Consider the following 107,249-nt stretch of genomic DNA (forward strand, 5'->3'; position numbering starts at 1 on the left):
GTGCAGTTCTGGTCACCACATTATAGGAAGGACGTGAACACACTGGAAGGGGTGCAGAGGAGATTCACCAGAATGTTGCCTGGGATGGAGCATTTAAGTTATAAAAAGAGGTTGGATAGACTTGTGTTGTTTTCTCTGGTGCAGAGAAGACTGAGGGGTGACCTGATTGAGGGGCATGGACAAGGTGGATAGGGAGCAACTGTTCCCCTCAGTTGAAGGGCCAGGTACAAGTTAAAAGTGAGGGGTGGGAGGTTTAGGGGGGGGGGGATTTGAGGAAAAAGCATTTTTACTCAGAGGGTGGTGTCGGTCTGGAATGCGCTGCCTGGGGGGGTGGTGGAGGTGGGAGGCCTCACATCCTTTAAAAAGTACGTGGATGAGTACTTGGCACACCATAACATTCAAGGCTACGGGCAAGTGCTGGCAAGTGGGATTAGGTGGGCAGGTCAGGACCTTTCCTGCATTGGGGTGTGGACTCGATGGGCCTCAGGGCCTCTTCTGCACGGCTGTATTCTGTAATTCTGGGTACAGGCCCCAACCTACTCAAATCTTTCCTCGTAAGGCAAACCCCCTTTGTCACAGGAATCAGACCAGTGAACCTTCTCTGACTTGCTGGGAAAACAGTTACGTCCTTTCCGAAATGAGGACGCGAAAACTGTATCCTACTCCAGATGTGGTCTTGCCAACACCTTGTACAACTATGGCAAATGTCATGAATGTGCCAGCGGGTTAAAAGCCACCAGCATTTCCACAGGATGGGAGTTCCCCAGTAATGAGATTAGCAGTTTTTAGGAAGACCAGAAAAATACATTGTCATACTAATAGCTAAGATAGGATAGTTAAGAAGGCATATATAGAGGACACTTGTTTTTAACAGTTGTGGCACAGAGTATAAGAGCAAAGAGGTAATGCTGGAGTCGTACAGATCGTTGGTTAGACAACAGCTGGAGTACTCTGTGCAGTTCTGATCACCTCACTATAGGAAGGATGTGATTGTATTAGAGGGGGTTCAGAAGAGATTTACCAGGATGTTGCCTGGGGTGAAGCATTTGAGCTATAAGGAGAGACTAGAAAGTCTTTGATTGTTTTTTTTAGAGCAGAGAAGGCTGAGGGGACACTGATTGAGGTGTGTAATATTATGAGAGGTTTGGATAGGGTGAGTAGGGAGCAGCTTGATTAAGGAGTCAGTCACGAGGGGCATAGTTTGAGGGTAAGGGGCAGGAGATTCGGAGGGGATTGGAGAAAAACCTTTTTTACTCCGGGGGGTGGTGGGAATGTGCAATGAACTGCCTCGGAAGGTAATGGAGGCTGGAAACCTCACAATCTTAACAAATATTTAGATACGCATTTGAAACAATATCACAACATTCAAGGATATGGGACAAGAGCAGGAAAATGGAATCAGCGCGACTTTGGTAGTTGTTGTCGGTGCTGACTCGATGGGCCAAGGGCCTTTACTGCACTTCATGACTCTATGAATAGGAAACACTTTAGTTAGATGATTGAGCTATTGAGGGAAGGCATATATGTTAATGTTTTAGAATTACAGAAGCTGAGGGGACAGACAGCAAATACAAGAGAGAACAATCAAAGGGAAAAATAGTATAATTGCCAACATTTGTGGAAGCAGGGAGGAAGATTCCACCTAGCAGCCTGTAAGCTGGTTCAAGCGAACAGACCAGAAGCATGAGTGCGGAAACCTTTGAGGACTGAATTTTTGCCATGAAAAGGTCTGTTGACCTTGAGCGGGAATTTCCAGACTTGGGGTGAGGGCGGCTGGAAAATCCCCCATTCTTCGCTGAACAAGGTAGAGACATTCCCTAGAATAACTTTGCAATCGTGTAGTGTGGTAACTGTAGGCTGGCCTTTACTTATAGATCTACTAAAATAGATGTTGTTTGGTAAGAGGGAAGTCCTGAAAGAATTCAGTTCTTGTAAATGTACTTTGGATCAAAGGGTAATTGCTACTTAAATTGTGTAGGTGTGTTTAGTCATTTCTATATGTAACCGTCTTAGATCATTATAATAGTCTAAAGATGTGTGGGTTAGGTGGATTGGCTATGCTAAACTGCCCCTTAGTATCAGGGGACCAGCTAGGGTGAATGCATGGGGTTTGGGGATAGGGCCTGGGATTGTGGTCGGTGCAGACTCGATGGGCCGAAGGGCCTCCTTCTGCACTGTAGGATTCTATGATTATAGCCCTGTTGGTGTATATGTGTCTTTGTCTTTATTGTAATAAATAGTCTTCAATAAGTGTTATTCTACAGCTGAGCTGTTATTCTCACTGGGCATCGCATGCGACTCCTCACACCATTCACCAGACTCCATCACAAACCGGTGTTCCAGGTTGGGACACCCGCGCAGACACCATCTGCTGGGTTCGTGACAAAAAACATCCTGACTTTTATATTATCTTCCCCTGTCAATAAACAACAACATTCCATTTGCCTTCCCAATCGCTCGCAGCATCTGAATGCACTGTCTTTGCAATTCATGTGCCAGGAACCCTGCTGATGTTCAAAATGGGGGCATTCCAGAAGGGAATCTAGGAACGCTGGTTAGGAATGTAGGAACAGAAGCAGGCCATTCAGCCCCTCGAGCCTGCTCCGTCATTCAATAAGGTCATGGCTGATCTGTGGCCTAGCTCCATGTCCCTGCCCTAGGCCCAGATCTCTTGATAACTCTGCTGAATAAAAAATTGTCGATCTCAGATTTAAACCTCACAATTGAACCAGCATCCATCGCCATTTGAGGAAGAGAGTTCCAAACCTCCACCATTTTCTGCGTGTAGAAGTTTTTTCTAACATCTCGCCTGAATGGCTTGGTCCTAATTTTTAGATTATGGCCCTTGGTTCGAGAGCCTTCAACTAATGGAAACAGTTTATCCTTATTCTCCCTGAACCTCCCTGTAATAACCTTCTGAATTTGAGAGAATAAAGGCCTAGTTTGTTTAGCCTCTCCTCATAACTTAACCCCTGAAATCCATGTATAATTCTTGTAAACCTGCATTGAACTTCAAGGCCAAAACATCCTTCCTGAGGTATGGTGCCTATACCTAGTCACAGTACTCTAAGTGGGGTCTAAGTAGGGTTTTGTACAACTGCAGCATAACATCTGCATCCCCATACTGCAGCCCTTTATATCTGAAGGCCAGCCTTCCGTTGGCCTTCTTGACTATTTTCTGCATCTGTTCTTAACTATTTATTTTTGCCATGGAGAAAAAACACATTTACTAAACAGAGAGACAGAGAGAGACAAAGAAGGACAGAGAGGGACAGAGACAGAGAGAGTGACAGGGGGAGAGAGAGAGAGAGAGAGGGACAGAGTAAGGAAGAGAGACACAGAGACAGAGAGAGAAAGACAAAGAGGTAGAGAGGCAGGGAAAGAGACAGAGAGAGGGAGAATGACAGAGAGAGGGAGAGACAGAGAGAGAGGGAGAGAGACAGAGATGGAAAGCTGAAGCATCAAAGATAAAGAGGAGAGGTGGAGAGAGGAGGGGAGACACTGAAAAACTGAGAGAGACACAATGGTTTGAACGTTGAATGTTTATTTTAAATTGTGACTGTGTTGGGGCTGGGAGTGAAGCTCTGCTCTCTCTCCCACATCAGACAACTGATCGGGTCAGGACACTGAGCAGGAGACAGATATAACGATCCTGACTGTGGTCACCCAGCACCCTCACCCTGCTCCTTCTCCACACCCTCTCTATTCACCCTCTCCCCCTCACTCTCCTCTCGCCCTCTCCCCTGTCGCCTCACCCTCACTTTCCCCTAACCTCCCCCCTCCTGCTCACTGTCCCCTCACTCAGCCTCTCCATATCACCCTGCTCCTTCTCCACACCCTCTCCTCACCACCCAGACTGCTTCCACCTCCTTGCTCCTCCCGCTCTCCTCTCCCTCCCCGTACCACTATCTTCACCCATCACCCTCACTTCTCTGCACTCCTCCTCTCCCTCCCCTTACTGCTCCCCTCATTCCATCCTCTTCCCCATTTCTCACCCCCTCCTCATCCCTCCCTCAGCCCCTACCCCTGAGTTCCACCTGGTTAAACCCCGCAGATGGTTCCCTTTCTCGCTGAACTCTGGCCGGGACCCCTCTGGCTGCTCCCCCTCCCTCTCACTGGAAGGGGCTGCGTGCTGTGCAGATGTCCTGAAGGTCACAGCCTGTTCTCCCTCAGGGAGACAGCGGGCGGCTGCCAGCTGTTCGACAGCCAGAGCCATCGCTTCCGTCTGGTGCTTCTGGCGGTGGTTGTGTATCTGGTAGCGGTGGGGTGTGTTGGTGGGGGTGGGGGGGGGGGGGGGGGGGGGGGGTGGAGTTGAGGGAGGGGGTGGTTGATCTTCAGTAGCCGGTAGGGTTCTCCTGCCTCTTCCCTCCCCCACCCTGTCCGATACTCCCACAGCCAACGCGGTGTCCGGCCTGTGCAAGGTGGCTCCTCCTGGCCTCAGCGCTCGCTCAGCCGCCTCTCGAAGCTCCGGAGATTGGTCAGGGCCCGATCCCCATTGAACATGACGGGCAATCCCGAACGCTCCCTCAGCCACATGGAGACCTTGTTGGTCAGCAGAGTTGCCATTTCCGTACCTGCCAGGGAGGGGTGGTGGAGGGAGGGAGGGGTGGTGGTGGGGGGGGGGGGGGGGGGGTTAAAGTAGACACAATGCGGTCAGACAGTGAACGCTCACCCCTCCTCTTGTCCCTCCAAACCCAGGAGCCGGGTGCTGAAATGCAGCTCAGAGTGCAGAGTTGTGATCGCATGGAGCAGAGTCAATATCCTTTCCCAAAGGTAGGGGAGTCTAAAACTAGAGGGCATAGGTTTAAGGTGAGAGGGGAGATATACAAAAGGGACCAGAGGGGCAATTTTTCCCACACAGAGGGTGTTGAGTGTCAGGAACAAGCTGCCAGAGGTAGTAGTAGAGGCGGGTACAATTTTGTCTTTTAAAAAGCATTTAGATAGTTACATGGGTAGGATGGGTATAGAGGGCTATGGGCCAAATGCGGGCAATTGGGACTAGCTCAGTGGTTAAAAAAAAAGGCAGCATGGACAAGTTGGGCCGAAGGGCCTGTTTCTATGCTGTAAACCTCTATGACCTCCGTGCTCAGCAAACACAGCGATAGCAACAGGAGGAGACCATTCGGCCCATCAAGCCTGCTCCGCCATTCCACACGGTGTCTGACCAGTGGAAACAAACCCCCAGTGTCCACCCTATCGAACTCCCTTCAGCATCCTAGACGTCTCAATAAGATTGTCTCTCACTCTTCTCCAGAGAACACAAACCAAGCTTACTCAGCTCCCAATCACAGGACATCCCCCTCCTTTTCCAGGGCCCGAACTTCGCCGTATGGCCTCCAACGCGAGTAAATCTTCCTTAAACGTGGAGTCCAAAATTGCGTACACAATTCCAGATGCAGTCTCACCAAAGCCTGGCATAAGCGTAGCAAGACTTCTTTATCCCTTGCTTCCAATGCTAATGCAATAAAAGCCAATGTGCCATTTGTCTTTCTAACTGCTTGCTGTCTTCGCCATGCTAACTTGTGTGAGTCTCTTGGAACATTTGCAAGCTTCACACCATTGAAAGAATGTTTTGCCTTTCTGTTCTTTTGATCAGCGGGAATAAGTTCACGCCTCCATCTTGTTGCTCATCTCACCCATCTGTCTGTCTCTCCTTGCGGCCTCTTTGTGTCCTCCTCACAGTTTGCAATCCCAGCGAGCTCGGTACCCTCAACAAACTTGGATACATTGCTCTCCGTCTCGTCATCGACGCATTGAGATAGATTGTGAATAGCTGATCAGCACCGATCGCTGTGCCACCCCACAGATCACAGCCTCCCAACTATGAGAAAGCCCCATCTCTCTCTCTCCTCTCTCTTTCCTGTCCGTTAACCAATGCCCGTCGGGGAATGGGCAAATGAATGCTGGTCTGGCCAGAGATGCCCACATCCTCTGAATGAAGAAATGAAGAATGAAATCCTCAATCCATGCTATTATATTGGACTGAGTACAAGTCAGGCAGCTGGAGGGAGGGAGGCAGGGTATGTGAGTTACGAAACGAATCATGGGCGACTTTAACGTTTGCACAACCTCGGCAAACCTTTTTCTGAATGGAGGTCGGTCACCAGTGGAGTGCCCCAGGGATCTGTTCTGGGACCCTTGATGTCTGTCATTTTCATAAATGACCTGGATGAGGAGGTGGAGGGATGGGTTGGTAAGTTTGCTGACGACACGAAGGTTGGTGGTGTTGTGGATAGTTTGGAGGGATGTCAGAAGCTGCAGCGTGACATAGATAGGATGCAAGACTGGGCGGAGAAGTGACAGATGGACTTCAACCCGGATAAATGTGTCGTGGTCCATTTTGGCAGGTCAAATGGGATGACCATAGAATATAGAACATAGAACAGTACAGCACAGAACAGGCCCTTCAGCCCACGATGTTGTGCTGAGCTTTATCTGAAACCAAGATCAAGCTATCCCACTCCCTATCATCCTGGTGTGTTCCATGTGCCTATCCAATAATCGCTTAAATGTTCCTAAAGTCTGACTCCGCTATCACTGCAGGCAGTCCATTCCACACCCCAACCACTCTCTGAGTAAAGAACCTAACTCGGACATCCTTCCTATATCTCCCACCATGAACCCTATAGTTATGCCCCCTTGTAATAGCTCCATCCACCCGAGGAAATAGTCTTTGAACGTTCACTCTATCTATCCCCTTCATCATTTTATAAACCTCTATTAAGTCTCCCCTCAACCTCCTCCGCTCCAGAGAGAACAGCCCTAGCTCCCTCAAACTTTCCTCATAAGACCTACCCTCCAAACCAGGCAGCATCCTGGTAAATCTCCTCTGCACTCTTTCCAGCGCTTCCACATCCTTCTTATAGTGAGGTGACCAGAACTGCACACAATATTCCAAATGTGGTCTCACCAAGGTCCTGTACAGTTGCAGCATAACCCCACGGCTCTTAAACTCCAACCCCCTGTTAATAAAAGCTAACACACTATAGACCTTCTTCACAGCTCTATCCACTTGAGTGGCAACCTTCAGAGATCTGTGGATATGGACCCCAAGATCTCTCTGTTCCTCCACAGTCTTCAGAACCCTACCTTTGACCCTGTAATCCACATTTAAATTAGTCCTACCAAAATGAATCACCTCACATTTATCAGGGTTAAACTCCATCTGCCATTTTTTAGCCCAGCTTTGCATCCTATCTATGTCTCTTTGCAGCCTACAACAGCCCTCCACCTCATCCATTACTCCACCAATCTTGGTGTCATCAGCAAATTTACTGATCCACCCTTCAGCCCCCGCCTCTAAGTCATTAATAAAAATCACAAAGAGCAGAGGACCAAGCACTGATCCCTGTGGCACTCCGCTAGCAACCTGCCTCCAGTCCGAAAATTTTCCATCCACCACCACCCTCTGTCTTCGATCAGATAGTCAGTTACCTATCCAATCGGCCAACTTTCCCTCTATCCCACACCTCCTCACTTTCATCATAAGCCGACCATGGGGGACCTTATCAAACGCCTTTCTAAAATCCATGTATATGACATTAACTGCCCTACCTTCATCAACACACTTAGTTACCTCCTCAAAAAATTATATCAAATTTGTGAGGCATGACTTGCCCTTCACGAATCTGTGCTGACTATCCCGGATTAATCCGCATCTTTCTAAATGGTCGTAAATCCCATCTCTAAGGACCTCTTCCATCAACTTACCAACCACCGAAGTAAGACTTACCGGCCTATAATTACCAGGGTCATTTCTATTCCCTTTCTTAAACAGAGGAACAACATTCGCCACTCTCCAGTCCTCTGGCACCATCCCCGTGAACAATGAGGACCCAAAGATCAAAGCCAAAGGTTCTGCAATCTCATCCCTTGCCTCCCAAAGAATCCTAGGATATATTTCATCAGGCCCAGGGGACTTATCGACCTTCAGTTTATTCAAAACTGCTAGTACATCCTCCCTCCGAACATCTACTTCCCCAGCCTATTAGCCTGTAACACCTTCTCTTCCTCAAAGACATGGCCCTTTCCTTGGTGAACACTGAGGAAAAGTATTCATTCATCACCTCTCCTATCTCTACTGACTCCATACACAAGTTCGCACTACTGTCCTTGACCGGCCCTAACCTCACCCTGGTCATTCTTTTATTCCTCACATAAGAGCCTTGGGGTTTTCCTTGATCCGACCCGCCAAGGACTTCTCATGCCCCCTCCTAGCTCTCCTAAGCTCCTTTTTCAGCTCATTCCTTGCGAACTTGTAACCCTCAATCGAGCCATCTGAACCTTGTTTCCTCATCCCTTCATAAGCTTCCCTCTTCCTTTTTACAAGACACTCCACCTCTTTTGTGAACATGAAGGAGTATAATATCAAGGGTAAGACTCTTAGCAGTGTAGAGGATCAGAAGGACCTTGGAGTCCGGGTCCATCGGACTCTGAAATCGGCCTCGCAGGTAGAGGAGGTGGTTAAGAAGGCGTATGGTGTGCTGGCCTTCACCAATCGAGGGATTGAGTTTAGGAGTCGGGAGATAATGATGCAGCTTTATAAGACCCTCGTCAGACCCCACTTTGAGTACTGTGCTCAGTTCTGGTCGCCTCATTACAGGAGGGATGTGGAAATTATTGAAAGGGTACAGAGAAGATTTACAGGATGTTGCCAGGATTGGTTGGAATGCCTTATGAGGATAGGTTGAGGGAGCTCGGTTTTCTTTCCTTGGAGAGACGAAGGATGAGAGGTGACCTGATAGAGGTGTACAAGATGTTGAGAGGTATAGATCGGGTGGATTCTCGGAGACTGAAATGGCTACGAGAGAACACAGGTTTAAGGTGCTGGGGAGTAGGCACGGAGGAGATGTCAGGGGTAAGTTTTTCACTCAGAGGGTGGTAGGTGAGTGGAATCGGCTGCCGTCAGTGGTGGTGGAGGCAAACTCGATAGGGTCTTTTAAGAGACTTCTGGATGAGTACATGGAACTTAATAGGATTGAGGGTTATAGGTAAGCCTACATATAAGCCTAGGTAGAGAGGGACATGACCGGCGCAACTTGTGGGCCGAAGCGCCTGTTTGTGCTGTATTTTTTTCTATGTTCTATGTTCTAAACCAACCAGAAAGAAGGGTTGGGTGAGGGAATGCATTTGAGACAGTTTCCTAAATACCAGGTCGTCTTGCAACCATGAAAGAGCCTATTTTTAGATCTTGTGTTCTGAAACGGGACAGGGTTAACCTCTGGTTAAATGTGGTCATAACGTGGGAGTATTTCACGCTGAGTCTGAGAGCAACATACTCACATCTGAAACTATCGGATTGAACTTAAATAAAGCTGATTCATTTACCATTTTGTGAGATGCGGAGCGGACCAGCGAGGCCAGCATTTGTCTTTTACTCCAACCATGACGAGCATTTTTGTCACTTAATCTCTCCCAGCCTCCACCCTATCCCAGACTGTCCCTTTCATTCTGTACCCCCTGGGTGCTGAATGTTTGGAATTCTCTACCACAGCAGAGGCTCAGTCTTCGAGTATGTGCAAGACTGATGGTAGAGAGGGCTCGAAGGGCTGAATGGCCTACTCCTGCTCCTATTCCTTGTGTCAGGTAATGGCAAAGTGTACCTCACAAAAGGTGAAGGAAAGCGAGGCTCACGGAATTGTGAGAGAGAGTTTGGACAGGGGAGAGATTATGTTTCTGGTACATTCCCAGTGTCTATCACTCTGAAGGAAGGGGCAGGATAATGAGAGGTGTGGAGTCATTGTGGCTAAGGAAGGAGGCCATGCAGCCTGTTGAATCCTGCTGGCTCTTGGTAGAGCAATCCAGACAGTTCTGTTCCACGCCTGCCCCACATAGCTCTGCAAGTCTCTTTCCCTCAAGAGCCCCTCCAATTTCCTTCCGAAGTCGTTCATCGTCTCCACTTCCTAACACTCTTCCAAACAGGCAGCAAGTTCAGGTTCATCACTACTGACTGCATGAAAAAGATTCCTCCTTACATTCCCCCCCAACTCGCATTTCTTGGTCCAAACTGTCAAACTGCTTCCCAGATCGAGCAGCGAATGATGACAGGGTTTCTTTCTCTACCTCATCTGAACAGGTGCTAATCTCGTACGCCTCCCTCAGATCTTCCCCTCGATCTCCTTAGCTCCAAACAGGTCAACCCCAACTTTTCCAACCCTAACCCCTGTGGAAAATCACCCTCATACCCTGGGGTCAAGTCTGGTAAATCTCCTTCGGACCACCCACTTGAGGAACCCTCCTCCCTCTGCCCTCCACACCTCCCTAAAGTGAGATGAGCGAAACCACAGTATGCCACAGTATGCTGATGCTGCAAACTAACGTGGGAAGGTAAGCTGTGGGGAGGACACAAAGAGATACAGACTGCTCAAGCGATCAGGCGTGAGAGTGGCAGGTGGAGTATGATGCAGGGAAGTGTGAGCTTATTCATGGTGGTGGCAACAAAAGGGGAACAAATTTTGTGGGGCAGGTGAGAGGCCAGTAAATGTTGGCATTCAGGGGGTACAGGGCGTCCTTGGGCAGAATGTTAGCAGATGCAGGCACAGCAAGCAATTAGGAAGGTAAATGGCAAGTTGGCCTTTACAGCAAGGGGACTGGGGTACAGGAATGAATAAGTCTGGCTACAACTGGACAGGGCTCAGGTCAGTTCGGTTTGAGTCTGTGTACTGGAAGAAAATACTTCAAAGCAATACACTCAGGATTCATGAGACTGATTCCCAACATGGGAGGGTAGCCAATGAAGAGAAACACAGCAGCTGGTGTAGAGATTTCCTGGCGTTTAGATGAATGAGAGCTGATCTCAGAAATTTACAGGAATTAGAGTCAACACATGGGAAAAGTGTAAAGGGAGATTTACTCTGTATTTAACCCCGCGCTGTACCTGTCCTGGGAGTGTTTGATGGGGACGGTGCAGAGGGAGTGTTACTCTGCATCTAACTCCGTGCTGTACCTGTCCTGGGAGTGTTTGATGAGGACAGTGTAGAGGGAGCTTTACTCTGTATTTAACCCCGTACTGTACCTGTCCTGGGAGTGTTTGATGGGGACGGTGCAGAGGGAGTGTTACTCTGCATCTAACTCCGTGCTGTGTCTGTCCTGGGAGTGTTTATTAGGGACGGTGCAGAGGGAGCTTGATTCTGTATCTAACCCCATGCTGTCCCTGTCCTGGGAGTGTTTGATGGGGACAGTGTAGAGGGAGCTTTACTCTGTATTTAACCCCGTACTGTACCTGTCCTGGGAGTGTTTGATGGGGACAGTGTAGAGGGAGCTTTATTCTGTATTTAACCCCGTGCTGTACCTGTCCTGGGAGTGTTTGATGGGGACAGTGTAGAGGGAGCTTTACTCTGTATCTAACCCCGTGCTGTACCTGTCCTGGGAGTGTTTGATGGGGAGGGTGCAGAGGGAGTGTTACTCACTGTGATCGGGCCTGGTGTCTGGTGATTGGTGGAGCAGCAGGCTGAAGGCGTGTGCCAGCATCAGTTCTTTGATGTGTTCCTGCTGGGCACGTCGTACCAGGGTGACGAGCAGCTCACCATTGTTGGAAGTGCTCTTGTTGTATAGCATGTTGGCGTGGTTGAGGGCGTGCTGGTCACGTTTGAGCTGGAAGAGGCGCTGCCGGCGGTGCACCATCAGCATGGTGAAGAGCAGCAGCAGCAGCAGGAAGTCCACCTTCAGGCTGTAGAAGCCCAGTACCGTCAGATTGGCAAAGAGAGCCGAGCCCCCAGCCACCAGGGTGAAATAGAGGAAGGTGCGATCCGTAAAGGTGATGCGCATCTTCACCGCCGGTAGCAGGTGCTCCAGGTTCTCCAGCGGGATGTCCTTGAAGGATTTCAGGACCAGCCGGTCCTTCTTTAGCCGAGCTGCCATTAGTACCCGCTTGCAGTACCGCCTGTGGGGAGAGGGTGGGAAAGAATGAGTGTTAGCATGGATTGAATATTTTCTCGCCAACTTGCGACATCCCCCCCTCCAAATGCACACCATGTCCATTCCTGAACATGCACAAATTGCCCAGATTAAACATGGCCACCATGCCCACTCCTCATAATGGGCTACCTGCCCTGATTAAACATGGCCACCATGCCCGTCCACAAATTGATCAGCCGCCCAGATTAAATATGGCCACCATCCCCAGTCCTCAAGTTGACCCACTGCCCAGATTAAACATGGCCACCATGCCCGTCCACAAATTGATCAGCCGCCCAGATTAAATATGGCCACCATCCCCAGTCCTCAAGTTGACCCACTGCCCAGATTAAACATGGCCACCACGCCCGTCCTCAAATTGACCAGTCGCCCAGGTTCAACATGGGTGCCTCATCCACTCTACGAATGGATGGCCCGCCGAGATTAAACAAGACATTCCTGTCCACTCAAGGTGGATGACCCCACCAGATTCAATATGGCTGACGTGCTCATGCAAAATGGATGACCTCACCGAAATTATACATGACTGCTAGATTGGAGAGGTTAGGGCTGTTTCCCTTGGGGAGAGGAAGGCCGAGAGGAGACTCGACAGAACTATTGAAGATCCTGAGGGGCATGAACAGGGCAAATAGTGAGAAAATGTTCCCACTCAGTCAGGAACTAGAGGGCAGAGATTCAGAATAATGAGCAAAAGGAGTAGAAGAGATTGGAAGAAATTATTTTGTCAACCTGAGGGTGGTGGGAATCTGGATTGAACGTCTTGGGAAGGTGGTGGAGGTCTTCAAAAGGGAATTTGGACTGCTATCTGAAAAGAAAGACTGTGCAAGGTTATGGCGATAAGGGACATGGTAGAGAAGGCCAGTGCAACCTGGATGGGCTGGAATGAATGTGCCAGCAGGCTCAAAGCCACAGCATTTTCACAGGATGTGAATCCCAATAACCAGATTAACAGTTGTAGACAGACCAGAAGAAATACATCGTCCTGCTCATAGGAAACACTTTGGGTAGACGATTGCACCATCCAGGGAAGACAAACATATGCTATGCTATATAAGACCCTCGTTGCAGCTATATAAGACCCTCGTCAGACCCCACTTGGAGTACTGTGTTCAGTTCTGGTCGCCTCACTATAGGAAGGATGTGGAAAAGATTGAAAGGGTGCAGAGGAGATTTACAATGATGTTGCCTGGATTGAGTGGCATGCCTTATGAGGATAGGCTGAGGGAGCTCGGTCTTTTCACCTTGGAGTGACGAAGGATGAGAGGAGACCTAATAGAGGTGGATAAGATGTTGAGAGGCATAGATCGGGTGGACTCTCAGAGGCTTTTTCCCAGGGTGGAAATGTCTGCTACGAGAGGACACAGGTTTAAGGTGCTGGGGGGTAGGTACAGGGGAAATGTTAGGGGTAAGTTTTTCACACAGAGGGTGGTGGGCGAATGGAATCGGCTGCCGTCAGGGGTGGTGGAGGCAAACTCAATAGGGTCTTTTAAGAGACTCCTGGATGAGTACATGGAGCTTAATAGAATGGAGGGTTATAGGTCGGCCCAGAAGGTAGGGATGTGTTCGGCACAACTTGTGGGCCGAAGGGCCTGTTTGTGCTGTAGTTTTTCTATGTTTCTATATGTTAATCTGAGAACTAACAGAAGCCAAAGGAACAGCCAGCCAAATATACAGAGAGAATCTTCAAAGAGAAACAATAGTTGGCAACCTGTTTGTGGAAACAGGGGGCAGATGCCATCTAGCAACCTGAGTTAGCAGCCTGTAAGCTGGTTCTAGCTAGCAGACCAGAAGCAAGAATCCAGAAACCTTCATAGAGGCAGTTAAAACCAATATCGTTGCTGAAACAAGAAGACGTTCCCCAGAATAACTCTGCAATCGTGTACAGTGTGGTAACTATAATCTGGCTTTTACTTGTAGATCTATTGGATTGGATGTTGTTTGGGAAAAGGGAAGTCCTGAAAGAGTTCAGATCTTGTCAGTGTACATTGGATCAAAAGGTTAATTGCTACTTAGACTGTGTGGGTGTGTTTAGTAGTCGCTTGTATGTAATTGTCTGAGATCACTGTAGTCCTGCTTGTGTATATATGTGTTTTCTTTACTGTAATAAACATAGAACATAGAACATAATAAACAGTTTTTAATAAGTGTTATACTATGAATGGGCTGGTTACTGTGCTCACTGGGTATTGCATGCAGTTCCTCATACCATTAACCATACACCACCATGAACCGGTGTTTCCAATTTGGGACATCCTGGCAGATACCATCAGTCGGGTTTGTGGCAGGGCCAAATCACCACCACTGGGAAGACTCTGTGAACAGAATGGTTGTCCTCCCCACCTATCAACGGCAATCTCAAACGCTTGCTGCCAACTCGTTTGCCCGCCAGCGCCAGGTTCTTACCGGTGCATCGGGGCCTTCACCTTGCCCTGGAAGAACCACCCCTTGGAGGACTGGATCTTCTCTTGCATCTCCCTCGGAGGGGTGCCCAGCCTCACGCCCAGCGCCCAGAACATCATGTACTCGTAGTTCTCCACTTGGACAGTCACCTGAGGCAAACGGAGAGAGAGAGTGTGGGCTATTCAGCTCCTGTGGAAATGTGGGGGGTGGAAGCAGGGGGAAAACGAGTGTCAAATTCCCACCTTAAAGAGGCACGCATGAAATTGGAACCTGAGAACCGGGGTCCCCACGGTCTGCAAGCTCCATGCGCCAATCAGCCACTCAGAGAAGAACAAAGGGCAGTACAGCATTGCAACAAGCCATTCAGTCCACCAAGCCTGCGCCGACACATGCTGCCTTTCTAAGCTAAAGACCTTTTGTCTCTACATGGACAATATCCCTCTATTCCCAGCCTATTCACGTACCTTTCTTCAGTTGCTGGAAACACAGAATGGTACACCGTCGGGGAAGGCCCATCATGTCTGTGCTGGCTCTTTGTCCCAATCAATCCTGCATTGCCTGCAGCCCTGTCAAACTTTTCCCCTTTGAGAATTTATCCATATGAACATACGGAATTGGAGCAGGAATAGGCCACTTGGCCCCTCGAGCCTGCTCCGCCATGCAATAGGATCATGGCTGATCTGATGTTAGCCCCCAACCCCACATTCCTGCTGACCCACCCGATAACCTTTCAGCCTCTCGGTAATCAGGAATCTATCGAACTCTGTCTTAAAAAATATTCAAAGTCTCTGCTCCCACTGCCTTTTGAGGAAGAGAGTTCCAGAGACTCACCACCCTCTGAGTGAAAACAATTCTCCTAATCTCCACCTGAAATGGGCCACCCCTGATTTTTAAACAGTGACTCCTAGTTCTAGATTCTCTCACAAGAGGAAGCATCCTCTCCACATCCACCCTGTCCAGTACCCCTCAGGATCTGAAAGGTTTTGATCAAGTTGCCTCTTACTCTTCTCTTTACTCTAAAAAGCTAACCTCGCCAACCTTTTCTTATAAGACAACCTGCCCATTCTTCGTATTAGTTTGGTAAACATTCTATGAACTGTTTCTGATACATTTATATCTTTCCTTAAATAAGGCGACAAAGAGAACCATAGAAAAGTTACAGCACAGGAGGCTGTTCAGCCCATCTTGTCCATGTTAGCCCAAATTCACCCAGGTGCCATTTCTAATCTCAACTTCTTGGCCTGGGTCACTGTCTGTGTGGAGTTTGCACATTCTCCTCGTGTCTGCGTGGGTTTCCTCGGGTGCTCTGGTTTCCTCCCACAGTCCAAAGATGTGCGGGTCAGGTAGATTGGCCGTGCTAAGTTGCCCCTCAGTGTCAATGGGACTAGCTAGGGTAAATGCATGGCATTATGGGGATAGGGCCTGGGTGGTATTGTGGTCAGTACAGACTCGATGGGCCGAATAGCCTCCTTCTGCACTGTAGGATTCTATGATTCTTGCACTCGGCCCATTGCCCGAGAGCTTACATAAGTTAATGTGCAGATCCAGGTACTTTTAAAAAGAGTTCAGGGTCTCTGCCTCCACCACCAACATGAGCAGCGAATTCCAGACACCCACCACCTTCTGCATAAAATAGTTCTTCCTCATATCCCCTCTACACCTACTGCCACTTATCTTGAATCTATGTCGCCTACTTCGAGAATTCTCCACCAAGGGAAACAATTTTATCCTGTCCACTCTATCTCTTCCACTCAGAATTTTGTACAGCTCGAGCAAGTCACCCCTCAGCTGTCTTTGTTCCAAGGAAAATAAATCCAACTTATCCAATCTCTCCTCATAGCTACACTTTTCCAGCCCTGACAACATTCCTGTAAACCCCCTCTGCACTCTCTCCAGAGTAATTATGCCCTTCCTGTAATGTGGTGACCAAAACTGCATGCAATACTCCAGCTGCGGCCTCACCAGTGCTTTATACCAGTCCAACATTACATCTTTCCTTTTATATTCTATACTCCAGATGTTGTCTCACCAGTGCCCTGCACAACTGAAGCATAATCTTCATACTTTTGTCATAAATTCCCCTCACAATAAACTAGCTTTCCTAATTACTTACTGTCCTGTATACTAGCCTTTTGTGATTCATGCACTAGAATGCCCAGATCCCTCTGCATCTCAGAACTCTGCAGTCTTTCCCCATTTAGATAATGAGTTTTTTTGTGCTTCCTGCCAAAACGGACAATTTCACATTTGCCCACATTATATTCCATTCATCAGATTTTTGCCCACTCACTTAACCTATCTATTGTACCCGCAAATAAAAATAGAATACTATGGACTCTGGAAATCTGAAATAAAACAAAAAATGCTGGATAAACTCAGCAGGTTTGGCAGCAGCTGTGGAGAGAAACATTTCAAGCCAATATGACCCTTCCACAGAACCAAGTTCTGGATTTCAAATGTTAACTGTGCTTCTGCCTCCACAGATGCTGCCAGACCTGCTGAGCTCATCTCACATTTTCTGTTTCTATCCCTTTGTACCCTCCCTAGGTCCTCTTCACAATTTACTTTCCTACCTACCTTTGTGTTGTCAGTAAACTTAGCAACCATACCTTCAGTCCTTCATATAAACAAATAAACTGTAAATAACTGAGGCCCCAGCATAGATCCCTGTGGCACACCACTCGTCACATCAGAAAGTCACTCATTAATGCCAACTCCCTGTTTGCTGTTAGCGAGTCAATCTTCAATCCATTTCCTGATTTACAGCAAGATCTCAGAGGTCACATGTTCTTCAATATTCAGGTACCCCCTATGGAACCCCCTATGCCACGAGCTTTTATTTTCCACAGTAACCTTAGATGAAGCATCTTATCAAATGTCTTCTGAAACTTGAGGTACAGTACATCCACTGGCTCCCCTTTATCCACAGCACATGTGAGTCCTTCAAAGAACTCTAATAACTTTGTTAAATGTGATTTCCCTTTCACAAAACCATGGCGATTCTGCCTGGTTGTCTTGATTTTCCTAAGTGCCCTGCTATAACATCTTTCATAATGATTTTGAATTTTCCTTGTGACAGATGTGAGGCTAACTGGCCCGTAGTTTCCTGCTGTCTGTCTCCCTCCCCCTTTGAATACAGGAGTTACATTCGTTCTTTTCCAATCGAATGGAACCTTTCCCAAATCTGAGGAATTTTGGAGAATTCAAAGCAATGCATCAACTCTCACTAACCACTTCTATAACGAGTTAACAGACAGGGGGGGGAGGGGGGATTTGTCACCCATAGCTGCAACGATTTGCTGAATACCATGTCCGTGGTGACTGTGATCTTCCTTCCATTTCCTGATTTACAGCAAGATCTCAGAGGTCACATGTTCTTCAATATTCAGGTCCCAATCTATACCAGCCTGTAGTCATGTGCCTGGCGATTGGATCGGATTTATTAATTTCTATTTGTGCTATCAGTTCATTTGATTTGTTTTGAATGTGATGTGCGTTTAGATTCAGAGCTTTTAGTTTATCCCCTTATGACCATTCGTACTGATTCGGTTCCCGCCGGCCTTTCAGTCAGTGGACTCCAGGTCACATGAGCTCAACACCCACCAGAAAAACATGTCCCCTCATCCCTGCACCACCCACGTCGGTTTGTTTGTCAATCGCCTTCAGTCTGTGGGACCCTCAGGCATCCAGTCATTGCAAAGAGACGGTCCATATTCATACTATCAACACACAACCTCAAACTCTCATTCGCAAAGCCAGATAGAGAAGCAGCCCGTCAACAACATGTGGGGTGGGGCGCGGGCTGGGGGGGGGGGTGGGGAGGAGAAAGGAGCAGGAGAGAGAGTGGGACAGTAGCATTTGTTTGGGATTGATACAGAGCTAGGGGGAGAGAGCGGGGCAGTGGGACTAGCTTGGGATTGATACAGGGCTATGAGAAGAGAGAGGCAGTGGAATTCGTTTAGGGATTGACACAAGTTGGGGGAGAGAGCGGGGGAGTTGGATAAATTTGGGATTGATACAGGACTATGGGGAGAGAGTGGGGCAGTGGGATTAGTCTGGGATTGATAGAGGGCCATGGGGAGAGAGCGGGCATTGGGATTGATACGGGCTATGGGGACAGCACGGTGCGGGGGAATAGTTGGGGAATGATACAGAGCTATGGGCAGAGAGTGGGGCAGTGAGATTAGTTTGCGGTTTGATACAGAGCTATGGGCAGAGAGTGGGGCAGTGAGATTAGTTTGCGGTTTGATACAGGGCGATGGAGAGAGAGTGGGGCAGTGAGATTAGTTTGCGGTTTGATACAGGGCTATGGAGAGAGAGTGGGGCAGTGAGATTAGATTGCGGTTTGATAGTGGGCTATGGGGAGAGAGTGGGGCAGTGAGATTAGTTTGCGGTTTGATAGTGGGCTATGGGGAGAGAGTAGGGCAGTGAGATTAGTTTGCGGTTTGATAGTGGGCTATGGGGAGAGAGTAGGGCAGTGAGATTAGTTTGCGGTTTGATAGTGGGCTATGGGGAGAGAGTGGGGCAGTGAGATTAGTTTGCGGTTTGATAGTGGGCTATGGGCAGAGAGTGGGGCAGTGAGATTAGTTTGCGGTTTGATAGTGGGCTATGGGCAGAGAGTGGGGCAGTGAGATTAGTTTGCGGTTTGATAGTGGGCTATGGGCAGAGAGTGGGGCAGTGAGATTAGTTTGCGGTTTGATAGTGGGCTATGGGCAGAGAGTGGGGCAGTGAGATTAGTTTGCGGTTTGATAGTGGGCTATGGGGAGAGAGTGGGGCAGTGAGATTAGATTGCGGTTTGATAGTGGGCTATGGGGAGAGAGTAGGGCAGTGAGATTAGTTTGCGGTTTGATAGTGGGCTATGGGGAGAGAGTGGGGCAGTGAGATTAGTTTGCGGTTTGATAGTGGGCTATGGGCAGAGAGTGGGGCAGTGAGATTAGTTTGCGGTTTGATAGTGGGCTATGGGCAGAGAGTGGGGCAGTGAGATTAGTTTGCGGTTTGATAGTGGGCTATGGGCAGAGAGTGGGGCAGTGAGATTAGTTTGCGGTTTGATAGTGGGCTATGGGCAGAGAGTGGGGCAGTGAGATTAGTTTGCGGTTTGATAGTGGGCTATGGGGAGAGAGTGGGGCAGTGAGATTAGTTTGCGGTTTGATAGTGGGCTATGGGCAGAGAGTGGGGCAGTGAGATTAGTTTGCGGTTTGATAGTGGGCTATGGGCAGAGAGTGGGGCAGTGAGATTAGTTTGCGGTTTGATAGTGGGCTATGGGGAGAGAGTAGGGCAGTGAGATTAGTTTGCGGTTTGATAGTGGGCTATGGGCAGAGAGTGGGGCAGTGAGATTAGTTTGCGGTTTGATAGTGGGCTATGGGCAGAGAGTGGGGCAGTGAGATTAGTTTGCGGTTTGATAGTGGGCTATGGGCAGAGAGTAGGGCAGTGAGATTAGTTTGCGGTTTGATAGTGGGCTATGGGCAGAGAGTGGGGCAGTGAGATTAGTTTGCGGTTTGATAGTGGGCTATGGGGAGAGAGTAGGGCAGTGAGATTAGTTTGCGGTTTGATACAGGGCGATGGAGAGAGAGTGGGGCAGTGAGATTAGTTTGCGGTTTGATAGTGGGCTATGGGCAGAGAGTGGGGCAGTGAGATTAGTTTGCGGTTTGATAGTGGGCTATGGGCAGAGAGTGGGGCAGTGGGATTAGTTTGCGGTTTGATAGTGGGCTATGGGCAGAGAGTGGGGCAGTGAGATTAGTTTGCGGTTTGATACAGGGCGATGGAGAGAGAGTGGGGCAGTGAGATTAGTTTGCGGTTTGATAGTGGGCTATGGGCAGAGAGTGGGGCAGTGAGATTAGTTTGCGGTTTGATAGTGGGCTATGGGGAGAGAGTAGGGCAGTGAGATTAGTTTGCGGTTTGATAGTGGGCTATGGGCAGAGAGTGGGGCAGTGAGATTAGTTTGCGGTTTGATAGTGGGCTATGGGCAGAGAGTGGGGCAGTGAGATTAGTTTGCGGTTTGATAGTGGGCTATGGGCAGAGAGTGGGGCAGTGAGATTAGTTTGCGGTTTGATAGTGGGCTATGGGCAGAGAGTGGGGCAGTGAGATTAGTTTGCGGTTTGATAGTGGGCTATGGGGAGAGAGTGGGGCAGTGAGATTAGTTTGCGGTTTGATAGTGGGCTATGGGGAGAGAGTGGGGCAGTGAGATTAGTTTGCGGTTTGATAGTGGGCTATGGGGAGAGAGTAGGGCAGTGAGATTAGTTTGCGGTTTGATAGTGGGCTATGGGCAGAGAGTGGGGCAGTGAGATTAGTTTGCGGTTTGATAGTGGGCTATGGGCAGAGAGTGGGGCAGTGAGATTAGTTTGCGGTTTGATAGTGGGCTATGGGCAGAGAGTGGGGCAGTGAGATTAGTTTGCGGTTTGATAGTGGGCTATGGGCAGAGAGTGGGGCAGTGAGATTAGATTGCGGTTTGATAGTGGGCTATGGGGAGAGAGTAGGGCAGTGAGATTAGTTTGCGGTTTGATAGTGGGCTATGGGGAGAGAGTGGGGCAGTGAGATTAGTTTGCGGTTTGATAGTGGGCTATGGGGAGAGAGTAGGGCAGTGAGATTAGTTTGCGGTTTGATAGTGGGCTATGGGGAGAGAGTGGGGCAGTGAGATTAGTTTGCGGTTTGATAGTGGGCTATGGGCAGAGAGTGGGGCAGTGAGATTAGTTTGCGGTTTGATAGTGGGCTATGGGCAGAGAGTGGGGCAGTGAGATTAGTTTGCGGTTTGATAGTGGGCTATGGGCAGAGAGTGGGGCAGTGGGATTAGTTTGCGGTTTGATAGTGGGCTATGGGGAGAGAGTAGGGCAGTGAGATTAGTTTGCGGTTTGATACAGGGCGATGGAGAGAGAGCGGGGCAGTGGGATTAGATAGAGACTGATTCAGGGCGATGGGCAGAGAGAAGGGCAATGGGATTAGTTTGGGGACTGATGCAGGGCTCGGGAGAGAGTGGGACAGTGGGATTAGTTTAGGATTGATACAAGGCTCTGGGGAGAAAGCGGGGTAGTGGCATTAGTTTGGGGATTGATAGAGGGCTATGGAGAGAGATCAGGACAGTGGGATTAGTTTGGGATTGACACAGAGCTATGGGGAGAGAGGGGCAGTGCGAATAGTTTAGGGATTGATACAGGGCTATAGGGAGAGAGCGGGGGAGTAGGATTAATTTGGGATTGATATAGGGCTATGGGGACAGAGGGGCAGTGGGATTAGTTTGGGATTGATACAGGGCGATGGGAATAGCGCAGAACAGTGGGATTAATTTGGGATTGATACAGGATTATGGGGAGAGAGGGGCAGTGGGATTAGTTTAGGTGTTGATACATGGCTCGGGGGGGAGACCGGGAGAGTGGGATTAAATAGGATTGAAACAGGGCTCGGAGGAGAGAGCGAGGCAGTGGCATTAGTTTGCGGTTTGACACAGGGCTATGGGGAGAGAGCAGGGCAGTGGGATTAGTTTGTGGACCGATGCAGGCTACGTTGAGGGAGTGGGGCAGTGGAATTATTTTGGGGATTGATACAGGGCTACGGGTAGGGATCAGAACAGTGGGATTAGTTTGAAATTGATACAGGGCTACGGGGAGAGAGCAAGGCAACGGGATTAGTTTGGGATTGATACAAGGCTATGGGGAGAGGGTGAGGCAGTGGGATTAGTTTGGGATTGATACAAGGCTATGGGGAGAGAGTGGGGCAGTGGGATTCGTTTGGGGATTGATACAGGGCTCTGGGGAGAGAGCGGGATAGTGGAATTAGTTTGCGGATTGGTACAGGGCTATAGGGGGAGAACGGAGCAGTGGGATTAGTTTGGGATTGATACAGGGCCGAGGAAGAAAGCAGGGCAGGAGAATTAGTTTTTGCATTGATACAGGGCTATGGGGTTAAAGCGGGGCAGTGGGATTAATTTGGCATTGATACAGGGCTATGGGGAGAGAGCGGGGTAATGGAATTAGTTTAGGATTGATACAAGGCTATGGGAAGATAGCGGGGTAGTGGGATTAGTTTGGGATTGAAACAAGCTATGGGGCGAGAGTGGGGCAGTGGCATGAGTTTGGGGATTGATACTGGGCTATGGGGAGAGAGCGGGGCAGTGGGATTAGTTTGGGGATTGATAGAGGGCTATGGGGTGGGAGAGTGGGACAATGGGAATAGTTTGGAATTGTTACCGTGCTCTTGGGAGCAAGTGGAGCAGTGGGATTAGTTTGGGATTGATACAGAGCTATGGGGTGGGAGAGAGGGGCAGTGGGATTAGTTTGGGGATTGATACAGGGCTATGGGGAAGGATCGGAGCAGTGGGATTAGATTGGGGATTGAGACAGGGCTGTGGTGAGAGAACAGGGCAGTGGGATTTCTTTGGGGATTGATACAGGGCTATGGGGAGAGAACATAGAACATTACAGCGCAGTACAGGCCCTTCGGCCCTTGATGTTGCGCCGAGCTGTGAAACCAATCTAAAGCCCATCTCACCTACACTATTCCAATATCACCCATATGTTTATCCAATGACCATTTAAATCCCCTTAATGTTGGCAAGTCCACTACTGCTGCAGGCATTCCACGCCCTTACTACTCTCTGAGTAAAGAACCTACCTCTGACATCTGTCCTATATCTATCATCCCTCAATTTAAAGCTATGTCCCCTCGTGCTAGCTATCACCATCCGAGGAAAAAGGTTCTCACTATCTACCCTATTTAATCCTCTGATCATCTTGTATGCCTCTATTAAGTCACCTCTTAACCTTCTTCTCCCTAACGAAAACAACCTCAAGTCCCTCAGCCTTTCCTCATAAGACCTTCCCACCATCCCAGGCAACATCCTAGTAAATCTCCTCTGCACCCTTTCCAATGCTTCCACATCCTTCCTATAATGAGGCCGCACCAGAGTTTTGTACAGCTGCAACATGACCTCCTGGCTCCGAAACTCAAACCCTCTACCAATGGAAGCTAACTCTCTGTATGCCTTTTTAACAACCCTATCAACCCGAGTGCCAACTTTCAGGGATCTATGCATATGGACACCGAGATCTCTCTGCTCATCCACACTACCAAGTATCTTACCATTAGCCCAGGACTCTGTAATCCTATTACTCCTTCCAAAGTGAATCACTTCACACTTTTCCGCATTAAACTGCATTTGCTACCTCTCAGCCCAGCTCTGCAGCTTATCTATGTCCCTCTGTAATTTGCAACAATCTTCCGCACTGTCCACAACTCCACCGATTTCAGTGTCATCCGCAAATTTACTAACCTATCCTTCTACGCCCTCATCCAGGTCATTTATAAAAATGACAAACAGCAGTGGCCCCAAAACAGATCCTTGCGGTACACCACTAGTAACTGAACTCCAGGATGAACATTTCCCATCAACCACCACCCTCTGTCTTCTTACAGCTAGCCAATTCCTGATCCAAACTGCTAAATCACCCTCAATCCCATGCGTCCGTATTTTCTGCAATAGCTTACCGTGGGGAACCTTATCAAACGCTTTACTGAAATCCATATACACCACATCAACTGCTTTACCCTCATCCACCTCTTTGGTCACCTTCTCAAAGAACTCAATAAGGTTTGTGAGGCACGACCTACCCTTCACAAAACTGTGTTGACTATCCCTAATCAAATTATTCCTTTCTAGATGATTATAAATCCTATCTCTTATAATCCTTTCCAAAACTTTGGCCACAACAGAAGTAAGGCTCACTGGTCTATAATCACCAGGGTTGTCTCTACTCCCCTTCTTGAATAAGGGGACAACATTTGCTATCCTCCAGTCTTCTGGCACTATTCCTGTAGACAATGACGACATAAAGATCAAAGCCAAAGGCTCTGCAATCTCTTCCCTAGCCTCCCAGAGAATCCTAGGATAAATCCCATCCGGCCCAGAGGACTTATCTATTTTCACACTTTCCAGAATTGCTAACACCTCCTCCTTGTTAACCTCAATCCCGTCTAGTCCAAAAGCCTGTATCTCAGTGTTCCCCTCGACAACATTGTCTTTTTCCTGCGTGAATACTGACGAAAAATATTCATTTAGCGCCTCTCCTATCTCTTCAGACTCCACGCACAACTTCCCACTACTGTCCTTGAACACCGCTCGACAATCACCAGGCAAGACTGTTCTCTTCCTGTTGGGGAGCACTTCAGCGGTCACGGGCATTCGGCCTCTGATATTCGGGTAAGCGTTCTCCAAGGGGGCCTTCGCGACACACGACAGCGCAGAGTCGCTGAGCAGAAACTGATCGCCAAGTTCCGCACACACGAGGACGGCCTCAACCGGGATATTGGGTTCATGTCACACTATTTGTAACTCCCACAGTTGCGTGGACCTGCAGAGTTTCACTGGCTGTCTTGTCTGGAGACAATACACATCTTTTTAGCCTGTCTTGATGCTCTCTCCACTCACATTGTTTCGTTTCTTAAAGACTTGATTAGTTGTAAGTATTCGCATTCCAACCATTATTCATGTAAATTGAGTCTGTGTCTTTATAAGCTCTGTTTGTGAACAGAATTCCCACTCACCTGAAGAAGGGGCTTAGAGCTCCGAAAGCTTGTGTGGCTTTTGCTACCGAATAAACCTGTTGGACTTTAACCTGATGTTGTTAAACTTCTTACTGTGTTTACCCCAGTCCAACGCCGGCATCTCCACGTCATGGGAGAGAGAGACAGTGGGATTAGTTTGGGGATTGATAGAGGGCTATAGGGAGAGAGCGGGGCAGTAGCATTAGTTTGGGGATCGATACAGGGCTGGGGGAGAGCGGGGCAGTGGGATTAGTTTGGGGATTGATAGAGGTCTATGGGGAGAGAGCGGGGCACTGGGATTAGTTTGGGGATTGATACAGGGATAAGGAGAGAGAGTGGGACAGTGGGGTTAGTTTGGGATTGATAGAGAGTTATGGGGAGAGAGCGGAGCAGTGGCATTAGATTGGGGATTGATACTGGGCATTGGAGAGGGATCGGGGCAGTGGGATTAGCTTGGGATTGATACTGGGCTATGGGGAGAGAGAGGTTCAGTGGGATTAGTTTAGGGATTGATACAGGACTATGGGGAGAGAGGGGCTGTGGTATTAGTTTAGGGATTGATACAGGGTTAGGGGGAGAGCGCGGGGGAGTGGGATGAATTTGGAATTGATACAGGGCTTTGGGGAGAGAGTGGGGCAGTGGGATTAGTTTGGGGTTTGATATAAGGCTATGGGGAGAGCGGAGTATGAGGATTAGTTTGGGGATTGATATAGGGCAATGGGCAGAGATCGTGACAGTGTGATTAGTTTGGGATTGGTGCAGGATTACGGGGAGAGAGGGGCAGTGTGATTAGTTTGGGATTGACGCTGGGCTATGGGGAGAGAGGGGCAGTGGGATTAGTTTAGGGGTTGATACAGGTCTATGGGGAGAGAGCGGGACAGTGGGAACAGTTTGGAATTGTTACAGGGCTCTTGGGAGGAAGTGGGGCAGTGGGATTAATTTGGGATTGAGACAGGTCTATGGAGAGAGAGCGCTGCAGTGGGATTAGTTTGGGATTGATCCGGGGCTCTATGGGGTGGGAGAGAGGGGCAGTGGGATTAGTTTGGGGATTGATACAGGGCTATGGGGAGAGAGCAGAACAGTGGGATTAGTTTGCTGTTTGATACAGTGCTATGGGAGAGAGCGGGGCAGTGGGATTAGTTTGGGATTGATACAGGACTATGGGGTGGGAAAGAGGGACAGTGGGGTTAGTTTGGGATTGATACAGGGCTATGGGGAGGGATCGGGCAGTGGGATTAGTTTGCTGTGTGATACAGTGTTATGGGGAGAGAGCGGGGCAGTGGTATTAGTTTGGGATTGATACAGGGCTCTAGGGAGAGAGTGGGACAGTGGGATTAGTTTGGTCATTTATACAGGGCTATGGGGAGAGAGCGGGAGAGTGGAATTAGTTTGCGGATTGGTACAGGGTATGGGGAGAAAATGGGGAGTGGGATTAGTTTGGGGATTGATACAGGGTTATGGGGTGAGAGCGGGGCAGTGGGATTAGTTTGGGATTGATACAGGACTATGGGGTGGGAAAGAGGGATAGTGGGATTAGTTGGGATTGATACAGGGCTATGGGGACAGAGCAGGGCACTGGTATCGGTTTGGGAACTGATGCTGGCTATGTTGAGAGAATGTTGCAGTGGGATTATTTTGGGGATTGATACAGGTCTACGGGGGAGAGTGGGACAGTGGGATTAATTTGGAATTGTGACAGGCTCTTGTGAACGAGTGGCGCAGTGGGATTAGTTTGGGATTGATACAAGGCTAGGGGGAGAGAGCGGGGGAGTGGGATTAATTTGGGATTGGTACAGGGCTATGGGGTGAGAGCAGAGCAGTGGGATTAGTTTGGGGTTTGATCGAGGGCTATGGGGAGATAGCGGGGCAGTGGGATTAGTTTGGAATTGATACAGGGCTATGGAGAGAGAGCAGGACAGTGGGGTTAGTTTGGGATTGATAGAGAGAGATGGGGAGAGAGTGGGGCAGTGGCATTAGTTTGGGAATTGAACTGGGCTATGAACAGGGATCGGGACAGTTGGATTAGTTTGGGATTGATACAGGGTAATGGGGAGAGCGTGAGACATCAGGATTAGCGTGGGGTTGGGGAACAGAGCGGGGCATTGGGATTAGTTTGGGATTGATACATGGCTATGGGGAGAGAGGGGCAGTGGGATTAGTTTAGGGATTGATACAGCAGTAGGGGGAAGAGAGGGGAAGTGGGATTAATTTGGGATTGATACTGGGCTATGGAGAGAGAGAGAGGGACAGTGGGATTAGTTTGGGGATTGATACAGGGCTATGGGGAGAGAGAGCGAGGCAGTGGGATTAGTTTGGGGATTGATACAGGGTAATGGGGAGAGAGAGCGACGCAGTGGGATTAGTTTGGGGATTGATACAGGGATAAGGAGAGACAACGGGACAGTGGGGTTAGTTTGGGATTGATAGAGAGTTATGGGGACAGAGCGGGGCAGTGGGATTAGTTTGGGATTGATACTGGGCTAAGGGTGGGAGAGAGGGATAGTGAAATTATTTGGGGAATGATAAAGAGCTATGGGGTGGAAGAGTGGGGCAGTGGGAGTATTTTGGGGATTGATACAGGGCTGCGGGGAGAGATCGGGACAGTGGGATTAGCTTGGAATTGATACAGAGCTCTGGGGAGAGCGCGGGGCAGTGGGGTTAGTTTGGGGTTTGATATAGGGCTATGGGGTGGGAGAGAGGTACAGCGGGATTAGTTTAGGAATGGTACAGGGCTAAGGGGAGAGATCGGGCGAGTAGATTTAGTTTTGGGTTTGATACATGGCCATGGGGAGCGAGTGGGGCAGTGGGATTAGTTTGGGATTGATACAGGGCTATGGGGAGAGAGTGGGACAGTGGGATTAGTTTGGGATTGATACAGGGCTATGGGGAGAGAGTGGGACAGTGGCATTAGTTTGGGATTGATACAGGGCTATGGGAGAGAGTGGGACAGTGGCATTAGTTTGCGGTTGACACAGGGCAATGGGGAGAGAGTGCAGTTGTATTATTTTGGGGAATGATCCAGGCTGTGTTGAGGGGGTGGGGCAGTGGGATTAGTTTGGAAGTGATACTGTGCTCTGGGGAGAGAGTGGGACAGTGGGATTAGTTTGGGACTGATACGGGGCTATGGGATGGGAGAGTGGGGCAGTGAGATTAGTTTGAGAATGTGAGATATGGCATAATGTTGCTTCTACATGAAGCTGAATTGTAGAACCATAAGCAGGCTTTAAAGCAGGTTATAGTGTGCAAACATCAGTCTTAACACAGAAACCACCGAAGATACACAACATGGGACCGAAACAAGAAAGAACAAAGAAAGTGGCTTATTTGAACATAGCAGCAGTTAAGAAACTACCACATAGGCAAGAAATAGGAGACATAATCACATAACGTTGACAAAGGAAACACAATCACATAACATAATCAAGAGCAGGGGTGGGGGAGGTACCGGGGGCTTTGGAGAAACTGTATAAAATACATGCTGTAATTATGTTAAAGTGTGCCTGCTCAGCGACACCCTTTCTTGCAAGATCGATTAAAAGACGCTTCTTCAGAATTTGACTCATGTAAAATTATTAAAGAGTGAGCTTCGTTTCTCACAATTGGGGGCTCGTCCGGGATCATGTCATCACCGACAGAGTGATCGCCGCCGACAGCCGGGAAGACGCGTCCCGTTTATTTAAACGGTCTCATGCTCTCATCGGCGAGCTCTCTTTCGGTGGACTGATAGGAATCCTAGGGGAGTCATTCTGAACAAGTTAGTCTGGACCTTGGGGTAGGCATAAAGAACGGTCAGGCAACTCCGTGCACGGATCAAGGTAAGAAAACAGACTTTTAAGTATTACCTTGATGACCAGTGTGATATATATCTAGAAATCTCGTAAGCTGACGGATTGATGATATAATCACTTAGTTGTAATTGTTTAACTGAATATTGATGTTGAACTACACACTTTACTTAAAATTAAGCAAAAGTTGAGAAAAATTACAATGGGAGGTAAAAGTTCCAAAAACAAGGGAAACCCCAAGCGAAAGGTCCCAAGGGACATCCCTCCAGAAAGTCCTTTGGGTCGGATGTTAGCAAATTGGGAATTTGAAAGTAAGACAAAAGACAAAGATAATAAGAAAATGATAAAATATTGTTGTTTTACATGGACGAAAGAACCAATCAAAAGTCCATCCGTTTTCTGGCCAAAAGATGGATCGGATGAAGATTGGGTCTGCCAAATATTAAATATCTATGTGAACGATAAGAAACCGTTTAATCCAGAAGAACATACTTATGCAATGTGTTGGCAGGGAGAAAGTAAACTTTATCCCCTCAAATTAAACGCCACCGTATAAGGGAACACTAGATAAATCCTGGGACCCTCGAGAACATCTTCCACCGCCCTATGGGGGACCACAGGCCTCTCTCGCAATAGCTCCACCACCCCAACAACCCCCTCTGACTGGCACAACTGAGGCCGGTCTGACACAGGCACTCGGAGGTGGAACATCTATTTATCCTGGGTTACCAGACTCCAACCCGGGAACTCGAAATTCTCAGAGATTGGCACTTAAGAAGTCATTAAAACAACAACAACAAAAGAACAAGTCTGATTCTGAAACTGACTCAGACGGGAACCCACAGGAAATGTTGCCCCTTAGAGAGGTCCCAATAGGGGTTGGTCAAATCGGATTTGTCTCGGATCCCCTTACATCGACTGAAGTGAGGACCTTTAAGAAAGAAATGAAAGCTCTTGTTGAGGATCCTAACGGCTTGGCTGACCAGGTCGATCAATTTTTGGGTCCCAATTTATATACCTGGCTGGAACTACAGTCGATTTTAAACATTTTATTTAGTAACGAAGAACGCGGCATGATTAGAAGGGCAGGAATGGCCGTGTGGGAAAGAGAACATGCGGGTCAACAGGGGGACGTTAAGTACCCCCTCCAAGACCCTAACTGGGACAATGGTGACTTAAATCATAGACGCAATATGGAAGACATGCGGAATTTAATAATTAGAGGAATCAAAGAATGTGTTCCCAAGTCCCAAAACTTTAATAAAGCATTTGAGATAAGACAGGACAAAGACGAAACGCCGACAGCGTTTCTCGAGAGATTAAGGGAAGCCATGAGAAAATATTCAGGATTGAATCCAGACGAACAAATAGCCCAGGGACTATTAAAGATACACTTTGTCACAAAGTCATGGCCAGACATATTAAAGAAATTACAGAAGATTGAGGGATGGGGTGAAAAACCATTGGATGAATTACTAAAAGAGGCGCAGAAGGTATACGTAAATAGGGAGAATACTAGAGAAAAACAAAAGGCCAAAATGATGATTCAGACCATTGATACCGTAGTCAAAAAGAGAACTGAGGACTGGCAACCGTCTAGTTCAGGAAACAGAGGAAGGGGATACTTCGGAAGGGGGAGAGGGAGTCTCCGGGGAATCAGGGGAGGACGAGGAAGAGGTCAGGGTCCATATCGAGAAAATACTCCACAGGCAGGATGTTACCATTGCGGACGAAGTGGCCATTTCAAACGTGAATGTCCTGAATTACGCTGAGAAAGGAGGGGAATTGAACAGATGAATTTTGATGACGAATAGGGAGGTCAGGGGCTCCAAGAAATTAGGAGTCACCGGGAGCCCTTGATAACTTTAAAGGTGGGTCCGCTGGGGGAGGAGGCTGTATTTTTGGTCGATACTGGAGCAGCTAGATCCTCTCTGAATTTTAGGCCCAAAAACACAAAATTCCAAGAAAAGTCATTAATCGTTTCAGGAGTAAAAGGGGAAGGATTTAAAGTCCCCATTTTCGAGGAAATGAAGATAACGTGTGATGACGACACAGTTCGGTCTGAACTACTATATATCCCCGAAATAGGTAGTAATTTGATGGGTCGGGATCTAATCATTAAATGTGGACTTAGGATACAGGTAAAAGAGAATCAGTTGACCGTATCGATGGCAGTATTAACGGACGAACAAGAACAACAAATAGACCCCAGACTGTGGGTCTCTGAAGGAAATAGAGGGGGGCTAAAAGTGCAGCCACTAAAAATAGAGTTGAAAAATAAGGATGAGACAGTGAGAATTAAACAATACCCTATATCATTGGAGGGCAGGAAGGGACTGAGGAAAGTGATTACAAGATTGGTGGACGATGGTCTCATCGAACCCTGCATGTCGCAATTTAATACACCTATCCTCCCAGTTAGAAAGACCGATGGAAGCTTTCGCCTTGTCCAGGATTTACGAGTTCTGAACAAAATGGTGAAAGTGAGACACCCCGTAGTGCCCAATCCCTACACCCTCGAGTAAAATTCCACCCAAGGATACTTGGTTTAGCGTAGTAGATTTGAAAGATGCCTTTTGGGCATGTCCACTCGCGAAGGAAAGCAGGGACTTGTTCGCTTTTGAATGGGAGGACCCCCTTACCGGAAGAAAACAACAGTACAGATGGACAGTACTTCCCCAGGGTTTTACAGAATCTCCCCATTTATTTGGACAAGTGTTAGAACAAGTATTATCTGACTTATACCATTCCCCGGGGACCACCACTATACAATATGTAGACGACTTGCTGGTCTGAGGACCCACCAAAAGAGAGGTTGAAGAGGAAACCAACAATCTCCTGAACTTCCTAGCCGAAAGGGGACTCAGAGTATCAAAAAGTAAATTGCAATATGTTGAGAAGGAAGTGAGGTATCTGGGTCATCTAATAAGTCAAGGTAAACGCCGTATTAATCCAGAACGGATACAGGGAATAGTAGAATTAGGGTTACCCAAGACCAAGAGAGAGCTTCGGAAGTTCTTGGGTTTGGTTGGGTATTGTAGACTCTGGATGAATGACTATGCCCCCCTCACAAAGGGACTATATCTGAAATTATTAGAGGAGGAACCCAACCTTTTGCAATGGACAGACGAAGAAAAAGATCGAATAGAAAAACTAAAAGAGACCCTGATACGAGCCCCAGTACTGGCACTACCCTGCTTGACCAAACCATTCCACTTATTTGTCACAGTTAAGAAGGGAACCGCCCAAGGAGTATTGACACAGGAGGAAGGGGGAAAAAGAAAGCCCATAGCATTCCTGTCCAAAGTCCTGGACCCCGTTAGCAGAGGCTGGCCAGAATGTGTCCAGGCGGTGGCGGCAACCGCCCTCTTGGCAGAGGAAAGTAGTAAATTAACCTTTGGGGGGAAATTGGTAGTAAGTACCCCCCATCACGTGCGAACTATCCTCAACCAAAGAGCAGGGAGATGGTTAACCGACTCGAGAATCCTGAAATACGAGGCCATCCTATTAGAACGGGACGACCTGACTATTGAAGTAGACTCCTGCTTAAATCCTGCCAATTTCTTGTGGAAAAATGGTGAGGAAGAGGCAGAAGAAGATCTGAGTCACCATTGTCTAGATATAATAGACTATCAAACCAAAGTAAGAGAGGATCTAGGTGACCTGCCCTTGCATACGGGACGGAGGATTTTTATAGATGGATCCTCCCGAGTAATACAGGGAAAAAGACATAATGGGTATGCGGTAGTGGACGGTCAGAACACCTCAACAATAGAAAGGGGGAGACTCCCCAATTCCTGGTCCGCCCAAACCTGCGAATTGTACGCTCTAAATCAGGCTCTAAAGATTCTACAGGGGACCGATGGGACCGTGTACACGGACTCAAAATACGCTTTTGGAGTAGTACATACATTTGGAAAAACTTGGCAAGAGAGGGGATTAATAAACAGTAGGGGAAAAGAATTGGTCCATGAGGAATTGGTAAAGGAAGTCCTTGAGAACCTATCGTTAATGAGAGGGATGTGTTGACTGGGACTGCCTCGAGAGATTGCAGTAGTCCATGTTAAGGGACATCAGAAAGGGGGGAAACTGGAAGAACGAGGAAATAATTTGGCGGATGAACAAGCTAAAAAGGCGGCAGTTGAGGAGGAGATCATTAGGATGCAAATACTGACACCCACGGTGATGGACACTACTGTTCCACCGGTGTTCACTACTGAGGAAATGACGGAACTCCAGGGGTTAGGGGTGGAGCCAAACGAACATGGGAGATGGAGGTTACCGGACGTACGAGAGATGGTCAGCAGACCTATAATGAGACAAATATTGACACACTTACACCAGGGAGGACATTGGGGTACCCAAGCTATGTGTGATTTAGTTCTCAGGAAATACGGGTGTAAGGGAATATACACAATTGCCAAACAGGTGTGTGAGGGTTGCCTCACGTGCAAAAAGATTAACAAACAAGGACTGAGGAAGAGGAATCTAGGGGGGGAGAATTCCTGCCCTAAGACCCTTCCAGAGTATACAAGTTGATTATACTGAACTTCCCCAAGTGGGGAGGTTGAAGTATATTCTAGTGTTAGTCGATCACTTGACGGGGTGGGTGGAAGCCTACCCCACGGTCGCTGCGACCTCAAGCCAGGTGTCCAAAATAATTCTTGAAAACATAATCCCCAGATACGGGATTGTGGAACACATAGATTCTGATCAGGGGTCGCACTTTACCTCCAAGGTATTACAGGAAATAATGAAGGTGTTGGAAATCCAGTGGGACTTCCATACCCCGTGGCACCCTCCCTCCTCAGGAAAGGTAGAAAGAATGAATCAAACATTGAAGAAACACATCTCCAAACTGGTATTAGAAACCAGACTACCCTGGACTAAATGTCTCCCGATTGCTTTATTGCGCATCCGAACGAGTCCCAGGAAAGATCTAGGATTGTCCCCGTATGAAATGTTATTTGGATTACCGTACCTGGGAACGGTGGGAGAACTACCTATGGTAGAACTTAAGGATTTGTATGTAAAGAAATATATTCTGGCGCTGTCCTCCTCCTTGTCGTTCCTCAGGAAACAAGGGCTGTTCGCACAAACTCCGCCGCTCGAGTTCCCAGCTCATCAGATCAAACCTGGAGACTGGGTATTGGTAAAATCATGGAAAGAGGCCAAATTGCAACCGGATTGGGATGGACCATACCAGGCCCTTCTGACTACAGAGACCGCTATAAGAATGGCGGAAAAGGGCTGGACTCATTACACAAGAATCAAGGGACATGTGGAAACATCGGCCAGAAGGGGGACCTGGACAGCCGAGCCAACAAAGGAACCCTTGAAGTTGAAACTAAAAAGACTCTGAACTATAAGTGTTTGACTGTACAGTTGCGACGCTGGCGCGGGAGCGCGGGTAGTGGTAACCACTGAAAGGATTCGTCTCCTACCCACACAGGGGGAGGGTAAAAACTGATATGTGTCACCCCATGTTTTGCACAATATTGTTGGCCATTTCCATTCCCTTTTCCCTCGGGATGCACACTCCAGTGTGGCGAGGAAAGGAACCCCACTATGGGGGACCCACAAAGTTTGTAGTGACTATTCTCGAAAGTGTGCGCCCACAAGTGATTGAGTTAGATGTTTGTAACCTAGTGGACTGTGGGGATCTGGAAACACAGCGACAATATAGTGGGTTAAATAAATATATGTGTGAGGATAGATACTGTCCCTACTGGAATGATGTATTGTGGACCACTGAAGCAAGGGGATGGACAGCTAGCACACGTCAGCGTATAAAAGACCAAATTTCCATTTTTCAAGGCCCCTTCAGACCAAATTGTCAGGATAAAAATTGTAACCCAGTATATATAACAGTAAAACGAACTAAATGGTGGCAGGAAGTAAACGGGAAAACATATGAATTAAAAATGGACGGTAGGATCTTCGGAAAGGGAATAAGTGTGAATGGCAAGGATCCCTTAGGCTGTTGCTTCCAGGTTAGAGTGGAACAAAATAAGAGGGTACCAGAGGAGACAGATCAGAATACTCAAACGCCACAGATACAACCATTCACACCTCCTAATGACCCGAAGGTGGTGAGCGTAATAGAAATAGAAGATTTAAGACAAACTTTTGAAGTAGAAACAGGATATTCCTGCATCATTGGTGCAAATGACGTAGATAGGAAGAGCAGGGGGATCCTACGAGAGCAATTCAGGGAGTTGGGAAATAGGCTAAAAAGTAGGGCCTCCAGGGTGGCCATCTCTGGGCTGCTCCCAATGCCTCGTGCCAGTGAGGCTAAGAATAGGGAGTTAGTACAATTGAATGCTTGGCTAAAGGACTGGTCCAGGAGGGAGGGCTTCATTTTCCTAGATCAATGGGAAGTTTTCAGGAGAGGATGGCACCTGTACAAGAAGGACGGGTCACAACTAAGTTGGAAGGGCACGAATATCCTGGCTGGGAGTTTTGCTAGTGCAGTTCGGGGGGGTTTAAACTAGTATGGCAGGGGGGAGAGGATCAAAATATTAGGTCTACAAGTGTAGAGGCTGGGGACGAGCTTGGGGCTGGGACAAGGCTGGCAAAGAAGAAGAGCACTCTGGGGGAGGATGACCTCACTGGGCCTGGAGGTCTGGAGTGCTTATACTTCAATGCAAGGAGCGTAGCAGGTAAGACAGATGAACTTAGGGCCTTAATGCTCACGAAGAATTTGGATGTGGTTGCGGTGACAGAGACTTGGTTGAAGGAGGGACAGGACTGGCAGCTGAATATTCCGGGGTACAAGTGTTTTAGGCGAGACAGAGGAGGGGCCAAAAGAGGTGGGGGAGTAGCAGTATTAGTTGGAGAGCATATTACAGCGGTGCAGAGGGAGGACAATTCAGAGGGGTCGTGTAACGAGTCACTCTGGGTGGAGCTTAGAAACAGGAAGGGCGCAGTCACTATGTTGGGGGTGTACTACAGGCCCCCCAACAGCCCAAGGGAAGTGGAAGAACGGATATGTCAGGAGATACTGGATAGGTGCAGGAAAAATAGGGTTGTTGTAGTGGGAGACTTCAATTTCCCTGGTATAGACTGGAAATCGCTGAGAGCAGGGACTCTGAATGGGGAGGAATTTGTAAAATGCGTACAGGAGGGTTCTTTGGAACAATATGTAGATAGCCCGACTAGAGAGGGGGCTATATTGGACCTCGTACTGGGGAATGAGCCCGGTCAGGTCTTCAAAGTTTCGGTAGGGGAACATGTGGCAAATAGTGACCACAATTCTGTTAGCTTTAGGATAGTGATGGAAAAGGATGAGTGGTGTCCCAAGGGTAAGGTGTTGGATTGGGGGAAGGCTAACTTTAGTGGGATTAGGCAGAAATTGGCAGCTCTTGATTGGGAGAGGCTGTTTGAGGGTAAATCCACATCTCGCATGTGGGAGTCTTTTAAGGAACAGTTGTCAGGGCTACAGGACAGGCATGTGCCTGTAAAAAAGGATAGGAAGGGTAGGATTCGAGAACTGTGGATAACCAGGGAAATTGAGGGACTGGTCAAAAAGAAAAGAGAGGGGTATGGTAGGTCCAGGCAGCTAAAAACGGAGGGAGCTCTGGAGGAGTACAAAGAAAGTAGGAAAGAACTCAAACGGGGAATTAGAAGAGCAAAAAGGGGTCACGAAATGTTCTTGGCAGACAGGATTAAGGAGAATCCCAAGGCATTTTATTCATACATTAGGAACAAAAGGGTTGTCAGGGAAAAAATCGAACCTCTCAGGGACAAAAGTGGGGAATTATGCTTGGAGCCCAAAGAAGTAGGGGAGATCCTAAATGAATACTTTGCATCGGTATTCACAAAGGAGAGGGATGTGTTGACTGGGAGTGTCTCGGAGGGGAGTGTTGAACCGTTGGAGAAAATCTCCATTACAAAGGAGGAAGTGTTAGGTTTGTTAGAGAATTTAAAGACTGACAAATCCCCAGGGCCTGATGGAATCTATCCAAGGCTGCTCAGGGAGACGAGAGATGAAATCGCTGGGCCTCTGACGCAAATCTTTGTCTCGTCACTGGACGCAGGTGAGGTCCCAGAGGATTGGAGGATAGCTAATGTGGTCCCATTATTTAAGAAGGGTAGGAAGGATAACCCGGGTATTTATAGGCCGGTGAGCTTGACGTCCGTGGTGGGGAAGTTGTTGGAGAAGATTCTTAGAGATAGGATGTATGAGCATTTAGAAAGGAATAAACTCATTAACGATAGTCAGCATGGTTTTGTGAGAGGGAGGTCATGCCTCACTAACCTGGTGGAGTTTGTGAAGAAGTGACCAGAATGGTTGACGAGGGAAGGGCCGTGGATGTCGTCTATATGGACTTTAGTAAAGCGTTTGACAAAGTCCCTCATGGTAGGCTGGTGAAAAAGGTTGGATCTGATGGGATAAAGGGGGAGGTGGCTAGATGGGTGGAGAACTGGCTTGGTCACAGAAGACAGAGGGTGGTAGTGGAAGGGTCTTTTTCCGGCTGGAGGCCTGTGACTAGTGGTGTTCCGCAGGGCTCTGTATTGGGACCTCTGCTGTTTGTGATTTATATAAATGATCTGGAAGAAGGTGTAACTGGGGTGATCAGTAAGTTTGCGGACGACACAAAATTGGCAGGACTTGCAGATAGTGAGGAGCATTGTCAGAAGCTACAGAAGGATATAGATAGGCTGGAAATTTGGGCAAAGAAATGGCAGATGGAGTTCAATCCTGATGAATGCGAAGTGATGCATTTTGGCATAAATAATGTAGGGAGGAGCTATATGATAAATGGCAGAACCATAAAGGGTGTAGATACGCAGAGGGACCTGGGTGTGCAAGTCCATAGATCCTTGAAAGTGACGTCACAGGTGGAGAAGGCGGTGAAGAAGGCATATGGCATGCTTGCCTTTATAGGACGGGGCATAGAGTATAAAAGTTAGGGTCTGATGTTGCAGATGTATAGAACGTTGGTTCGGCCGCATCTGGAATACTGCGTCCAGTTCTGGTCGCCACACTACCAGAAGGACGTGGAGGCTTTGGAGAGAGTACAGAGGAGGTTTACCAGGATGTTACCTGGTATGGAGGGGCTTAGTTATGGGGAGAGATTGGGTAAACTGGGGTTGTTCTCCCTGGAAAGACGGAGGATGAGGGGAGACTTAATAGAGGTGTATAAAATTATGAAAGGCAAAGATAGGGTGAACGGTGGGAAGCTTTTCCCCAGGTCGGTGGTGACGTTCACGAAGGGTCATAGGTTCAAGGTGAAGGGGGGGAGGTTTAACACAGATATCAGACGGACATATTTTACACAGAGGGTGGTGGGGGCCTGGAATGCGCTGCCAGGCAAGGTGGTGGAGGCGGACACACTGGGAACGTTTAAGACTTATCTAGACAGCCATATGAACGGAATGGAGGGATACACAAGAATGGTCTAGTTTGGACCAGGGAGCGGCGCGGGCTTGGAGGGCCGAAGGGCCTGTTCCTGTGCTGTACTGTTCTTTGTTGTTCTTTGATATGGAGATACAAATGCCTGGGTAGAACGGGTAAAGTACACTCTAAAAAGTTTGAACAAAAGCAATTGCTATGCTTGTGCCTCCGGCAGACCGATAACCCAAGTGGTGCCCTTTCCGCTCGGGTGGGAACGAGACCGACGGGGCATGGAGTGCATGATTGCCCGATATCAGGATAAGACGGCTTGGAACAATGACAGCTGCACGTCATTGTCCCTGGTCCCCTCAAGGCAAAGGATTTGAAGATACCTCCTGCATTCACCGCCACTGTTGGGAACCACACCTCGTGTGTACACCGACAGGGTAAGGGCCTAGCCAAGAGTCTGGAAAAATTGGAAACATGTACCGAGGTTGAGAATGTAATCGAGACGAATGGGGAGGCAAACTACTCTTCACTGAGTGTTCCCAGAGCGGATTTGTGGTGGTATTGTGGAGGGAAAACCCGAAGGGCGATCCTGCCCCCAAAATGGAAGGGGACTTGCGCAATTGTTCAATTGGCTATCCCATTTACCCTGGCATTTGAGAAAGAGAGGGTGGTGAAAAGAGGAAGAAGCAAACGATCAGTCATAGAGACCTCCTTTGATGACCGTATATACTTAGACTCTATAGGAATACCGAGGGGGGTGCCAGATGAATTTAAGGCCCGCAATCAGATCGGGGCTGGTTTTGAATCGACCCTCTTTTGGTGGGCTACCATTAACAAGAATGTGGACTGGATAAATTATATCTACTACAACCAACAGAGATTTGTAAACTATACCAGGATGCAGTGAGAGGAATAGCCGAGCAATTGGATGCCACCAGTAGAATGTCTTGGAAAAACAGACTAGCACTCGACATGATTTTGGCAGAAAAAGGAGGTGTGTGTGTGATGTTGGGAGGAAGGTGTTGTACCTTCATCCCAAACAATACGGCACCTGACAGGTCCATCACTCGGGCCCTGCAAGGATTAAGGACCTTAGCGGAAGAACTGGCGGAAAATGCTGGAGTAGATACATCCCTAACAGGATGGCTGGACTGCTGGTTTGGAAAATGGAAGGGAATGCTTATATCAATTTTCACCTCCCTAATAACAGTGTTCGGCATATTGGTGGCATTTGGGTGTTGTATCATTCCATGTGTAAGAGGATTGACCCAACGATTAATTGAAACGGCCTTGACAAGACAGATATCAATGGAAAAGAAAAAAGGAAACAGCGAGGATGTGTATTTACTAGAGGGAGAGATGGATAATATGGAAAGAGACGGATGTTGAAAAGGAAGCTGAAATAATGCTTAAAGGATTCGAGGACACACAATAAACCTTCTGGTAGAATGTAGAAGACAACAATGGTGAAAAGAAGAAAAGGGGGAATTGTGAGATATGACATAATGTTGCTTCTAGAACCATAAGCAGGCTTTAAAGCAGGTTATAGTGTGCAAACATCAGTCTTAACACAGAAACCACCGAAGATACACAACATGGGACCGAAACAAGAAGGAACAAAGAAAGTGGCTTATCTGAACATAGCAGTAGTTAAGAAACTACCACATAGGCAAGAAATAGGAGACATAATCACATAACGTTGACAAAGGAAACATAATCAAGAGCGGGGGCGGGGGGGGGGGGAGGTACCGGGGGCTTTGGAGAAACTGTATAAAATACATGCTGTAATTATGTTAAAGTGTGCCTGCTCAGCGACACCCTTTCTTGCAAGATCGATTAAAAGACGCTTCTTCAGAATTTGACTCGTGTAAAATTATTAAAGAGTGAGCTTCGTTTCTCACAAGAATGATACAGAACTATGGGGAGAGAGCAGGACAGTGGGATTAGTCTGGGGACAGATGCAGGCTATGTTGAGAGAGAGGGGCAGTAATATTAGTTTGGCGTTTGATACAGGGCTATGGAGAGAGGTCGGTACAGTGGAATTAGTTTGGGATTGATACAGGGTTATGGGGAGAGCGCGGGGCAGTGGGATTAGTTTGGGGTTTGATACAGGGCTAGGTGGAGAGAGCGGGGCAGTGGGACTAGTTTGGGATTGATACAGGGCTATGGGATGGGATGTCACACTATTTGTAACTCCCACAGTTGCGTGGACCTGCAGAGTTTCACTGGCTGTCTTGTCTGGAGACAATACACGTCTTTTTAACCTGTCTTGATGCTCTCTCCACTCACATTGTTTCGTCTCTTAACGACTTGATTAGTTGTAAGTATTTGCATTCCAACAATTATTCATGTAAATTGAGTCTGTGTCTTTATAAGTTCTGTTTGTGAACAGAATTCCCACTCACCTGAAGAAGGGGCTAAGAGCTCCGAAAGCTTGTGTGGCTTTTGCTCCCAAATAAACCTGTTGGACTTTAACCTGGTGTTGTTAAACTTCTTACTGTGTTTACCCCAGTCCAACGCCGGCATCTCCACATCATGGGAGAGAGGGGCAGGGGGATTAGTTTGGGGATTGATAAAGGGCGATGGAGAGAGATCGGTACAATGGGGTTAGTTTGGAGATTGGTACAGGGCTATGGGGAGAGGGTGGGGCAGTGGGATTAGTTTGGAATTGATACAGAGCTCTGGGGAGAGAGTGGGAAAAGTGGGATTAGTTTGGGATTGATACAGTGCTATAGGATGGGAGAGAGGGGCAGTGAGATTAGTTTGAGAATGATACAGAGCTATGGGGAGAGAGCAGGACAGTGGGATTAGTCTGGGGACAGATGCAGGCTATGTTGAGAGAGAGGGGCAGTAATATTAGTTTGGCATTTGATACAGGGCTATGGAGAGAGGTTGGTACAGTGGGATTAGTTTGGGATTGATACAGGGTCATGGGGAGAGCGCGGGGCAGTGGGATTAGTTTGGGGTTTGATACAGGGCTAGGTGGAGAGAGCGGGGCAGTGGGACTAGTTTGGGATTGATACAGGGCTATGGGATGGGAGAGAGGGGCAGGGGGATTAGTTTGGGGATTGATAAAGGGCGATGGAGAGAGATCGGTACAATGGGGTTAGTTTGGAGATTGGTACAGGGCTATGGGGAGAGGGTGGGGCAGTGGGATTAGTTTGGAATTGATACAGAGCTCTGGAGAGAGCGGGACAGTGGGATTAGACTGGGATTGATAGAGCTCTGGAGAGAGTGGGACAGTGGGATTAGTTTGGGATAGACATCGCGATATGGGGAGAGAGCGGGGCTGTGGGACAAGTTTGGGATTGATACAGGGCTATGGGGAGAGCGTGAGGCAGTGGGATTAGTCTGGTGTTTGAAACAGAGATATGGGATGGGAGAGTGGGGCAGTGGGATTAGCTTGGAGATTGATACAGGGCTTTGCGGAGAGGGTGGGGCCGTGTGATAAATTGGAATTGATACAGGGCTATGGGGAATGAGCAGGATAGTGGAATTAGTTTGGGATTGCTACAGCGTTATGGGGAGAGCGCGGGGCAGTGGGATTAGTTTGGAGATTGATACAGGGCTATGGGGTGGGAGAGAGGGGCAGTGCGATTAGTCTGGGAATGATACAGACCTACGGGGAGAGAGCAGGACAGTGGTATTAGTTTGAGGACTGATGCCGGCTATGTTGAGAGGGTGGGGCAGTGATATTAGTTTGGGGATTGATACAGGGCTATGGGATGGGAGAGAGGGGCAGTGGGATTAGTTTGGGCTTTCATACAGGGCTCTGGGGAGAGAGAGTGGGGCAGTGGGATTAGTTGTGATTGATACAGGGCTATGGGGAGAGCATGGGACAGTGCGATTAGTCTGGGATTGATACCGGGCTATGGGGCGAGAGCGGGGTAGTGGGATTAGTTTGCGGTTGACACAGGGCAATGGGGAGAGAGCGCAGTGGTATTAGTTTGGGGAATGATCCAGGCTGTGTTGAGAGGGTGGGGCAGTGGGATTAGTTTGGAAGTGATACTGTACTCTGGGGAGAGAGCGGGACAGTGGGATTAGTTTGGGACTGATGCGGGGCTATGTGGGGAGAGCGGGGCTGTTGGACTAGTTTGGGATTGATACAGGGCTATGGGGAGAGAGGGGCAGTGAGATTAGTTTGGAGATTGTTACAGGGCTATGGGGAGAGAGGGGCAGTGAGATTAGTTTGGAGATTGTTACAGGGCTATGGGGAGAGAGGGGCAGTGAGATTAGTTTGGGATTGATACAGGGCTCGGCAGAGAGCGCGGGACAGTGGGGCTAGTTTGGGATTGATATAGGGCTATGGGATGGGAGAGTGGTACAGTGGGATTAGTTTAGGAATGATACAGGGCTAGGGGGACAGATCGAGCCAGTGGGATTAGTTTGAGGTTTGATACATGGTCAGCGGGAGAGAGTGGGACAGTGGTAGTACTGACACAGGGCAATGGAGAGATATCGGTACAGTGGGATTAATTTGAGATTGATACAGGGCTATGTGGAGAGAGCGGGGCAATGGGACTAATTTGGGATTGATATAGGGCCATGGGATGGGAGAGTGGTACAGTGGGATTAGTTCAGGAATGATACAGGGCTATGGGGAGCAAGCGGGGCAGTTGGATTAGTTTGGGATTGATACAGACTATGTTGAGAGAGCGGGACAGTGGGATTAGTTTGGGACTGATATGGGGCTATGTGGGGAGAGCGGGGCTGTGGGACTAGTTTGGGACTGGTACAGGCCTATGAGGTGAAAGCGGGACAGTGGGATTAGTTTGGGATTAATACAACGCTCTGGGGAGCGAGTGGGACAGTGGGATTAGATTGGGATTGACACAGGGCTATGTTGAGAGAGTGGGACAGTGGGATTATTTTGGGGATGGATACAGGTCTACGGGGAGAGATCGGGACAGTGGATTATTTTGGAATTAATATAGGGCTATGGGGAGAGAGTGCTGCAGTGGGATCAGTTTGGGATTGATAAAGGGCTATGGGGTGGGAGAGAGGGGCAGTGGGATTAGTTTGGAGATTGATACAGGGCTATGGGGTGAGAGCGGGGCAGTGGGATTAGTTTGGGATTGATACAGGGCAATGGGATGGGAGAGAGAGGCAGTGGGATTAATTTGGAGATTGATACTGTGCTCTGGGGAGCGAGTGGGGCAGTGGGATTAGTTTGCGATTGACAAAGGGCAAAGAGGAGAGAGTGCAGTGGTATTAGTTTGGGGATTGATGCAGGCTATGTTTAGAGAGTGGGGCAGTGGGATTAGTTTGGGACTGATACGGGGCTATGGAGGGAGAGCGGGACAGTGGGATTAGTTTGGGGTTTGATACAGGGCTCGGGGGACAGCATGGGACAGTGGGATTAGTTTGGGATTGTTACAGGGCTATGGGATGGGAGAGAGGGGCAGTTTGATTAGTTTGGAGATTGTTACAGGGCTAAGGGGAGAGAGGGGCAGTGAGATTAGTTTGGGATTGATACAGAGCTATGGGGAGAGAGCAGGACAGTGGGATTAGTCTGGGGACTGATACAGGCTATGTTGAGAGAGAGGGGCAGTAATATTAGTTTGGCGTTTGATACAGGGCTATGGAGAGAGATCGATACAGTGGGGTTAGATTGGGATTGATACAGGGTTATGGGGAGAGCGTGGGGCAGCGGGATTAGTTTGGGGTTTGATACAGGGCTAGGTGGAGACAGCGGGGCAATGTGATTAGTTTGGGATTGATACAGGGCTATGGGATGGGAGTGAGGGGCAGGGGGATGAGTTTGCTTTTGATACAGGGCTCTGAGGAGTGAGTGGGGCAGTGGGATTAGTTTGGGGATTGATACAGGGCTATGGAGGGAGATCGGTACAATGGGGTTAGTTTGGGGAATGATACAGGGCTATGGGGAGAGGATGGGGCTGTGGGACTAGTTTGGGATTGATACAGGGCTATGGAGAGAGATCGGCGCAGTGGGATTAGTTTGGGATTGATACAGGGTTATGGGGAGAGCGTGAAGCAGTGGGATTAGTTTGGGGTTTGATACAGGACTAGGTGGAGAGAGCGGTACAGTGGGACTAGTTTGGGATTGATATAGGGCTATGGGATGGGAGAGAGGTACGGTGGGATTAGTTTAGGAATGATACAGAGCTCGGGGGACAGATCGGGCCAGTGGGATTAGTTTGAGGTTTGATACATGGCCATGGGGAGCGAGTGGGGCAGTGGAATTAGATTGGGGATTGATACAGGGCAATGGAGAGATATCGGTACAGTGGGATTAATTTGAGATTGATACAGGGCTATGTGGAGAGCGCGGGGCAGTGGGATTAGTTTGGGGTTTGATACAGGGCTATGTGGAGAGAGCGGGGCAATGGGACGAGTTCGGGATTGATACAGGGCTATGGGATAGGAGAGAGGGGCAAGGGGAATAGTTTGGTTTTTGATTCAGGGCTCTGGGGAGCAAGTGGGACAGTGGGATTAGTTTGGGATTGATACAGGGCTATGTGGAGAGAGAGGGACAGTGTGATTAGTTTGGGATTGATACAGGGCTATAGGATGGGAGTGAGAAGTTTAACAACACCAGGTTAAAGTCCAACAGGTTTATTTGGTAGCAAAAGCCACACAAGCTTTCGAGGCTCTGAGCCCCTTCTTCAGGTGACTCCCACATCATGGGAGTGAGGGGCAGGGGGATTAGTTTGGCTTTTGATACAGGACTCTGAGGAGTGAGTGGGGCAGTGGGATTAGTTTGGGGATTGATACAGGGTTATGGAGAGAGATCGGTACAATGGGGTTAGTTTGGGGAATGATACAGGGCTATGGGGAGAGGGTGGGGCTGTGGGACTAGTTTGGGATTGATACAGGGTTATGGGGAGAGCGTGAGGCAGTGGGATTAGTTTGGGTTTGATACAGGGCTAGGTGGAGAGAGCAGGGCAGTGGGACTAGTTTGGGGTTGATACAGGCAATGGGATGGGAGTGAGGGGCAGGGGGATTAGTTTGGCTTTTGATACTGGGCTCTGGGGTGTGAATGGGGCAATGGGATCAGTTTGGGGATTGATACAGGGCGATGGAGAGAGATCGGTACAATGGGGTTAGTTTTGGGCAGGACAGAGGATTGGTACAGGGCTCGGAGGACAGCATGGGGCAGTGGGATTAGTTTGGGATTGATACAGGGCTCTGGGGAGAGAACGGGGCAGTGGGATTAGTGTGCAGACTGGTACAGGGCTCTGGGGAGAGAAGGGCAATGGAATTAGTTTGGGGATTGATACAGGGCTATGGGGAGAGATCAGTACAGTGGAAATGGGATTGATACAGGGGTTATTGAGGAGAGCGCGGTGCAGTGAGATTAGTTTGGGGTTTGATACAGGGCTATGGGGAGAGGATGGTGTCGTGGGATTAGTTTGGAATTGATACAGAGCTATGGGAGAGAGCGGGACAGTGGGATTAATTTGAGATTGATCAAGCGTTATGGGGAGAGAGCGGGACAGTGCGATAGCTTGGGGTTTGATACAGGGCTCGGTGGAGAGTGCAGGGTGGTGGGAACAGTTTGGAGATTGGTACATGGCTATGGGGTGGGAGAGAGGGGCAGTGGGATTAGTTTGGGAATGATACAGGACTATGGGGAGAGAGCGGGGCAGTGGGATTTGTTTGGGATTGATACTGGGCTATGGGGAGAGAGGGGCAGTGGGATTAGTTTGGGGACTGGTGCTGGCTAGAAATAGGAAAGGAGCGGTCACGTTGTTAGGAGTTTACTATCGGCCCCCAGATAGTAATAGAGATGTGGAGGAAGAAATTGCTAAGCAGATTATGGATAGGTGTGGGGGTCACAGGGTAGTTGTCATGGGGGACTTTAACTTTCCAAATATTGATTGGAACCTTTGTAGGTCGAATAGTTCGGATGGGGCCGTTTTTGTGCAGTGTGTGCGGGAGGGTTTCCTGACACAATATGTGGATGGGCCGACTAGAGGTGGGGCCACATTGGATTTGGTACTGGGAAATGAACCGGGCCAAGTGTTAGATTTGGTTGTGCGAGAGCACTTTGGAGATAGTGACCACGATTCGGTGTCTTTTGTTATTGCAATGGAGAGGGATAGGGCCGTACGGCAGGGCAAGGTTTATAACTGGGGGAGAGGTAATTATGATGCGATTAGGCAAGAATTAGGGGGCATAAGATGGGAACAGAAACTGTCAGGGAAAGGCACAAATGAAAAGTGGAACTTTTTCAAGGAACAAATACTGGGTGTCCTTGATAGGTATGTCCCTGTCAGGCAGGGAGGAAATGGCCGAGTGAGGGAACCATGGTTCACAAAAGAGGTGGAATGTCTTGTAAAAAGGAAGAGGGAAGCTTATGTAGGGATGAGGAAACAAGGTTCAGATGGTTTGATTAAGGGTTACAAATTAGCAAGGAATGAGCTGAAAAAGGGGCTCAGGAGAGCTAGGAGGGGGCATGAGAAGTCCTTGGCGGGTCGAATCAAGGAAAACACCAGGGCTTTTTACTCTTATGTGAGGAATAAAAGAATGACCAGGGTGAGGTTAGGGCCGATCAAGGACAGTAGTGGGAACTTGTGTATGGAGTCAGTAGAGATAGGAGAGGTGATGAATGAATACTTTTCTTCAGTGTTCACCAAGGAAAGGGCCATGTTTTTGAGGAAGAGAAGGTGTTACAGGCTATTAGGCTGGAGGAAGTAGATGTTCGGAGGGAGGATGTACTAGCAGTTTTGAATAAACTGAAGGTCGATAAGTCCCCTGGGCCTGATGAAATATATCCTAGGATTCTTTGGGAGGCAAGGGATGAGATTGCAGAGCCTTTGGCTTTGATCTTTGGGTCCTCACTGTCCACGGGGATGGTGCCAGAGGACTGGAGAGTGGCGAATGTTGTTCCTCTGTTTAAGAAAGGGAATAGAAATGACCCTGGTAATTATAGGCCGGTAAGTCTTACTTCGGTGGTTGGTAAGTTGATGGAAAAGGTCCTTTGGGATGGGATTTACGACCATTTAGAAAGATGCGGATTAATCCGGGATAGTCAGCACGGATTCGTGAAGGGCAAGTCGTGCATCAGAAATTTGAGAGAATGTTTTGAGGAGGTAACTAAGTGTGTTGATGAAGGTAGTTGATGTCATATACATGGATTTTAGTAAGGCGTTTGATAAGGTCCCCCATGGTCGGCTTATGATGAAAGTAAGGAGGCGTGGGATCGAGGGAAAGTTGGCCGATTGGATAGGTAACTGGTTATCTGATGGAAGACAGAGGGTGGTGGTCGATGGAAAATTTTCGGACTGGAGGCAGGTTGCTAGCGGAGTGCCACAGGGATCAGTGCTTGGTCCTCTGCTCTTTGTGATTTTTATTAATGACTTAGAGGAGGGGGCTGAAGGGTGGATCAGTAAATTTGCTGATGACACCAAGATTGGTGGAGTAGTGGATGAGGTGGAGGGCTGTTGTAGGCTGCAAAGAGACATAGATAGGATGCAAAGCTGGGCTGAAAAATGGCAGATGGAGTTTAACCCTGATAAATGTGAGGTGATTCATTTTGGTAGGACAAATTTAAATGTGGATTACAGGGTCAAAGGTAGGGTTCTGAAGACTGTGGAGGATCAGAGAGGCCTTGGGGTCCATATCCACAGATCTCTGAAGGTTGCCACTCAAGTGGATAGAGCTGTGAAGAAGGCCTATAGTGTGTTAGCTTCCAGGCAAGACTGTTCTCTTCCTGTTGGGGAGCACTTCAGCGGTCACGGGCATTCGGCCTCTGATATTCGGGTAAGCGTTCTCCAAGGCGGCCTTCGCGACACACGACAGCGCAGAGTCGCGGAGCAGAAACTGATAGCCAGGTTCCGCACACACAAGGACGGCCTCAACCGGGATATTGGGTTTATGTCACACTATTTCACATAAATATTTCTGCTTTTTTCCTCCTGAGTCTTTATCATGCGATCCTAGAATCAGAATTTATGTCACACTATTTGTAACTCCCACAGTTGCGTGGACCTGCAGAGTTTCACTGGCTGTCTTGTCTGGAGACAATACACATCTTTTTAGCCTGTCTTGATGCTCTCTCCACTCCCATTGTTTTGTTTCTTAAAGACTGGATTAGTTGTAAGTATTCGCATTCCAACCATTATTCATGTAAATTGAGTCTGTGTCTTATAAGTTCTGTTTGTGAACAGAATTCCCACTCACCTGAAGAAGGGGCTCAGAGCCTCGAAAGCTTGTGTGGCTTTTGCTACCAAATAAACCTGTTGGACTTTAACCTGGTGTTGTTAAACTTCTTACTTAGCTTTTATTAACAGGGGGTTGGAGTTTAAGAGCCGTGGGGTTATGCTGCAACTGTACAGGACCTTGGTGAGACCACATTTGGAATATTGTGTGCAGTTCTGGTCACCTCACGATAAGAAGGATGTGGAAGCGCTGGAAAGAGTGCAAAGGAGATTTACCAGGATGCTGCCTGGTTTGGAGGGTAGGTCTTATGAGGAAAGGTTGAGGGAGCTAGGGCTGTTCTCTCTGGAGCAGAGGAGGTTGAGGGGAGACTTAATAGAGGTTTATAAAATGATGGAGGGGATAGATAGAGTGAACGTTCAAAGACTATTTCCTCGGGTGGATGGAGCTATTACAAGGGCGCATAACTATCGGGTTCATGGTGGGAGATATAGGAAGGATGTCCGAGGTATGTTCTTTACTCAGAGAGTGGTTGGGGTGGAATGGACTGCCTGCAGTGATAGTGGACTTTAGGAACATTTAAGCGGTTATTGGATAGGCACATGGAGCACACCAGGATGATAAGGAGTGGGATAGCTTGATCTTGGTTTCAGATAATGCTCGGCACAACATCGTGGGCCAAAGGGCCTGTTCTGTGCTGTACTGTTCTATGTTGAGAAAGTGGGGCAATGGTATTACTTTGGGGATTGATACAGGGCTATGGAGAGTGATCGGTACAGTGGGATTAGTTTGGAATTGATACAGGGTTATGGGATGGGAAAGAGGGGCAGGGGGAATAGTTTGGCTTTTGATACAGGGCTCTGGGGAGCAAGTGGGTCAGTGGGATTAGTTTGGGATTGATACAGCGCTATGGGGGAGAGAACGGGTCAGTGGGATTAGTTTGGGATTGATACAGCGCTATGGGGGAGAGAACGGGTCAGTGGGATTAGTTTAGGAACGGCACAGGGTTCGGGGGACAGATTGGGCCAGTGGGATTAGTTTGAGGTTTGATACATGGCCATGGGGAGAGAGCGGGACAGTGGTATTAGTTTGGGGATTGATACAGGGCAATGGAGAGATATCGGTATAGTGGGATTAATTTGAGATTGATACAGGGCTATGTGGAGAGCGTGGGGCACTGGGATTCGTTCAGGTTTTGATACAGAGCTAGGTGGAGAGAGCATGGCAGTGGGACTAGTTTGGGATTGATACAGGGCTATGGGGAGAGAGTGGCATAGTGGGATTAGTTTGGGGTTTGATACAGGACTATGGGGAGAGAGGGACAGCGGGATTAGATGGAGACTGATTCAGGGCTATTGGCAGAGAGCGGGACAGTGGGATTAGTGTGAAGACTGATACAGGGCTCTGGGGAGAGAAGGGCAGTTTTTTTGGTTTGGGGATTGATGCAGGGCTAGGGGCAGAGAGCAGGGCAGTGGGATTAGTTTGGCGTTTGATATAGAGCTATGGGGAGTGAGTGGGGCTGTGGAATTAGTTTGGGTTTGTTCCAGGGCTGTGGGTGAGAGCAGGGCAGTGGGATTAGTTTGCGGTTGACACAGGGCAATGGGGAGAGACCGCAGTGGTATTAGTTTGGGGACTGATGCAGGCTGCGTTGAGAGGGTGGGGCAGTGGATTAGTTTGGGATTGATACAGCGTCATGGGGAGAGAGCGGGCCAGTGCGATTAGTTTGGGGTTTCACACAGGGCGAGGTGGCGAGAGCGAGGCAGTGGGACTAGTTTGCGATTGATACAAGGCTATGGGATGGGAGGGTGGGGCAGTGGAATTAGTTTCGGGATTGATAGAGGTTTATGGGATGGGAGAGAGGGGTAGTGAGATTACTTTGGGAATGATACAGAGCTATGGGAGAGAGCAGGACAGTGGTAGTAGTTTGGGGACTGATGCAAGCTATTTTGAGAGGTTGGGCAGTGATATTAGTTTGTGGATTGATACAGGGCTATGGGGAATGATCGGGACAGTGGGATTAGTTTGGGATTGATACAGAGCTCTGGGGAGAGAACGGGGCAGTGGGATTAGTTTGGGGTTTGATATAGGGCTTGGGGCAGAGTGCGGGACAGTGGGACTAGTTTGGGATTGATACAGGGCTATGGGATGGGAGAACGCAGGACAGTGGGATTAGTTTGGGGATTGATACAGGGTTATGGGGAGAGCGGGGGCAGTGGGACTAGTTTGGGATTGATACAGGGCTATGGGATGGGAGAGAGGCGCAGGGGGATTAGTTTGGTTTTTGATACAGGGCTCTGGAGAGCGAGTGGGGCAGTGCGATTAGTTCGGGGATTGATGCAGGGCTAGGGGGAGAGAGCGGGGCAGTGGGATTAGTTTGGGGTTTGATACAGGGCTATGGGGAGAGAGTGCAGCAGTGGAATTAGTTTAGGGATTGACACAGGGCTGGGGAGAGAGCGGGGGCATGGGATTAATTTGAGATTGATACAGGGCTATGTGGAGAGAGTGGGGCAGTGGGATTAGTGTGGAGACTGGTACAGGGCTCTGGAGAGAGAAGGGCAGTGGAATTAGTTTGGGGATTGATGCAGGGCTCGGGGGAGAGAGCGGGGCAGTGGGATTAATTTGGGGTTTGATACTGGGCTATGGGGAGAGAGTGGGGCAGTGGGATTAATTTGAGATTGATGCAGGCAAGGGGAGAGAATGAGAGCGTGGGATTAATTTGAGATTGATGCAGGCAAGGGGAGAGAATGAGAGCGTGGGATTAATTTGAGATTGATACAGGGCTATGTGGAGAGAGTGGGGCAGTGGGATTAATTTGGGGTTTGATCCAGGGCTGTGGGTGAGAGCAGGGCAGTGGGATTAGTTTGCGGTTGACACAGGGCAATGGGGAGAGAGCGCAGTGGTATTAGTTTGGGGACTGATGCAGGCTGTGTTGAGAGGGTGTGGCAGTGGGATTAGTTTGGGGATTGATACAGAGCTCTGGGGAGAGAGCAGGACAGTGGGATTAGTTTGGGATTGATACAGGGCTATGAGGGGAGAGCAGGACAGTGGGATTAGTTTGGGGATTATTACAGCGTTATGGGGAGACAGCGGGGCAGTGGGATTAGTTAGGGGGTTGATACGGGGCTAAGTGGAGAGAGCGGGGCAGTGGAACTAGTTTGGGATTGATACAGGGCTATGGGGAGAGAGCGGGGCAGTGGGATTAGTTTGGGACTGATACTGCGCTCTGCGGAGGGAGTGGTGCAGTGGGATTAGTTTGGGGGTTGATACAGGGCTATGGAGAGAGATCAGTACAGTGGGATTAATTTGGGATTGATACAGGGTTATGGGGAGAGCGTGGGGAAGTGGGATTAGCTTGGGGTTTGATACAGGGCTATGGGGAGGGAGCGGAGCAGTGGAATTAGTTTGGGATTGACACTGCGCTCTGGGGAGAGCATGGGGCAATGTGACTGCTCTGGGGCTTGATACAGGGCTCGGTGGAGTGAACGGGGCAGTGGGACTAGTTGGGATTGATACAGGGCTATGGGCAGAGAGCGGGGCAGTGGGATTAGTTTGGGATTGATACAGGGCTTTGTGGAGAGAGTGGGGCAGTGGGATTAGTTTGGAATTGATACAGAGTTATGTGGAGAGCGTGGAGGAGTGGGATTAGTTTGGGGTTTGATACGGGGCTAAGTGGAGAGAGCGGGTCAGTGGGACTAGTTTGGGATTGAAACAGGGTTATGGGGAGAGAGCGGGGCAGTTGGATTAGTTTGGGGTTTGACACAGGGCTATGGGGAGGGAGCGGGCAGTGGGATTAGTTTGGGATTGATACATGGCTAATGGATGGGAGAGAGGAGCAAGGGGATTAGTTTGCAGTTGACACAGGGCAATGGGGAGAGCGTGGCGCAGTGGTATTAGTTTGGGGACTGATGCAGGCTATGTTGAGATTGTGGGGCAGTGGGATTAGTTTGGGGATTGATACAGGGCTATTGGGAGATGGTGGGTCATTGGATTAGTTTTGAATTGATACAGAGCTCTGGGGAGAGAGCGGGACAGTGGGATTAGTTTGGAGATTGATACAGGGCTATGGGCAGAGGGTGGGGCAGTGGGATTAGTTTGAAATTGGTACTGCGCTTTGGGGAGAGAACTGGACAGTGGGATTAGTTTGGGATTGATTCAGGGCTTTGGGTAGAGAGCAGGGCAGTGGGATTTGTGTGGAGACTGGTACAGAGCTCTGGAGAGAGAAGGGCAGTGGAATTAGTTTGGGGATTGATGCAGAGATAGCGGGAGAGGGAGCGGGGCAGTGGGATTCGTTTGGGGTTTGATACAGGGCTGGCGGGGAGAGCTGGGGTGTGGGATTAATTTGAGATTGATACAGGGCTATGTGGAGAGAGTGAGGCAGTGGAATTAGTTTGGGGTTTGATGCAGGGCTATGGGGAGAGAGGGGGAGTGGGATTAATTTGGGATTGATACAGGGCTGGGGGGAGAGAGGGGGAGTGGGATTAATTTGGGATTGATACAGGTCAAGGGGAGAGAATGGGGGCGTGGAATTAATTTGAGAATAGTACAGGGCTATGTAGAGAGAGTGTGGCAGTGGGATTAGTTTGGGATTTGATCTCGGGCTGTGGGTGAGAGCGGGGCAGTGGGATTAGTTTGGGATTTGATCTCGGGCTGTGGGTGAGAGCGGGGCAGTGGGATTAGTTTGCGCTTGACACAGGGCAATGGGGAGAGAGTGCAGTGGTATTAGTTTGAGGACTGATACAGGCTATGTTGAGAGGTTGGGGCAGTGGGATTAGTTTGCGTTTGACACAGGGCAATGGGGAGAGAGCGCAGTGGTATTAGTTTGAGGACTGATACAGGCTATGTTGAGAGGTTGGGGCAGTGGGATTAGTTTGGGGTTGATAGAGGGCTATGGGGAGAGAGCGGGACAGTGGGATTAGTTTGGAATTGATACTGCGCTCTGCGGAGGGAGTGGGGCAGTGGGATTAGTTTGGGGATGATACAGGGCGTTGGGGAGGGAGCAGGGCAGTGAGATTAGTTTGGGATTGATACATGGCTAACGGGTGGTAGAGAGTAGCAAGGGGATTAGTTTGGCTTTTGATACAGGGCTCTGGGGAGAGAGTGGGGCAGTGGGATTCGTTTGGGGTTTGATCCAGGGCTGTGAGTGAGAGCAGGGCTGTGGGATGGGTTTGCGTTTGACACAGGGCAACGGGGAGAGCGCGCAGTGGTATTAGTTTGGGGACTGATGCAGGTTATGTTGAGGGGGTGGGGCAGTGGGATTAGGTTTGGGTTGATACAGGGCTATGAGGAGAGAGCAGGGCAGTGGGATTAGTTAGGGGGTTGATACAGGGTTCGGGGGAGAGCGTGGGGCAGTGGGACGAGTTTGGGATTGATACAGGGCTATGGGATGGGAGCGAGGCGCAGTTTGATTAGTTTGAAGGCTGATACAGGGCTATGGGGAGAGAGTGGGATAGTGCGATTCGTTGGGAATTGATACTGCACTCTGGGGAGGGAGTTGGACAGTGGGATTAGTTTGGGGATTGATACAGGGCTCGGGGAGTGCATGGGGCAGTAGAACTAGTTTGGTATCGATACAGGGCTATGGGATGGGAGAGGGAGGCAGTTTGATTAGTTTGGAGATTGTTACAGGGCTATGGGGAGAGATCAGGGCAGTGGGATTAGTTTGGAGTTTGATACAGGGCTATGGGGGGAGGGCAGGACTGTGGGATCAGTTTGGGATTGATATAGCGTTATGGGGGAGAGCGGGACAGTGGGATTAGTTGGTCTTTGATACAGGGCTCGGGGGAGAGCGCGGGTAGTGGGATTAGTTTAGGATTGATACAGGGCTATGTGATGGGTGAGGGGGGCAATGGGATTAGTTTGGAATTGATACAGGGCTCTGGGGAGAGAACGAGTCAGTGGGATTTGCCTGGGATTGATACCGGGCTATGTGGAGAGAGCGGGGTAGTGGGATTAGGTTGGAGTTTCATACAGGACTATGGGGAGAGCAGATCAGTGGGATTAGATGGAGACTGATTCAGGGCTATGGGCAGAGAACGGGGCAGTGGGATGGAGACTGGCACAGAGCTCGGGGAGAGAAGGGCAGTGGAATTAGTTTGGGGACTGATGCAGGGCGAGGGGAGAGAGCGGGTCAGTGGGGTTAGTTTGGGTTTTGATACAGGGCTCTGGGGAGAGGGTGGGACAGTGGGATTTGTTTGGGACTGATACAGGTCTATGAGGGGAGAGCGGGACTGTGGGATTAGTTTGGGATTGATATTGGGCTCTGGGGAGCGAGTGGGGCAGTGGGAGTAGTTTGGGGATTGATACAGGGCTATGTTGAGAGGTTGAGCAGTGGGATTAGTTTGGAATTGATACAGGGCTATGGGGAGATTTCGGGGCAGTGGGATTAGTTTGGTGACTGATGCAGGTCTATGGAGAGAGATTGGTACAGTGGAATTAGTTTGGGGATTGATACAGGGGTATGGGGAGAGCACGGGGTAGTGGGATTAGTTTGGGGTTTGATCGAGGGCTAGGTGGAGAGAGTGGGGCAGTGGGATTAGTTTGGGATTGATACAGGGCTGTGGGATGGGAGAGATGGGCAGGGGGATTAGTTTGGCTTTTGATACAGGGCCCTAGGGAGAGAGCGGGGCAGTGGGATTAGTTTGGGATTTGATACAAGACTATGGGGAGAGCAGGACAGTGGGGTTAGATGGAGGCTGATTCAGGGCTATGTGGAGAGAGCGGGGCAGTGGGATTCGTGTGGTGACTGGTACACGGCTCTGGGGAGAGAAGGGCAGTGGAATTAGTTTGGGGATTGATGCTGGGCCTGGGGGAGAGAGTGGGGGTTTGGGATTAATTTGAGATTGATACAGGGCTATGGGGAGAGCGCGGGGCAGTGGGATTAGTTTGCGGTTGACACAGGGCAATGCGGAGAGAACGCAGTGGTATTAGTTTGGAGACTGATGCAGGCTATGTTGAGAGAGTGGGGCAGTGGGATTAGTCTGGGATTGATACAGAGCTATGGGGAGAGGATGGGGCAGTGGGATTAGTTTGGGGATTGATTCAGGACTATGGGGAGAGGGTGGGGCAGTGGGATTAGTTAGGAATTGATACAAAACTCTGGGGAGAGAGTGGGACAGTGGGATTAGTTTGGGACTGATACAGAGGTGTGGGAGGAGAGCAGGACAATAGGATTAGTTTGGGATTGATACAGCGTTATGGGGAGACAGCGGGACTGGTTTGGGGTTTGATACAGGGCTCGGGGGAGAATGCGAGGCAGTGGGACTAGTTTGGGATTGATACAGGGCTATGGGATGGGAGCGAGGGGCAGTGGGATTAGTTTGGGAATGGTACAGGGCTATGGGGAGAGATCAGGGTAGTGGGATTAGTTTGATACAGGGCTATGGGCAGAGAGCGGGGCAATGGTATAGGTTTGGGGATTGATGCAGGGCTATGGGGAGAGCGTTGGGCAGTGGGATTAGTTTGGGATTTGATACAGTGCTAGGTGGAGAGAGTGGGGCAGTGGAATTATTTCCGGATTGATGCAGGGCTATGGGGAGAGAATGGAACAGTGGGATTAGTGTCTAATTGATACTGCGCTCTGGGAAGCGAGTGGGGCAGTGGGATTAGTTTGGAATTGATACAGGGCTATGGGGAGCGAGCAGGGCAGTGAGATTAGTTTGGGAATGATACAGAGCTATAGGGAGAGAGCAGAATAGTGAACAACAAAAATTACAGCACAGGAACAGGCCCTTCGGCCCTCCAAGCCTGCACCGACCATGCTGCCTGACTTAACTAAAACCTCCTATCTTCTGGGGACCATATCCCTCTATTCCCATCCTATTCATGTATTTGTCAAGACACCCCTTAAAAGTCACTGCCGTATCCGCTTCCACTATCTCCCCCAGCAACGAGGTCCAGGCACCTACTACTCTCGGTGTAAAAGATCTGCCTCGTACATCTCCTTTAAATCATGCCCCTTGCACCTTAAACCTATGGCCCCTAGTAGTTGACTCTTCCACCCTGGCAAAAAGCTTCTGACTATCCACTCTGCCCATGCCTCTCGTAATCTTGTAGACTTCTATCAGGTCGCCCTTCAACCTCCGTCGTTCCAGTGAGAACAAACCAAGTTTCTCCAACCTCTCCTCATAGCTAATGCCCTCCATACCAGGCAACATCCTGGTAAATCTTTTCTGTACCCTCTCCAAAGCCTCCACATCCTTCTGCTTGAGTGGCGACCAGAATTGAACACTATATTCCAAATGCTGCCTAATTAAGGTCCTATAAAGCTGCAACATGACTTGCCAATTTTTAAACTCAATGCCCCGGCCAATGAAGTCAAGAATGCCACATGCCTTCTTGATGACCTTCTCCACCTGCATTGCCACTTTCAGTGACCTGTGTACCTGTACACCCGGATCCCTCTGTCTATCAATACTCTTAAGGGTTCTGCCATTTACTGTATATTTCCTATCTGTATTAGACCTTCCAAAATGCATTACCTCACGTTAGTCCGGATTAAACTTCATCTGCCATCTCTCCGCCCAAGTCTCCAACTGATCTATATCCTGCTGTATCCTCTGATCGCTATCCGCAAATCCAACAAACTTACTAATCAAACCAGTTACATTTTCCTCCAAATCATTTATATATATTACAAACAGCAAAGGTCCCAGCACTGATCCCTGAGGAACGCCACTTGTCACAGCCCTCCATTCAGAAACGCACCCTGCCACTGCTACCCTCTGTCTTCTTTGACCGATCCAGTTCTGTATCCACCTTGCCAGCTCACCTCTGATCCCATGCGACTTCACCTTCAGCACCAGTCTGCCATGAGGGACCTTGTCAAAGGCCTTACTGAAGTCCATGTAGACAACATCCACTGCCCTACCCTCATCAATCATCTTTGTCACTTCCTCGAAAAACTTGATCAAGTTCGTGAGACACGACCTCCCCTTCACAAAACCATGTTGCCTCTCACTAAAACGTCCACTTATTTCCAACTGGGAATAAATCCTGTCTCGAAGAATCCTCCCCACTAATTTCCCTACCACTGATGTAAGGCTCACCGGCCTGTAATTACCTGCATACTGGTACAGGGCTCTGGGGAGAGAAGGGCAGTGGAATTAGTTTAGGGATTGATGCAGAGCTATGGGGAGAGAGTGGGGCTGTAGGGTTAGTTTAGGGATTGATACAGGGCTATGGGGAGAGAGCAGGGCAGTGGTATTAGTTTGGGGACTGATGCAGGCTATGTTGAGAGATTGGGGCAGTGATATTAGTTTGGGTATTGATACAGGGCTATGGAGAGAGATCGGTACAGTGGAATTAGTTTGGGATTGATACAGGGTTATGGAGCGTGGGGCAGTGGGACTAGTTTGGGATTGATACAGGGCTATGGGATGGGAGAGAGGGGCAGTGGGATTAGTTTGGCTTTTGATACAGAGCTCTGGCGGGAGAGCGGGGCAGTGGGATTAGTTTGGGGTTTGATATAGGACTATGGGGAGAGTGGGACAGTGGGATAAGATGGAGACTGATTCAGGGCTATGGGCAAAGAGTGGGGCACTGGGGTTAGTGTGGAGACTGGTATAGGGCTCTGGGGAGAGAAGGGCAGTGGAATTAGTTTAGAGCTTGATACAGGGCTATGGGGGGAGAGTGGGGCAGTGGAATTAGTTTGGGGTTTTATCCAGGGTTGTGGGTGTGAGCGGAGCAGTGGGATTAGTTTGCGGTTGACACAGGGCAATGGGGAGAGAGCACAGTGATATTAGTTTGGGGATTGATGCAGGCTATGTTGAGAGAGCGGGGCAGTGGGATTAGTTTGGGATTGATACAGGGCTATGGGGAGTGAGTGGGGCAGTGAGATTAGTTTGAGATTGATACTGGGTTATGGGGAGAGAGTGCCAGATTGTGAACAGTAATTTCTGGAAGGTACATCAAGGGGTTTCTACGATACAATGCTCTGACATTTACCTGTGATTTCAAGAGTGGATCATGATAGGACAGTGCGTACTGGATGGTTTCCTCTGACAGTTTGTTGAAGTTTGCCTGTTGCAGCACTGGACCCAGGTTATCCAGCAGAATCATCTCCTGGTCCAGTTGGACGGGATCTTCCAGTGTCAGGTCGGGCAGTGTGTCGCGATCAGGATTGATAGGTTCAAACAGAGCCTGCAATTCAACAGAGAATCAGGGCATGGGTAAAAATATATTGCACCCCCCACCCCCAACGCCCATCAACTCACAGAACAAGTGGGCACACTCTCTCCCCCTCCCCCACACCCTCTCCCCCTCCCCGTACCCCACACTCTCTCCCCCTCCCCGTACCCCACACTCTCTCCCCCTCCCCGTACCCCACACTCTCTCCCCCTCCCCGTACCCCACACTCTCTCCCCCTCCCCGTACCCCACACACTCTCCCTCTCCCCGTACCCCACACTCTCTCCCCCTCCCCATACACCACACTCTCTCCCCCCTCCCCGTACCCCACACTCTCTCCCCCCTCCCCGTACCCCACACTCTCTCCCCCTCCCCGTACCCCACACTCTCTCCCCCTCCCCGTACCCCACACTCTCTCCCCCTCCCCCACACTCTCTCCCCCTCCCCGTACCCCACACTCTCTTCCCCCCTCCCCGTACCCCACACTCTCTGCCCCCTCCCCGTACCCCACACACTCTCCCCCTCCCCGTACACCACACTCTCTCCCCCTCCCCGTACCCCACACTCTCTCCCCCCTCCCCGTACCCCACACACTCTCCCCCCTCCCCGTACCCCACACTCTCTCCCCCCTCCCCGTACCCCACACTCTCACCCCCTCCCCGTACCCCACACTCTCACCCCCTCCCCGTACCCCACACTCTCACCCCCTCCCCGTACCACCCACTCTTGACCCCCTCCCCGTACCGCCCACTCTCTCCCTCTCCCCGTACCCCACACTCTCTCCCTCTCCCCGTACCCCACACTCTCTCCCCCCTCCCCGTACCCCACACTCTCTCCCCCCTCCCCGTACCCCACACTCTCTCCCCCCTCCCCGTACCCCACACTCTCTCCCCCCTCCCCGTACCCCACACTCTCTCCCCCTCCCCGTACCCCACACTCTCTCCCCCCTCCCCGTACCCCACACTCTCTCCCCCCTCCCCGTACCCCACACTCTCTCCCCCCTCCCCGTACCCCACACTCTCTCCCCCCTCCCCGTACCCCACACTCTCTCCCCCCTCCCCGTACCCCACACTCTCTCCCCCCTCCCCGTACCCCACACTCTCACCCCCTCCCCGTACCCCACACTCTCACCCCCTCCCCGTACCCCACACTCTCACCCCCTCCCTGTACCCCACACTCTCTCCCTCTCCCCGTACCCCACACTCTCTCCCCCCTCCCCGTACCCCACACTCTCTCCCCCCTCCCCGTACCCCACACTCTCTCCCCCCTCCCCGTACCCCACACTCTCTCCCCCCTCCCCGTACCCCACACTTTCTCTCTAATCTCGCAGGATCTTCATGGTCAGGTGCACATTGTGGGATCTTGTTGAGCACCGATGGCCTCCTGCGTTTGCCACGTAACAACAGTGGTTAACATTCTGGAGAAAGTGTGGTGCCTCCCTGTCCGTGAAGCACTCCAGGATGCTCTGAGCTTGTGAAAGGCCATTATTTAAAATCACCTCCTTTTCAAAACGTTACTCTCTGAGTGATGGCATTCCCTCACCAGAAGCCTCTCCAGCGTGGCATGGTAGTGCTTTGTCATCTCTACGTCAGCCTGTTCAACCAGGGCGGTCAGTGAGTTCCTTTCCTGCTCTGTGGCAGAGCTCAGCTCCTGGAGAGGGAAAGTGAAGGGGTGGGGAGAATGAAGCCAGCAGAGAGAGAGAGATCCAGAGAGAGAGAGAGACAGAGGGAGTCAGACAGAGAAATAGACAGACAGAGAGAGAGAGGGAGACAGACAGAGAGAGAGAGACAGACAAACAGAGAGAGAGACAGACAAACAGAGAGAGAGACAGACAGACAGGGAGAGAGACAGACAGACAGGGAGAGAGACAGACAGGGAGAGAGGGGTGGCACGGTAGCACAGTGGTTAGCACTGCTGCTTCACAGCTCCAGGGACCTGGGTTCGATTCCCGGCTTGGGTCACTGTCTGTGTGGAGTTTTGCTGCCCCTTCCTCCGCCTGCCCCTTCTCCACTGTTTTGCTGGCATGATTCGGGGTACAAAGCCGATGTAAATATTAATGGGGCCGGCACAGCCGTTTCCTGCTTCCCAGTCATTTCCCCCCTCGTGGACAAGAGGTCTCGCCGGCGAGAATGACGGATGGTCTCCAGTAATGGGGATCAGTTGTGATGGCCATGCCAGGGGGAATCGGAGGCCATTGAAACCCCCGCAGGTCAGGGGCATGGCCAGGCAGTGCCTGTCAGGCCCCCTGGCACTGCCCACCAGGCACCATAACTGTGCCGAGGGCATTGCCAAAGGCTGGGGTCAGTGTGGGGTGCAGGCCTGAGTGGGCTGGGGCTATGACGGGGTGGGGGGAGCAAGGGGGGGTCTATGCAGGGGAGGGGAGGGGCAGACTGGGGGCATGAAGTGGGGGGAGGGACAATCGGAAAACGGGGGGGGGGGTACAGCGTGGGGAGGGTGCGTGCAGGAGGGGTTGTGGAGCGGGGTGGGCCACGGGGGGTGTCGTGATGGAGGATTCATCGGGGGATCCCGATGCCTGTGACTCGTGTTGCCATATGGCTGGGGGGAGCATGGTTACACTGCCCCCTAAGATGGGGGGGGGGGGGGGGGCAATGTCTGGCGGGGGATGTGGGGGGAGGGGGGGCGGGGGGAGTGAGGGGGTAGGTGGCGGGAGGGTGGCAATGCAGTCTACAGACTACCAGAAAAATTGATAGAGTGTGGAGTAGCTCACAGCGTGGGATAGCTCACTGAAAAAACCGGGTGAAACACTAATGGAAAGATTGCGCCCCCTCATGTCTGTTTTTCTCTCTCTCACTATGTCTGTTTCGCTCTCTTTCTATCCCCATGTCCATTTCTCTCTCTCTCCCCATGTCTGTTTATCTCTCTCTCTCGCTCCTCATGTCAGATGGCAGATGGAGTTTAATTCAGATAAATGTGAGGTGTTGGATTTTGGTAAGACAAACCAGGGCAGGACTTACACAGTTAATGGTAGGGCCCTGGGGAGTGTTGTCGGACAGAGAGCTACAGGTGCAGGTACGTAGTTCCTTGAAAGTGACGTCACAGGTAGACAGGGTGGTGAAGGCAGCATTTGGCACACTTGCTTTCATCGGTTAGAGCATTGAGTACAGGAGTTGGGACGTTATGTTATGACTGTACAAGACATTTGTAAGGCCACATTTGGAGTACTGCGTACAATTCTGGTCACCTTGCTACAGGAAGGATGTTATTAAATTGGAAAGGGTGCAAAAAAGATTTACAAGGATGTTACCGGGTCTGGAAGGTTTAAATTATAAGGAGAGGTTAGAGAGGCTTCCTGGAGTGTAGGAGGATGAGGGGTGACCTTATAGAGGTTTGTAAAATATGAGGGGCATAGATAAGTGGAACTGATCCACTTCAGATCAGCCATGATCTTATTGAATGGCGGGGCAGGCTCGATGGGCTAGATGGCCTACTCCTGCTCCTGTTTCTTATGTTCTTATGTTCTTAGGTGAATAGCCAAGGTCTTTTCCCCAGGGTAGGGGAGTCCAAAACTAGAGGGCATGGGTTTAAGGTGAGAGGAGAAGATTTAAAAGAGACCTGAGGGGCAACTTTTTCACACAGAGGGTGGTGTGTGCATGGAATGAGCTGCCGGAGGAAGTGGTATAGATGGGTACAATTACAACATTTAAAATGGATGGGAAAGGTTTAGAGGAGTATGGGCCAAACACCGGCAAATTCAGTTCAGAAAAACTGGTCAGCATGGACAAGTTGGGCCAAAGGGCCCGTTTCTCTGCTGTATATCTCTATGACTCCAAGAGTATGGGGATGATTTTCCCAGCCTGCTGTGCTGCTCGAGTCATGCAGCGGGCCGGGAGACATCAGCGGGGGGCAGGTTCGCGGGCTTCCCGCTGGGCGTCACAGCCTCAGAGAGTCTATGCGACCGAGAATGTCAACTCTGCGCCGAAAATCGGCATGGAGCTTACTTCAATATTGGAATTCACATTTACATCTTATTAGCGGGCCCGGGACTGAAGTCTCCGGGCCTGCTCGCATCTCCCCCCCCCCCCCCCAGCTGGAAATGGTTCACTCCAGTTTCAAGGGTTTCCTCCTGCTCCTTACTAACGGGGAACAAGTAGTCCGACCCCACTGGAGGGGAGAGAGGCCATTGAGGCCCACCCGAGAATGTCAGGAGTAAGGGCGGGGGGGGGGGGTGCCCCTTGGGCAGTGCCAGCCTGGCCCCCTGGCACTTTGCCACTCAACAGCCAGTGGGAGATAGAGGAACAGTTATGTTGGCAGATTTTGGCAAGGTGTAAAAGTAACAGGGTTGTTGTGGTGGGAGATTTTAACTTTCCCTATATTGACTGGGACTCACTTAGTGCGAGAGTTTGTAAGGAGCATCCAGGAGGGCTTCTTGAAACAGTATGTAGATAGAACAATTAGGGAAGGAGCCATACTAGACTGGTATTAGGGAATGAGCCTGACCAGGTGGTCAACGTTTTAGTAGAGAAGCAGTTCGGGAACAGTGACCACAATTCAATAAGCTTTAAGGTACTGATGGATAAGGAAAAGTGTAGTCCTCAAGTTAAGGTGCTGGGGGAAGGCTGATTATAACAACATTAGGCAGGAACTGAACAATATAAATTGGGGGCAGATGTTTGAGGGCAAATCAACATCTGACATGTGGGAGGCTTTCAAGTGCAAGTTGATTGGGATTCAGGACTGGCACATTCCTGTAAGGATGAAGGATAAGTATGGCAAGTTTTGGGAACCTTGGATAACGAGAGATAGTGTGAGCCTAATCGAAGATAAAAAGGAAGCATTTGTCAAGGCTAGGAGGCTGGGAACATACAAAGCAGGTGTGGAAGACAAGGAAAGTAGAAAGAAACTTAAACAAGAAGTAAGGAGGGCTAAAAGGGGTCACAAAAAATCATTGGTCAGCTGGATGAAGAAAAATCCCAAGGCTTTTTATACATATATAAAGAGCAAGAGGGTGGCCAGGGAGAGGTTTGGCCCACTCAAGGACAAAGGAGGGAATCTATGCATGGAGCCAGAGGAAATGGACGAGGTATTAAATGAGTACTTTGTGTCAGTATTCACCAAAGAGAAGGACTTGGTGGATGATGAGTCTGGGAAAGGGTGTGTAGATGGGGTTTGAGTCATGTTGAGATCAAAAAGGAGGAGGTATTGGGGTTCTTGAAAAAACATTAAGGTAGACAAGTCCCCAGGATGTGATGGGATATACCGCAAAATACTGAGAGAGGCAAGGGAGGAAATTGCTGGGGCCTTGAGATAAATTTTTGTATCCTCACTGGCTACAGGGGAGGTCCCAGAGGATTGGAGAATAGCCAATGTTGTTCCTTTGTTTAAGAAGGGGAGCAAGAATAGTCCAGGTAATTACAGGCCGGTGAGCCTTACGTCAGTGGTAGGGAAATTATTAGAGAGGATTCTTCGAGACAGGATTTACTCCCACTTGAAAATAAGTGGCTAAGGGAGGAACAGGACTGGCAGCTCAATGTTCCAGGGTACAGATGCTATAGGAAAGATAGAACAGGAGGTAAGAGAGGAGGGGGAGTTGCACTTTTGATTAGGGAAAGCATCACGACCGTACTGAGGGGGGATATATCCGAGGGCTCACCCACTGAGTCTATATGGGTAAAACTGAGAAATAAGAAGGGGGAAATCACTTTGCTAGGGTTGGACTATAGGCCCCCAAATAGTCGGTGGGAAATTGAGGTGCAAATATGTAAGGAGATAACAGATAGCTCCAAGAAAAATAGGGTGGTAATAGTCGGAGATTTTAACTTTCCCAACATTGACTGGGACAGCCATAGTATTAGAGGGTTGGATGGAGAGAAATTTGTTGAATGTATTCAGGAGGAATTTCTCATTCAGTATGTGGATGGTCCGACTAGAGAGGGGGCAAAACTTGACCTCGTCTTGGGAAATAAGAAAGGGCAGGTGACAGAAGTGTTAGTGAGGGATCACTTTGGGCCCAGTGACCATAATTCTATTGGTTTTAAGATAGCTATGGAGAATGATAGGTCTGGCCCAAAAGTTAAAATTCTAAATTGGGGCAAGGCCAATTTTGATGGTATCAGGCAGGAACTTTCAAAAGTTAATTGGGGAGTCTGTGGGAAGGCAAAGGGACGTCTGGTAAGTGGCACGCTTTCAAAAGTGTGTTAACCAAGGTTCAGGGTAAACATATTCCTCTTAGAGTGAAGGGTAAGGCTGGCAGAAGTAGGGAACCCTGGATGACTCGGGATATTGAGGCCCTGGTCAAGAAGAAGAAAGAATTATTTATAGATTTATTTATAGATTTATTTATCTATTTATAGATAGGCCTAAAAGGTAGGGATATGTTCGGCACAACTTGTGGGGCCGAAGGGCCTGTTTTGTGCTGTAGTTTTCTATGTTTCTATGTTTCTAAGCACATGACATGCATAGGCAGCTGGGATCAAGTGAATCCCTTGAAGGGTGTAGAGGGTGTAAGAGTAGAGTTAAGAGAGAAATCAGGAGGGCAAAAAGGGGACACGAGATTGTTTTGGCAGATAAGGCAAAGGAGAATCCAAAGAGCTTCTACAAATGCATAAAGAGCAAAAGAGTAACAAGGGAAAGAGTAGGACCTCTTAAGGATCAACAAAGTCATCTATGTGCGGGTCCACAAGAGATGGGTGGGATCCTAAATAAATATTTCTCATCAGGATTTGCTGTTGAGAGAAGCATGGATGTTTGGGAACTTGGGGAAATAAATAGTGATGTCTTGAGGAGTGTACATATTACAGAGAAGGAGGTGCTGGAAGTCTTAAAGTGCATCAAGTCTTAAATCCCCGGGACCTGATGAAGTGTATCCCAGGACATTGTGGGAGGCTAGGGAGGAAATTGCGGGTCCCCCAGCCGAGATATTTGAATCGTCGATAGTCACGGGTGAGGTGCCTGAAGATTGGAGGGTGGCAAATGTTGTGCCTTTGTTTAAAAAGGGCTGCAGGGAAAAGCCTGTGAACTACAGGCCGGTGAGCCTCACATCTGTGGTGGGTAAATTGTTGGAAGGTATTTTGAGAGACAGGATCTACAGACATTTAGAGACGCAAGGACTGATGAGAGACAGTCAGCATGGCTTTGTGAGAGGAAAATCATGTCTCATAAATTTGATTGAGTTTTTTGAAGGGGTAACCAAGAAGGTAGATGAGGGCAGTGTAGTTGGTGTTGTCTACATGGACTTTAGTAAGGCCTTTCACAAGGTACCACATAGAACATAGAACAGTTCCGCACAGAACAGGCCCTTCGGCCCACGATGTTGTGCCGAGCTTTATCTGAAACCAAGATCAAGCTATCCCACTCCCTATCATCCTGGTGCGCTCCATGTGCCTATCCAATAACCGCTTAAATGTTCCTAAAGTGTCTGACTCCACTATCACTGCAGGCAGTCCATTCCACACCCCAACCACTCTCTGCGTAAAGAACCTACCTCTGATATCCTTCCTATATCTCCCACCACGAACCCTATAGTTATGCCCCCTTGTAATAGCTCCATCCACCCGAGGAAATAGTCTTTGAACGTTCACTCTATCTATCCCCTCCATCATTTTATAAACCTCGATTAAGTCTCCCCTCAGCCTCCGCCGCTCCAGAGAGAACAGCCCTAGCTCCCTCAACCTTTCCTCATAAGACCTACCCTCCAAACTAGGCAGCATCCTGGTAAATCTCCTCTGCACTCTTTCCAGCGCTTCCACATCCTTCTTATAGTGAGGTGACCAGAACTGCACACAATATTCCAAATGTGGTCTCACCAAGGTCCTGTACCGTTGCAGCATAACCCCTCGGCTCTTAAACTCCAACCCCCTGTTAATAAAAGCTAACACACTATAGGCCTTCTTCACAGCTCTATCCACTTGAGTGGCAACCTTTAGAGATCTGTGGATATGGACCCCAAGATCTCTCTGTTCCTCCACAGTCTTCAGAACCCTACCTTTGACCCTGTATTCCACATTTAAATTAGTCCTACCAAAATGAATCACCTCACATTTATCAGGGTTAAACTCCATTTGCCATTTTTCAGCCCAGCTTTGCATCCTATCTATGTCTCTTTGCAGCCTACAACAGCCCTCCACCTCATCCACTACTCCACCAATCTTGGTGTCATCAGCAAATTTACTGATCCACCCTTCAGCCCCCTCCTCTAAGTCATTAATAAAAATCACAAAGAGCAGAGGACCAAGCACTGATCCCTGCGGCACTCCGCTAGCAACCTGCCTCCAATCCGAAAATTTTCCATCGACCACCACCCTCTGTCTTCGATCAGACAGCCAGTTACCTATCCAATCGGCCAACTTTCCCTCTATCCCACACCTCCTCACTTTCATCATAAGCCGACTACATGGTAGGTTGTTGCATAAGATTAAATCTCACGGGATCCAGGGTGAGGTATCTAAATGGATACAAAATTGGCTTCTCGACAGAAGCCAGAGCGAGATTGTAGAGAATTGTTTTTCAAACTGGAGGCCTGTGACCAGCGGTGTGCCTCAGGGATCAGTGCTGGGTCCACTGTTATTTGTCATTTATATTAATGATTTGGATGAGAATATAGGAGGCATGGTTAGTAAGTTTGCAGATGACACTAAGATTGGTGGCATAGTGGACAGTGAAGAAAGTTATCTCCAATTGCAACGAGATCTTGATCAATTGGGCCAGTGGGCTGACGAATGGCAGATGGAGTTTAATTTAGACAAATGCGAGGTGATGCATTTTGGTCGATTGAACCAGGGCAGGACTTACTCAGTTAATGGTAGGGTGTTGGGGAGAGTTACAGAACAAAGAGATCTAGAGGTACATGTTCATAGCTCCTTGAAAGTGGAGTCACAGGTGGACAGAGTGGTGAAGAAGGCATGCGACATGCTTGGTTTCATGGGTCAGAACATTGAATACAGGAGTTGGAATGTCTTGTTGAAGTTGTACAAGACATTGGTAAGGCCACACTTGGAATACTCTGTGCAATTCTGGTCACCCTATTATAGAAAGGATATTATTAAACTAGAAAGAGTGCAGAAAAGATTTACTAGGATGCTACCGGGACTTGATGGATTGAGTTATAAGGAGAGGCTGGGTAGACTGAGACTTTTTTCTCTGGAGCGTTGGAGGCTGAGGGGTGATCTTATAGAGGTCTATAAAATAATGAGGGGCACAGATCAGCTAGATAGTCAATATCTTTTCCCAAAGGTAGGGGAGTCTAAAACGAGAGGGCATAGGTTTAAGGTGAGAGGGGAGAGATACAAAAGTGTCCAGAGGGGCAATTTTTTCACACAGAGGGTGGTGAGTGTCTGGAACAAGCTGCCAGAGGTAGTAGTAGAGGCGGGTACAATTTTGTCTTTTAAAAAGCATTTAGATAGTTACATGGGTACGATGGGTATGGAGGGATAAGGGCCAAATACGGGCAACTGGGATTAGTTTAGGGGTTTTTTAAAAAAAGGGCCCCATGGACAAGTTGGGCCGAAGGGCCTGTTTCCATGCTGTAAACCTCTATAACTCTAAGTGGATGTATTAGCGAGAGGCAACATGGTTTTGTGAGGGGGAGGTCATGTCTCACTAACTTGATCGAGTTTTTCGAGAAAGTGACGAAGATGATTGATGAGGGTAGAGCTGTGGATGTTGTCTACATGGACTTCAGCAAGGCCTTTGACAAGGTCCCTCATGGCAGACTGGTGTTGAAGGTGAAGTCGCATGGGATCAGTGGTGAGCTCGCAAGGTGGATACAGAACTGACTCGGTCATAGAAGACAGAGAGTAGCAGTGGAAGGATGCGTCTCTGAATGGAGGGCTGTGACAAGTGGCGTTCCTCAGGGGTCAGTGTTGGTACCTTTGTTGTTTGTAATATATATAAATGATTTGGAGGAAAATGTAACTGGTTTGATTAGTAAGTTTGCGGACGACACAAAGATTGTTGGATTTGCGGATAGCGATGAGGACCATCAGAGGATACAGCAGGATATAGTTCGGTTGGAGGCTTGGGTGGAGAGATGACAGATGGAATTTAATCCGGACAAATGTGAGGTAATACATTTTGGAAGATCTAATACAGATAGGAAATATACAGTAAATGGCAGAACCATTAAGATTATCGATAGGCAGAGGGATCTGGGTGTACAGGTACACATAGAACAGTACAGCACAGTACAGGCCCTTCGGCCCACGATGTTGTGCCGAACCTTTTCTGAAACCAAGATCAAGCTATCCCACTCCCTATCATTCTCGTGTGCTCGATGTGGAAGAGTCAATAACCGCTTGAAAGTTCCTAAAGTGTCCGACTCCACTATCACAGCAGGCAGTCCATTCCACACCCCAACCACTCTCTGGTCACCACAGGTCACTGAAAGTGGCAACGCAGGTGGAGAAGGTAGTCAAGAAGGCATACGGCATGCTTGCCTTCATCGGCTGGGGCACTGAGTTTAAAAATTGGCAAGTCATGTTGCAGCTTTATAGAACCTTAGTTAGGCCGCACTTGGAATATAGTGTTCAATTCAATTCTGGTTGCCACACTACCAGAAAGATGTGGAGGCTTGGAGAGGGTACAGAAAAGATTTACCAGGATGTTGCCTGGTATGGAGGGCAATAGCTATGAAGAGAGGTTGGAGAAACTTGGTTTGTTCTCTCTGGAATGACAGAGGTTGAGGGGCGACCTGATAGAAGTTTACAAGATTATGAGGGGCATGGACAGAGTGGATAGTCAGAAGCTTTTTCCCCAGGGTGGAAGAGTCAATTACTTGGGGACATAGGTTTAAGGTACGAGAGACAAAGTTTAAAGGAGATGTACGAGGCAAGTTTTTCACACAGAGGATGGTGGGTGCCTGGAACTCGCTACCGGGGGAGGTAGTGGAAGCAGATACGATAGTGAGTTTTAAGGGGCATCTGGAAAAATACATAAATAGGATGGGAATAGAGGGATATGGTCCCCGGAAGGGTAGGGGGTTTTAGTTCAGTCGGACAGCATGGTTGGTGCAGACTTGGAGAGCCGAAGGGCCTGTTCTTGTGCTGTAATTTTCTTTGTTCTTTGTTCACTTCCAAAGGGGCACCTTGGCACTGCCCCAGGGGCAATTTGGCACTGCCCACCAGGCATTGGGCAGTGTCAGCAGGTGGGGCCAGAGCCTATGGGGGAGGGGTCGATCGGTGGGGGGGTCGGGTGTCAGGGCATTTTAGGGCGGTCGATCGGTGGGATTGTCGTTGGGAGATCGGAGGCCGGGGACATCGGGGCTGACCCAGGCAGGTCCGAGGGCCAGCGACTGGGTGGTGGTGGGGTGTCAGTAGGCCAGCGATGAGGGGTTATGGGAAGGCCAGCAATCGGGTTTACCAGTGATTGGGAGGCCAGCAATGCGGGGCCACTGCACGTGTGCCGATCTCGGTGCTGACAGATTGGCGCATGCGCAGTGGCCCGCTCAACACTGTGCTGCCGGTCTCTCTGTCGGGAATAGGCCCTGCCCCCTGATTTCCAGAATGAATCCCACTCGGGCACTCAGTGATGAACAGAGTGTTGGAGATTCATTCTGGAAATCACACTAAAAATACCAAGTGGATTTACTCCCATTTTCCCACATGTTGGGAGAATCCCAGGTTCTATGTCAGTTTTAATCTGTTTTTCTTCATGTCTGTTTCATCCTATCTCTCCTCCTGTCTGTTTCAATCTCTCCCTACATCTGTTTCACTTTCTCTCTCTCTGAATGTTTGTTTCTCTCTTTCTCTGGCCCCATGTCCGTTTCATCCTCTCTCTCTCCTCATGTCTGTTTCATTCTATCATCCCGACTGTTTGAAATCTCTCTCTCTCCTGATGTCTCTTTCTCTCTGGACCCATGTCTTTTTCTTTCTTTCCCCAATTCTGTTTTTGTCTCTCTTCATTCTGTCTCTCTCTCTCTCTCCACATGTCTGTTTCTCTCTCTCTTTCCCAATGTCTGTTTCCCTCTCTTCCTCTATATCTATTTCATTCTCTCATCCCATGCCAGTTTCTTTCTCTCTCTCTCATGTTGTTTTGTTCTCTCTCTCATGTCTAATCCTCTCTCTCCTCATGTCTGTTTCATCCTCTCTCCGGATGACTGTTTTTCTCTCTCATGTCTGTATCTCTATCTATCTCTACCCACCTCTCTCCCCCCCACCCCGCCCACCTCCCATGTCTGTTTCAATCTCTCTCCATGTGTCCGTTTCTCTTTCTCCTCATGTGTTTTACTCTCTCTCTCCTCATGTCTGTTTCTTTCTCGTTCCCCACACCTGTTGTTCTCTCTCCCCATGTCTCTTTCTCTATCTCTCCCTCCTCATGTGGAGAACATGTGGGGGAAGAGAAAGATAGAGACACAGACAACATGGATGAAGTGGAAATGATCGAGAGCTTCAAGTTTCTAGGTGTCCAGATCAGCAACAGCCTGCCTGGTCCTCCCATGCCGACATTATAGTTAAGAAAGCCCACCAACCCCTCCACTTTCTCAGAAGACTAAGGAGGTTTGGCATGTCAGCTACGACTCTCACCAATTTTTACAGATGTCCCATATAAAGCATTCTTTCTGGTTGTATCACAGCTTGGTATGGCTCCTGCTCTGCCCAAGAAACTACAAGAGGTTGTGAATGTAGCCCAATCCATCACACAAACCAGCCTCCCATCCATTGACTCTGTCTACACTTCCCGCTGCCTCGAAAAAGCAGCCAGAATAATCAAGGACCCCACGCACCATGGAGACATTCTTCCTCCTTCTCCCGTCGGAAAAAAGATACAAAGGTCAGAGGTCATGTACCAACCGACTCAAGAACAGCTTCTTCCCTGCTGCCATCAGACTGTTGAATGGACCTACCTTATATTAAGTTGATCTTTCTCTACACCCTAGCTATGACTGCAACACTACATTCTGCACTCTCTCATTTCCTTTTCTATGAATGGTATGCTTTGTCTATATAGCGCGCAAGGAACAATACTTTTCACTGAATGTTAATACATGTGACAATAATAATAAATCAAATCAAATCAATGTCTGTTTCATTCTCTCTCCCTAAGTCATTGACTCTCTCTCTCTCTCCTCATGTTTGTTTCACTCTCTCTCTCTGCCCCTCCGTCTTTCTCCTCTTCCTGGCTCCAGTCTCGCCGTGTTTCCTCTGACTCTGCTCTCCCCATTACTTTCTTGCTGACCCCAGTCTTGCTGCCCTGTTGTTGTTTCTTTTTCTTACCTCCAGTAGCAAGTAGTGCAGGACATTCTTGTCAAAGGGGATGAACTGCTCCCGGTAATCGGCAGACATCTCCTTGGGCAGTTTGACATGGCCACTCGAGGATTCTGGGTCTGGGTCCTTGGTTCGGTTGGTCGATGATTTGGAACTGCTGCCCTTCTGCGCCTTGCCACTCAGCGACCTGTAGCCGGGGGACCTCGCCTCGCGTCCCGTTGTGAGCGCCGCTCTGGTAAACCGGTCCAGGGAACGGAGCGGGGGCCATCTGACGGCAGGGGGAAGGACCCGTGAGACACAGAGCATTCTGTTTGAGAGCAAGGAAGAGATTGAGTTGGTGAGCGAGGGAGTTGGAGGAGGTTCCTCAAGCAATGAGCTGCCGGACACTCGAACTCTGGCCATTCTGTGTCATCAGTCAAAATCTGCCAGTCCGGCCTTCATAGAACCATAGAAAAGATACAGCACGGAAGGAGACCATTCAGCCCATCTTTTCCATGCCAGCCTGAGGATACCCGATGTGTTTTGTAATCCCACCTTCCTGCACCTGGCCCATAGCTCTGCAGCTTACAGCACTTAAGGAGCAGATCCAGGTACTTTTTAGTAAAGTTCAGGGTCTCTGCCTCCACCACCAACTCAGGCAGCGAATTCCAGGCACCCATCACCCTCCATGCAAAATAGTTCTTCCTTATTTCCCCCCTACCCCTACTGTCACTTATCTTGAATCTATGTCCCCTTGTTTTAGAATTCTCCATCAAGGGAAACAATTTGATCTTGTCCGCTCAATCTCTGCCCCTCATAATTTTGTACACAACTGTGTCACCATGCCGCCCCGTCACCTGTGATTGTATGCCCAGATCCCTCTGTATGTTAATATTCCTAAAGGTTCTGCTATCTACAGTATAATTCACACCTAAATTTGATCCTCCAAAATGCATCACCTCACATTTGGCTGGATTAACCTCCATTTGCCATTTCTGTGCCCAAGTCTCCAATCTATCTGTATCCTGTTGTATCCTCTGACAATCCTCGGCGCTATCAGCTACGTTCCAAGGAAAATAACCCTAACCTATCCAATCTCTTCTAATGGCTACACTTTTCTAGCCCTGGCAACATTATTATTCGCCTCTGTTGGGAAGGCCAGGGGAGCTGGACTCTATTGCGGAGGAAGTTGAGTATAAAAGTAGACAGGTGATGCTACAAGACCTCATGGAGGCCACATCTGGAGGAGAGAAGAGCTCTGGGCTCCTTACTGAAGAACAAAAAACAGTACAGCACAGGCCTTCGGCCCTCCAAGCCCGTGCCGATCCTGATGCCCTAACTAAACTAAAAGAAAGACTTTCTGCCCTTACTCGGTCCATATCTATCTATTCCCTCCCTATTCATGAACCCATCCAGATGCCTCTTAAATGTTGCTAATGTGCCTGCTTCCACCACCTCCTCTGGCAGCGCGTTCCAGGCACCCACCACTCTCTGCATGAAAAACCTCCCCCGCACATCTCCCTTAAACTTGCCCCCTCTCACCTTGAACCTGTGCCCCCTTGTAATTGACACTTTCACCCTGGGAAAAATTTCGTAGACCTCTATCAGGTCTCCATTCAGCCTCTGTCTTTCCAATGAAAACAATCCTAGTTTATTCAATCTCTCCTCATAGCCAACAACCACGAGACCAAGCAATATCCTAGTGGACCTTTTTTGCACTCTCTCCAAAGCCTCCATGTCCTTCTGATACTGTGGTGACCAGAACTGCACGCAATACTCTAAATATGGCCTAACCAAGATTTTTATAACTGCAACATGATTTCCAAACTCTTGTACTCAATGCCCTGGCTGATGAAGGCAAGCATGCCAGATGCTTCCTTAATCATCTTGGTTAAAGTTAAAGTTTATTTATTAGTCACGAGTAGGCTTCTATTCACACTCTAATGAAGTTACTGTGAAAATCCCCTAGTCGCCATACCCCCGTGCCTGTTCAGGTACACTGAGGGAGAATTTAGCATTGCCAATGCACCTAACCCGCACATCTTTGGACTGTGGGAGGAAACCGGAGCACCCGGAGGAAACCCACGGAGACACAGGGAGAATGTGCAAACTCCACACAGTGACCCATGCGGGAATTGAACTTGGATCCCTGGCGCTGTGAGGCAGCAGTGCCAACAACTGTGTCACCATGCCGCCCCGTCACCTGTGATTGCATGCCCAGATCCCTCTGTATGTTAATATTCCTAAAGGTTCTGCTATCTGCAGTATAATTCACACCTAAATTTGATCCTCCAAAATGCATCACCTTGCATTTGGGTGGATTAAACTCTATCTGCCATTTCTATGCCCAAGTCTCCAATCTATCTATATCCTGTTGTATCCTCTGACAATCCTCGGCACTATCAGCAACTCCGCCAATCTACGTGTCATCCACAAACTGACTATTCAGACCACCTACATTTTCCTCCAGATCATTTCTATATATATACTACAAACAACAGAGGTCCCAGCACTGATCCCTGCAGAACACCACAAGCTACAGATCTCCCCTGAAAAACACCCTTTCAATGCTATCCTCTGCCTCCTATAATCAAGATGTGGAGATGCTGGCGTTGGACTGGGGTAAACACAGTAAGAAGTTTAACAACACCAGGTTAAAGTCCAACAGGTTTATTTGGTAGCAAAAGCCACAAGGTTTCGGAGCCTTAAACTCCTTCTTCAGGTGAGTGGGAATTCTGTTCAGGTGAGTGGGAATTCTGTTCAGGTGAGTGGGAATTCTGTTCAGGTGAGTGGGAATTCTGTTCAGGTGAGTGGGATCCTTAAGAAGGATCTTAAGGCTCCGAAAGCTTGTGGCTTTTGCTACCAAATAAACCTGTTGGACTTTAGCCTGGTGTTGTTAAACTTCTTCCTCTAACCAAGCCAGTTCTGTATTTATCTAGCCAGCCTACCCCGAATCCCATGTGATTTTAGTTTTTGTACCAATCTGTCATGTGGGACCATGTCAGCGCTTTACTAAAGTCCATATAAACTACATCCATTGCCCTTCTCTCATCAGTTGTCTTTGTCACCTCTTCATAAAACTCAATCAAGTTGGTGAGACATGATCTTCCCCATGCAAATAACTTCACCAGAAGCACATCAGGGAACATTCACTGGGCTGATCCCTGAGATGAAGGGGATTTGTCTCACAAGGAACGGCTTGAGCAGGATGGGCCTGCACCCATTGGGAGTTGAGAAGATGAGAGGTTATCTTATTGAAAGATGTCAGATCCTGCGGCTGGGGGGATCGACAGGGTGGATGCTGGGAGGATGTGTCTCCCTCCTCGTGGCAGGAAATCTAGGACAAGTGGGGGGGGGGCTCACAGTTCCAGAATGAGGGGGTCTCCCATTAAAGATGGAGCGGAGGAGGAATTTCTTAATAATCATAGAATCCCTACAGTGCAGAAGGAGGCCATTCAGCCCATCAAGTCTGCATCAACCACAGTCTCACCTAGGCCTTACCCCTGTCACCTCACATATTTACCCTGCTAATCCCCTTGACACTAGGGCCAATTTAGCTTTGCCAATCTATCTAACCTGCATATCTTTGGACTGTGAGAGGAAACCGGAGCACCCAGAGGAAACCCATGCAGACACGGGGAGAATGTGCAGACTCCACACAGACAGTGACCCGAGGCTGGAATTGAACCCGGGTCTCCGACGCTGTGAGGTAGCAATGCCAATCACTGTGCCACCCTTTCTTCTCTCGGGGTGGGGGGGGGGGGGGGGGGGGGAAGAATGGTATGGCAGTCTATGTAATTCTCTCCCACAGAGAGCAGTGGAGGCTGCAGCTCATTGAATATATTCAAGGCTGAGTTAGACAGATTTCTGATCAACAAGGGGATCGAGGGTTATGGGGGTGGTGGGGCAGACAGGAATGTGGAGTTGATCTTATTGAATGGGGATGAGCATGATCGAGAGGCCGAATGGCCTACTCTTGCTCCTATTTCTTGTGTTCTTGATCCCGGAGCGATAGCAATCATTTGAGAAATCCTCAATTAATAATGACCTGATCTGGCTTCGGCTGCTTTTTGTGGGATGGACTACCACACGCCAGGTATCCTCTTGTGTCAGGAACACTAAGGCACAGGGCTATCTGGGTGTCTTGGTACATGTAATCAAAACGTTCTCCTGTATTGCACCCTCTCTCTATCCAGCAGAATATATCACACCTTATATGTATCTGTCACAGAGTGTATCTCACCCTCTCTTTATCTGTCAGAATAGATTGCATCCTCTCTGTATCTGTCACAGAGTAAATCTCACCCTCTCAGTATGTCGCAGAGTGAATCTCATCCTCTCTGTATCTGTCACAGAGTGTATCTTACCTTTTCTGTGTCAGTCACAGATTGCATCTTACCCTCTCTGTATCTGTCAGAGTATATTGCACGCTTTCTGAATCTGTCATAGTGTATCTCACCCTGTATGTATGTCAGAATATATTAGAAACTCTCTGTATTTGTCAGAGTGTATTGCATACTCTCTGTATTGTCAGTGTGTCACACGTCTGTATCTGTCAGTGTATTGCACGCTTTCTATATCTGTCAGAATGAATCACAAACTTAATGTATGTCAGAATGTATCACACACTTTCTGTATCTGTCACGTGTATCACATGCTCTGTATCTGTCAGTGTGTGTCAAACGCTTTCTGTATCTGTCCCATGCTCTGTATGTCAGAGTGTATCTCAACCTCTGTATATGTGTCACAGAATATACCACAGGCTCTCTGTATCTGTCAGAGTGTATCACATGCGCTATGTATCATTCAGAGAGTATCACATGCGCTCTGTATCTTTCAGAGTGTATCACATGCTCTCTGTATCCGTCAGTGTATCGCATGCTCTTTGTATCTGTCAGAACATATCACAAACTCTCTGTATCTATCAGAGAGTATCACACACTCTATGTATGTCAGCGTGCATCACATGCTCTCTGCATCTGTCAGAGTGTATCGCACACTCGTTGTATCTGTCAGAGTGTATTGCACGCTCTCTGTATCTGTCAGAGTGTATCACATGCTCTCTGTAATTGTCAGTGTATTGCACGCTCGCTGTATCTGTCGGAGTGTATCGCACGCTCTCTGTATCTGTCAGAGTGTATCACACGCTCTCTGTAATGCATACACTCTGTAACTGTCAGTGTATCACACGCTCTCTATTTGTCAGAATGTATTGCATGCTTTCTGTATGTTAGAGTGTATCAATATCACACACTGTCTGTATCCGTCTGTGTATGGCATGCTCTCTGTATCTATCAGTGTATCGCATGCCATCCATGTCTGCCAGAGTGTATCGCATGCCCTCTGTATCTGTCAGCGTGTATCACATGCTCTCTGTATCTGTCCGAGCAAATTGCTCACTCTCCCTATCTGTCAGTGTGTATCGCATGCTCTCCGAATCTACCAGTCAGTGTATCGCACGCTCTCTGTATCTGTCAGAGTGTATCGCATGCTCTCTGAATCTGTCAGAGTGTATCACAAACCCTTTGTATCAGTCAGTGTATCGCACGCTCTCTGTATCTGTCAGAGTGTATCGCATGCTCTCCGTATCTGTCAGAGTGTATCGGACGCTCTCTGTATCTGTCAGAGTGCATCACTATCGTATGCTCTCTCTGTATGTCAGAGTGTATCGCACGAGCTCTGTATCTGACAAAGAATTTCTAATGCTCTCTTCACAGAATCGATTGCACCCTCTATCTCTCAAGAGTGTATCTCACCATGTATGTCACACCCTGTATGCATCTGTCAGAATGCATCACAAACTCTCTGCATTTGTCTGACGCTATTGCATGCTCTCTGTATCGGTCAGTGTGTCACACGCTTGTGTATCTGTCAAAGGGCATCGCACATTCTCTGTATGTCAGAGTGCATCGCACGCTCTCTGTATCTGTCAGAGTGTATCGCAAACTCGCTGTATCAGAGTGTATCACACCCTGTATGCATCTGTCAGAATGCATCACAAAGTCTCTGCATTTGTCAGACGCCATAACATGGTCTCTGTATCGGTCAAAGTGCATCGTAAGCATTCTGTATCTGTCAGAGTGTATCGCACGCTCTCTGTATCTGTCAGAGTATATCGGACGCTCTCTGTATCTGTCAGAGTGCATCACTATCGTATGCTCTCTATGTATGTCAGAGTGTATCGCACGAGCTCTGTATCTGACAAAGAATTTCTCATGCTCTCTTCACAGAATCAATTGCACCCTCTATCTCTCAAGAGTGTATCTCACCATGTACGTATCTGGCATCATGTATTTGTCAGGAAACAATACTTTGCACTGTATACCAATGCATGTCACAATAAATCAAATCTAGAGTGTATTGCATGCTTTCCGTATATGTCAGAGTGTACCGCACGCTCTCTTTATCTATCAGTGTGTCACAAACACTCTGTATCTATCAGAGTGTATCACACCCTGTATGCATCTGTCAGAATGCATCACAAACTCTCTGCATTTGTCAGACGCTATTGCATGCTCTCTGTATCTGTCAGTGTGTCACACGCTTGTGTATCTGTCAAAGGGCATCGCACGCTCTCTGTATCTGTCAGAGTGTATCGCACGCTCTCGGTATCTGTCAGAGTGTATCGCACGCTCTCGGTATCTGTCAGAGTGTATCGCACGCTCTCGGTATCTGTCAGAGTGTATCGCACGCTCTCTGTATCTGTCAGAGTGTATCACACGCTCTCTGTATCTGTGTATCACACCTTGTATGCATCTGTCAGAATGCATCACAAAGTCTCTGCATTTGTCAGACGCTATAACATGGTCCCTGTATCTGTCAGAGTGTATCGCACGCTCTCTCTATCTGTCAGAGTTATTTGCACGTTCTCTGTATCTGTCAGAGTATATCGGACGCTCTCCGTATCTGTCAGAATGCATCACTATCGTGTGCTCTCTATGTATGTCAGAGTGTATCGCACGAGCTCTGTATCTGTCAAAGAATTTCTCATGCTCTCTTCACAGAATCAATTGCACCCTCTATCTCTCAAGAGTGTATCTCACCATGTATGTATCTGGCAACGTGTATTTGTCAGGAAACAATACTTTTCACTGTATACCAATACAGACGCTATTGCATGCTCTCTGTATCTGTCAGTGTGTCACAAGCTTGTGTATCCATCAGAGTGCATCGCACGCTCTCTGTATCTGTCAGAGTGCATCGCACGCTCTCTGTATCTGTCAGAGTGTATCGCACACTCTCTGTATCTGTCAGAGTGTATCGCAAACTCGCTGTATCAGTGTATCACACCCTGTATGGATCTGTCAGAATACATCTGTCAGAATGCATCACAAAGTCTCTGCATTTGTCAGACGCTATTGCATGCTCTCTGTATCTGTCAGTGTGTCACACGCTTGTGTATCTGTCAAAGGGCATCGCACGCTCTCTGTATCTGTCAGAGTGTATCGCACGCTCTCGGTATCTGTCAGAGTGTATCGCACGCTCTCTGTATCTGTCAGAGTGTATCGCATGCTCTCTGTATCTGTCAGAGTGCATCGCACGCTCTCTGTAGCTGTCAGAGTGCATTGCATGCTCTCTGTATCTGTACAGTGTATCGCACGCTCTCTGTATCTGTCACAGTGTATCGCACGCTCTCTGTATCTGTCAGAGTGTATTGCACGCTCTCTGTATCTGTCGCAGTATATCGCACGCTCTCTCTGTCTGTCAGAGTATATCGCACGCTCTCTGTATCTTTCAAGAGTGTATCGCATGCTCTCTGCATCTTTTAGAGTGTATCGCACGTTCTCTGTATCTGTCAGTGTATCGTACGCTCTCTGTATCAGTCAGAGTGTATCGCACGCTCTCTGTATCTGTCAGAGTGTATCGCACGCTCTCTGTATCTGTCAGAGTGTATCGCACGCTTTCTGTATCTGTCAGAGTGTATCGCACGCTCTCTGTATCTGTCAGAGTGTATCGCACGCTCTCTGTATCTGTCAGTGTATCGTACGCTCTCTGTATCTGTCAGAGTGTATCGCACGCTCTCTGTATCTGTCAGAGTGTATCGCACGCTCTCTGTATCTGTCAGAGTGTATCGCACGCTCTCTGTATCTGTCAGAGTGTATCGCACGCTCTCTGTATCTGTCAGAGTGTATCGCACGCTCTCTGTATCTGTCAGAGTGTATCGCACGCTCTCTGTATCTGTCAGAGTGTATCGCACGCTCTCTGTATCTGTCAGAGTGTATCGCACGCTCTCTGTATCTGTCAGAGTGTATCGCACGCTCTCTGTATCTGTCAGAGTGTATCGCACGCTCTCTGTATCTGTCAGAGTGTATCGCACGCTCTCTGTATCTGTCAGAGTGTATCGCACGCTCTCTATGTATGTCAGAGTGTATCGCACGAGCTCTGTGTCTGTCAAAGAATATCCCATGCTCTCTTCTCAGAATCGATTGCACGCTCTATCTCTCAAAAGTGTATCTCACCATGTATGTATCTGGGAAAGTGTATTTGTCAGGAAACAATACTTTACACTGTATACCAATACATGTGACAATAAATCATATCTAGAGTGCATTGCATGCTTTCCGTATATGTCAGAGTGTACCGCACGCTCTCTTTACCTATCAGAGTGTGTCACATACACTCTATCAGTCAAAGTGTATCACACCCTGTATGCATCTGCCAGAATGCATTACAAACTCTCTGCATTTGTCAGATGCTATTGCATGCTCTCTGTATCTGTCAGTGTGTCACACGCTTGTGTATCTGTCAAAAAGCATCGCATGCTCTCTGTATCTGTCAGAGTGCATCGCACGCTCTCTGTAGCTGTCAGAGTGCATCGCATGCTCTCTGTAGCTGTCACAGTGTATCGCACGCTCTCTGTATCTGTCACAGTGTATCGCACGCTCTCTGTATCTGTCAGAGTGCATCGCACGCTCTCTGTAGCTGTCAGAGTGCATCGCATGCTCTCTGTAGCTGTCACAGTGTATCGCACGCTCTCTGTATCTGTCACAGTGTATCGCACGCTCTCTGTATCTGTCAGAGTGTATTGCACGCTCTCTGTATCTGTCACAGTATATCGCACGCTCTCTCTGTCTGTCAGAGTGTATCGCACGCTCTCTGTATCTTTCAAGAGAGTATCGCATGCTCTCTGCATCTTTCAGAGTGTATCGCACGTTCTCTGTATCTGTCAGAGTATATCGGACGCTCTGTGTATCTGTCAGAGTGCATCACTATCGTGTGCTCTCTATGTATGTCAGAGTGTATCGCACGAGCTCTGTATCTGTCAAAGAATATCCCATGCTCTCTTCTCAGAATCAATTGCACCCTCTATCTCTCAAGAGTGTATCTCACCAAGAATGTATCTGGCATCGTGTATTGGTCAGTAAACAATACTTTTCACTGTATACCAATACATGTGACAATAAATCAAATCTAGAGTGCATTGCATGCTTTCCGTATCTGTCAGAGTGTATCGCACGCTCTCTGTATCTGTCAGAGTGTATCGCACGCTCTCTGTATCTGTCAGAGTGTATCGCAGGCTCTCTGTATCTGTCAGAGTGTATCGCAGGCTCTCTGTATCTGTCAGAGTGTATCGCACGCTCTCTGTATCTGTCAGAGTGTATCGCACGCTCTCTGTATCTGTCAGAGTGTATCGCACGCTCTCTGCATCTGTCAGAGTGTATCGCACGCTCTCTGTATCTGTCAGAGTGTAACGCAGGCTCTCTGTATCTGTCAGAGTGTATCGCACGCTCTCTGTATCTGTCAGAGTGTATCGCACGCTCTCTGTATCTGTCAGAGTGTATCGCACGCTCTCTGTGTCTGTCAGAGTGTATCGCACGCTCTCTGTGTCTGTCAGAGTGTATCGCACGCTCTCTGTATCTGTCAGAGTGTATCGCGCGCTCTCTCGATCTGTCAGAGTGTATCGCACGCTCTCTCTATCTGTCAGAGTGTATCGCACGCTCTCTGTATCTTTCAAGAGTGTATCACATGCTCTCTGCATCTGTCAGAGTGTATCGCACGTTCTCTGTATCTGTCAGAGTATATCGGACGCTCTCTGTATCTGTCAGAATGCATCACTATCGTATGCTCTCTATGTATGTCAGAGTGTATCGCACGAGCTCTGTATCTGACAAAGAATTTCTCATGCTCTCTTCACAGAATCAATTGCACCCTCTATCTCTCAAGAGTGTATCTCACCATGTACGTATCTGGCATCATGTATTTGTCAGGAAACAATACTTTGCACTGTATACCAATACATGTCACAATAAATCAAATCTAGAGTGCATTGCACGCTTTCCGTATATGTCAGAGTGTACCGCACGCTCTCTTTATCTACCAGAGTGTGTCACAAACACTCTGTATCTATCAGAGTGTATCACACCCTGTATGCATCTGTCAGAATGCATCACAAACTCTCTGCATTTGTCAGACGCTATAACATGGTCCCCGTATCTGTCAGAGTGTATCGCACGCTCTCTGTATCTGTCAGAGTATATCAGACGCTCTCTGTATCTGTCAGAGTGCATCACTATCGTGTGCTCTCTATGTATGTCAGAGTGTATCGCACGAGCTCTGTATCTGTCAAAGAATATCCCATGCTCTCTTCTCAGAATCAATTGCACCCTCTATCTCTCAAGAGTGTATCTCACCAAGTATGTATCTGGCAACGTGTATTTGTCAGGAAACAATACTTTTCACTGTATACCAATACATGTGACAATAAATCAAATCTAGAGTGCATTGCATGCTTTCCGTATATGTCAGAGTGTATCGCACGCTCTCTGTATCTGTCAGAGTGTATCGCATGCTCTCTGTATCTGTCAGAGCGTATCGCACGCTCTCTGTATCTGTCAGAGTGTATCGCACGCTCTCTGTATCTGTCAGAGTGTATCGCACGCTCTCTGTATCTGTCAGAGTGTATCGCACGCTCTCTGTATCTGTCAGAGTGTATCGCACGCTCTCTGTATCTGTCAGAGTGTATCGCACGCTCTCTGTATCTGTCAGAGTGTATCGCACGCTCTCTGTATCTGTCAGAGTGTATCGCACGCTCTCTGTATCTGTCAGAGTGTATCGCACGCTCTCTGTATCTGTCAGAGTGTATCGCACGCTCTCTGTATCTGTCAGAGTGTATCGCACGCTCTCTGTATCTGTCAGAGTGTATCGCACGCTCTGTATCTGTCAGAGTGTATCGCACGCTCTCTGTATCTGTCAGAGTGTATCGCACGCTCTCTGTATCTGTCAGAGTGTATCGCACGCTCTCTGTATCTGTCAGAGTGTATCGCACGCTCTCTGTATCTGTCAGAGTGTATCGCACGCTCTCTGTATCTGTCAGAGTGTATCGCACGCTCTCTGTATCTGTCAGAGTGTATCGCACGCTCTCTGTATCTGTCAGAGTGTATCGCACGCTCTCTGTATCTGTCAGAGTGTATCGCACGCTCTCTGTATCTGTCAGAGTGTATCGCACGCTCTCTGTATCTGTCAGAGTGTATCGCAAACTCGCTGTATCAGTGTGTCACACCCTGTATGGATCTGTCAGAATGCATCTGTCAGAATGCATCACAAAGTCTCTGCATTTGTCAGACGCTATAACACGGTCCCTGTATCTGTCAGAGTGTATCGCACGCTCTCTGTATCTGTCAGAGTGTATCGCACGCTCTCTGTATCTGTCAGAGTGTATCGCACGCTCTCTGTATCTGTCAGTGTATCGCAAACTCGCTGTATCAGTGTATCACACCCTGTATGGATCTGTCAGAATGCATCTGTCAGAATGCATCACAAAGTCTCTGCATTTGTCAGACGCTATAACACGGTCCCTGTATCTGTCAGAGTGTATCGCACGCTCTCTGTATCTGTCAGAGTATATCAGACGCTCTCTGTATCTGTCAGAGTGCATCACTATCGTGTGCTCTCTATGTATGTCAGAGTGTATCGCACGAGCTCTGTATCTGTCAAAGAATATCCCATGCTCTCTTCTCAGAATCAATTGCACCCTCTATCTCTCAAGAGTGTATCTCACCAAGTATGTATCTGGCAACGTGTATTTGTCAGGAAACAATACTTTTCACTGTATACCAATACATGTGACAATAAATCAAATCTAGAGTGCATTGCATGCTTTCCGTATATGTCAGAGTGTATCGCACGCTCTCTGTATCTGTCAGAGTGTATCGCACGCTCTCTGTATCTGTCAGAGTGTATCGCACGCTCTCTGTATCTGTCAGAGTGTATCGCACGCTCTCTGTATCTGTCAGAGTGTATCGCACGCTCTCTGTATCTGTCAGAGTGTATCGCACGCTCTCTGTATCTGTCAGAGTGCATCGCATACTCTCTGTATCTGTCAGAGTGTATCGCACGCTCTCTGTATCTGTCACAGTGTATCGCACGCTCTCTGTATCTGTCACAGTATATCGCAAGCTCTCTCTGTCTGTCAGAGTGTATCGCACGCTCTCTGTATCTTTCAAGAGTGTATCGCATGCTCTCTGCATCTTTCAGAGTGTATCGCACGTTCTCTGTATCTGTCAGAGTATATCGGACGCTCTCTGTATCTGTCAGAGTGCATCACTATCGTGTGCTCTCTATGTATGTCACAGTGTATCGCACGAGCTCTGTATCTGTCAAAGAATATCCCATGCTCTCTTCTCAGAATCAATTTCACCCTCTATCTCTCAAGAGTGTATCTCACCAAGTATGTATCTGGCAACGTGTATTTGTCAGGAAACAATACTTTTCACTGTATACCAATACATGTCACAATAAATCAAATCTAGAGTGCATTGCATGCTTTCCGTATATGTCAGAGTGTACCGCACGCTCTCTTTATCTACCAGAGTGTGTCACAAACACTCTGTATCTATCAGAGTGTATCACACCCTGTATGCATCTGTCAGAATGCATCACAAACTCTCTGCATTTGTCAGACGCTATTGCATGCTCTCTGTATCTGTCAGTGTGTCACACGCTTGTGTATGTCAAAGGGCATCGCATGCTCTCTGTATCTGTCAGAGTGTATCGCACGCTCTCTGTATCTGTCAGAGTGTATCGCACGCTCTCTGTATCTGTCAGAGTGTATCGCACGCTCTCTGTATCAGTCAGAGTGTATCGCACGCTCTCTGTATCTGTCAGAGTGTATCGCACGCTCTCTGTATCTGTCAGAGTGTATCGCACGCTCTCTGTATCTGTCAGAGTGTATCGCACGCTCTCTGTATCTGTCAGAGTGTATCACACGCTCTCTGTATCTGTCAGAGTGTATCGCACGCTCTCTGTATCTGTCAGAGTGTATCGCACGCTCTCTGTATCTGTCAGAGTGTATCGCACGCTCTCTGTATCTGTCAGAGTGTATCGCACGCTCTCTGTATCTGTCAGAGTGTATCGCACGCTCTCTATGTATGTCAAAGTGTATCGCACGAGCTCTGTATCTGTCAAAGAATATCCCATGCTCTCTTCACAGAATCGATTGCACCCTCTATCTCTCAAAAGTGTATCTCACCATGTGTGAATCTGGGAATGTGTATTTGACTGGAAACAATCCTTTACATTGTATACCAATACATGTGACAATAAATCAAATCTGGAGTGCATTGCATGCTTTCCGTATATGTCAGAGTGTACCGCACGCTCTCTTTATCTATCAGTGTGTGTCACAAACACTCTGTATCTATCAGAGTGTATCACACCCTGTATGCATCTGTCAGAATGCATCACAAACTCTCTGCATTTGTCAGACGCTATTGCATGCACTCTGCATCTGTCAGTGTGTCACACGCTTGTGTATCTGTCAGAGTGTATCGCACGCTCTCTGTATGTCAGAGTGTATCGCACCTTTTCTGTATCTGTCAGAGAGTATCGCACCTTTTCTGTATCTGTCAGAGTGTATTGCACCCTCTCTGTATCTGTCAGAGAGTATTGCACTCTCTCTGTATCTGTCAGAGTGTATCACACGATCTTTGTATCTTTCAGAGTGTATCACATGCTCTATGTAGCTGTCAGTGTATTGCACGCTCTCTATATCTGTCAGTGTGTAGCACATGCTCTCTGTATCTGTTAAAGTATACCAGATGTTCTCTGTATCTGTCAGAGTGTACCTCTTCCTCTCTGTATCTGTCGCAGAATGTATTGACCCTACCGTTACCTGTCACAGAATATCCCATGCTCTCTGTATCTGACACAGAATGTATCGCACCCTCTCTGTATCTTTCAGACTGTATCGTACCCTGTATGTTCTGTCAGAGTGTTCTGCATGCTCTCTGTATCTGACAGAATGTATCACAGATGCTCTGTATCTGTCACAGTGTATCACAAACTCCCTCTGTCAGACTGCAACCACGCTCTCTGTATTGTCAAAGTGTATCACACCCTCTATGTATCTGTCAGAATGCATTGCACGCTCTCTGTGTCTATCAGAGTGTACCGCAAATTCTCTGTATCTATCACAATTGTATCACAAACTCTCTGTATCTGTCACAGTGTATTGCACCCCCTCTGTATCTGTCAGAATTTATTGCACTCTCTCTGTATCTGTCAGCGTGCATTGCACCCTCTCTCTATCTGTCAGAGTGTATTGCACCCTTTCTGTATCTGTCAGAGTGCATCTGGCAGAATGTATCTCATGCGCTCTGTATCTCACAGAGTGTATCACAAACCCCCTGTAACTGTCAGACTATATCTCACACTTTCAGTATTATCAAAATGTATCTCACCCTCTATGTATCTGTCATAAAATATCGCACGCTCTCTGTATCTGTCAGAGTGTATCGCACACTCTCTGTATCTGTCAGAGTGTATCGCAAACTCGCTGTATCAGTGTATCACACCCTGTATGCATCTGTCAGAATGCATCACAAAGTCTCTGCATTTGTCAGACGCTATAACATGGTCCCTGTATCTGTCAGAGTGTATCGCACGCTCTCTCTATCTGTCTGAGGGTATCGCATGCTCTCTCTATCTGTCAGAGTTATTTGCACGTTCTCTGTATCTGTCAGTGTATATCGGACGCTCTCTGTATCTGTCAGAGTGCATCACTATCGTATGCTCTCTATATATGTCAGAGTGTATCGCACGAGCTCTGTATCTGTCAAAGAATTTCTCATGCTCTCTTCACAGAATCAATTGCACCCTCTATCTCTCAAGAGTGTATCTCACCATGTACGTATCTGGCAACGTGTATTTGTCAGGAAACAATACTTTTCACTGTATACCAATACAGACGTTATTGCATGCTCTCTGTATCTGTCAGTGTGTCACACGCTTGTGTATCTGTCAGAGTGCATCGCACGCTCTCTGTATCTGTCAGAGTGCATCGCACGCTCTCTGTATCTGTCAGAGTGTATCGCAAACTCGCTGTATCAGTGTATCACACCCTGTATGCATCTGCCTGAATGCATCACAAAGTCTCTGCATTTGTCAGACGCTATAACATGGTCCCTGTATCTGTCAGAGTGTATCACACGCTCTCTGTATCTGTCAGAGTGCATCACTATCGTGTGCTCTCTATGTATGTCAGAGTGTATCGCACGAGCTCTGTATCTGTCAAAGAATATCCCATGCTCTCTTCTCAGAATCAATTGCACCCTCTATCTCTCAAGAGTGTATCTCACCATGTATGTATCTGGCATCATGTATTTGTCAGGAAACAATACTTTTCACTGTATACCAATACATGTGACAATAAATCAAATCTAGAGTGCATTGCATGCTTTCCGTATCTGTCAGAGTGTATCGCACGCTCTCTGTATCTGTCAGAGTGTATCGCACGCTCTCTGTATCTGTCAGAGTGTATCACAAACCCCCTGTAACTGTCAGACTATATCTCACACTTTCAGTATTATCAAAATGTATCTCACCCTCTATGTATCTGTCATAAAATATCGCACACTCTCTGTATCTGTCAGAATGTACCGCATGCTCTTTATATCTGTCAGAGTGTATCGCACGCTCTCTGTCTGTCAGTGTGTATCGCATGCTATCTGTACCTGTTAAAGTATATTGCATGTTCTCTGTCTGTCAAAATGTACCTCTCCCTCTCTGTATCTGTCACAGCATGTATTGACCCTACCGTTATCTGTCACAGAATATCCCCCACACTCTGTATCTGTCAGAGTATCACACGCGCTCTCTGTCAGAGTGTATCGCATGCTCTCTTTTTCTGTCAGAGTGTATCCCACGTTTTCTGTATCTGTCAGAGTGTGTCACAAACTCCCTGAATCTGTCAGACTGTACTGCACTCTCTGTGTCTGTCAGTGTATTGCACCCTCTCTGTATCTGTCAGTGTATTGTACCCTCTCTGTACCTTTCAGAGTGTATTGCACCCTTTTTGTCTCTGTCAGAGTGTATTGCACCCTCTCATTATCTTTCAGAGTGTTTGCAGCCTCTCTGCATCTGTCAGAGTGTATATCACTCTCTCTATCTGTCAGAGTATTGCACCCTCTCTTTATCTGTCAGAGTTTATTGCACCCTCTCTGTATCTTTCAGAGTGTATCGCATGATCTATGCAGCTGCCAGTGTATTGCACACTCTCTATATCTGTCAGTGTGTATCACATGTTCTCTGTATCTGTCAGAATGTACCTCTCCCTCTCTGTAGCTGTCAAAGAACGTCTTTACCCTACCGTTATCTGTCAGAGAATATTCCATTCTCTGTATCTGACAGAGTGCATCACACCCTCTCCGTATCTTTCAGAATGTATCGTACCCTGTATGTTCCGTCAGAGTGTTTTGCATACTCTCTGTATCTGGCAGAATGTATCACACATGCTCTGTATCTGTCACAGTGTATCACAAACTCCCTCTATCTGTCAGACTGCATCCCACGCTCTCTGTATTGTCAAAGTGTATCACACCCTCTATGTATCTGTCAGAGTGCATCGTATGCTCTCTGCATCTGTCAGTGTATCGCATGCTCTCTATATCTGTCAGAGTGTATTACATGCTCTCTGTATCTGTCAGAGCGTATCGCACAGCCTCTCTATCTGTCTGAGTGTATCGCATGCTCTCTGTATCCGTCAGTGTATTGCATGCTCTCTGTATCTGTTAGAGTGTATCTCTATCAGACACTCTCTGTATCTGTTAGAATTTATTAGAGACTCTCTGTATCTGCCAGAGTGTAGCACAATTCTCTGCATTTGACAGAGTGTATCCCATGCGCTCTGTATCTGCCAGAGCATATCACAACCTCTCTGTATCTGTCAGGGTGTATCGCACGTGCTGTGTATCTGTCAGAGTGTATCTCAACCTCTCTATATCTGTCACAGAATGTGTCGCAAGCACTCTGCATCTGTCAGAATATCCTGCACTTTCTGCATCTGTCACAAAATGTATTGCACGTTCTCTGTATCTGACAAAGTGTATTGAACACTAGCGGTATCTGTCAGAAGGTATCACACCCTATATGTGTCTGTCAGAGTGTTTTGCACGCACTTTGTATCTGGCAGATTGTATCACACGCGCTCTGTATCTCACAGAGTATATCACAAACTCCCTGTAACTGTCAGACTATATTTCACGCTCTCTGTAGTGTCAAAATGTATCTTACCCTCTATGTATCTGTCATGAAATATCGCACACACTATGCATCTGTCAGAGTGTATCACATGCTCTCTGTATTTGTCAGAGTGAATTGCATGCCCTCTGTATCTGCTAGTGTTTCAACATCACACACACTCTGTATCTGTCAGTGTGTATCGCATGCTTTCTGTATCTGTTAAAGTATATCGCATGTTCTCTGTATCTGTCAGAGTGTACCTCTCCCTCTCTGTATCACAGAATATCCCACGCTCTCTGTATCTGACACAGAATGTTTTGCACCCTCTCTGTATTTTTCAGAATGTATCGTACTCTGTATGTTCTGAGTGTTTTGCATGCTCTCTGTATCTGGCAGAATGTATCACAGATGCTCTGTATCTGTCACAGTGTATCACAAACTCCCTATATCTGTCAGACACTCTCTGTGTTGTCAAAGTGTATCATACCCTCTATGGATGTCAGAATGTATCGCACGCTCTCTGTATCTGTCATAGTATATCATAAACTCTCTGAATCTGTCAGAATGCATTGCACTGCCTCTGTATGTTAGATGGTTTGCATGCTCACTGCATCTCAGTGTATTGCATCCTCTCTGTATCTGTCAGTGTATTTATTGCACATTCATAGAGTCATAGAGGGTACAGCATGGAAACAGGCCCTTCGGCCCAACTTGTCCATGCCACCCTTTTTTTTAAAACTCCTAAGCTAGTCCCAATTGCCCGCATTTGGCACAAATCCCTCTGTACCCATCTTACCCATGTAACTGTCTAAACGCTTTTTAAAAGACAAAATTGTACCCGCCTCTACTACAACCTCTGGCAGTTTATTCCAGGCACTCACCACCCTCTGCGTAAAAAATTGCCCCTCTGGACACTTTTGTATCTCTCCCCTCTCTCCTTAAACTGGTGCCCTCTAGTTTTAGACTCCCCTACCTTTGAGAAAAGATATTGTCGATCTAGCTGATCTATGCCCCTCATTATTTTATAGACCTCCATAAGATCATCCCTCAGCCTCCTACGCTCCAGAGAAAAAAGTTCCAGTCTATCCAGCCTCTCCTTATAACTCAAATCATCAAGTCCCGGTAGCATCCTAGTAAATCTTTTCTGCATTCTTTCTAGTTTAATAATATCCTTTCTATAATAGGGTGACCAGAACTGTACACAGTATTCCAAGTGTGGCCTTACCAATGTCTTGTACAACTTCAACAAGACATCCCAACTCCTGTATTCCAATGTTCTGACCAATGAAACCAAGCATGTTGAATGCCGTCATCACCACTCTGTCCACCGTGACCCCACTTTCAAGGAGCTATGAACCTGTACCCCTAGATCTCTTTATTCTGTAACTTTCGCCAATGCCCTACCATTTATTAAGTCCTGCCCTAGTTCAATCTACCAAAATGCATCACGTCGCATTTATCTAAATTAAACTCCATCTGCCATTCGTCAGCCCACTGGCCCAATTGATCAAATCCCATTGCACTCTGTCTGTGTATCACCCACTCTTTGTATCTGTCAGAGTGTATCGCATGCTTTCTGTATTTGTCAGAGTATATTGTACTCTCTCTGTATATCAAGTATATAACAATCACGCCCTCCCTGCCTCTATTAGAGTGTATCACACGCTCTTTGTATCATTCAGAGTGTATCACCCGCTCTCTGTATCTGCCAGAGTGTATCGCACGCTCTCCGTATCTGTCAGAGTGTATCGCACGCTCTCCGTATCTGTCAGTGTGTATAACTCTCACATGCTCTCTGTATGTCAGTGTATAACTCTCACATGCTCTCTGTATGTCAGAGTGTATAACTATCACACGCTCTCTGTATCTGTCAGAGTGTATAACTATCACATGCTCTCTGTATGTCAGTGTGTATAACTCTCACATGCTCTCTGTATGTCAGTGTATAACTCTCACATGCTCTCTGTATGTCAGAGTGTATAACTATCGCACGCTCTCTGTATCTGTCAGAGTGTATAACTATCACATGCTCTCTGTATGTCAGAGTGTATTGCAAGCTCCCTGTCAAAGAATATCCAATGCTCTCTGCCAAAAATCCATTGCACCTTTATCAGTCGTGTGTATCTCGCCCTGTATGTATATCAGCATATATTGCATGCACTCTGTATGTGTTAGATGTATCACTATCACACACTCTCTGCAACTGTCAGAGTGTATCGCACGTTCACTATATCTGTCCAAGTATATCACACCCACTATGCATCTGTCAGAGTGTATTGCACATGCTCGCTATCCGTCAGAGCATGTTTCACCCTCCCGATATGTGTCACATAATGCAATACACATTCTCCACATCTGTCACAGAATATCCCACGCTCTCTGTATCCGTCAAGAGAGTTTCACACATGCTCTCTATCTGTCAGAGTGTATCGCATGCTCTCTGTATCTGTCCGAGTGTATCTTTTCCTGTCAGAGTGTATCCCACGCTGTTTGTATCTGTCAGAGTGTGTCACAAACTCTCTGTATCATCAGACTGTACTGCACTCTCTGTCTGTCAGAGTGTATTGCACTCTCACTGTACCTGTCAGAGTGTATCACATCCTCTCTGTATCTGTCAGAGTGTATCACATCCTCTCTGTATCTGTCAGAGTGTATCACATTCTCTCTGTATCTACAGAGTGTATCACACCCTCTCTGTATCTGTCACAGAGTATTGCACCCTCTCTGTATCTGTCACAGAGTATTGCACCCTCTCTGTATCTGTCACAGAGTATTGCACCCTCTCTGTATCTGTCACAGAGTATTGCACCCTCTCTGTATCTGTCACAGAGTATTGCACCCTCTCTGTATCTGTCACAGAGTATTGCATCCTCTCTGTATCTGTCACAGAGTATTGCACCCTCTCTGTATCTGTCACAGAGTATTGCATCCTCTCTGTATCTGTCACAGAGTATTGCACCCTCTCTGTATCTGTCACAGAGTATTGCACCCTCTCTGTATCTGTCACAGAGTATTGCATCCTCTCTGTATCTGTCACAGAGTATTGCATCCTCTCTGTATCTGTCACAGAGTATTGCATCCTCTCTGTATCTGTCACAGAGTATTGCATCCTCTCTGTATCTGTCACAGAGTATTGCACCCTCTCTGTATCTGTCAGAATGTGCACCCATCCTCTGCCAACGCGCTTGCGCAGTCACATTGGCAGCCGGCCCTGCAGTTGGTGCTACGCCTCCGCACCGCAGTCGGCTGCCGCATGTGCGGCGGCGCAGTGGTGTGAAGGGTGCCGGCTACCGTGCGCGCGGCGGCGCAGTGGTGTGAGGGAGTGCCGACTGCGCGGCTGCGCACTGACCTCCGGCGGGCTTTCCGCCGCCAATGGCGGCACCGAAAAAAGATGGCGGTGGTTGAAGCGGCCGAGTCCTCTCGTTAACTTCGCTCTCTCACTTCCTTCCCTTCAGCGATAGGGGTTTAAAAGTACACAGCCGGAATCGACGGGATTTGACTGGGAGTTATCCTTCCTTTGGGCGGGTTGTTGTCGCTCTCTCGGCGCCGCCGGGGATGTCCCAGTCCCCTTCTCCTCCCCCCCTATCCTCCCTGTACCACGAGAAGCAGCGGCTGGAGCTCTGCGCCGTCCACGCCCTCAATAACCTCCTGCAACGGCGCCACTTCACCAAGGAGGAGTTGGACAACCTGTGCGGCCGGTGGGTAACCAGGGGCAACGGGGGGAGGGGGCGCGGGGCGGGGCCGGGGTATCATGGCAACCAGTGACGCGTGGACGGGATAATGGCAGTCATGGCAACCGGGGACGGGGTGGAGGAAAGGTGTCAATGGGAGCCACTGTGACCCTTGGGGGTCAGGGGTCAATGGGAGTTACTGTGACCATTGGGGGTCAGGGGTCAATGGGAGTTACTGTGACCCTGGAGGTGAGGGGTCAATGGGAGTCAGTGTGACTCTTGGGGGGTCAGGGATCAATGGGAATCGTTGTGACCTTTTGGGGTCAGGGATCAATGGGAATCACTGTGACCCCTGGGGATCAGGGGTAAATGTGAGTCACTGTGACTCCTGGAGGTCTGCAGTCAATGGGAGTTGCTGTAACGATGTGGAGATGCCGGCGTTGGACTGGGGTAAACACAGTAAGAAGTCTCACAACACCAGGTTAAAGTCCAACAGGTTTATTTGGTAGCAAAATCCATTAGCTTTCGGAGCGCTGCTCCTTCGTCAGGTAAGTGGGAGTTCTGTTCACAAACAGGGCATATAAAATCACAAACTCAATTTACAAAATAATGGTTGGATTGCGAATCTTTATAGGTAATCAAGTCTTAAAGGTACAGACAATGTGAGTGGAGAGAGCGTTAAGCACAGGTTAAAGAGATGTGTATTGTATCCAGCCAGGACAGTTCGTGAGATTTTGCAAGCCCAGGCAAGTCTTGGGGGTTACAGATAATGTGACATGAACCCAAGATCCCGGTTGAGGCCAGTTGCTGTAACCCCAGGGGGTGAGGGGTTAATGGGAGTTGCTGTAGCCCCAGGGGGTGAGGGGTTAATGGGAGTTGCTGTAACAATGATGTGGAGATGCCGGCATTGGACTGGGGTAAGCACAGTAAGTTCTTACTGTGTTTACCCCAGTCCAATGGTGGCATCTCCACATCATGGCCACCATCGACACGACATCCAAGTGGAGAGGATCTCCAAGAAGATCACGCCTATCGACACAGTTGCTGTGACCCCAGTGGGTGAGGGGTCAATGGGAATCGCTGTGATCCTGGTGGTGAGGGGTCGATGGGAGTCACTGTGACCCAGGTGAGGGGTCGATGGGAGTCACTGTGACCCTGGGGGTGAGGTGTCAATGGGAGTCACTGTGACCCTCGGGTGAGGGGTCGATGGGAGTCACTGTGACCCTGGGGGTGAGGGGTCAATGGGAGTCACTGTGACCCTCGGGTGAGGGGTCGATGGGAGTCACTGTGACCCTGGGGGTGAGGTGTCAATGGGAGTCACTGTGACCCAGGTGAGGGGTCGATGGGAGTCACTGTGACCCCGGGGTGAGGGGTCGATGGGAGTCACTGTGACCCTGGGGGTGAGGGGTCGATGGGAGTCACTGTGACCCCGGGGTGAGGGGTCGATGGGAGTTACAGTGACCCCGGGGTGAGGGGTCGATGGGAGTCACCGTGACCCCGGGGTGAGGGGTCGATGGGAGTCACAGTGACCCCGGGGTGAGGGGTCGATGGGAGTCACTGTGACCCCGGGGCGAGGGGTTGATGGGAGTCACTGACCCCCGGGGTGAGGGGTCGATGGGAGTCACTGTGACCCTCGGGTGAGGGGTCGATGGGAGTCACTGTGACCCCGGGGTGAGGGGTCGATGGGAGTCACTGTGACCCTGGGGGTGAGGGGTCGATGGGAGTCACTGTGACCCTGGGGGTGAGGGGTCGATGGGAGTCACTGTGACCCTGGGGGTGAGGGGTCGATGGGAGTCACTGTGACCCTGGGGGTGAGGGGTCGATGGGAGTCACTGTGACCCTGGGGGTGAGGGGTCGATGGGAGTCACTGTGACCCTGGGAGTGAGGGGTCGATGGGAGTCACTGTGACCCTGGGGGTGAGGGGCCGAAGGGAGTCACTGTGACCCTGGGGGTGAGGTGTCGATGGGAGTCACTGTGACCCTGAGGGTGAAGGGTCGAAGGGAGTCACTGACCCCTGGGGTGAGGTGTCAATGGGAGTCACTGACCCCTGGGGTGAGGGGTCAATGGGAGTCACTGTGACCCCGGGGTGAGGGGTCGATGGGAGTCACTGTGACCCTGGAGGTGAGGGGTCGATGGGAGTCACTGTGACCCTGGGGGTGAGGGGTCGCTGGGAGTCACTGTGACCCTGGGGGTGAGGGGTCGATAGGAGTCACTGTGACCCTGGGGGTGAGGCGTCGATGGGAGTCACTGTGACCCCGGGGTGAGGGGTCGATGGGAGTCACTGTGACCCCGGGGTGAGGGGTCGATGGGAGTCACTGACCCCTGGGGTGAGGGGTCGATGGGAGTCACTGACCCCCGGGGTGAGGTGTCGATGGGAGTCACTGTGACCCCGGGGTGAGGGGTCAATGGGAGTCACTGTGACCCCCGGGGTGAGGGGTCGATGGGAGTCACTGTGACCCCGGGGTGAGGGGTCAATGGGAGTTGAAGCTGAGATTGATAGATTTCTGATTAACAGGATCATAAAGGGGTCATGGAGGTCGTGAGAGTGTGAAAAGCATTGAGGTGGATGATCAGCCATGATTTGATTTGATTTATTATTGTCGCATGTATTAATATTCAGTGAAAAGTATTGTTTCTTGCATGCTATACAGACAAAGCATACTGTTGATAGAGGAGGAAACGAGAGAGTGCAGAATGTAGTGTTACAGTCATAGCTAGAGTGGAGAGAAAGATCAACTTAATGCAAGTCCATTCAAAAGTCTGACAGCAGCAGGGAAGAAGCTGTTCTTGTGTCAGTTGGTACATGACCTCAGACTTTTGTATCTTTTTCCGAAGGAAGAAGGTGGAAGAGAGAATGTCCGGGGTGCGTGGGGTCCTTAATTATGCTGGCTGCTTTGCCGAGGCAGAGGGAAGTGTAGACAGAGTCAATGGATGGGAGGCTGGTTTGCGTGATGGATTGGGCTACATTCACAACCTTTTGTGGTTCCTTGCAGTCTTGGGCGGAGCAGGAGCCATACCAAGCTGTGATACAACCAGAAAGAATGCTTTCTATGGTGCATCTGGAAAAGTTGGTGAGAGTCGTAGCTGACATGCCAAAATTCCTTAGTCTTCTGAGAAAGTAGAGGTGTTGGTGGGCTTTCTTAACTATGGTGTCGGCATGGGGGGGGGGGCCAGGACAGGTTGTTGGTGATCTGGACACCTAAAAACTTGAAGCTCTCGACCCTTTCTACTTCGTCCCTGTTGATGTAGATAGGGGCATGTTCTCCTTTACGCTTCCTGAAGTCGATGACAATTTCCTTTGTCTTGTTGACATTGAGGGAGAGATTATTGTTGCCACACCAGTTCACCAGGTTCTCTATCTCATTCCTGTACTCTGTCTCGTTATTGTTTGAGATCCGACCCACTACAGTGGTGTCGGCAGCAAACTTGAATATCGAATTGGAGGGGAATTTGGCCACACAGTCACTGGTATAAGGAGTATAGTAGGCGGCTGAGGGCACAGCCTTGTGGGACACCGATATTGGAGATGATCGTGGAGGAGGTGTTGTTGCCTATGAGGGTATTGACTGGGGAAGAGGCTCAATGGGCTCTAAACATGCTCAGTGACTGAGCTTCCGCATCCCTCTGGGGTAGAGAATTCCAAAGCCTCACAACTGTGTAAATATTTTTTTTATTATTTCTGTCCTAAGTGGCATCCCAGTTATTTTGAAATTGTGTCCCCTGGTCCTGGACTCCGCCAACCAAGGGAAACATCTTGTCTCCTCCACCCTCAATTTCTGTCAGTATTTTGTAGGTTTCAATGAGATTGTCTCTCATGCTTTGAAACTTTAAAGAACACAGAGTCCAGTTTCCCCCAGTCTCTCTTCATGAGACAGTCTCACCATTCCCGGAACAAGTCTTTGTTGCGCTCTCTCTGTGACAACAATATCATTTCTGTTGTTGTGGGAAAAATGCCACTTTGTGAGTCAGGCTTGAAGGTTTCAACAATACAGTTTTTATTTAACGAAGCTTCGTGGAGAAAACGCACTGGCACTCCGCAGTGCTTCTAGACAGCTACCTTCTCTCAATGAGACAATAGGAGCGGTCATCTTTATACCCTTTACACAATAGATGGACCGGACATCTAGCCATTATCTCATCGTTGTAATCAAGTAGGTGATCGATCGTTAACACATCGTTATAGACAAATACAGGCAGATACAGATATAAGCATGTTAACATCGCATTGTTCTATGAATGGATACATTTCCTAAGTCAGTGACTATCAATGACTTTAGTTTCGGTCTATTCATACAGTAGTTTACAGTAATTGGTTTCCCTGCATTTTGTATTCCCGATCCCACCTGTAGCTAATCTCTTTACCGGACCCTTTTGTCCCTATTTCCACTGGCTTCCTGCAGTATCTAATTCCTGCATATTTTAATTTACAAGTAGTTGTCTGAGTGTCTTTAATCTTAAGTAATTGTCTGGGCTAAGAGTCAGTGCCTGTTTGTGGTCTTAACTCTATGTGCCAGGCAGTCATTTTTAAAGTGTATATTTCTGTATATTTTTCCTACTTCACTGCGTTCCTATGTTTTGAACCTCGGTCTAACTCTCGGTCTCACTCTCTCTAACTCTTTCCTCACACAGGCTGGCTCCTGGCTCTCTGCTGAATCCTCATCGCAGCTTGTTCGGGACTGGGAACTACGATGTCAATATCCTCATGGCCGCCTTGCTCACTCAAGGTCTCGCTGCAATCTGGTGGGACAAACGCAAGTAAGTCTCTGTTTTACCCCAGAGCAACAGAGAACCTAACCATTTCCCCCTTGACATCACCCATGCAGAAACATTTCTATGGTGGCACAGTGGTTAGCACTGCTCCCTCACAGCGCCAAGGGCCCAGGTTTAACTCTAGCCTTGGGTGATTGTCTGTGTGGAGTCTGCATGTTCTCTCCGTGTCTGCGTGGGTTTTCTCCGGGTGCTCCAGTTTGCTCCCACAGTCCAAAGATATGAGGGTTAGGCGGCAGATTGGCCATGCTAAATTGCTGCTGTGTCCAAAGGTGTGTAGGTTAGATAGATTAGCCATGGTAAATGTGTAGGGTTATGGGGACAGGACCATGATAAGATACTCTAAGTCAGTGCAAACTTGATGGGCCGAATGGACTGTTCTGTACTGTAGCTATGAGAGCAGGTCAGAAGCTGGGAATCCTGTGGCGAGTAATTCACTTCCTGACTCCCCAAAGCCTGTGCACCATCTACAAGACACAAGTCAGGAGTGTGATGAAATATTCCCCACTTGCCTGGATGACTGCAACTCCAACACTTAGGAAGCTTAACACCATCCAGGACAAAGCAGCCCCACCTGATCGGCACCACAACCACAAACATTCACAGCCTCCACCACTGATGCACAGTGGGAGCCGTGTGTCACATCTACAAGATGCACTGCAGGAACTCACCAAGGCTCCTTAGATAGCACCTCACAAACCTACAAGCGTTACCATCTAGAAGGACAAGAGCAGCGAATACCTGGGGTTCCGCTCCGAGTCACTCACCATCCTGACTTGGAAATATATCAACCGTTCCTTCACTGTCGCTGGGTCAAACACCTGGAACTCCCACCCTAACAGCACAGTGGGTGTACCTACACTTCAGGGACAGCAGCTGTTCAAGAAGGCAACTCACCACTACCTATTAAGGATGGGCAATAAATGCTGGTCTCGCTCACATCCTGTGAATGAACATAAAGATTGAAGTGCCAGGTTGCCCCCTTCCCTGACCTGAGCACTGCGAATGTCCTGTCTCAGTCTCTCTCACTCTCTCACTCTCTCCAGATCGCTCAGCAGCTTGGTGCTGAGTCAGATTCATGGCTTCATCCTCAACATCCCCTCTAACGTGACGCTGGGCTTTGTGTCCCTTCCAATCCAGCGCAAGCACTGGGTGGCTGTGAGGCAGGTCAACGGCTCCTATTACAACTTGGACTCCAAGCTGAAGGCCCCGGCCCACATCGGGAATGAGGACGAGCTGAGGTGAGTGGAGTGTGGAGGACAGAGGGTTGGTGGGATATAGGGAAGGGCTGCAGGGAGGGGAGGTGAGTGGAGTGAGATCACAGCGAGGGTTGGTGGCTGCTTGGCTCCTCCCACTGCACCCCCCCCCTTCCCCATGCACCCCCCAGCACCACCCTGGCCCACCAAGTCTGCACCGACTTTCTAACAGTATCTTAGCACGGCCCTGTCCCTGTAACCCTGCACATTTACCATGGGGTGGCACAGTAGTCAGTTGCTCCCTCACAGAGCCAGGAATCCAGGTTCGATTCCGGCCTTGACACTGTCTGTGTGGAGTTTGCACTTTCTCTCCCTGTCTGCGTGGGTTTACTCCGGGTGCTCCGGTTTCCGCACACAGTCCAAAGGTGTGCGGTTTAGGTTGATTGGCCATGCTAAATTGCCCCTTAAGGTCAGGTGCACGAGCAGGGTAAATATGTGGGGTTATGAGGATCGGGCCTGTGTTGGTTTGTTGTTGGTGCTGACTCAATGGGCTGAATGGCCACCTCCTGCACTGTAAGGATTCTATGATTATGATTCTAATCCACCGAACCGACACACCTTTGGATAAAGCTGCTACTGACTGCATCGAATGTTAAACCCAGCTCCCTCACACTCTGTAACTCTCTGTCACACTCTCACATGGTCTCTCTTTCTCTCTCAGCTCTCCCGTGTTGCCCCGCTGCCCCAGCCCCTCCTGCCCCAGCCCCTCCTGCCCTGGCCCCCCGTGCCCTGGCCCCCCGTGCCCCGGCCCCTCCTGCCCCGGCCCCCCGTGCCCCGGCCCCCCGTGCCCCGGCCCCCCGTGCCCCGTGCCCCGGCCCCCCGTGTCCCGCCCCCCCACCTGCCCCGGCCCCCCCACCTGCCCCGGCCCCCCCCTGCCCCGGCCCCCCCCCCCCGTCCCGGCCCCCCCCCCCCGTCCCGGCCCCCCCACCTGCCCCGGCCCCCCCACCTGCCCCGGCCCCCCCCTGCCCCGCCCCCCCCCCCCCCCCCCCCCGTCCCGGCCCCCCCCCCGTCCCGGCCCCCCCCTGCCCCGGCCCCCCCCTGCCCCGGCCCCCCCCCTGCCCCGGCCCCCCCCTGCCCCGGCCCCCCCCCTGCCCCGGCCCCCCCCCCTGCCCCGGCCCCCCCCCCTGCCCCGGCCCCCCCCTGCCCCGGCCCCCCCCCTGCCCCGGCCCCCCCCCTGCCCCGGCCCCCCCCCCTGCCCCGGCCCCCCCCCTGCCCCGGCCCCCCCCCTGCCCCGGCCCCCCCCCTGCCCCGGTCCCCCCCTGCCCCGGCCCCCCCCCCTGCCCCGCCCCCCCCCCCTGCCCCGGCCCCCCCCCTGCCCCGGCCCCCCCCCTGCCCCGGCCCCCCCCCTGCCCCGGCCCCCCCCCTGCCCCGGCCCCCCCCCTGCCCCGGCCCCCCCCCTGCCCCGGCCCCCCCCCTGCCCCGGCCCCCCCCCTGCCCCGGCCCCCCCCCTGCCCCGGCCCCCCCCCCTGCCCCGGCCCCCCCCCCCCGCCCCGGCCCCTCCCCTGCCCCGGCCCCCCCCGCCCACCCCCCTGCTCCGCCCCCCCCACCCCCTTGCTCCGCCCCCCCAACCCCCCTGCTCCGCCCCCCCAACCCCCCTGCTCCGCCCCCCCAACCCCCCTGCTCCGCCCCCCCACCCCCCTGCTCCGCCCCCCCCACCCCCCTGCTCCGCCCCCCCCACCCCCCCTGCTCCGCCCCCCCCCATCCCCCTGCTCCGCCCCCCCCACCTCCCTGCTCCGCCCCCCCCACCCCCCTGCTCCGCCCCCCCCACCCCCTGCTCCGCCCCCCCCACCCCCTGCTCCGCCCCCCCCACCCCCCTGTTCCGCCCCCCCCACCCCCCTGCTCCGACCCCCCCACCCCCCTGCTCCGCCCCCCCCACCCCCCTGCTCCGCCCCCCCCACCCCCCTGCTCCTCCTTCCCCCCCACCCTCCTGCTCCTCCTTCCCCCCCCCAATCTCCCGGGAGATAAAGGCATGTGTTTGAAGCTTCAGTACCTCGCTCAGTTAAGCGATGTTCTGTGTCTATTTCTGTCCCACTTTAAATAGTTTTGGGAAGCTGAGATCATTCCAGGGGTAGGGAGAGAGCGGAGAGGATCGGGAATGTGAGAATGTCACCACCTGGCATCCTGCCTCAGTGGTTCATGTTGTTCTCACCAATTTCCAGTCCCCTCCTGTTCTGGCTCCTCACGTGGCTTGCTGTTGTCATTCTCCGTGTTTTTGCAGGTGCTTTGCCGTTTTCACAGTTTGCCCCAGGCCCGTTCTTGTTTGACCAGCTGTCATTCCCTCCCAGGAAATTCCTGCAGGAGCAGATTGCCCAGGAGCCTTGCGAGCTGCTGCTGGTGGTGGAGAGGTCGGTGGAGGAAGACGGAAGTTGGCTGCTCGCTCTCTGAAGGCAAAGGAGATCGTACGGCGCGAGAGAGGAGGAGGTCTTGCAACGCCTGGGGTCAGGCGTGAGAGCTCGAGCTGTGACGGAGCAGGGCAGGGTGGACAGATGGACAGGGGCCGGCTGAGCCAGTGACCACTGCTCTCTGGAAACACTGCGAACATGCGGTGGAATCTGGTGTCACACAGGCAGAGGCAGGAAGGGGGAAACGCTGAGGGACTGGATGTAGTGCGCCGAGCAGACTCCAGCCGAAGACCAGAAGGGACCAGTCGGTCCATCGGGCCTGCTGCTCCCCCCCCATTTAACATGATCTCATGTCACCTTGGGCTTCAGCTCTCCCTGCCTGCCCACTCCCAAATCTCCCGTCCCCATGAGAGGCCAAAGGCCCATCTTGACCTCGAATATTCCAACGGTGGAGCGTCCACAACCCGTCGGGGGTTGAGAATTCCAGAGATTCACAATCCTCTGAGTGATGTCTCGCCCTGAACCGTTGGGCTGCTTATCCTGAGACCATGTTTTAGATCCCCCGAGCAGCAGACACACTCTCCACCCGATCAAACCCCCTCAAACTCCTATATATCTCAATGAGATGGCCACTCATTCTTCCCCAGGGAGTATAAACCCAGTTTACATGGCCCATCCTCACAGGGCTCAACCTTCGCTGTGTGGCCTCCAATGTGAGTCTAACTTTGCTATAACGTGGAGACCAAATCATCGCACAGTATTCCAGATGTGGTCTCGCCAAGATCCTGGCACAACTGGAGCAAGACTTGTCCTCCAATCCCCCTCGCAATGAAGGCCAATGTGTCGGGATCCCTCAGGGATGTCCGGATGTTCCTTAATTGTGCTGGCTGCTTTTCCGAGACAGTGGGAATGTAGACAGTGTCAATGGATGGGAGACTGGTTTGCATAATTGTCTGAGCTTCATTCAATTACCCTTTGTAGTTTCTTGCGGTGTTGGGCAGAGCAGGAGCCATACCAAGCTGTGATACAACCAGAAAGAATGCTTTATATGGTGGATGCCGAGTGTCTTGGAAGGGAACTTGCAGGTAGTTCCCAGCTATCTGCTGTCCTTGACCTTCGAGATGGAAGTGGTCATGGGTTTGGAAGGCACTGCCCAAGAAAAGGAATCCCCTACGCAACTGCTGCACACAACTAACTATATGCATCGATTTTTGGTTCTGCTGGGCAATTTGCATCTGTTTTGAACCTGTCGATTTCTGTGGCCTGAATTGAAATTATTTATAACTAAGTGTGAAAGTGCGAAATCGTTCCCCTCTCCACCCCCCACCCCCCCCCCCCCCACCCCCCCTCCCCAGTTCTGGGAGCTGCCGAATAATCTATTAAAAAAGGAAGGGGAGATTTGCCAGTGATCCCAAGAGTTCTTCAAATTTACAGTTACTTTGAACATGTGCATTCTCTCAGCCACATCTGCGTGCCATTGTAACATATGCAGACGTCCATGTGGCTGGATGCATGCGATAAAACCTTACAAATTATTGTGCGGGTGGATTTGCATATATTTATGTTCCGCAGATTCTCTCCCGTTTGGTTTGGATGAATTTGCATGTTTCAAATGTGCGGAAGTCAGTCGTCAGGGCTGAATGTTATAATCTGAATAAACTCCTTGCTGTTTGGTTGTTCAAGTTCTGGGATGTATGTGTGTGTGTGTGGGATTGCTGGAATCGCCACCACAGCAATGTACAATCACAGATAGGGAGGGATTTGAACAGGAGGATGAGAATTGTAGGGCTGGAGGGTCTAACAGCGATGGGGTGAAGGGTGGGGGAAAGTTGGGGAGCAAGAGGCGTTCTATTTCCAAACCAGGATGATTTGATTTGATTTATTCTTGTCACGTGTATTAGTATACAGTGAAAAGTATTGTTTCTTGCGCATTATTACAGACAAAGCATACCGTTCATAGAAAAGGAAAGAAGAGAGTGCAGGATGTAGTGTTACAGTCATAGCTAGGGTGTAGAGTAAGATCAACTTAGTGTGAGATAAGTCCATTCAACAGTCAGATGGCAGCAGGGAAGAAGCTGTTCTTCAGTCGGTTGGTACGTGACCTCAGAGTTTTGTATCTTTTTCCTGACGGAAGAAGGTGGAAGAGAGAATGTCCAGGTTGCGGGGGGTTCCTTAATTATGCTGGCTGCTTTTCCGAGACAGCGGGAATGTCGACAGTGTCAATGGATGGGAGGTTGGTTTGCGTGATTGTCTGAGCTTCATTCAATGATCCTTTGTAGTTTCTTGCGGTGTTGGGCAGAGCAGGAACCATACCAAGCTGTGATACAACCAGGAAGAATGCTTTATATGGTGGATGCCGAGTGTCTTGGAAGGGAACTTGCAGGTAGTTCCCAGCTATCTGCTGTCCTTGACCTTCGAGATGGAAGTGGTCATGGGTTTGGAAGGCACTGCCCAAGAAAAGGAATCGATTTTGGATAATGACAGCTAATGTCCCTTCACTCTCCTGGGCGAGATTCATAGAATTCCAACAGTGCAGAAGGAGGCCTATTGGCCCATCGAGCCTGCACTGACAACAATGCCACCCAGGCCCTATCCCCATAACCTCATGTATTTACCCTGCTGATTCCCCCTGACACTAAGGGGTAATTAAGCATGGCCAATCCGCCTGACCCACACATCTTTGGATTATGGGAGGAAACCGGAGCACCCGGAGGCAACCCACACAGACAGTGGGAGAACGTGCAAACTCCAAACAGATCGTGACTCAAGCCGGGAATCGAACCTGGGTCTCTGGCACTGTGAGGCAGCAGTGCTAACCTCTCTGCCACCGTGCCGCCCCTAACGACCTGAAGCTCAGAGTGTCCCTGGTGTGCCTGACCTCAACTGATTGGAGTCCTCTGATTGTGAACAGTTAACCACCGCAACCTGCATTTATATAACAGCCTTTGACAGTGCGACCCTTCCTGGAGCCTTTCCGAGGGAGTGAACAAAGAACAATACAGCACAGGAACAGGCCCTTCGGCCCTCCAAGCCCGCGCCGCTCATGTGCCCACTTGACCATTCTTTTGTATCCCTCTATTCCCAGTCTGTTCATGTGGCTATCTAGATAAGTCTTAAACGATCCCAGCGTGTCCGCCTCAATCACCTTGCTTGGCAGTGCATTCCAGGCCCCCACCACCCTCTGTGTAAAATACGTCCCCCTGACATCTGTGTTAAACATTGCCCCCCTCACCGTGAACCCGTGACCCCTTGTGTTCGTCATCTCCGACCTGGGAAAAAGCTTCCCACTGTTCACCCTATCTATGATGTGGAGATGCCGGCATTGGACTGGGGTAAACACAGTAAGAAGTTTAACAACACCAGGTTAAAGTCCAACAGGTTTATTTGGTAGCAAAAGCCACACAAGCTTTCAGAGCTGCAAGCCCCTTCTTCAAGTGAGTGGGACTTCTGTTCACATATAAAGACACAAACTCAATTTACATGAATAATGGTTGGAATGCGAATACTTACAACTAATCAAGTCTTTAAGAAACAAAACAATGTGAGTGGAGAGAGCATCAAGACAGGCTAAAAAGATGTGTATTGTCTCCAGACAAGACAGCCAGTGAAACTCTGTGGGGGTTACAGATAGTGTGCCATGAACCCAATATCCCGGTTGAGGCCGTCCTCGAGTCATTGCCTCGAGAGGCCTTCGTTGTCCAGTACTTCCTCGGAGCGGAGAAGCTACGGCATCTCCTCCGGAGCCTTCAACATGTCATTGATGAAGACGAGCATCTCGCCAAGGCCATCCCCACACCCCCACTTCTTGCCTTCAGGGGAACAGTGACCATGACACCACACAATCCTGCCACAGCAACCTCTGCAAGACGTGCCGGATCATCGACACAGATGCCATCATCTCACGTGAGAACACCATCCACCAGGTACACGGTACATACTCTTGCAACTCGGCCAACGTTGTCTACCTGATACGCTGCAAGAAAGGATGTCCCGAGGCATGGTACATTGGGGAAACTATGCAGACGCTGCGACAACGGATGAATGAACACCGCTCAACAATCACCAGGCAAGACTGTTCTCTTCCTGTTGGGGAGCACTTCAACCTCGGGCATTCGGCCTCTGATATTCGGGTAAGCGTTCTCCAAGGCAGCCTTCGTGACACACGACGGCAGAGAGTCGCTGAGCAGAAACTGATAGCCAAGTTCCGCACACACAAGGACGGCCTCAACCGGGATATTGGGTTCATGTCACACTATTTGTAACCCCCACAGAGTTTCACTGGCTGTCTTGTCTGGAGACAATACACATCTTTTTAGCCTGTCTTGATGCTCTCTCCACTCACATTGTTTTGTTTCTTAAAGACTTGATTAGTTGTAAGTATTCGCATTCCAACCATTATTCATGTAAATTGAGTTTGTGTCTTTATATGCCCTGTTTGTGAACAGAAGTCCCACTCACCTGAAGAAGGGGCTTAGAGCTTCGAAAGCTTGTGTGGCTTTTGCTACCAAATAAACCTGTTGGACTTTAACCTGGTGTTGTTAAACTTCTTACTGTGTTCACCCTATCTATGCCCTTCATAATTTTATACACCTCTATTAGGTCGCCCCTCATCCTCCGTCTTTCCAGGGAGAACAACCCCAGTTTACCCAATCTCTCCTCATAGCTAAGACCCTCCATACCAGGCAACATCCTGGTTAACCTTCTCTGTACTCTCTCCAAAGCCTCCACGTCCTTCTGGTAGTTTGGCGACCAGAACTGGACGCAATACTCCAAATGTGGCCTAACCAGCGTTCTATACAGCTGCAAGAAAGTGCTGCAACAGTGTTGTCGGGACAGCCCACGTGAGAGTGGGAAAGGCTGCTTCAGAGGGGCTGGTTTTTGGAAAGAGATGCAGGGAGGTGGTTGGACCAGGAGGGAATTCCAGATCTTACCACCCAGACATCATGAAAGCACGGCCTCCAATGGCGGAGGGTGAGGACACTCCCATGTCCCTGTTAAGGAGCAGAGGTGACAATCCTCAGTTGAATGTGCTCCGAAAGCAGCTTAATGGTTTGCCCTGATCAGGTTAATGTGAAACATTGGCCCCTTACAAAGGTGGTGAAAAAGAGCAAACAACGGAATTGAAGTGATTGAACGGTAGGGCAGCAAGAGAATCTGGAGAAATGGTGCAGAGTGAGGAGCAAAAGGGTAAACTGAGGTGAGGGAGAAAGAGACCGAGAGAGTGAGTGACGAGGCAACATAGCTTGAGGTAGAAATTGCCTTGGCGGGGGGGGGGGGGGGGGGTGGATCTTATCAATCGTGTCCCCTTTAGTATCATTGCCTGAGAGCAACTTCCAGAGCAGGATGGTGGCACAGTGGTTAGCACTGCTGCCTCACAGCGCCAGGGACCTGGCTTCGATTCCGGCCTCGGGTGACTGTCTGTGTGGAGTTTGCACATTCTCCCATTATCTGCGTGGGTTTCCTCCGGATGCGCCAGTTTCCTCCCACAGTCCTGCAGGTTTGTTTGATTGTCCATAAAACATTGACCTCTAGTGTCAGGATTAGCAGGGTAAATACGTGGGGTTATGGGGATAGGGCCTGGGTGGAATTGTGGTCAGTGCAGACTCGATGGGTTGAATGGCCTCTTTCTGCACTGTAGGGATTCTATTACCCTATGAGAGAGAGACAGAGTGAGGCAGAGAGAGAGTGAGCGGACAGACAGAAAGGGAGAGAGAGAGAGACAGTGAAATATGGAGAGAGAGACACAGTGAGACAGAAAAAGTGAGACAGAGAGACGCAGAGAGAGAGAGAGACGCACACACACACACACACACGCAGAGGGTGAGACACAGAGAGAGAGGCAAAGAGAGCGCAGCTATTAATTTTGACCCGAATCATAGTTTCCTGATCCTTCCCTAACTCCAAGGTGAGGCTGACTGGCCTGTACTTGTTGTTTTGAACAAGGGTGCAGCTTTTGCAAGCCTGCAGTCCTCTGCTACCAAACCCACTCCTGTCGGCCCTGGCCGGTCTTCTCACTGATTCCGATTTCCACAGACCGTGGTGGAATCTGCAGGAATCGAAGATTCATCCCCAGCCCTGTGGTTTAGGAGAGGATTGTGAGGGTGGGAAACCGGTGCCCCTCTCTCTTTCTGTCACAGAACATGGACGGACTGACTGACAGGTGACAGGTGGCTTCCAGTTTGCTTTTGCACGTGCTCATGTTATCCTTCCCCTGCATGTCCCCCACCAGCTCGCCCTGTCACTCACAGCCCCTGCACACATCCTTCCCTCCCACTCCGACCTCCCTCTGTCCCGCAATCTTCCCTCCTCCCTTTCAGATTTCTGGAGTTTGCTGCCGTGATCCCACTGCCTTAACTCTCTCTCCCATTGCGGAACCCTCTCTCGATCGGATTTA

General features: G+C 49.2%; 2 protein-coding genes across 2 annotated transcripts; one reads left to right on the forward strand and one right to left on the reverse strand.

Moving 5' to 3' along the window:
* Positions 1-4,039: 4,039 nt before the first annotated feature.
* LOC144493870 (transmembrane protein 143-like) lies at positions 4,040-92,306 on the reverse strand. The gene is made up of 7 exons (XM_078213444.1): positions 92,169-92,306; positions 71,393-71,690; positions 59,769-59,876; positions 58,045-58,239; positions 14,320-14,465; positions 11,409-11,881; positions 4,040-4,574 (listed from the first exon to the last, which is right to left on the reverse strand). The coding sequence occupies exons 2-7, from the start codon at positions 71,687-71,689 to the stop codon at positions 4,438-4,440; spliced, it is 1,356 nt and encodes a 451-aa protein (XP_078069570.1). The 5' UTR covers position 71,690; positions 92,169-92,306; the 3' UTR covers positions 4,040-4,437.
* A 68-nt stretch (positions 92,307-92,374) lies between these two features.
* josd2 (Josephin domain containing 2) lies at positions 92,375-102,537 on the forward strand. Its single transcript, XM_078213447.1, has 4 exons — positions 92,375-92,517; positions 97,120-97,245; positions 98,304-98,498; positions 100,799-102,537. The coding sequence occupies exons 1-4, from the start codon at positions 92,375-92,377 to the stop codon at positions 100,896-100,898; spliced, it is 564 nt and encodes a 187-aa protein (XP_078069573.1). The 3' UTR covers positions 100,899-102,537.
* Positions 102,538-107,249: the final 4,712 nt, after the last annotated feature.

Source organism: Mustelus asterias, chromosome 5 (assembly GCF_964213995.1).
Source record: "Mustelus asterias chromosome 5, sMusAst1.hap1.1, whole genome shotgun sequence".
Taxonomy (NCBI): Eukaryota; Metazoa; Chordata; class Chondrichthyes; order Carcharhiniformes; family Triakidae; genus Mustelus; species Mustelus asterias.

Coding starts and splice junctions, on each gene's coding strand:
- josd2 (XM_078213447.1), top strand. CDS start 92,375: ATGTCCCAGTCCCCTTCTCCTCCCCCCCTATCCTCCCTGTACCACGAG. Junction 97,246..98,303: donor ATCTGGTGGGACAAACGCAA/GTAAGTCTCTGT, acceptor CACTCTCTCCAG/ATCGCTCAGCAGCTTGGTGC. Junction 98,499..100,798: donor GGGAATGAGGACGAGCTGAG/GTGAGTGGAGTG, acceptor ATTCCCTCCCAG/GAAATTCCTGCAGGAGCAGA.
- LOC144493870 (XM_078213444.1), bottom strand. CDS start 71,689: ATGCTCTGTGTCTCACGGGTCCTTCCCCCTGCCGTCAGATGGCCCCCG. Junction 59,877..71,392: donor TGCACTACTTGCTACTGGAG/GTAAGAAAAAGA, acceptor TTCCCTCTCCAG/GAGCTGAGCTCTGCCACAGA. Junction 11,882..14,319: donor GTGAAGGCCCCGATGCACCG/GTAAGAACCTGG, acceptor CTCTCCCCACAG/GCGGTACTGCAAGCGGGTAC.